This window comes from Crassostrea angulata, chromosome 4 (assembly GCF_025612915.1).
Source record: "Crassostrea angulata isolate pt1a10 chromosome 4, ASM2561291v2, whole genome shotgun sequence".
Classification (NCBI taxonomy): Eukaryota; Metazoa; Mollusca; class Bivalvia; order Ostreida; family Ostreidae; genus Magallana; species Magallana angulata.
Window position 1 is genome coordinate 20,203,583 of NC_069114.1, and position 118,700 is coordinate 20,322,282.

The following is a 118,700-nucleotide window of genomic DNA, read 5'->3' on the forward strand; positions in this document are numbered from 1 at the left end:
GGGTGCTCCAAAAGCCATATCATGGTGATTTATTTCGAGAAAAAAATGGATGTTATATGCATTAAGTTGTGTTTTTGGTGTTAAGTAATAATTGGAAAAATTCTACAATATCAATAGGTGTTGAGTGTTTTTAAATGTAATATGTTACAGTTATGAGCACCATGTTTTATATAAAAATGCAGAATTTTTATATACAAAGTTTTTCGATTAACACTGGGCCCTTCTCACGATAATTTGTGCTGCTTTTTATAAACATTATTTTAGGCTTTGTTTCCTGTATGCAATATTTTAGAAATATTTTTCTTTCAATTTGCATTGATATGTAATTTTATAATTATCCAAAACCAATGATTTGATTATTATTTATGAAAAAAATATAACTGTCGAGTTACTTGAAATACTACAGTAATATATGTAATAATCTTTATAAAATAATACCAGCTAACCTCGATTAATTTGCAAATATGATATTATTAATTATCAAATTCATGTGCAGTATGGACAAATTACGCACTGCCAGTTATAGAAACACTTAGTAACAATAAAAATGTGTAAGATTCAACATTGCTATGAATTATATATAACTTTTAGATATTTAAATGAATTCGCGTATTATGTGATAACTGTACCCATTATATTGGTATATATGAAATAAAACTTCTGGCCAAATTTGATATTGCTTGATAACGTCGAAAATATACTAAAAGTTTTCTATCTGAGTTCAATTTTTCTAAAAGAACCCGTACCCTATTACATGGCTACGCGTTTTCTTCTCAAATTAAGTATCAAAAACACAAGCAAGGAACGAGAGTTTTTTTTTTTTACGTCGAAGCTACACGTGTGCTTGAAAAGCACAAGACCACAAGCAGGCTTGGGGCGAATTACATTGTAAAGTAATGCATTACATTACCATTACTTCATGAATTTGGGCATTAAATTACCATTACCATTACTTGATTTTCTTGAAGTAATGCATTACATTACCATTACATGAGTAAAGTAATGCAATACCATTACCATTACTTTTTTTTAAAAAAAAGTAAGACTAAAAAAGAGTTTTTGCAAATGTTTCAAATATAGGACACTCTTTAACATATCTAAAGGTTCATGCTCAGTATCAGGTTCAAATTCAATGACTACATGTATACAAGAGTCATTCTTTATTTTCTCAATATAAAATTATATTGTGGCATTATTAACAACATATTAAATAAGTTAAATACATATAGACATTTATATATTTATAGACATTTGCCATGATACAATGTCAGATACGAAATAAAGACACAGAATTACATGCATAACAAAAAACAATTTATGGAATAATGTTGTGGTTATTAAAAGCTGAATAGAGATATTTCCCCAGATTACACAAATCTTTATAATTTTGGACACCTAAGTGTATAAATTTATAAACATATGATTTTTCCCAGTTATTTTTCTTAATATATTTAAATCATATTTCTTTCTACTGAGGACAATTCAAGACAATAGATTGCTGTTGCACTTTATGATTGAAGTTTCAAAGGGTTCATCTTTTAACTTCATCCTGTTAGCTATACTAAATATTAAATGTTTTACAGGAGCAGTCAAAGCTTGGACTGAAAAATGCTGTTAGACGATCTTTATCTTAGGATATATTAAATGCAAAAATAGCAAAAAATAAATGAATCTTGTATTTTCTATCAGTCCAAACTAATGTACAGTGTACTTTATATAAGAGAGAGAGAGAGAGAGAGAGAGAGAGAGAGAGAGAGAGAGAATAAGTAAGTAAAATTATTTTCAAATGGGTTATAATATTGGAAGTGATATTGATTTTCATTATGGATGGACAGTGCATTCATTTTGCTTTTAAAGGTGCATGTCTCTCTCCTATTCTATTGGGACATAGTAAAGGGAAGGGGATTGGGGTGTTTAGCACTTCTTATAGCAATAGATTGTTTTGATACTTAGAATCCTGGAGGCATAGTGTGTTGTTGACACATTTCTTATTGAAGTGCAAACTAATTGGAGTAAATTGTTTGAATGATTAAAAACTCTTAATAACAACACTCTTAAAAATGTTATGAAACTGTGCTGTTATATTTAGTTATATTAACAATTCAAAAATGAATTTTGAAAAATCTTTTTTAATAATACAATTAAAACATTTTTATCTCAAGAATGTTTTCTTTCTTCTTTAAAAATAAATTTAATCAAATTCAATTTCAACTATTCATTTATTCATCACATTTTTTAAAGTGAACACTGAACATGCATAAAGAAGCATAGTAATGCAAAGTAATGCCATGTAATGCTAGCATTACACTAGATTTTTGAAAGTAATGAATTACATAACCATTACTTGTAATGCTAATTTTGTGGCATTACACATTACTAGCATTACTTTGAAAACATATAATGCATTGCAATGCATTACCATTACATTTAGCATTACCCCAAGCCTGACCACAAGCCAAGAACTTATCACCCCTCTTCCCATATAAAACAACACACATCACAAAAAACTACCTAGCTCAAATCGTGAATAGTCAGCCATCTTACACCTTTTTTTTCATCCATAAAAGGTGGCCCCTGTCGCAGGCGGAAACGGCCAAAGTTCGAAGGAGAATTCGGGAATGGTTTTGCCTCAGCTAGGTTTTGACGTGAATCTAGTACGGTGAAATACTGTTGTGACATCTGCATAGGCTTCCATGACAACATCATTTTAATAAAACTTGTTAAAAACACGATACTTTTTACGTCTGATTAGATGTGAGCTAGACTTCATCAAATTCAATGATATACCCTAAAATATACCTCAGAAGAGACCGTCTAGTTGATGCTTAAATGAAAAGAAGCAACTCCATTTTGATATTCTAACATCAGGTAATGTTAATACATTAGGGGTCTTTGCATGGTGTTATTGTAAAATAAGGCTGGAAATATTGTTCAAATACCAAAGCTTATATTTTGAAGAATAAGTAGTATTTCCTGCAAGGCAGATCTGTAATGCGGTTAGTATTATCTTACTTTTGTCATAACTTTTTGGCTTTTTATTTTGCAATAATATTGGTATCGTAATTTGCCAATTTTTTTTTTTAGTGTTTTTTTTTTCATTTTTTGGTTTGGAAGTTGTCAAGTGTAAAAACAAAGAAATGATGAAAATTAGCAAGTAATTTAAACACAAATAAATATTAATCATCATTTTATTGTTGTTATTGGCGACAATCTTATTTTACTTTATTTTCTTTACAAGAAGCATGCACTCTGCAGCTCTGCTAAACAGTTGCGAAAACTGTTTAAAACTAACAAGCAATATCATTATAAAATTACTACAAATGATCTCGATTTCCAGAAATTGCTAAAATTTTAAAATCAAGCATTTTTTCAACATGGCTTAAGGCTGATTGTTATATTGTAAATTGTAAATTTTGACTTTACAGTCAAATGGATAAATCATTCTATGCTTCAAAAATAAAGATACACTTACATTTATTGCGAAATGCTTTTATTATGATTTTTTAAAAAGTCATCAGCATTTTGTTTTCATGTAACACGACAGCATGCATTAATCATTAAAAAAATTATGCATTCTATAATGAGAGATATCCAAATTTTACATCATTTCTGAATTCTGAGTAAGTGCATTTTTCTCAATAACGAACAATTTGATTCTTTACATGTATTTTCATATCAATCGATATATTTTTAACACTTTCTTCCGGACTTAGCGCTTTTCAGTACTTTCAGTACTTTAATTTTTATAGTCGCGAGAAAACAGATAAACCTCGTAGGCAAGTTATGTAATTTTTTTCTGCCATGTTGCTACCGTCATATTTACATGAATCACCAAAGTAAGCATTTTATTGTTTAAATGATTACTTTTAGAATAGATTTGATGATTAGAAAAAACCTACTATTTCTCTTATTTAATGTTTACCTGTTTTTTAAAAAACTCTTCATAATCCTATTGGTCATAGTGAAATGTATCTTATGAATCATTATCACACTTTACATTAAAGAATATTTATCGATGCTCTACACAATGTTCCCCTCTTTGGAAAGAGTCGTCCTCAACTCTTCCAGAGTGGTGCCTATGCATTTGAAGCAAAGTACTGGAGACAATCTCTTTTACCCGTCAGAGATTACCCAGGCCCCACTCATTGATTCTGATATGGTTTGAACCTAGGTTCTTTGCCACGTCTGTCCAGCACTCTACCGATCGAGCTAAAGGGTTATCCCACTAGCTATAGCTAGTAGGAATTCAATATACTTGACTCTACCACAGTCAGTGTATTCAGATTGTAACCTGACACCCGACGAAGCAACTCCACATAAATGTCATTTCAGAGTTAATCAGAAACAAAACTGCTGTGAGCCATGAGTTTATTATATTTATCCCCCATATCTAAGTTGATAACTCATAGTAAAGGTACCATTATAAAGCTGAACGTATTTGGTCTGTGTTGTATTCTGTTGATATGATGAGCGATAGTTATTGAAATTTTCTCTGTTGAAATTCTTTTGTGGTCTACCTTGACGCTCGTACTTGAGTTTTTGAACATCTTCTTTAGCATTCCTCTAATTTCTTCTACGCCAGCATCAGATTGTTCATCATTCATCACGCTCACCACAAGTTCCACGTCATTTTCCTTTCTTTCTTTTGTATTGTGTTTCTTTCTTCGTTTTTGATCTTGTTCGATGGAACGCAATTCTGATCTCAGTTCATCAAACGTTAACTGTTTGTCAAAGATATATCCAGAGACACCTTTTATGGTTGGACGAATTCCCCCTCAAAAGGCGTGTCGTAGCATTTCATCAACGTTCGATTTCTTGACTTCTCCTCTTTAACTGCTTTATTGATTAACTGTTGATGGTGTCTTACATGTAGATGGAGTTCATCTTGTGTATGATTTCGTCTTTAGATGCAGATGTTCTTAGCCGCATTGGCCGCTTCACCTTTCACATATCTTGTTATGGCTTGTAGTATTTTGTCTTCTCTGTATACTTAATTTTTCTAAAACGAAGCACTGCATCTCATATCGCCAAAGCTCAAAATTGGTTCTCCTTTGGGGGATCCTGTGAAGGTTGATATCTGTGGAAATCTGATATACATGTACTGTTTTGTGGTATCAATGGATATTGAGATTTCTGTATCCAAGTCTCCTGTCTTTACTTTTGTTCTATTGCTTGGTACACGACCGGAAGTCAGTTACTGCAGCCAGTCTTGATGATCTTGATGTGTATCTGCCTTCAGTCTAAGTCATAGTGTGTTGAATGCGTCGATGATTTTCTTCCCTTCTGAAAGATCTATGTGCGGTATGGTCAAGTATCTTTCCCAAATTTTAACTAATTTTTAAATAGGATCGTATAAAACTCAAATCTTCAAAAATCATTGTACAGTGGACGCCTATCACTTTAATCTTGATTTTAGTCATCGTTACTCATTCTCTGTGTATCTATGACGTCATCCAAATGAACTAATTCCCGCAAATTTGTAAACAAATGAAAACATTCTCATTTTTGTTTACATTTTGCCTTCGGAAATATAGAGCGCAGGTCTGCTCAAGTATGATTTTAACACATGTTTTTCTTCAGATAATTATACACATTATACTAAAAATGATACTTGAGCAAGCCTGCGCTCTATGTTTCCCAGTCGAAAAACCATCGGAAAACAACCACATTTTGCTACAAAACATCAATTTATCAAAATAAAGCAATCTTTATGACTTCATTTTTACATAATGACGTCACTGTGGTAATAACCTTTTACACCCTTATTTTCAGTATGATGTTAACTATCTTCCACCTTATTTTTAAAGCTCGCTATAAAACTTTAATTTTGGGGGCAAAAAAATGCACAATACCGCACAGAGTCCTTTTCTTCCCCGTGATAAATGGTTAGGATTTGGAATTTTTCACTAGTACTTCTATTTACATAGAATATTTTGACTTAAAATTTCACTGATATTTTACAAATTTCACAATAAATTCCAGCAATAGTTTTCCTAAATTGTAATTAATGTTTTAAGGTGGATCTCTACACCAAATAAGTGTAGGAGATTTTTGTTGCATGCATTTGTTACCAATACTAGACACAGTATTCAACAATAATAGACCTCAAAATACAATTCACTATTTTCTAGAGAATTTTTAAAATATCAGTCTGGTTCCAGATAACCCCTTATTTATCAAATTTTTAAACATTTCTGTTTTAAAATTCTTATGAAAGTGAAATGTTATTAAGTTTAGAAATGAAAAACCAAAAAATCATGAATGAAGTTTGTATGATTTTTATTGGAATCCACATAAATATGAAACTAAAATATAAAAAAATTCTTTTCAGGCAAACTGCTGGACAAATATGAAAGTGAAATGTTATTAAGTTTAGAAATGAAAAACCAAAAAATCAACCTGAAAATATAAACAATATTCGTTGGTGAATAGGATGAAGAAAAGAAATTGAATGAAATTGAAAAATTAAAGGAAATACTTAATTATTGCAAAAATCTTGGTATAAAAGATCCTGTTTAAGAGTTGTCTTTCTTTATTTTACATGGTCTCAAATATCTTGGGATCAATTTTTTAATTAATAAAAATCACGAAGAAAAATTAAAAAAGGAACAAGTCTATGCTATATATGTAGATATGGATAAGTAGTGCTTATGATAATGTTTGAAGCTGAAAAATTATATTATTGATGAATGCATTATATATACTTAACTCTTCAGAACAAAATATTAGTAGTAAATTATATTATAAATTGCCTTTTACTTTTTTATATACAATAGCAATTATAAACAACAACCATACGCATATTAATACATACATTAGATGTCCATAGTGATACACATGCATGTGTGGAAATGAAAAACATGCTCCTTTTTCAGGATTCTGTCTTTCCCTCATTTTGGCTTGCAAATCCGGGCTTCCACTGCTATTGCTACCTAACTGTATCTATTTTAATCAAAATACATTAGTTTAATGTCAAAGTTTCAGTGAAAGTCTTTTACTGCAAATGTTTTTTTTTAATTTGGGAAGTTAGGATCAATTCAAGAGATCGTACTACGGTACTTTCGTTTTATATTCATAATACATACATAGTTTAAATGAAAATTTGACATCTGCTTGCCTATATCGATAATCCACCACATATGTATGATCGTCTGTTGCAGATGACATGACAAAAATGTATTGCCAATAGCAGCAGAGCAGGGAAACGGTATATTATTTAGATTTCACGTTTTCCGTACAAAACAGCTGATAATCAATGTTAGTTAAAAGCTTTAAACAGGAAGAAAATTGACATATTTTCTAAGCGTTTTGGTGATTTCATTCCTATCTCATCTCCTTAGTTAGAAGAGTTCAATTAAACGGTGTATAGCTATTTTGTACCACGACATAATGTTATCAATCCGGAACACAATGGCGTTTCGAACGGAAGTCAGACATGTTGTGACGATGTAGCCTTCCACCTTAAATGATTTCGCAGATAAATGGTTTTCACAAGTAAATGATTGCACTAAATGATTCATATATTATTTCACTGGTTCACAGATAGAATGATTTCACTATATAGTCACAAACTTTTACAATGAATTAATATCCCAACGTTGTCATTTTTTCTTAAATTCTCTTAATGTATTTCGCTGAGTCACTGAATTTCTTACAATTCGCATACAAAATAATGCAAGATATTTTAAATCACTCAAATATGCAGTTAAGTTAAATTATTTAGAGAAATAAATAAGTCACTGTCTTTTGCTATTGTCAAGAAAATTGTCTAATTAGAATAGCAATTATAAAATTATAATGATAATTTCAAAGAAAAGTTTTCAAATTTATCAAATTGAATTCAAAATGGTAAGAGCAGTCCAAATAAAGAGAAATAACTCTAGATTTTGCAGTGTCAACACACACAATGCATATACACAATTTCAATCATGTGAACAATTGAAACTGTATATGAATAAAGGCAAATGTTTCAAATTATGTGTACTAGACTCAACAATATACCTATTCAGAGTTCAAATATTAAAATAAAACTGTCATAATAATGTCTCTATGGTAAATGCTGACTTAGCTCCTATTCAGATATTAAGATGTGTTAAGATGAACACCTGACTTCAATCACATGTCTTGAAATGACCATACTAGTGAAAAGTGCTTTGGCCTAAAAAGAGAACTTTGTTACACAATACATGTACATTTCATTCGGTAGAGCATAAAAATAACACAACACACTTGTAGTGTAATACAAGTAATAAAAATATTAATTATAAAATACTTTTAATTATAAGGACTGAAATGAATATCATATAGGATAATCAAATAACATATTAATTACAATTTAAAAAAAAAGAACATTTTAATTCTGACCCTTCCCTTAATAATAATAGGAAAATGCAATTAGTGTGAAAAAATATTTAAAAAACTCTTTTTAACATTTTTAAATACATGATGTACATTTTCAACCATATTTGCAACCAAGACAATACATGTAAATACTTTAAATCATGAAAACATAAATAGCATATACTAGTATTTCTTTAAAGAATGAATTCATATTTCAAGATTGAGATGTTAATGAACCATGGAATGGGAGAACTTTTACATTGAACTATTTAGTAATGAATTTTTGTGTAAATTTTCTTTTTTTAATTTCTTGCTATTTACAGTCAAAATAACGTACAGTGCGAATACTTTTGATCATTCAAATCAAATGAAATCATAGATATGTGTGGAATAGCCGTAAAAACACATTCTTGGAACGGACAGTTACCTTAAGGACTACAAAAAATTGCAAGAAAATTACACTTTATTTAAGCCCACCAAACAAGATGGTTTCCCTTAAAACATTGTCAGCCCAGTCTTTGTAATCATTATGGTTGAAGTTCTGTACTTTTTTTTCATTGACATTTATTAATCATTTTATTTCAAACAAGTTTAGCCCAGTCACACAAATTTAGAGCTATAACTATAATATAACATAAGCAATTCATAATAAATGTTGGCGTTCATGTTGAAGTTTTGTGAAAAACAAACTATATATGATATTAGTCAAATTTGGCCCCGAATAATTCGCTATTTTTAAAATGATTCAGGTACATTAATTTGCTGTGTTATTTTATAAAAGCGCTGACATAAAATATGTTTTTTACCTACTTATTTGATTTATATGCACTCACTGCCAGTATATGACGTCAGAAGTGACGCTATTTTTATACTTCAATCAAAATCAGTAAAAAATTGACATTTTTCTTATCTTTTCTCGAATGGGAAATATAGAGCGTCTCTTTGAACAAGAAGGATCTTTTTGTCACTTATAAGTATTGGATAGATACATCTTTGGTGAAAATATTTTGTTAGTTCAAGCAGTCGCTCAATGTTTCCTTAATGAAAAACTGCTTCAAAACAAGCCGTTTTATGCTACAAATGAGAAAATGGCGGGAAAAGGTAAACTTTATAATGTCATATTTTAAAATTGTGGGCACTAAAATCAAAATGAAAATTATGAAAAAACTTCAAATGTATATTTGTACAAATAGAACAAAGAATTTCAGCAAAATGACAATGTTCATTTTAGGGGGCCATTTTAGCCTCAAACCATATATAGTCCTTTGTTCCGCGATGTCCTTTTAAGGGAGGTGTTTTCATAATTATTGTATTTCAGCGTAAAACGCTTGTCACGTACGTGTGCTTTGAGCACGAAAGTGTTATCTATTTTATCTACTGTGATTCAAATATCCTTCTATTCGCCCTTTTTATACTTGATGTCAAGTCAATATACCGTTTTTTAAACTAACCATCACAAGTTTAATTGCTAGTTTTATGACTATTGCAAACAAACGATGTATACTAGTATCAAAGACAGTATAATTGTGGACAGGATATGATGCATGATGGAGAAACTTGTAGAAGTAATAAGGAAAATCAATATTTTGTAATTGGGTCCTTGAAAAAAAAATACCTATTTGGTTTGCAATAAGCTCTTTTTGATAATCATTTTTGAGGACACTTTGTTTTTCCTTGAAACACAGTAAGAGTCTGTAAAATTATAAATTCGTCACTTGGCGAATGGAAAAAAATGTTGCTCAACGGGAAGTACTGATCACATGCACGTGACGCCCACTTTTATTGACACAAAAGGGTAGCTTCGAGTTGTTAGTTCCTGTTTAGAGAAATCGGCATTACTTTTCATCTATGGCAATCGAAATGCAGATTGTTGGTTATCTAAACCGTTGTATCAATGGCCAAGATGGACGATTTTCAGCGGCGTCGTCCGGAATGGTTCTTACTTCGTTTTGTTTAGTATTTATCATTGTCAACGCCCCTAAATATTCTGATGAAATCTCTAACAGTTATTGGGTGTTAGAAGGAGCAGTGCTGATTCTTGGAGTTTTTTCATCTATGGGATTGTGGATTTCTGTGCTTAGGCAGAGCAGACGACGACTGAGAAATGACTCATACAAAGATTTAACCCGAAGAATAAAGATAGTATTTTTGTGGATATTTGGACTCTTATGCATAATAATGGCATGTTACGATCTGGCTGTAAACTTTGACTGTCTGTTTTTACATAAGCCATATTCCTTTGAAGGACAATTTGAATTAGGCATCACAACGCATTGTTTTAAAATATTATTTTATTTAGTTCAACTAGGTTTTTTGAGTTCATTTGCCGGTTACGCCCTTGTAATTTCTATCATCCAGAATTACATGATTTCTTGGATTATCTTAACACATTTAGTTATATGGTTTATGCACTTTTTCGGAACAATGCATAGAAAAATTGACCCAAACTTGCACAACGAAACAACTAATCAACCAAACTACTCATGTTTTAATCAGCCAAATAACCAAGTGTTCCGAAATAATTTGAATCCGTTTTTTAAACCAGCTATCACAGAGTTTAGTTTGTTAGCTGCTGAACTGCTCATGATGATGTGGATTTATTCTTCCAGTGATATTTCTAATGATGAGGAAGACGAATTCGGTTATGTTACAGGAGTTAACGAAACAACATCTCTAATTCAAGATCCAGTCGGAAATCCTTCGAGAACACCAAAGAGACAATTCATCACCAATACCTTTTATTTCTGTGTACTGGTTGGAACACTTCTTAGTCTTCCGTTTGTGGTTTCTACCGTTGTGATTCTATACTCAGAACAACCCCGTTTTAGACATTATGAAGCATTTTTGACACTTCTTCTTATATTTTACATTGAACACTTTGTTTTGATTTTGGCGACATTTGTTCAGGTTCGGAAATTTTCTCAGTGGAGAGACGTCAGTATAACAACCTCGTCAAAGAATAAAAGCATCCTTCTCCTTATGACCCTGACAGGAGCTATAGTCTACAGCACACTCGAAATTCTGGCTGTTATCCAAGTAACTACTTGTTCAACGTTTGGTTCTTTAGATTATAAATTCCGCATCATAGTTTTTATGAAGACTTTATTTGAAATGATTACAATGTTTTTACAAACTTTACTGATTCGCCAGTCATGGCACATGGAGAAATGCACAACTTTAAACAAAATACCAACCATCAAAAGGCTTTTTGGAACCCTTTGTTTGATCAACTTGGTTTTATGGCTGGTGTTTACTGTTCTCTATGACAGTCATACTCGGACAACGATGATTGAGGCGTGTTTTTACGGAAAAGGATTCTGGTATCAGATCCGTGATGGAGTGTTTCCAATAACCGTGTTCTACCGTTTTCACGTATCAATGCACTTTTACGAACGTTGCCGGAAATACCATTAGGTGCAGAATTTAAACTGCCTTGCTGCATGTTTTTGAATTTTTTGATTGAATTTTAATATTATAATAAAGCTTGGTTTTGAAATAAACATTTACTCTGCTCCAATCAAATTATTTAAGTTATTATCTAGCATTTTTTTTAATTATTGGTTAAATGATTGAATATATGTTAAAAGAGGTTTACTAGTTGAAAAATATCTAGTATACTGTATACCCTTCGGCTGACAAATGCATTTTTACCAACATTTTACCAACATGACTATAATCGTTTTCAAGGGGTATTTTCAGTTCCTAAAAGATAATAATTTCCCGTTAGAATACTTGCTTTAATTCTCAAGATGTTTATTTGGTTTTATTTTGTTTATTAAGATAAAGTAAGATTCTAACAGGAATTTTATCTCCTACAAAATAAATATGTTCCCGTTAAAATAATTTCTTTAATTCTAAAGATGTTTATTTTGTCGTTGATGAATTAAATTTACGTAGCGAAACAATAAATTCCTTATTTTAAAAATCGTTATCCGACAGGATATTTTTAAAAATATTACAATCATCCTGTTCTATACGAATTAGTACTATTATTTTAAAAGAGGAACGGTAAACATCGATCAAAATCACAAAGATGCCGTCGAATACAATTAAATTTTAATACACTACAACACATGTATCTATATGAATTTGTCCACAATTAGGGTAAAGACATTTCAGTTGTCTTTCTCATTTTTTCCTAGATTGGTACCACTTTTGAATAAGTTAGGCCAAAGTAGTAAAGACAGTTGTTTTCCCTAAATTTTTCCAAGATTAGTACTAAAAGTCTTCTTTTGGCTAAGTTATATCATTGTCTGATTGTAGCGGTCAACTCTGTCTTAGCAATCTATAATCCGCTGATTGTGTCTGTAAATATCCTAAGACAATTGTGTGAACATGAGATTTTGAAAACATAATTTGTAATCGGAGCAAATTTACTGTTTTGCTTACAGAAGAAAATCAATTGTCTCACATTACATATGTATCAATAAGCTTATATTGTCGTTTGAACACTGAAAAATTGATTTTTATAAAATACATGTAGAGAGGAAATCAATCATTAATTATGGATTGTTAAAACATTGCTGTGATGTCACTCCTCTGTTCCAGCAGTCTAAACTTTAACAGGGTGAGTCCGATATCATTGAGCTTCTTAATATCAGACCGTTACCAGTGGTTACAGTACTTATATCCTTCAAAATCGGACTGACTCGGATAGATTAACAGTGAAATTCAATGACAGTGTTTCAAGTACATGTTCGATATACATGTATGCCTCAAACAATTCTGTATGAAAAATTATCAGACAATCCTCGGCTTTAACGGGCCTTGAAACTGTAATATTTTTTTTAATACAGAATTGTTTTCGGCAAATATCTATTACATATATTGATATGGTGAGTTTATATACCTTTGAAACACTAACTGCAATAACCAAATGGTGCAAGTAATGTATGCATTGTACAGGTAGCTCTCGAATGGTCGAAGTCCATGGGACCGAGGAAAAACTTCGAGGTATCAAGAGTTCGAGTTTTCAAAAGTTAGGCTTTTTCCGGGTTGACCGACGGGTTTTAAAATTAGTCTTACCGGATATTATGATTAAGCTGTATATGTATAAGCCGAAAACAGTTCTGTATGAAAAAATATCAGACCGTTTTGAGGTCCGTTAGAGCTGAGAACTGTCTATCATTTTTTCATACAGAAGTGTTTTAGGCATACATGTAAATCGTACTTTAAACGATAAAATCATATTTATCTAGCATTTCTTAAAGGGGCATGGTTTTTGTTTACATAGGTTCAATATACCAGTAAAAATCTTTATTAAACTGATTTGTCTATCCTCTTATTCATTTTAAGCATGAATTAACAGTTCCTAACGATTAACACATAAATTTTGTGTTTAAAACTAGAATTTTCACTTCAACATTCAAAATGTGAACAATAGGTTTGTTTACATAGCGAAAATTGTAAGCTCTGTAACTCGCTTATAACTCAACAAATGACACTTAAATTTTGGTTGCCTCTTTAAAATGCCTTACTGAAGCATTGTAAACACTTAAATCGAAAAAATGATTTTTGAACAAAATCGTGACCATGCCCCTTTAAGGTCAACATTAGCTAGGATCAGGCCACAAGAAAAACTCTGTTTCAAAAAGGTAAGATTGAGGAAAAAAAAAGAAAGAAATTTTACGCATAATGGAAGATAAACAAAAATAAGAATTATACTTGTGCATTGTAAAAACTGAAGACTGGCGGTTACTGTTGATATATAAATGTGGTAAAGTTTTGGCATATTCATTAGACTGACTAATTTGTCACATATCAGCGTACATCGAAACGTGCCGGTCATATGACCGGCGCTAGACGGCAAATTGGCAAATAAAATAAATCAGCATACAACAAAAATGGAGGAACATTGTCACAGCTGTTGGTTTAACCATAAATACAGATGTAACAATTCCAAAATAAAATCTATCTTTATCGGGTTTGCTAGATTGTTAAGCACATAGATAGAAATAAAGTATAAAGAACTTGGGCCCGTTTCATATTGCATACTTGGGACTAAGTTATATCTTAGGAAAAAACTTTTTACTAAGTTTATTACTTATCCGTTTCACTATTCCAATCTTATTTTATGAAATTCATCAGTTATGTCCTAACTTTAAGACAGATAAATTTGAAACAAACTTAAGCGACCGTTTATGTTAATATATTGAAATGCATTACATGCACGTTGAATTTGCTGATTTATGAACAAATATCTATATTTTTCATCTCACTACATCACCAAATAGTCAGATTACGCCATACCGAAAAAATCGGCGAATTCCACGCAGGTCTCTCCGGACCGGCGAGATTGGTGGACATCCCCGGTCAAATTAAGCAAGAAGACGGTTTATAAAAAGCCAACCTGTGCATTAGCCAAACGGCGTTTTGACAATTGAAGTCCTACCATTGCATGACCTGTTAATATCTGAATCATTTTAAATTATTATCAATGCAAAAAAAAAATAAATCTGGTGTTTCATATAAGACGTTTGCCGTATGACTAATATATCTGGTTTTACAATGTGATGAGATCAGCATTTTATTTTAAAATCATATCTAATTAAGTTCCAATTTCCGTATGTAGGAACACGTGCAGGAAAAATGAAAATAACAAATCCCTAAATATTCTCCTTGTGGTTCATGCAGGAAGCGAATCCAATACTACTTGTATCAAATACAATGATTCTCTTTTTTCTGCAACAACTAAGTACAAGAAGACATACATGTACATCCTATTTTGGATATTTCACTTTAGTTCCAGTATAAAGTTTATCTATTCTGATCGGAGAGGCCTATTCGAGCATAACCCATATTTTTGAGAAATAAATTGAATTAAATAGCTCATACATGTATATTCAAAATACGTCATTTTAGATGAATGTACATTTAAGTATTTATGATCAAAATTCAACTATTAAAAATTATCAAAAACATGTCTTTGCGTCACTGTACGACATACGTGATACTAGTTATATTTACTTATGGGGGCTCTTTAAAGATCACGATAATCGTTCGTATGTATTTGTTTATATCCCTATAGTTTAAGTGATGATAAACGTTTTATTTTGTAGTTTTGCATAAACATAACGTGAATATTGCAAAACAATATGAGAAGGTTTAAGTACGTGCACTTACTCCAACCCTAATAAAAATAGAATACATATACATGTATACAAATTCTTTTTTGTTGATCCTGAATGAGACTAGAATTTTCTTACATGTAATACAAATGCATAATACATGAAATAAAATTCATAAGCTATGCTGTTTATTGCAGCATTGAATGTTTATCTAAACAAACTAATTTTATTTTAGTTTCATGATAAAAACATGTATTGATTAAGTACATGTAGATATAAACCACTTATCCATTTGTAAATGGAGAGAGGCACGCCCATAGATCAAAACGTGATCAAAACCTCCTTGATGCCCTAAAATTGATCACTTTCAAATCAAGTTATTATATTCCATTGATGTTTTTTTTTAACATAAGGATGTATAATGTTTTAGCCTCATTGAAACTTTTTTTTATAAAAGTACCAAGCAAATGATAAATACGTATACACTTATACCCATCTGTTGATCTTTAATTTCGCCAATAAGGCATCTGTTGACCTACAACTATCCTTTCACGTTCTATCTTTGATCTGCACTTTGTTAATTTTTACTCTTTAAAAACAACGAAATTCTCATTGACCAAAATTTGTCATTTTTTATGACGAATCAAAGCTAACTGCAAATAGACTTCATAACTAACAGGGAGATCCCAGACAAATACAATACTTAAACCTACTTAAAAAACTTATTAAATATGTACTATGGGATCTCCTTTATTAGTATTAAGGGGGATGTGTGGCCATCTTGTAAGTTGAGAATAAGAATGTAAACATTTCTTTAACTGGTTTGTTTCTGCCCGAAACTGGCCAAAAATGTTGGCAAAAGATATAAAAGATGGCCACACATCCCCCCTAAATCATGTTTTAAAAAACACCTAAACAAATTTGGAGTTAACAAGGTAATGCTTTAAAAATACATCTCTAATGATCAACTAAAATTTTAGTGTAGCCCGTACAGTTTTAAGCAAGATACAAAGCTTACTCTTTTTTTTTGTCTTGTACATGTTAATGTACATGTTCTAGTGACCTGTTTTAGTTAACATTGGTTCAATTTATCAGTACAAATTTTTCAAACTGATTTTTAGCCAGGCTCTGCTGAAGACAGAGTCCTGGCTGTAGGGAGGCAAATCGCCAATGTTACTATAAATAGCACAACTTCAAAGTAAACCAAAAAAAAACCACAAACAAACAGCGTCAAAGTAAAAGCTTCCGCTATACCAAATAGTTACACCAAGAACAACGTTTTGTCAAAAGTGTTTGCATTTTGTTCCTTTTTTTAATTTCGAGAGAACTGTCTATTTTTTTCAGTTTCCTTATTAATAACTTGTTTAAAAACAAGACTGTATTTTGGACACATACAATGCGCATGAATTTTCATGAACTACTTTGCTGCACGTTGAAGAAATGTGAGTGATTGATTTTCAGTCTTTACTACACAATATGCATAAAGACACACCAAAAGATCTCGGCTTTCGGTAAATCTTTTAACTCGTTTGAGCGTTCCTAACGTTTTTTTTTTTACGTTCATTTAAGGTTTAAATATGTAACCTTATTTTATTCAAAATTTAAACAAAAACATGAAATAAGCTTTGTTTACATAACAAAATTGTAAGCTCTGTGTCTCACTTATCATCGGACAATAAAAACTAAAATTTTGGTCGACAATTTTAAATGCCTTATTGAACCATTGTAAACATGAAAACCGAAATTAAAAAAATCGTGACCAGGTCCCTTCAAGATAGCAAATATATAAAGTTATGTCATAAATCAAATGGCACATGTGATAATTGATGTGTCGTAATCAGTAAAACTTTTTTTTTTTTTTTTTTATAGAAAATTGTCAATTATATAAAGCTTTTCAGTGTTTTTTTGTTCTATAAGGAATTGCATTTTCAAACCCTTTATCTCCCTCGTGGTCCAAATCAGTCTTCTCTGAACCAAGGAGAACAAGGTATAAATAAAGGTGTAAGCTATTTTCAAATTAGCTTAATTTAATACACATTTTCTTATTTTTTTCATTATATAATTTCACACCAAAAACATTTTTAGTGAAATACATGTACAACGCTATAAAAAAACACCTCTCTGGTCCTAAATAAATCATGTAATGGACAGATTTGATTTTTATTTCACATTTACTTGTGCTTTTTATGTACTTGTGAAGATTCTCGTATTTCATCTTGAACTATTTTACTTAATACTTAAAAACATTCCAGGAAAGAGTGTCTTTAAGTACGAAAAGCACATAAAACTTTGAATAATACGTACCAGAAAGTAGAACATGTTGTTGTAAGATTTTAAAAGCAAACACGAAAATGTATCTTCTTTCTCTCATCTCCGAATGAAATAAGGACTTTTATTTGAAGAGATACATGTATGGGTTTTTAGGTCACCTGAGTCACTCAGGTGACCTATTGCAATTGGTCTTCGTCCGTCGTCGTGCGTCGTGCGTTAACAATTTTACATTTTTAACTTCTTCTTGAAAACTACCAGGCCAATCGTTACCATTTTTGGTGTGAAGCATCTCTATGGTAAGAAGAATCTAAATTGTGAAATTTATGGCTCTACCACCCCTGGGGTGCCACGGGCGGGGCCAAATATGCAAAAAAAGCCAAATTTTCAAAAATCTTCTTCTCTACTTCCACACATGTGAGGAAAAAACTGAATGCATGGTTATGATGTCCATGAGGCCCTCTACCAAAATTGTGAAATTTATGGCCCCTGGGTCAGGGGTTCTGGCTCTAGGGTGGGGCCTATATAGCCATATAGTAAAAATGTATTAAATCTTAGAAAATCTTCTTCTCTACTACCATATATATTTGTTAAAAACTAAATGCATGATTATGATGTCCATGAAGCCCTCTTCCTAAATTGTGAAATTCATGACCCCTGGGTCAGGGGTTCAGGCTCTAGGGTGGGGCCAATATGGCCAAATAGTAAATATGTATTAAATCTTAGAAAATCTTCTTGTCTACTCCCATATATATTTGTTAAAAACTAAATGCCTGATAATGATGTCTATGAAGCCCTCAATCTAAATTGTGAAATTCATGACCCCTCGGTCAGGGGTTCAGGCTCTAGGGTGAGGCCAATATGGCCATATAGTAAAAATGTATTAAATCTTAGAAAATCTTCTTCTTTACTACCATATATATTTGTTAAAAACTAAATGCATGACTATGATGTTCATGAAGCCCTCTACCTAAATTGTGAAATTCATGACCCCTGGGTCAGGGGTTCAGGCTCTAGGGTGGGGCCGATTTGGCCAAATAGTAAAAACGTATTAAATCTTAGAAAATCTTCTTGTCTACTCCCATATATATTTGTTAAAAACTAAATGCATGGTTATGATGTCCAAGAAGGCCTCTACCTTAATTGTGAAATTCATGACCCCTCGGTCAGGGGTTCAGGCTCTAGGGTGGGGCCGATATGGCCAAATAGTAAAAATGTATTAAATCTTAGAAAATCTTCTTCTTTACTCCCATATATATTTGTTAAAAACTAAATGCCTGATAATGATGTCCATGAGGCTCTCTACTAAAATTGTGAAATTCATGACCCCTTTGTTAGGTGTTCATGCTTTAGGGTGGGGCCAATATGGTTATATAGTAAAAATGATTTTAATCTTAAAAAATCTTTTTCTCTACTCCCACACATGTGGGCAAAAAACTGAATACATGGTTATGATATCCACAATCTCCTTTACCTAAATTGTGAAATTCATGGCCCCTGGGTCAGGGGTTCAGGACATGAGGGGGGGGGGGGGGCAATATGGCAATAAAGTGTTAATATAATGTTTAAAAATCTTCTTCTCTATTCTCACACATCTGTATAAAAAAAAACGACTAATAATTATGTTTACCAGGAAGTCCTCTACTGAAATTTTAATTTTCATGTCCCCTGGGGTATGGGTTTTGACTCTAGGGCAGGGCCAAAATGGATGTATAGATGTTAATGCATATAACGTTAAAAAATTATCTTCTTTACTCCCACACACCTGAAAGGAAAACTGAATTCATTATTTTGTAGACCAGATCTTTTAGTTTTTCACCAAAATTATAGGTTTCACAGTTCTTTTTGAATTAAATGTGGTTGTCATTACAAATTTATAATTTTTCTACTCCAGTATGAAACCTTATTAATTAGATGCATATATGAGACTCCATGACAAGTTTGTGTATTGGATATATGCTACTCAGGTGACCGTTAAGGCCAATTGGCCTCTTGTTTGAAATTACAAAATTGGTTCAATTGTTAATAAAATTGAAATAGGAAATTGAACGTCATCAGAAACCGGACTAATTTTGATAAAATTTCTTCTGGGCTTATTTGTTTTTGTTTACACAATAATCTCACAATATCTATAATATGCAAATATAATTTGCAGTTTAAACAGTTAACACAATTTCTTTCAGAAATATTGATCAGTTTTCAATACACATTGCGGGATAAAACTTTTTTAATCTCTCTCTCTCTCTCTCTCTCTCTCTCTCTCTCTCTCTCTCTCTCTCTCTGTTTTAGATTTTTGGCAACACTTCCCGTTTCCATGCATGTAACATGTTTAATTTCCGCTTTAATCATGTGTCCATACATTTTCTGAGTGGGAGTTATAGCTTTTTATACGGATATTTCTTAAATCAATTGTTAAACCACAGAGCAAGGATCAGACTTTTTAAGGTAAGTTTAAGATTTTATTTCATTTTTTTTATTTTCGATTTTTTTTTTAGTTTTTTTAATTTAAAATTTAAAATATTTTTTTCGGTTGAAAGAATTCTTTTACTGTGCATTGTCTCCATTGTATTGAAAATAAAATCAAGAATCAAGAAGACAGTTCTCTTTATCCAGATATAATCATTAAAATCATAAAAAAGAATTGAGGGATCATCAAAGTCAACAATGGCAGCTCTCTCCGAGTTAACAGACATGATTCCGGTAGATAGGACATCTGCGAATGTTCAGCAACGAAAAGGGGTTTTCTCGGGTGTTGTTTCGGCCTGCGCCTGCTCTATTTGTTTAGTAATCGTCATCGTGTTTTCAACCGTTCGAGAGTATGCTGGACATAGTCCAGTTGTTTGGGGGTTGGAGGCAATATTAACTTCCATAGGTGGATTCATTACTTATATCATCTGGATTGTTGTTCATAAAAATGGAGATCGATCCCTGGAGCAGAACACAGAAGACGTCACCATCCGAATGAAATTATGTTTTCTCTGGTTATTTGGAATCGTTAATATCCTTAACTCTGCTATAAACATGGCCATAGATTGTGACTGCATCGATAAACATGGTAGGGAACAATTTCCTGGAGATCTAATAGTTAGCATAGCAACACACACAATTGAGATAATATTTAACACGGGACAACTTGGATTTATAAGTTCTTATTCTGCTTATCGATTAAAATCTTCAACTCTCATAAATTACGGCATATCGACAATTATTCTCACTCATGTCATAAGATGGTTTCGAACACTTTTCTCGTCACTTCTAAGTAATCACTTAATATATAACACAAACCACTCCAAAAGCTTTCTAAACAACTGTTACTGGAACACCGATTTGACACATTTTCGGAAGTCTATCGAAACTTATATCGAACCAACTCTGACAGAGTACAGTCTTCTTGCAGTTTCGTTCATGTTACGAATGTGGATATCATTTGAAAAGGAGGAGAGACCATCGCCTTTTCCTACTTCAGTTAACACCGAACGAACCCCTTTGCTTGATTCTTGCTCTCCTCAAACAAGCAACATGGGAAATATACAAATAGGGTTTGAACGTACGCATAGCCTTAGATCTGCTGTCAGGAGTTCTTCTGTATATATATGTGTCTTAGTGGCCATCGTATTATGCCTGCCAATTCTGACCACTGTAATCATGGCGTCAGCGGTGGAAAATTACTCTTACCATTACCAGCTCTCATCAGGAATAGTCCAGTGTGTCTTCAAACTTCAACTCTTTATTGTGATTCTGTTGGCGTTTTATCTATGCAATAAACAATACAAGGAAGAATGTAGTACAGAGAAAATGAATAGCAGTCGATATATTTTGATTCTCTGTACCGCAGGGGCAGTTGCATACAGTACGTTCGGGCTGATTGCAGGAATGATGTATCAAAGAATGGAGTTTCCAACACTTTCCATTGCATTAGTTATTCAAAAAATCTTTGAGATAGCTTGTACTTATTTGCAAACAATACTCATTCTACAATCCCCTGCATACAATACGGTTCGCGATCGAAAAGTCTGCATACCTGTGTATAAAGTACACTGTGTCTTGTTTACAATTAACATAATAATGTGGCTGGTGAATAGCTACATGGGGAAAGTAGTGGGTAGCGTCATGCACATAGAAGCAAGTTTTTATGGAGATAAATACTGGAAAGCTGTAAATGACGTTGTGTACCCTATCACAATCTTTTACAGATTTCATACGGCGATGGACATTTATCAATTGTACAAAAAGTACGAACACTCGTACACAATGCAGGTTTTAAATAATACTTAAGTAACCTTATATTTTGTTCATTTTTTAGATTACTTCTTGCTTTCATTACCTTTATCTTTATTTCATTTTTGTTTTTGTTCTAGTTATTGAAACAAACTTTCCTGTCGTGTTGTTTAATCAAATTTGAAGGACATTTTTTTCAAGCATTTGTAATTGTTTGTGGTGTATTTTGCATTTTTAATTTTATTTTACTAACTTCCTGTCATATTGTGAAATCACTTCGATTTGAAGTACAATTATACACATTTTAAAGTAGTGTTGGAATTATTTTCATGCAAGTGCTATTGTTTGTGAAATATGCAAAATAAATATTGGACAGGTACATCATTGTTTTCATATGAGATTTTGTTTTGAATCAAAAACCTTTGTATTTAAACTGCTTAATGAATAAGCAAATGAAATAATGAAACAAATAAAAAAAAAGTTCTTAAATCATTGTTTTTTTTAATGATTCAACTACCTCTAATGTATAAAGAATGAGAGGTGTAAAAAGTAATAATAAATAATACATATAAAATTATGACATAAATATCGACGTTAAACATTTTAGAGTATAAAACAAAGATGATGGGCAAAAAAGTTGGTGCATATCCTAAATCTATAGGGTTACAAGTGATATTGATGTTAGTATGTTTAATATACATCGTTTGGAACAAATATTTGAAAAAAGGCATTAATTATGTTGATATCTTTGTTTGTTTTAGTATATCATTCATCCTAATATGGGCATATTGCCAATCTATTCCCCAAACATCTTTGATTAGTGACAGATGATTCAATTATGTATTTTCTATATTCACGTGGATTCATCCACTGTAGAGTTCCTAAAGTGCTAAGTATTTCGTTTAACTTTGTTTCTAACCTTGTCACGTAAGCTGTCAAGTGTAAACTTAGAAGAATGATTTGCGAACTATACACGTTCACTGACATGCATGTCCCGATATTAAGTGGATGTTTACATAACACTGCACATGATGCATTGGAATTTCCCAGGTGTTTCCTCAAAAGGTGAAAGTTCATTGTTGCATGACTCATCCATCGCTGATACTACATAAGAATAATTTTTACGTAATTTTTAAAATCACACGTGTGTGTGCTAATGTCGAGTTGACATATACATGTATGTACGTATCGTAGACGATTGCGATGTACAAGAAAACCTTTCATTTCAAAATTTTTATGATTGAATGAAATGCTTACTTCGACAGACTTAAACAGGTGTATGATACTGTTGCTATAGGTTAGTGTAACCGTTGCATGGTGTCGCTGTGAAACGGCTATGCTTTGCCTGTGTGAAATGACACAGATTGTTACTTGGGGAGAATAATTGAAAAATGTGTGTGTGAAATATGTTTGTACACCGCCAAACCCTCCTGAAAATGAGATATAGAAAACGGCAAATAAAGAACAAGATGAACTAGATAAATCAATAAATATAACTTTAAAAAATATATAATAACACCTAATTGTATTCGTAGGATTTTGCGATTCAGTAACAAAAGAGTGACTGAAGGATACATGTACTACATTAGGTATATTATAATAACTTAACTAAGTGGCATAAGGTTCTGCCATTTAGTCATATTTCCAGACCTTTTTGTTAACTTTCAGTTGACCGAAAGGGCACAGGTTAAAGTTATGAATTTTTTAACAGGTGAAAAGTTCAGTCCACTACAATAAGGTCTATTTGCCGAGACCGTATCATGCATTAAGTGTTGTTTGCTTGGATTTATTAAGTAAATCAGGGAAGCTTTTTAACAACTTCTCAAACACAGAGGTCGCCAATTATAAAGCCTTTGATTGATTATTAAGCGGCCTCGGTGTTCGAGCAGGTGGCCATTTTCAGACTTTACTGATCTCCTATATTAGGAGAGCTCTAAATAAAAATATGGAAAAATTTAAAAGATAAAAAAGATGGAATTTTCCTTTAAAATACTACTTGATACCTTAAAAGTGGCGTGGTCACGATTAAGGTGTCAGTCATAGAGCTACACTGTACAAGCAAGATGCAGGGCTCACAAGTCTTTTGTCATGTAAACAAGGTTCGTGTCCTATTTTTGTTTACAAAGGTTCAATGTACCGGTAAAAAAAACTCTTTCAATCTGATTGGTCAATATTTTATTCATTTTTAGTATAAATAAATAGTTCCTAACATTTAACACATTCATTTCAGGTCTAGAACTGGAATTTTAACGTCAATATTCAAATGTTTACATAGCAAAAAATTGTAAGCTCTGTAACTCGCTTATAATAACTCAACAAATGACATGCAACTTTTGGTTGCCTTTTAATAACGCCTTGATAAAGCATTGTAAACATTAAAATCGGAAAAAAGAATTTTTTGACCAAAATCGTCACCATGCCTCGATCTTTAACAAATAATATCTTAAAATATTACGAAGAAGATCCATCCTCCTTAAACGCTCCAGAAGTCGCTCGGCATAATGTAATAACCTTGTATAAAGATATCTATATTTAACCTTATTATCAATATTCATAAATCAATTAAGTATATTTTAAAAATCGAACAAACATTTGGGCTTTTTAGAATATAACACAATTGAAAAACTATGTGGAAAGTTTCAGATTGTAGATGTTCAATGTATAAGAAGGTAATACTATTTACTTTTTAGCTCACCTGAGCCAAAGGCTCAAGTGAGCTTTTCTGATCACAATTTGTCCGTTGTCTGTCGTCGTTGGCGTTGTCGTTGTCGTCGTCGTCGTCGTTGTAAACTTTTCACATTTTCATCTTCTTCTCAAGAACCACTGGGCAGATTTCAACCAAATTTGGCACAAAGCACCACTAGGTAAAGGGGATTCAAGTTTGTTCAAATGAAGGGCCACGCCCTTTTTAAAGGGGAGATAATTGAGAATTATTGAAAATTTGTTGGTATTTTTCAAAAATCTTCTTCTCAAAAACTATTAGGCCGGTAAAGCTTAAACTTGTGTGGAGGCATCATCAGGTAGTGTAGATTCAAGTTTGTTCAAATCATGGTCCCCGATGGTAGGGTGGGGCCACAATTGGGGGATCAAGTTTTACATAAGAATATATAGAGAAAATCTTGAAAAATTTTCTTCTCAAAACTATTTGGCCAGAAACTTAAATTAAAATGGAAGCATCCTCAGGAAGTGTAAATTCAAGTTTGTTCGAATCATGGTCCCCGGGGGTAGGGTGGGGCCACAATTGGGGGATCAAGTTTTACATAGGAATATATAGAGAAAATCTTTTAAAAACTTTCATTTAAAATCTATTAGGCCAGAAAAGCTCAAATTAAAATGGAAGCATCCTCAGGAAGTGAAGATTCAAGTTTGTTTAAATCATGGTCCCCGGGGGTAGGGTGGGGCCACAATTGGGGGATCAAGTTTTACATAGGAATATATAGAGAAAATCTTGAAAAATTTTCTTTTCAAAAACTATTGACCAGAAAAGCTCAAATTTGAGTCGAAGCATCCTCATGTAATGTAGATTCAAGTTTGTTCAAATCATGGCCCCTTGGGGTAGGGTGGGGGCACAATTGGGGGATCAAGTTTTACATTGGAATATATAGATAAAAATCTTAAAAAATTTTCTTCTCAAAAACTATTTGGCCAGAAAAGCTCAACTTTGAGTTGAGGCATCATCAGGTAGTGTAAATTCAAGTTTGTTTAAATCATGGTCCCCGGGGGTAGGGTGGGGCCACAATTGGGGGATCAAGTTATGCATAGGAATATATAGAGAAAATCTTGAAAAATTTTCTTCTCAAAAACTATTAGGCCAGGAAAGCTCAAATTTGAGTGGAAGCATCCTCATGTAGTGTAGATACAAGTTTGTTCAAATCATGGTCCCCGGGGGAAGGGTGGGGCCACAATTGGGGGATCAAGTTTTACATAGGAATATATAGAGAAAATCTTTAAAAATCTTCTTCTCAAAAACTATTTGGCCAGAAAAGCTCAACTTTGAGTGGAGGCATCATCAGGTAGTGTAGATTCAAGTTTGTTCAAATCATGGTCCCCGGGGGTAGGGTGGGGCCACAATTGGGGGATCAAGTTTTACATAGGAATATATAGAGACAATCTTTAAAAATCTTATTCTCAAAAACTATTCGGCCAGAAAAGCTCAAATTAAAATGGAAGCATCCTCAGGAAGTGTTGATTCAAATTTTTTCAAATCATGGTCCCCGGGGGTAGGGTGGGGCCACAATTGGGGGATCACGTTTTACATAGGAATATATAGAGAAAATCTTTAAAAATTTTCTTCTCAAAAACTATTAGGCCGGTAAAGCTTAAACTTGTGTGGAGGCATCATCAGGTAGTGTAGATTCAAGTTTGTTCAAATCATGGTCCCCGGGGGTAGGGTGGGGCCACAATTGGGGGATCAAGTTTTACATAGGAATATATAGAGAAAATCTTTATAAATTTTCTTCTCAAAAACTATCGGGCCAGAAAGATTCAAATTAAAATGGGAGCATCCTCATGTAGTGTAGATTCAAGTTTGTTTAAATCATGGTCCCCGGGGGTAGGGTGGGGCCACAATTGGGGGATCAAGTTTTACATAGGAATATATAGAGAAAATCTTTATAAATTTTCTTCTCAAAAACTATTAGGCAAGGAAAGCTCAAATTTGAGTGGAAGCATCCTCATGTAGTGTAGATACAAGTTTGTTCAAATCATGGTCCCCGGGATAGGGTGGGGCCACAATTGGGGGATCAAGTTTTACATAGGAATATATAGAGAAAATCTTTAAAAATCTTCTTCTCAAAAACTATTTGGCCAGAAAAGCTCAAATTAAAATGAAAGCATCCTCAGGAAGTGTAGATTCAAGTTTGTTCAAATCATGGTCCCCGGGGGTAGGGTGGGGCCACAATTGGGGGATCAAGTTTTACATAGGAATATATAGATAAAAATCTTTAAAAATCTTCTTCTCAAAAACTATTTGGCCAGAAAAGCTCAAATTAAAATGGAAGCATCCTCAGGAAGTGTTGATTCAAATTTTTTCAAATCATGGTCCCCGGGGGTAGGGTGGGGCCACAATTGGGGGATCACGTTTTACATAGGAATATATAGAGAAAATCTTTAAAAATTTTCTTCTCAAAAACTATTAGGCCGGTAAAGCTTAAACTTGTGTGGAGGCATCATCAGGTAGTGTAGATTCAAGTTTGTTCAAATCATGGTCCCCGGGGGTAGGATGGGGCCACAATTGGGGGATCAAGTTTTACATAGGAATATATAGAGAATATCTTTATAAATTTTCTTCTCAAAAACTATCGGGCCAGAAAGATTCAAATTAAAATTGGAGCATCCTCATGTAGTGTAGATTCAAGTTTGTTCAAATCATGGTCCCCAGGGGTAGGGTGGGGCCACAATTGGGGGATCAAGTTTTACATAGGAATTTATAGAGAAAATCTTTAAAAATGTTCTTCTCAAAAACTATTTGGCCAGAAAAGCTCAAATTATAATGGAAGCATCCTCAGGAAGTGTAGATTCAAGTTTGTTCGAATCATGGTCCCCGGGGGTAGGGTGGGGCCACAATTGGGGGATCAAGTTTTACATAGGAATATATAGAGAAAATCTTTTAAAAAAATTCTTTAAAAAACTATTTGGCCAGAAAAGCTCAAATTAAAATGGAAGCATCCTCAGGAAGTGAAGATTCAAGTTTGTTCAAATCATGGTCCCCGGGGGTAGTGTGGGGCCTTAATTGGGGAATCAAGTTTTACATAGGAATATATAGAGAAAATCTTGAAAAATTTTCTTCTCAAAAACTATTAGGCCAGGAAAGCTCAACTTTGAGTGGAGGCATCATCAGGTAGTGTAGATTCAAGTTTGTTCAAATCATGGTCCCCGGGGGTAGGGTGGGGCCACAATTGGGGGATCAAGTTTTACATAGGAATATATAGAGAAAATCTTTAAAAATTTTCTTCTCAAAACCTATTAGGCCAGAAAAACTCAAATTAAAATGGAAGCATCCTCAGGAAGTGTTGATTCAAGTTTGTTCAAATCATGGTCCCCGGGGGTAGGGTGAGGCCACAATTGTGGGATCAAGTTTTACAATCCTTAAAAATATTCTGGGAAAGTTTTCGGTCCAAAACTCAGTACCTAATGTGAAAGCACAGGTTATGAGATTAAAGGTAGATTTAAGTTTGATGAAACCATGATTCCCTAGAGAATAGTGGGGCCACGAAATGGGGAGGGGGGGTTATAGGAATAGAGAAAAATCTTCTTACAGGTACAACAACAAAAGGGTCTTTACTAAAAAATAAGAGGTGGATAAAAATTGGCAGATTTTCAAATTTTTTTTAACAAGATCTACTGTACTCAGTTGTCAAGATATTGTTGAAACTGTAATGCTAATTTGATCAGAATTAAGGCAATTGTTGCTCAGGTGAGCGATGTGGCCCCTGGGCCTCTTGTTAATATTTATTTTCGTTTTCTTTACTTTATTTTAAAAAAAATACTTTTTCCATGTTTAAATCAAAATCTAAAATTTTAAAGATTATAAATGCATTCTGTAAGTTGATATATTGAAAGTACCAGTATTTTTTTTTTTTTAGGGGGGGGGGGATTAAGGTGTCGGAATCTTACCTTTGTTGAAATTTAAATATGGACATAAATGGTCTTTAAATTATATTTGTCATTTTGAACATACTGTAAATATCTTTCAAACTGCTATTAACGGTAAAACAACAGGTAAACTTTATTTAATGCATGATTGCTCAACTTCTTAATATTACACTGGGAATTCAGGAGGGGAATTCCCCTTGAAGAAAATATTAAAACATAACACTGTCTGAAGGCATTGTTTTTGGCATCATTATGCTGCAGTAAAATTTAGAGGATTTTCTTCATAATAGCATAAGCCCAGAAGATCGATTAGAAGATGCCGAAGGATCTCGCCATAAAAAAATAAAAAGGTAAGGATTTTTGCCAAAGTCGCCATGCGGTTGTCCTGTTTAGAGAACACTTTGTTTTTTGGGGTTTTTTTTTTAAATGTTAATTAATTCATTGTTTCACGTGACACAGCATAAGGTGTTTTTATTATAAAAAGTGTGCGATAAAAAAATTGTCACGTCTGTATAATGATTATCAAACATTTGTTTTGAAATGGTCAGTTCAACACTAAAACCTTATCGATTTTGTTCAAATTGAATGCCTCTGAGCTAGGGTCAAACACATCTATAACTTATGATGTAAATCCATCCAAACGTTGCATTATAATTTAACTTGGTACATTTAACTGCTTAGCCAAAAACCTTGATTTCCAGATTTATAATAATATTCGTAGTGTGTTTCCTCCCGAGACCTGCATGTTGTCTGTATGAACCAGATTTCTACGAGAACCGGTTTTGAGATTACAGAGTCGCTGATGGTTGTGATTGATGAGAACAAGCTAGCTACCTTTTTTCAAACAATACAGCGACATTTAATTTGTTCATGAAAGATACGATGTAAATTAAGATTGAAATGGATTACAACAAAAACAGTCATTATTTTAAAATCTATGCAGTTTAATTGAATAAACTTAACACTGTTTACGTTCATTCTTGAAATTATGTTAGATCAAAGGTATTGCAATATAATTACGCTCTGCAGTAGTTTAACTTTGATTCAGACTAATACCATGTATGTTTCAAAGAAATTTATTATTGAATAGTTTTAAAAGTTTATGTATAGTGCGTTTAAGTATTATATGTGTCTTAATCATTCTAATCGAGTGCAACCTTTATCATTTAACAAACAGAACTAGTGCAATAGATTAGAATGATTTTGCATTAAAGACCGATAACCCAACGCTAATTTTACATGTACATTCATTAGTTCTCTGTTTTCATAGAATTTAAATTAAGGGCATATGTCACCTTTTGTTGTTCATGTTAGTGAAACTTGCTATAGCCGCCATAGACACCTAATAAAAAAAAGAGAATGATATCACACAAACTCGTATAACATTAATATCAAGGTTAAGTGTAATATTCATAATGTGCATGGTTTTTCTTAACAAGAAGGGATGGTACGGAAATATTTAGATAAGTGTGTCGTAAACAATGCTATGCTTTAAAATCTTAAATAATCATTTTTTACGAAGAGTTTTCTTTTAAGATAAAGAATAATCGTTTCCTAATTCTTTTTATTACATTTATAGCGTTTTCATTTTTATATTGTAAAAATACATGTTCATTATATATATATATGTATATATATATATATAGGCTCTCTGTTATGAACATCCCATGACTCTATTTATAAGATACTGGGCGTAAACAAACATCTGAAGAATTTAGTTCTGGCCTAAGACAGCATGAACGTCTGGGTAAATTCACCATTATTATGAAGTAGAGCACTCGTCTGCTAAGAACTCTCATTGCAAATCTGTGAATGAAAAGAAGTGCTACTTACTAAAACCATCCATAGAAGATTGTTTCAGTGTTTCCTTTTTGCTTAAGTTCGAGTAAGACTCATGCGGAAACTGATAGTAAAGTTATATAAGAGTCTTAATCCGAGAAACACATTAGAAATGTATTACATAAATAAAGGAACTATAGTTTACTCAAGGCTACTGTCAGTAAGTTGGAATTTAAACCGATTTATTTCTTGTTGAACAATGTGTTTCTGTGACTAAATCATACTGTGTTTTATATATATATATATATATATATATATATATATATATATATATATATATATATATATATATATATATATATATATATATATATAAACAGTATGTGTTGTTCATTTTCTGATGTAAAGGTGCAATTTATGATTATTTGTTTGCAATTGGGTCGACCATCGAAAACTAACAATCTGTCCATGTAAATACGATTTGATATCTAAATTAGTATCTTAAGTGATTTTATTCAATTTCTTTAAGTCAGATAATGCAAGACTTAGCTAGACAGTCGGCATTTACTACAATTATTGAATATTGTGCTATTGTAAAGTTTTGATTATTTTTTTAGAGAACCACAAACAAAATGTCCGGAAGAAATCCCATTCAAGTCGATGCATTTGCCGAAGAATCACTGATGTCACCAAATCAATATTCAAGAAATGTTTCACTTTCCAAAATACTTTGTGCTAGCGGAGTAACGATTTGTGCCATCATCATTATCGTCACCATGGCAACCTCCAACCCTGACCATCACCCCGCTGTTTGGAACATCATGGCGGTAACAAGTATCATAAGTACGATAGTAACCATTGTGATATGGAACAGATTGCGCATGCGTGGTATCAACTCCATTGCTTACATCGTTTCAGATGTTGCGATAAAACCAAAAATCCTATTTTTATGGATGTTTGGGTTTGCTAGAATATTGTCTTCTGCTTTACAACTTGCAACTGGCTTCCACTGCATTCAACTAAGCGCAATCCAACTGTTTCCCGGGGAATTTGTTTTATCTACACTGACGAGCTTTTCCGACATTGCTTTTGTCATTTCTCAGTTAAGTTTCTTAAGTTCGTATTCAACATGCAAACTGAAAAAAGATACCATAGTCAATATCGGACTTTCAACGATCATTCTGACTCATATAGTCCAATGGTTTAGGACGTTGTTTTCAACTCTATCAAAAAACAATTTGATAAACAACTCAATGGCAAACGACACCAATCACACAAGTTGTTTAAATAGCAATGAATTTAAAAGCCTAATGGAAAATATTTCCCCATACATAGAACCCATGTCTACAGAATACAGTTTACTAGCTGTGGGGATTGTATTGCGTTTGCTACCATCATCGAGTGATGGTCACGTCTCGCCGACATCCATTGACAAGCAGACGATTCATCGATGGTTGGAATCCCAAAACGGCCCGGAGGAGCGCACCTCATTGCTTCCAGTGCTTGGGCCCTCCAGTTCAAGGACAGTGCAAAGATACAATTCCTGTCAATGTGACTCGTCATTAAGAGAAGACTTAACTATTTCCGCCCAGCTTCAAGTACCGTCGTTTTACCGCTGTCTTTTAGCCGCATTTTTAACGTGTCTTCCGATTTTAATAGCAGTGATTCTAAATGCTTCCTGTGGGTCTGATATTCAGTTAGGTTTAGGAGTAATCCAGTTCATTTTCAAAGCTGAACTTGCCGTACTAGTCAGTTTAAACTTCTATCTTTGGTATACCCAATTCAAACGGCAAAACGTTTATAATGACAGGTATGATGGAAAGATTATTCTCTTGTTAAGTACAGCAGGCATGTTGTTATACACGACATTTGGACTTATTGCGGGAAGCGTGGTAGACGATCGAGGACTTTCTTACATTGCGACGTTTCTCATTCTTCAGAAACTTCTAGAAATGTTCGTGGTCGTGTGCCAGACGTCGCTCATCATTAAAGCACAGAATTTACACGTTCATAATTTAAACCCAGAACCAAAATATATTTCGGCGGACAAAATGTTCTACATGTTTTTCTTGATCCGGGTCATCATGTGGGTAGCAGACAGTTACATTGGCAAAAACACTCAAAAGATCATGCCAATCGAAACGGAAGTGTACGGTAATAAATACTGGAAGACTATTAACGATATGCTTTATCCGGTTACCATGTTCTATCTGTTTCATACTTCAATCGATTTCTATCAGTTATACAAGAAATACGAAGGATTGTATACATAATTTGAAATGTTTTCTTCTTTAATATTAAAAGTTTCAAAACTACCATTAACTAATAAGCAGATATATGTTTAACTGTTTTGTGTATTTATAACATATGAGGATATCTGCTACATAGCATATTGTTTGAGATTCTTTGGGCATTTCATTATACACAAGTAATTTTCTTTCGATATGTAGATCTTTTGTTTTTGTTGACTTTGTTGTTTAATCTGATGTATTTATGTAGTCAAGATGAGAAAATAAATACGTAAAAGCGGATATTTTTAGTTCTCGTTTCCCATTTATAAAACTGTTAGATACTGAAAATAAAATGCAATTGCAATTTGTGTATCATTAACGGTTGTTACAGAACGTATTTTATTTTTAGAAACAGAATCATATAGAGGTTAAATTATCATGCATGCATATTAAATAATGCAGAGCACTTAATTTTTCCGTCGTTTTAATTCAACATCGTTATGGTTACCTAATACATGTAAATGCATTGAAAACATACATACATGTACAAGATACACAAAATATAATTATACAAATGATTAACATATCAAACTTTAATGACATTAAACATTTCAGTTGGACTTTCTCGTCCCCTCGGCTTGCGCTCTAAAACAATGTCAAATTTCACTGTCTTCATGCAGACTCCCTTTCTGCAGTAAAGGCTCGGTCGAGTTATTAACTCGTTCCTTTCCGAGGAACATATCCTGCAAGGGTCATCATTACCCAGAAAGGGATCTCCTCGGAAATACATCTGCGTCACCACGCCCATGAACTCCCGTCCCCCGTGCACTTTATAATGTATATGACGCGGTCTCGTGTCCCTATGAGCCCGATCAATAGTGTATCTCCCAGGATTAACGGTTGTGAATTCGTAATACCCGTTTCTGTCCGTCATAATGTAGCCACGGCAGTCCGTCCAATGGTATCTCCCGTCCACATCGGCTTGCCAGACTTCTATTTTGGTATTGGGGATGCCCGTGCGGCAGTCGTCCGCGTACACGTGACCGTGGACAGTGAGGGTGTGGTTGTGATAGCTGTCCCTGTCCCCTGTACAGTACTGGGTCAGTCTCTTGGTCCTAGGCTCATAGTAAGGCCCGTAGATATCTGGGGGTGTGGGTCTACAACGCCTAGAGTTGTTCCGTCTTACAAACACCTATGTTAAAAAAGATAGACCCTAAAAATTGTTTACAGGTTAATAAACTTACATTTGATATGTGATATATATTGGGGGTCGGCATTATATAAATAGTGCCTGTTTGGGAGGATAAATGTTGAAATTTACACCCCGAGACAACCACCAACCCCCCAAACAGGCACTATTTATTTTGTTATACTGAATGTCTTAATTTTAAAGAAAATGTTACTGCTTTTTATATAGAAATGATGTGAATTCTTTGTTGAACCGTATGCGCATGATTTACGCGCACGTAACAATTTGTTGTTTTACCCGTTGCCAAGTGTGTTGCTAACGCTGAGGGTAATAGAACGGATTACCAACTGCTTCTAAACCAATCAGATTTCAGTATTTAACATGAAAGTATTATAAATTGCATAATGTACTGCCAAAGACTTTACACAGTAGTCAGTTGTTTTCTAGTCTATGCTGACCCCCTTGATGGTGTATATATTTATTTTTCGTCATTTACTTAAATAAATGACATGTGTTCATTTCTATAGCTGTTTTGTTTTCTCTATACTTAACATCAAAAAACTAAGTGCAGTTGTCTTGGCTTTAAATAACATGGGCACATTAAAGACTTTTGATCTAGTTAGAAGATCACGGACTTTAGAAATAAGACTACAATTGTATTGCAAATTAAACTGACAAGTTTTTTAAGGCCGTGGCCCCACTCCCCCACTTTTTTGGCAGCAGACAGTTTTCTTAAATTTAAGTATAAGAAATAAGAAATGAAACGATCATGGAAATGCCCCGCCCCTACTTTTCGGGGAGCGTTTAATAAATAAATGAAGGAAAACCTCAACCGCAAGAAGTTCATATATGTAAAGCCGGAGAGATGCATGCTCTATTGAAACTCAAATGAAAATCAATGTTATTTAGGTGACATCTATAAAACCTGACATAATACACGTAAAGCAGAGATTTGTAAATAAATCGAAGCTGTTTTACTATCAATACCAAATATGCCATGATAGACTACTTTGGGGTCTTTAAAAGTATGGTAGCTTAGATTCTCATCAAATTCATACATTTGATCCTTTAAAATACAAATAGAATTCAACTGTTTCCCCGTTTTAATCTATCTAATTGTTTTCATGGTACTGAAAGGAAATTTCGATTCCAAATGAATAATGCAAAATTATTATCTAACGAGATATATTCGTTTGTTGTTCCGACAAATCTATTGTATCATACGATATACATATACATGTAATTGTATATTGTAAATATTGATGAGGTGAAATTAAAATTCTCAATTAGTAATCATTTAAGAGCTAATTTCCTTTATAATGGCTCATTAGTTTCAAAATGCATGATGTGAACTCATTATAAAATTTAACGAGCTGATGAATACTTATGACGTAGAAAAACTTTAAGTATTGTCAAAATTTATAAGGAAAATTTTTAAATTCCGCTCTTCCTAAAACAAACCTACTGTATTGTACTATTCAACTTTTTAAAAAATCTTCATTTCTATTTGTGTACATGTATATAGGTAAAATTTCAACGAATTCAAAATCTTAATTTCTATTACTGTACATGCACGTGTGGTCCTTGCCTGTTTTTGTGTTCATTTGTATATACTTGTGTAGAATCTCATATACCATTGTGGCAACGCACTTTTAAAAAAAAAAATTACGTGCTGAAATTTTTTTAAGAAGTGCGTAAAATTTGGGACCAAATCAAAGCAATTTGAAAAAAATATCTTTCTGGTGAAAATAAAATTAATTCTCTGAAACGATGCTTAAATAGTTTTGTGTGAACTCCCTCCTCCCTCCAGTGTTTGTCTAGATAAATTGAAAGAAGACAGATTGCATTTCCTGATGTAGAAAATTGAATGGGCAAGGCCATGCCAGGAGATTGACCGATGTTTGTACACTCCAATAATGTGTAAACAAAAATCAGAAGAAAAAACCCACCTTTTTGTGCTGATTAATTATTTGAATTTATAATTTCCTTTTAGTTTTCTTTATGAGTTCTTTTCTTTATAAGTTAATATAAAAGATTCAAAGATGATTTCATTTCCATTTTGAAAATAACGAACCTAATGTCAATACCTTTTCCGATTCAGTCTTAATGGTACCTTTGTCCCCATGGTTGACAACTAGGCAAGTGCATCATATAAATGCATTTTAAATTAAAAACGTGACAAGGCCAACATTCAGTTAAATATATAATGAAATTGATTCAATATTATGATATATCACGACACAAAGATCAGTACAGAAATTAAACCACAAAGGTTGTGGTATAAAATAAACTTGATTTATTGCAATTAATTAGTCATTGAAATTAGTAATTGAAATGTCCTGCCGCACTGTTTGTGAACGCTGCTAATTGCGAGGTTACCCCCCCCCCCCGATTTTTTTTATCCAATTTTTGTTCAATAAATAATTAATTTCAAATAATTATCTCTCTATGATCTATTATTTAAGATTCTTCCTAAAACCTTGTTGCCCCTCTTTTTCTTAGTTACTTATTTTTGCATTATTAGATTTTTAATAAGAAATAAAAAGGGCATATTCTTTTATTCCTTTTCATAGTATTTCGTGCCACCGTAATATAAACAATGCATAGCAAACTATTTTAAGATTACGATGCATTGAATATGGGTATTCCAGAAATTATTATCAATAATAATGCTTCAAAAGATAACAAATAGCTTATGGGATGTTAAGAAATGGATTTTACATTAACTTATTTTAAGGGTTATCTTTGACGTGGCAGAAATTGTACGTTATTATGTCAAACATTTACTTACTGTTTCCGTCTGCATGAAACAAGTACAAGGTTATTTGTTTCTGGTTATCAAAAATATTAAGCAATGTACATTTGTGGAAAAATCCAACAAAAAGATTGTTAAGAACCTTTTACGTTTTTCTTTTTAATTCAAAAAAGAAAAAAGCAATGTACATTACTGGCAAAATTAAACAAAAGGTTTTTATATACCTTTATTTTTTTTTAGAAATAAAATCGAAAGAAGAAAAAAACACGCATTAAATGCCTGGGTACTTACAGGGATTATTTTGGATTCCTGAGCATAATCCAGAACAATGTTAGCCAGGATTAAAAGAACAGAAATCAAGCCCTGAGGAACCATTACTGAATTCCTATCAAAGGAACCAAAAGAAATTCTGCTGGAAAGGTCGGAGAAATCTGAAATTTTATACGGTTTTGGCTGGGAAAAAATATTTAAATGAGAAGAGATGAAATCCGTTTGACAGAAGATATTTCGCAGCAAAAGGTCACTCCGGCGAGGCAATTGCGTTTAAGCCACGATCGCGATGTAGGACAACGCAACATGCCGGTGTCATTGAAGACGGATTGGGAGTTCGAGATTGATGTACAGCCAATAGCTTCCATCGTAAAAAAAAACAGAAAAAAACTGTACGCTTCAAACATTTCAAGTTGAGTAATTAGTTAATGCTATACTTATATAACCATATCACTGAGAGAGAGAGAGAGAGAGAGAGAGAGAGAGAGAGAGAGAGAGAGAGAGAGAGAGAGAGAGATTAACATCTACTTACACTGACATGTATGAAATAAAAATAAACAAAGGACAATTTGAGTTTGATGATTGACAAACATACATGTAGCTGCTCTTTGCAGTTTTAGATCCTATCAGATATTAATTCACTAAAAAACCGATTAACTAGTTAGGATTCATTTCTACACTACAAGACCATTACAGTTTTATATCACTTAGGGATTCAAGTTCAGTAAATTAATCTATATATTTGTATGTACATGCATGGCCTACCTACACTGTATAATAAAATTTGCGTAACCCCCCCTCCCAATTCATGTAGTTCCCACTATTGCACCTTAAACAAAAGTAATCTCTCTCTCTCTCTCTCTCTCTCTCTCTCTCTCTCTCTCTCTCTCAGAAATGTTCACCTGTAATACTTATGTACATTTAATGAAAGCGATGCTAACAAGGTTATATCCATTCTTTTGCAGAATGTTAAATACATGAACATGCACAAAAAAATTTATTACAAATTTAATTACCTCAAATGTAGGCGGAAATACATTAAGTATGTACATATATTTTTTTTAAGTGGTAAACTCAACTGGAAACAGATGAATAAACTCACATAACAAATATAGATTTTGGCATTTTCCCTATTATCGACATCCGCGGATCAAGACAATTTTTCTGGGGGGGGGGGGGGGGGGGGTTACACTTATCAACAAAAATGAACTTCCTAATCCGAGAGGGGGGGGGGGGGGTATACCCACTACCCACATACCCACTCCAAAAAAGCCTAATTCCCAAAATCATGAAATTCCTAATCCGTGGGGGGGGGGGGGGGGGGGGGGGGGGGTTATATCCACTCCAAAAAAATATATCTAGGGAAATCAAATTCCCAAAAATCATGAAATTCCTATTCCGTGGGGGGAGGGGGGGGGGCATATTTGTGATAATTTCACTATGTAGATTTAATAAACTTTCAATTTCCCAACTCTAGATCCGCACATGACCGACTGAAATTACATGCGACAGCTATTTGATTTTACTTTGGGGGTTCATCATCATGAAAATGGTGAAAAAAGTGATGTTGTTTTTTTTTAATTGTACCGGGTTTAAAGTAAATACAAAAGTTACTAAAAGACCATCATATTTTTGTACGAAATGAAAGTCAGTAAATTGATTTTAAAAGATCTTTAATCTGCTCTTCCTGAAAAAAAACCCATACAGTCTACTCTAGTGTATTATTCATTTTTTTAAAAATCTAAACTACATATACATGACTCTACTTGGGACCCTTGCCTGTTTTTGCTTCTTTTCCTTTGTATATACTTAAGTTCAAAAATAAACACTGGTCTTAAGTGAATGAAGAATCGGTCGCTTGAATAGGAACAGATTGAAGGGATACATTAGTACAGAAATATCATGTAAAAAATTTTCCCTTTTACTCTCTACCACAGCGGAAGACGGTCCCTAGCCCCTAATGTTTCATTCCAAAATACATGATATTCAGCAACTTGGAGTAAATGTTTAAGATCGGAAAAAGAAATACGCTTTGTTGCAAATTAAGTACAGTGATATTAAAGAAATGAACCAGCCAAACAAGAACTCCTCCAGTGGTATGCTAAAGAATAAGTACTTCAACATTTAAACCCTCTTTTCAAATTCTAATCAAACAAATCACTTGATTTTAAAACTATAAATTGACAAACATTAAATTATTATAAACTTAAAAGAAGGTATTAGGGTGTGGGTTTTTTTCGCACTGATTTTATAAAAGAGCATATTGTTTTTTTGATAAACCTAACTAACGTATCCTTTTTTCACGCCATGTTTGTTTACAGGCACATGTAATTGAAACCAGTTGAAATATGTTATACATTGATAATATTTTCGATATATATTATATAATAAATCATTTTTAGTTCCTGGTATAGCCCAATGTACCAGATAAGAAGTACATTGTAAATGTGTTGCATACGCAAAAAAAGAAAAGGCAAATGCTAAGCGATGTTAGAGTAGTTTGTGTCATTTTTGAATTATTCAAATCTCCTGAGTTACAGTAATTTTATGCATTGGCATCGAAACCGGGGGGAGGGGGGGGGGGGCTTAGGGATTAGCCCCCCCCCCCCCACTTTTTTTTGCAAAGTGATACCTAACCATTAGGCACATAGCATGATAGGGGGTTCAGCCCCCTCCCCCCCACCCCCACACTTTTTCTCGCAGAAAAGATTATTAATTGTTCCTAAATTTACCTTGAAAGATTGAGAAGTTGGATTCAGAGGCAGAAAAGATTATTAATTGTTCCTAAATTTACCTTGAAAGATTGAGAAGTTGGATTCAGAGGCAAACTAGCCCCCCCCCCCCCCCCCCCCCCCCGACGGATTAGGAATTTCATTATTTGGGAAAAAAAATTTTGGTAGGTATGATTAATTTTTGGATTTCCATGATTTTGGGAATTAGTTTTTTTTCTCAATATGTCTGAGGATTAGTCTAGCCCCCCCCCCCCCCCCCCCAAGTACCACAGTACCAATTATTTCTATTAAATTCTAAACAATTTTTTTTCAAAGTACCTTAAAGATGGTCTCAAAATGAACGCACTTTGAAAAAAATTTCAATTTCGTAATTTTCCAAAGTGCGTTGTAACAATGCTCGTAATCGCCGCGAGCTCTTAGTACTCAAAATTAAGGTGGTATGGCACATCTGTCGATATTGATGTGAATTAAAGTACATCATAATTAACATACTTTCAACGAATTAAAACTTTCAAATTTTAAAATATTTAATCAAAAAATGCGTTTTTAACAATTTTAAAATTTTGGAAAGGTAGATTTTTTAGAATCTCCAGCGGGATTCGAACTCATGAATTACAGATTCGTAGTGAAACTTCTAACCCACTGTGCTACGCTTTAATCAAACTACAAAGCCAAGTAGTAGTGTTATAAAATATTTCTATAGAATACAGTATTGCCAGTTTAAAGAGTGTATTTATGGATATTTTGTGTATATAAGACAATGGTTAATGCCCAAAAATTTGAGTCTATTAATATTTTAATATAGTAGTATAGATAGATACACGTGCATGACACACAGGACATCACTACCAAGATCAACTATATTCGCATAAATTCTTTTATAATTATGATTTTTAAGCGCTAAGCGCATTTCATATTGTCATTAACTAAGTTTTTTGTAAAATTGTTAAATTTTATTAAGTTGATAATGATAGTGAATCCCATGATAAAGCAAGCTCATGGTAATTATGATATACAATTTTGGGTTTTGTTGTTTCGCAAATAATTTCCTGCCTGATACATTCAAATTGATGGAATTTGAAATGTTGTTATGTAAGCTGACATTTTAATTGAAAAGTGCATCCAGGTGCATTTATGAATACGTTAGATTTGTCAGCAGAATGAAGAATTACATTTTTTTTTCATGCATAATTTAAGGGATGTACTGTATTTACACTGTGCATGTCCAATGGGTAATTATTTGGACTTTTGTGTTATATAACAATGATTTTGATATGCGAGTGTACAAACACCGTGCGATTGAGTAACAAAGATTCCGATAGAATAAGAAATATGCGATATATCTAACATGGAAACATGAAGTTAAGTTATTCAGTGTATAGTGAAGGGATATTGAACACATTTGAATCATTTTAAATTAGTTAAATATATATTAACTTAATTTACATGACTGACAACATACATGTTTTTTTTTCTTGAGTGTCCAAGATACACTCAACAAAGAGTTAAACTTTTTAATCAATTTAATGACATTAGTGTAACTTTCCATATTAACTATATTCTTTATGGTAGTTCTGAATTTTCATACAACGTAAATTGTAAAATTGTTTCTTTTGTTCATAGTTATAGCTTCTAAGCGTTTTTGATTTCTTTTCTTCAAATGGGCTGGATCATGACACCAATATTCTATGTCTGTCTGTCGGTATGAATGAATGTGGAGATGGGTTTATAAATGTAGGAATGAAATCAATGTGTTCATGTACAAATGTGTATATGTTAAACAACAAGTTAATTTATCATCATATGACAAAAGTCAAGCTTATTATTTATTATCCAATTATCCTTTGTCTTGTATACAAATATATCAATAATATATCACCCTGTAAACTGGTAAATTATACTACATACTATATACTATATTCTATGATTATTTTATAACACCACTTCTTGACTTTGTATTTTAGAGAGGGTTTATATAGGCTTTGCCTGTTGCCTAATCCATTTGATTACTCAAAAAAATATGTTTAAATTAAAAAAATACATGTATAAGAAGCTGGTCATTTTGCACTTAAAACTTTTTTTTGAGGAGTTATCTTCCCTTGATGAAAAGAAGAAAACATTTAATTAAGTTGAAATATCTGTGGTAAATGATTCATTTTGTTTCATATTTTAATAAAAAGAAAGTGTATGCATGCATGTACCGAGAGATTTGTATGGATTTCAAGTTACTTTTACAATATCTTAATAAAACATACGTTACCCATTGGCTTCAATGTAAAATTCAAGGTGTAATTAAATGGACAATGACCAATTTGACAATTCCATTGAGGAGTATCTTTTTTTAATTATAACTTCAAATGATACCATGGTTATATAAGAATATCGGACCATTCATTCATTTACTACAAAATGTGGTCATTATACATGTACATTGAATACCTTAAAACACAGTGACTGTTGTTATGTTTATGTATAAGGTGGTATGGGACACATACATGTATTAAAGAGGGAAAATATAAATCATAATGAAATACTTTCACCGATTTGAAATTTTCAAATTTTACAATAATTGACCAGAAATTATGTTTTAAATTTTTTTGAAAAGGTAAAAAATAATAAAAGACCGGAATTCGGACTCATGATTTACATAGTCGCAGGTAAGTAAACGTTCTTACCCATAGCGCTATTAGCTGTTAGGTAACAATTTCGGGAAAGAAAAAAAAAATATGAAATAATACATGATTTTATTGTTTATATTGTTAGGAAGTACGTCTTGATATGGTGTCCGATTGCACCTTAAGTTCACGTAAGTAAAAAAAAAAGTGACAAAATATTTACGACTCACCGGCGGGTCGTTACTATTCTTGATTTCATTTTCCTCCAAAAGACAGTGAACTGGATTGACCAAAAGTTGTACATGTACCATAAAGAGAAAGAGCCTCGTGCATGTTTTCATATTGCCAGACGACATCGCAGTGTAGACGATCTCGCACAGGACTGTCCTCCCCGAAAAACAACAGAAGAAAAACAAAACTGGGATTTGTCTTTCATGAATATAAATGAATTGTCCTTGGCAGGGATTTTTTTTCCCGCTGATTAGATTCTGAGGCAAGAAGTGGAAATTTTTCTTTTATTTGGGGAGGCATTCCAAAGAATCAATGATAATCCTTCATTGATATTTTGGATAGTTAGGAAGGAGGCGATGTTTACATCAGATGTTTCTGAATTAAAGGATAACAAACCATTCGAAAAAAAAGAGCTGTATCATCGATTCGTCAAAAGTCGTGGTGACAACTCAATCACTCACTCACTCTCTCTCTCTCTCTCTCTCTCTCTCTCTCTCTCTCTCTCTCTCTCTCTCTCTCTCTTGAAAATTTATCATGCATTCTACTACAGTTATTGCCGAGATCAAAGAAATGCCGCGGACATTTTTCTCCAATATACCACGAACGTCATCAGTAAATTATCAGATCAGAAATACCTATTTGTCTCGCACTGACCATGAAAGTACAATTTCAAACCGTAAAAAGTTTTAAAACTATGTCAATTTCACGTGTTAGTTCCAGTCAAAACGATGTGTATTGCCTCAGATGTTTATTTTTAAGAGATCAATGCGGCTTTTCCTAGGACCTCCCTAGCACATTTTCACTGCGTGTTTTTACATAAAATATATAACGTGTAATAGTAATTAATAATCGTATTAAATTGCCCTTAAAATATTAGGAACATGATTCAAAGATATTTTATGAATAAGTAAAGAGTATTAAAAATCCAAAGAAAGATTCTGTCGTCTGCATGTGATTCCTTTGATCGATACACATGTAAACATTACTAACAAAACCATTGGGGTTACACGGAACAGCCGTCAAAATGACCTAAATCGTCTCTCCAAATGGAGAAACGATCTGTAGAAATACTGGGCTGTTAGAAGAATAAAAATAAAGTTCTTGTTATCGGTCTCGAAATGTTGTTTGAAATATAAAAGCCTCGGCTAACGCCTCGGCTTTTATATTTCAAAACAACATTTCTCGACCTCGGAGGTTATTCTGCAACATTCACGAAAACTCGTACTTTATTTTAATTGCCCCCCCCCCCCCCCCAAAAAAAAAAAAAACAAACAAACAAAACAAAACAAAAACCGCAAACAATTTTAACAATTCAACAATTTATTTTAAACAGATTAACATATCCGGTTCGAGTATCATCTGTTTACAAACAAATAAGACGAGACTAGATCGGTGTCGTAACGTCGACAAGGATCCGGCCGACACCGAGCCCGATGTATTTATAATATTATACAATATACTCACCCCTTCATATCCGTGTTTTTAAAAGTACTGTAATGGACGTCGAGTCATGTTCTGCAAGCTGGGGGCCAGAATCTGGTATCTATGGTTAGTTTGGATTTCTATCGTCGATGGTCACTGGGGAGGTTTGTTAAACTATAATTACAAATTCTGTCTCTATCATTGTCATCCCCAGTTACACCAACACGTATATGTAGATTCATGATGTGTATGCGTCCTTGTGTATTTGATTTTATAATGTAACAGGATTAACTGGATAACACAAATAATTGAATGAAAATCAAATTATTTTTTAAAAAATTACAAAGATAATGTTTCCACTCCAGAAATAGACTAATTACTCAAATGAATTTATTAATCTTCCTTTTAGGTCTTTACCATGTACTGAATAATTATACAACGTACATGTATACATATTCAGTTTGAAAATTTTAAAAGGGTTACATATATATTTCATTACATGTTGTTTTTTTTATCAGTGTGTTGTGCTAAGTGGTCAAATTGGACAAGTTGGAGCGCATGCTGTATTAACAAGCAGTCTCGTTATCGAACATGTCTCAGGTCCAATTTTGACGGCACAGGAACACAATGTGCAGGGAATGATCGAATTTTCCGGCATTGCTGGGGATGCCCAAGTAAATTTGAAAATCTTTGTTATAAATTTTATGAGATTTTTATTATTTTAGAACCATTTTAATAGGTGCTTGGACTATAGGTAGTTGTCAAACAGAAATAAGACGTTGGCCTGTCTATTTAATTGCTGGCCACTGAGCTATGGCGCTTTGATATAAACAAGATTTGTATAGCTTTTGAGCTATGAATACGAAATCTGTTCATATTTCTCTTGAAACCAGCGTCATTTTTAACTTGTTCTGATGCAACGAAAAGATAGTTACATCCTACCAAAAGTCCAAGGTCTTGATAAAATCGTTCTACATATATAAGAAACAACAATTATCTGAGCTTCGGTATTTCTTTGATTGTTTTGTAAGATGAAACGCTTAGTGTAAAGCTCACACCTTGGACTATGTGCTCAACGACGTGTGGAGAGGGACTTAGGAGCAGGACTGTGTATTGCGACTTAACAAACGAACAAGTTAATCATTACAAATGTCGAGGAGAAACAGCGTATGTTGTAGGCTGCAAGATGAAACAATGTACAGGTTTGTTTTGATGAGAGAGAGAGAGAGAGAGAGAGAGAGAGAGAGAGAGAGAGAGAGAGAGAGAATAGCATATTCTTATTTTTCTTATTTATTCGTGCTTCAGCTTTCACAACTTTTTAATTTCATTTTGGGGATTTAAATTTGTTTCATTCTTCCTATAGTCCTTCAGCCAAAGGCATTCTACAATGATCGTAATTTCGATCTGACATTTAGAACCACTTCTCTGAGATCCACTTGCAATTTACACTGAAATAAACTTATTGAAAACATTTTAACAGTGATAAGTGTAAATTTTATTAACCTATATTAATAAAAAAATCTCCCGTGTCTCCGTTCTGCTCACTCGACAATGTTAACCGTAAATGATCTGTAAAAATGAAACCCATGAATTTTTTTTTCTCTATAATGATTGGAGCATTCAATTCTCTTATATATCATGGTGACTAAATTTGTGCTTTTATTCTTAGTGGACGGAAATTGGTCCATTTGGTCTCCCTGGGAAGTTTGTACGGCTGCGTGTGGTAAGATGGGGTTAACTAACCGAAGCCGTGCCTGTGTGGATCCAGTTCCCCAAAACGGCGGCAAAATGTGTTCTGGGAGCCATTTTGAGAGTAAACTATGCATCTCGACCTCATGTCCAGGTTTGTGGCTTGTTCTTTGCCAACATTTAATTACACAAACTATGCTGTTAAATTGTAAAGTTCTTTTAACAAAATATTAGTTGAAGTAACATTTGTTAAACTGTTTAATTTGCTTAATATTAATTATGAATTAGGGTTACCATGTATATGAATTAGTATAGATTATCTAATTTATAGCATAAGTAAGCAGTTTATTTATGTCAAAGAATAGACTTGTCTGCTCTCTTTTGATGTTATTTTGAAGACTCTTTGTTTTTTAAACTTTACATTTATTTAATCAAATAAACATTAATTTATTTATGTTGATACTTTCGAACTTTTAATAAGCGTGATAGCATTTCTCTACATTTCATTTTTGGCTTTGATATTAAGATAAACCTTCCTTTTAATATCTGTTGTATTGGAAACTCCCATAGATACCACCCCTATGAATCGTCTAGTCACAGAGATTCCCGTGGCATATGACGAGCATCGCGGAGGAGCAGACGACTCACAGAGCAGCCCAATTGAAAGCTTTTTAACCAAACATTCTTTGCTTATGGCATCCATTATTGGCTCCGTAGGATTCATCATATCTGTTTGTATTGTCACAGCGTTCGTATTTAGGTAAATCACATCTCTCTCTCTCTCTCTCTCTCTCTCTCTCTCTCTCTCTCTCTCTCTCTCTCTCTCTCTCTCTCTCTCTCTCTTTCTCTCTCTCTCTGATATACGATCAAGCTGATGTACCATAAAGACAAATTTGGACGCGATAATTTTATTATTGCATCAATTGAATTTGATATTTGTTATAGGTATCTAGAGAAAAAACGATTACGTACAACTCCATACAGAATGAAGAAAGTAAGGTTTGAAGGAGATATACGGACTGTTGTTTTGTATCCTAACAGCAAAAACCCAATGGAATCAACCTAGCCAATTCCGTATTATTATGGAAAAGTCGTGCTCGGACAATTAAATCCAAAGCAATAGGAGTTGTTCATTGTTTAGTTATAGACACTTTTTTCATTGCGCTTACATGTATCACATGGTTACATAGTCATATCTTTTAGATCATTTCATTATATTGTAATGTTTTACATGTAAGCGAATCATAATAAAGAACTATTTATAAGATCCAATTAATTTCTGCCATTATTATAAATTGGAACTTTTGATGGCATGAAATATTTGAATTCTTTCAAGAAGGATAGTGCCAGAGAGAGAGAAAGAGAGAGAGAGAGAGAGAGACTGAGTTTGCAAAGGATTATAGACATTGTATGAAAATCTATACTTATTTTATGAAGACATTTTGCCAGTAAACTACAAAATGCCTGCACCAGAGTAGTTGCTTACACCTTTGGTATTTCAACATGTGTGAGATTATTGTGATATTACGAATTAAGTAATTAAAGACCTACTTTAATTTTTGATAAGCGGGCTCGCAATAGCAAAAATGAGAGTAAGTTGGTGGATTCAGGTCAGTATTAGTTAGCATAAAAATAAATACTTGCAATGAAATGATACTGAATATTTACCAGGAACGCATGGAGAGTTTACATAGATAACATACATTCATTGCATGATTGTGAGGGAAATATGAGGTTTTATTCCCCCAAGAAAAAAATTATATTTCCCGAAGGCATCGCCCTGGGCGATAGGTGAGAATAAGAATACATCGGGTTTTAATCGTTTTTAATTCTAATAAAGCAATTAATAACATAATGAATTTTTACCAGTTTCTTACTATGTCCGTTTTTTTTTTATATGAAAAGGATGCTCATCGTCAAGGGAATTATGAAGTTTTACTCCCAGGCTGAAGCTAGCAGCCATTAACTGCAGCCACTAAGCCCGTAGAAGCTAGCAGCCAATAAGGAAATTCATCAAAGTACTGAGAGTACTCGAACAGAAAATTATATTATACTTTATTAACGGCATATTTTAATTAATATCAAGAAGATTTATGCATGAATAATTTCTCTGAGCATGGATAACCTCGGAGGCAGTAAAGCTCGCCTGGAAAAAATATTAATGCGTTTGTGTCTAATGATTTCAACTGAATATTGGAATTTGTCTATTCGAATGCATAAAAATTGATCCCCAAGTCTGTTTACTTTTCTCCAAAAATGACATTCATCGAAAATCATAAAAATCCTCGTATTATTACAAGAATGGGACCGTCATACTTCTTACATTGTGAATTTATTCTTATAAAAATATTACCCTCAATCGAAAGCTAAAACATTAGAAATCCAAACATAAATTTGGGATTATTTCGTGTCAGCCATGTTTTGACGTGAACCTTGGAGAAAAATTACAAGAGTCCAGTTAGGTCACCCGAACTTTGCATTTTTTAGCATTTCACAATGATATAAGGGTGAAAAGTGGTCCATTATCTACCTTATCTTTGAAGAGTGCATCAAACCAGGGCAGTGTAGAGGACCTATGGGGCTACTATTTCCCGGTCTCAAATGTGGGCTGTAGGGGTACCACCAAATGGCTCCCAGGGGATCTGGCTCATTTCAGGGGTTTATGTCTGACTTGAGTTTGATCACAATAACTTAAAAACACTAGGATTAGGTAGAGGACCTCAAGAGGTATTCATAATAAGCCTTAGAGGGCACCTATGACCACTACAAGGGTTCAGTTAGCTCATCCGAACTTTGTCATATTTTAGCATTTCACAATGATATAGGGGTGAAAGACGGGCCATTATCTCTTTAATCTTTGAAGTGTGCATCCAGCAGATACCAGGGCAGTGTAGGGGACCTATGAGGCTATTATTGCTTTTGTGTCTTTTGGCAACAGATTTGGTTAATTTCGGGCAGAAACAAACCAGTTCAAGAAATGTTTACATTCTTATTCTCAAATGTACAAGATGGCCGCACATTCCCCTTAAAACGCAGAGTTCTTTTAAAAGAAAATGTTCACAATTTGAAGCTTAAACATGTACACACTAGTATTGACTTTAGTCTGGGACGAGAAAGCATGGGTTCAGAGAGTAATATTTGCAATGCACCAATAGACTCGCGTTTGCTGGGGATTATTTAACTAGAATGAGTCGTAGTACAATCATACATGTGCAGCTCTCCACCATACAGTCAACACAACATGTAATTAGTGTACAAACTAAATACGAATCCGTTTTGTGAATTTTTGGGCTTAATACCGATAATTTAAATCGGAAGAGTACTGCCTTTTGTTTTATATGTTTTAAACATCATTGGTACTTGAAGATTACCAATTTGTGTTTATTATTTCTCAATTAATAATCAGTGAAAATTCCTAAAGAAATCCCGGAAATCATCTGGATTTTTTGGATTTTAAAATCTAGCGCGTGCGCAATACATTCACGCTAAAGGGATCTTTAGTTTATGTTTCCACAATATCATATTTGCATTAATATACTCAGAAACGATAATACAAATACGTGTAAATTTTCATTGGAAATTTAATTGCTGTATATTCTGTTCATATATATATTTATGATTTCTTAGGTTGAGAGAAATTATAAAATAACAAATACACATATTTACTTAGGACGTACTTTTGTCTTCGTGATGGCAAAAACATATTTGATTTCGTGCAAAAAATTCACAATATAATTCTTAGGAGAGTGAAGATAAAATATATAGAATGTTTTATCGTTAAAATGATAAAAAATATATTTATGTCTTCCGGGTCCGGTGTTACGATGGAATGCGTTCCGTGTATTGTCTATGTAGCAAAGAAAATACGTGTACATTGTTGAAAAAGTGTTGAATTTTTACATTATTTGGATTAAATTTTCAGATGAAAGGTATATACAGTCAGTCTGAAAATGGTTTATTATGATTAATTTGACTGTTATTTTCAATGCAACTTCATTAAGTTTCTCCAAAATCGTTTCGGGGCGATTCTGCAATTTTCTAGCCGTTACATTACGGGTATATTGGAGGCATTCTAACTGTCCATGGTGAGGGCCTTTCCTAAGACACAGTGAGATTAGATCTATTCTAACTAAGGAAAGTGTAGTGAAATAGCATTGCTTTGTTATGTAAATGTCAACAATACGGTGTGTCGATGTATCTATTTCGTAAATGTCCGATATGCAATGTCAATCCGTGCACGCACGGGCCAAAGTTTAATTATAACTTAATTAAAGACAACTACATTCTGTTATATGATATTTTTTTTATTGTAATACATACACAAATTCAGTACTGAAGTAGATTATTTATATTGCACAATGTCATACATGTATGCATTTTAGAAAAATATAATTATAACAAGTTTTCTGTTATTTTCATGGTTAACAGTTCCTCGAACGATCTTCTTCCCAACCTATAACTCTTTTGTACATGTATAACGTGAATGGGTGCTGTCATTTTCCTCATTGAATAAAGATTTTGTTTGGTAAATGATCTTTAAGTAACAATAGTTATATTTTCCCGACAACATTTGCTTTTTATTTCTGTCAAAAGTTATCTTGTTGCATTTTGTAGAAAACAGAATATCATTTTTTTTTAAATTTGAATTTTTACATGGTATAAGTTGAGATACCTGTACATGCATTTAAAAATCGTGTTTCAGGATTCGGTTTATCTTTCATCAGTATGCTAAATGGTTTGAAACATAAAGAAATCATGCACATGTTTAAGGGAAAAAAAACAATTTGCAAATGAATATACTTGTTGGACTGCAAAAATAAATCTCTTAAATGCTAGGAAAACATGCGGCTTTATCAACTATAAAAAACAGAATTTTAAAAATTAAACTATTTGAAAGGAAATCGATATACATTAATAAATTTTTATGCAAATTTTTATCTATAATTTTTTATTTTGAACGATTTCTCTTTGACGAATGATGGAATAGTTGTATGGTTGTCGTGTGGAATCAACTTTCAATCACCCGATGTAGTTCTCGTGATCTCATCTAGGCATGAAAAGAAAACAAAATAGGCTTTAAATCAATAACGTTTTCAACCTTTGTTGTTGTCAATTTATCAGCCTGACAGTGTAACAATCTAATATTTCCACTTCCTTCATAAAAAATGTTCTTGTTTATTTTGTACCGCATACATTAAATATCGTTCAATCAAATTGATTTTGTATCCATCTTTTAATATTTATATATCAAAGAAAATTAATAAATAAATAAAGTTTGAATTCATCAATTTCTTAATTTTTCAAAAACTTACCCCCACCCCCCCCCCCCCCCCCAAAAAAAAAATTTTGCTTCTGTTTGCGGTTGTTTGTTTGTTTGTTTGTTTGTTTGTTTTACGCCATTTATACTATTGTAGTTTTTTTCAATTACAAATTGTTTTGACAAAAAAACGTGGTTTTTTTTACGAATATGTAAAATGACGGAAACAAAAACCCCAAGAAAATAAAAAGCTGCACAAAACCATGCACATTTGAACTGTTCTCGTCGCGTTTATTTTAAATTTTCAAAATTTTTTGTTCGAATCAAATCATATGAAAGTGCATAATACTAGTAACTTTAATAGCTGGATAACAACATTTAAACATTTCTTTCTTTACAAACATTCATTAAATACAGCATCTATAACTTTTAAAACATGAAGAATAAATTTTCATTTCACTGTCTAATAGTTTTGTAGTAACCAATCTGACAGTCAGTCCGTCTGACCGACCGCTAGATATTATTTGTCCAGAGCCTATACATTGTAATCTCATCCATTGTCCAAACACGGCTTATACTTCGCATGATGTGCATTGACCTTGAACCACAATTCTAGGTCTAGCTAAAGCTAAGGTCAATTGAAATTGTAAAATCCTTGCCCAGACCATATATTCTGTTCAATCTGGCACATACCTAATAGTTTGCACACATATTACCTTTCAGTAAAGTGTATGCAGTAATCGTGAATATTTTGTTTCGGTAGAAGGTAAAGGTCATATCAGACCTCTATATAGAATCATATATCATTATCTCTAAACCCTCTCTTTCTTACATTGTAAAAAAATAGTGCTTGTGGGAAAAAGGTGTACAATATCTTTGAACCATGTTTCTACGTCAAATGTGAAGGTCATAGCTTTGGAATCCACTTTTGGATTTTTTCTTTCCCCTTGGCCTCTTGGCCTAATGGTCATATCTTTTCAAAAGACTACTGGTATATAAGTAAAGGGTTTATATTAAGCAACCTTTAATTTAGTTTCTCTGTCAAAGATATATTGCATTTTTATGAGCAAAGTCCCTTTTCGAACCGTATTCCGCCACTTTGCGCTACCTTGTTTACACATGTACTACATCCTTACATTGCTTGTTGAAAAAAGGATTTGCAGTGACCTTCAGCTTTACTTATAATTCACTTTTACGAGGCGGAGTTTGTTGAGATTGTCACCATCTTAGTGATGTTTTTATTGATTAATTATGATATGAATTATAATTTGATATTCATAAAGTCGTAAATGAGATGTCCCCGAGGATACTTATCGTTTGGTACTCCCTCTTTCATGAGCAGTACGACATACCGGTATACAAAAGCACTCGGTGGGTGTGATCGGTCAGCAGAGGATGCTCACTCCTCCTAGGCAAATGATCCTGCCTCTATCTTTTTAATTTGGAGAACCGTGTTGCTCTGCTTTGAATTTGAATATTTCGTTTTATGGATTTTTGAGATGGTTGACGGTTTGTAATTGTCATTTTTTATGGTTATGTGGCCAAAAACACCCCCCCCCCAAAAAAAAAAACCAAAAAAAAAAAAAAAAAAACCAAAAAAAAAAAAAAGATATGCATAACATACTGATCAAAACATAAAAACTATAATGTAATAAAGATCTCATTGGAAGAAAAATGCTGTTGTTTAGAGCCGTTTGTAAAATGATCAAAAAATTAATATAAGACAGCCTTTTAAACCTAACACTAGAAACATTGTTTTGCATAAAAAAAGCTTCAGATCATAACTCGGTTTTTACATATTTATTAAAAAAATAGCCTGCCTCATTGTTAATGGAAACCTGCATTGATTTAGGAAACGCCTACATTTTTTAATATTTTTCTTATACGTACCTGTACAGGGGGGTTGAGAGCATTTCTCGGTTTCGGTATCTTGCTGAAAACACGTGTATTTGATGGCTTCTGTTATAGGCATGTCACAAGAACGAGTTCTTTCACGTTTTCCAGTACCACAGGTCACTGAACAAGATGACCAAACTGTCCATATAGGAGGTGGCCAACTCCCTTAAAGGAATATAAACAAACATAAACAAAGAGGGTACAACACTCATTCATATGTGAACCAAGATTAAATGCAAATTTAATACGTGCTTTTTTTATACAATTGGCAAAATTAGAGAAGAAAATGATGTTTAATTGAAAACAAACACACAGGTAATCAAAATATTTTAAAGCTCATCAAGACGAGGCATCGGTTTCCGTAATCGTCTGTTTTTTTATGGAAAGAGATGATTAGCCTCAAGTCCAACCTCCACTTTATGCCGATGAGAAAGGGGGGGGGGGGGGGCAATTACGGCTTTATGCGTCCTCCGGGCACGGAAAGGATTAGAAAGTAAGTAAGTAAGTAAGTAAAATGAGACATCATGTGTACACGTGTGTTTAAAGCAAAATAATCGCTGTGAGTAATAAGCATTCATGTTCAATGTTTCATAAGTGTTTGTGGGTATCAATTTTCATAGATATCCACCGTCTTTTTTTTTTTATTTTACGAAGCAACAATAGTAGACGTTAGTCCTTTTGTGTGTTAGACGCTAGCTAATTAATTCATTAGAGTGTGGATGAAAAAGCTAAAACACTATTAACATGATAAACATATTGCATCTTCGTTAGCCAAGGGTGACGATCTTCGGTATTTCTCTGTCTATTCATCCTTGGAAGATTTGGACCGCTTCGCCTATTGGTAGATTTGGACCGCATGGCCTGTTGGTTTGTAAAGAGTAACGTGCCTTAGCTTTGATAATTTTTATCCAGTGAAAATCCTTCTTACACCGATTCTTGATAAACATGACGGCCTCTAAGAAAGATGTAAACAGAGAAGCTGAAGTTTGTAGTTGGTTCCATTTAGACTCCATAACAGAGACCCAGAATAGAAGCATACTATCGCTTTGACAATGACGTGAAGTGTTTCCGAGTACGAGAACTGGTATAGTCTGTCCCAAGATATTTATGCAGCACATTTAGACGATTTTTAATGAAAATACACATGCCTGTGAAAGAAGTGCAATTGAAATAGTTGAAAGGGACAATTTCCAAGATAATTTCATCGACACATTATCATCTTTCACTCAGAAAAATTCACAGGAACAAAAACAGATTCCTTACGGAGATTTAAAATCTAATAAATAACTAGACACGATCTCGTTGCGAGCAACGAGTGGGTCTTCCGTCCAATTTTTGAATAGATTAGATCAAACTTATCAATTCAAAGATAAAACCGTAGATCTAAACGAAAAATAGCTACTCGGACTCTCGCTTCAGAACTTTGACGCTTAATTTCTCGAGAATGCCTTGATCGATTTAAAAACAAATTACATATTCTGAATCAGTAAGAGTGTCACTATAAGGTGTAAAAATTTCCAAAAATAATATTAAAAAATAAACAAGAGGCCCATGGGCCACATCGCTCACCTGAGGAACAATAGGTATGATAAAGTCAGCTTAATGGAGTCATAATACAATCTGGACAATGTACATTAATACATGTAGATCCTGTATAAATAAAATCCATTTTTCCCCCTTGGAACTCGGATAGCCCTGATTGCTGAAAATATTTACAAGAGCAGACTTTAATCACCGCTCCTGCATATATATAGGGACTCAACGTTATGCAGGCAGGGATGACCGCACACCTACGCAACTCAACAGGTACCAACGTTAATGCAAGCAGAGATAACGCAAGCAGGGATAACCTCACACTTGCGCCAACAGCTCATCCTAACGCAGGGAGTGCCGCACACTTGCACTAGAAAGGCCAGAACACCAGCAGGGATGACCATACACTAGTGCTCCGCCGCAACCACCACCAATACAAGCAGGTATGACCGCACACTTGTATCAATGCGATACAGGGCAGAAATGACCGCACAATCTGTATCGTTGGTTAGAAAAACACAAAGACAAGAAAGAGCAGGGATGTCGACACCCTCAATCTCTCCATACCTGTTCAAGTTTAACCCCAAACAGTCACTTGTTGCAATGCAATAGACACTGTCCCTATATATGTGCCAGCCTAAAATAATTCATAGTATCTAAAAATTGGAAATCAAAAATAAACAAACTAATCCAGCCTAACCCAAAACTACTTATGCAGAACAACTTATATACATTGAATATTTATTATTGTATAAAAATAATCATCACATTAATTGGTTAACAGTGGATGCATTAATTAAAATAATCAAGAATCAATAAATCAAGGGCAATAACCCAAAACAATAATACAAAAAGATTCTCATGAAAAAATAGCTGCCTGCTTCAATTTTATAGTCATATCACATGTTGAGTATTGCAGTTCTCAAAAAGATCCTTTACAATTGTTTATATATGGGATATTTAGCTACATCAAACTCTGAACCTTCTTGTGAGGCCGAAGAATTGTCCTGGAGCCAAAGTCTTAACAATTAAAAATTATCATCTTGCTGATTAGTTTCTGAGAAGAAGATTTTTAAAGATTTACTCTTTATATTCCTATGTAAAACTTTAACACCCCCCCCCCCCATGTGGCCTCACCCTACCCCCAGGGGTCATGATTTTCACAACTTTGAATCTACACTACCTGAGGATACTTCCCACAAGTTTCAGCTTTCCTGGCTGATTAGTTTCTGAGAAGAAGATTTTTAAAGATTTACTCAATATATTCCTATGTAAAATTTTAACACTGTATATATTCCTATGTTAAACTTCGATCCCCCATTGTGGCCCCACCCTACCCCCAGGGGTCATGATTTTCACAACTTTGAATCTACACTACCTGAGGATGCTTCCACACAAGTTTCAGCTTTCCTGGCTGATTAGTTTCTGAGAAGAAGATTTTTAAAGATTTACTCTATATATTCCTATGTAAAATTTTAACACCCCCCCCCCCAATGTGGCCTCACCCTACCCCCAGGGATCATGATTTTCACAAATTTGAATCTACACTACCTGAGGATGCTTCCACACAAGTTTCAGCATTCCTGGCTGATTAGTTACTGAGAAGAAGATTTTTAAAGATTTACTCTATATATTCCTATGTAAAACTTTGACCCCCCATTGTGGCCCCAACCTAACCCCAGGGGTTATGATTTTCACAACTTTGAATCTACACTACCTGAGGATGCTTCCACACAAGTTTCAGCTTTCCTGGCTGATTAGTTTCTGAGAAGAAGATTTTTAAAGATTTATTCTATATATTCCTATGTAAAACTTCGACCCCCCATTGTGGCCCCACCCTACCCCTTGGGGTCATGATTTTCACAACTTTGAATCTACACTACCAGAGGATGCTTCCACACAAGTTTCAGCTTTCCTGGCTGTTTAGTTTCTGAGAAGAAGATTTTTAAAGATTTACTCTATATATTCCTATGTAAAACTTCGACCCCCCATTGTGGCCCCACCCTACCCCCGGGGGTCATGAATTTCACAACTTTGAATCTACACTACCTGAGGATGCTTCCACACAAGTTTCAGCTTTCCTGGCTGTTTAGTTTCTGAGAAGAAGATTTTTAAAGATTTACTCTATATATTCCTATGTAAAACTTCGACCCCCCATTGTGGCCCCACCCTACCCCCGGGGGTCATGAATTTCACAACTTTGAATCTACACTACCTGAGGATGCTTCCACACAAGTTTCAGCTTACCTGGCTTTCTGGTTCTTGAGAAGAAGATTTTTGAAAATTTCTCGAAATTTTTCATTAATTTCTAATTATCTCCCCTTGAAAACGGGTGTGGCCCTTAATTTTCACAACTTTGAATCCCCTTTGCCTAAGGATGATTTGTGCCAAGTTTGGTTGAAATTGGCCAAGTAGTTCTTGAGAAGATGTTGAAAATGTGAAAAGTTTACGGACAGACGGACGGACAGACGGACGGACAGACGGACGGACAGACGGACGACAGACAAAATGTGATCAGAATAGCTCACTTGAGCTTTCAGCTCAGGTGAGCTAAAAAAACGAAAAATTCAATTTTTCAAATTTTCTTCCGGTGACGACCGGAAGTGACGGTGGAAATTTTCTTGAGTGTTTTGCACCAGAAAAGCGGTAGATCTATCATCTCTGAAAATTTCAGCTTTATATCTTTACTCATTTTTGAGAAATGTCGCAGACAAAATTCGCTTTTAAAATTAGTTTATCGACGATAACTTCCGACCGGAAGTGAATTTTTTAAAATTGAAAAAAAAAACGATAAACTTCAGATACAAACGCGTAAGTTTTCAAAATTTAAATGAAATCGATCGAGCCATCTCTGAGAAATCGTCTGCACAAACTCAGTAAGAAAAAAAAAAGAATAATAACAGCTAGAGCAAAGCTCGTTGCAAAGCAACGAATGGGTTTTCCTTTATTGTCGAAAGTAACGCTAGAAGTACCTCTTAGAAGCAGAGTTCTTAATCTAGTAACAAAAGTAACTTAAGTACAAAAAGATAAAAAAAAAATCGAATGATTCTGGTCTTATAAAGTGTGAATTAAAGGTATTTGTGCTGAATGGGAACTGAGGAAATTCTAGTTACAGAGTTCCGAAGACATGCATCCCTTGGCTACAATGAACCGTATCAAAAAAACTGTCCCCTGCCACCATCAAGACTACATGGTATTTTCATATTTCTCCTTTAAGTGTAATTTTGAGTGGATTTTGTACCATTAGTAATACATTTTGTGAAAATGGATGATTTTCTTTGCTATAGATGTCATTACATGATTTATTCGCTAAAATATTCAAGGGGGGTAACTCCCTCTTAAATGTGTAGAATGACCACCACTAGAGTAAATTGGCTAAGAGAGTAGGTATTTCCTATCCTGATGACAATTAAGAGGCTTAAGTTAATTACTGAGATAAGAATAAATACTTTAAAACAGTTTTTATCAATTAAATCATTAAATTTATGAATTTGTAGCCATTTTGCTGTCTGATTTTATGAAATAACATTAAGCCCCCTGACTTATATCACCCAATATTTTTAAAACAGCATATTTTTATTTCAAATGAACTTTACATGTAGACAAATGCAGTTATCAAAGTATACAATATGTCAAAAAACTCAAGTTTTTGCTCCTAATCCTATCAAAAAATGGTATTTTTGATGTATTTACAGAATTGAAAAAGCCACCCCCTCTTTCCAGTAGACTCCATTACCATTACATGTAGGATATGTAAATGTACATTTGACCTTGAAATAACATCTGCTATGATAATTACTCTTGAAATGAACAAAAAACAACATATTTTCACCCTTTTATTGTAAAAATGCATCAAAAATGTAGAAAAACATGAAAAATTTGAACATTTTTCATGGAATTCTCATCCGTCCCCAGGTACCCGGGTGTGTTTGAATTTCATTTTAATTAAACACACACATCACACTTGTAGGTCTTACTAATTTAGCAAAGTTAAAGGTGACTAGAAACCAGAATATATAAGATATCCACTAAATATGATTATAGGCTTAGTTTTTCATGAAAACAAGAAATCACATGTAGGGCAACATGACTTTTGTGAATAAAAATGCTACAAATCATCCATTTACCAAAAAAAGATCAATTTTAAATATCAGTGATGGTTGTTTTCAAATATGTGTAAGCAATGACTCAAGGAAACTGCCACAAGTTTCATAATATTAGGTTAAAGTGTTCAAACCAATACTTCTTGTGAAAATCAAAAGATAGGGGGAGGGTATACATGTAAGGGTATTTCTAAGTGATGTGATGCTTTTATCATGATAATATCAAGCAGATGTATGTAGTATTGAATAAGGTTTCTTATTTAAGGAGGTAGAACAACAGTTGACCTCTAAAATATTAGGTAAAGATGCTTTATTTATGGAGAGCCCTGTGAATCTGTGTTAAATACTGTAAATTCCTTATTAAACGCGAGGAATTTATATCCGCGTAAAATCGCGAGAAGCATCCCTCGCGGATTTTAAAACCTCGCAATTATTTTCTGAGAGTTAAAAACTATCAGAAATATGAATATATCTCCCGCGTTCGCGATTTTATATTCTCGCGATTTGATACAACACAGCAGGATCGCGGAATTAAGTACTCGCGTAATATTAGGAATTTACAGTAGAGGAAAGTGGAAATGGTGGGTTCATTTAAATGGCCATATTTTTCTTAAACCTCAATGGAATTGGCAAAATGTGGTGTACTTTTTTTCAGAATAGCATAAGCTTTCTAATTTTAAGACAAGATGACTTTTCAGAGAATGTTAGTGTATGTTAAAGGTAGCAAGGGACAGTTTCGAATAAAGTACCCGTCAATATTTTTGTAAAATTGAGAGTTGCTGTACTTGAAGGCTTATGAGTGTTGCTAAAATTCATGAAATGATTTTTAATGATTATCATTAGTTAGAGGGGTGTCTCTTGTTGAAATTGATATGCAATATGTAGGCCCCTTATGTTAGGTACATGAGAATCAGAAGTAAAATGTGAAACCTGCGGCTATGACTGTTGTGCTGACTTTACACAGTGAAATTGCAAGTTACAGACGGGAGGTAAAATAACACGAAAAGTAGGTGGATGGGACATTGTAAACTATACACCGGTAAGTTTCTGACATGTGATAGTGCACCATGCACGCGGTACGGAAGGTCAACCCTCTGCAGGGAATTAGCTGGGGGAGGTCTAAAAAGCTGAAAAATCATGAAAAATTAGCAAAATATGAAAGGGTCAAAATCTCATAAAAACCAGTATGTAGAGAATTTTACAGGTTTTGACTAGTAATTTTCTTCAGAAATTGGTGATTGGTCTTATAAAGTGTGAATTAAAGGTATTTGTGCTGAATGGGAACTGAGGAAATTCTAGTTACAGAGTTCCGAAGACATGCATCCCTTGGCTACAATGAACCGTATCAAAAAAACTGTCCCCTGCCACCTAATATCTATATTCTTAATCCAGAATGCAAAATTAAAATTTCTGTAAAAATCAATTTTTTAATGTTTATATCCCGCATTCAATCGTCCGAATTAGAAATGGATTTCAGTTTTAAATTGAGGTTGATAAGCTCTTTCAGCATTTATGATTTATGACAAAATATTGCTTCGGAAAAAGTTAAGCTTTTGAGCTTTCCTAGCCCCTAACTTGAGGGACCAGTCATATTTTTGATATCAAATAAAAGGTCTCGTAAATATAAACATATTTTGTTCAACAAGTGTTCAATAATTGAAGTATCTGAAACACTGTGTTTTAGGGGCCGAACCCTTAAACTCCTTAACAGGGCCACCAACCAAACATTTTGTTTAAAACATAATTCTGAGCAACTTTTCCTCTTGATTGCTTTTCAAAGGGTTGACCTTTCGTACTGTGTGCTTGTTGCATCATCAATTGTCAGAAACTTATTGATGTATAGTTTTTCTTTATTATACCTCTGTGAATATTTTCTATGTAAAATTACAATGAACCAGACAACATTGAAATGGTGAACATTTCAAAGGGCCCAGCTGATGTTATTTAAGAGAATTTTGCTTTGACCTTGACTTATAAATTGAAATTTTTCCAGCTGGCATAGAACTTCTAGATCAATTTCATTCCCCCTACCATACAGGCATTTTTGTGCAATCTGACCAAGATTAAGCATATCTTGGAAATAATCTACAGTCTAAAGCTAATTTTAAAAAGATCTGCTATGACCTTCACATTGACTTGGTTCAAGGTCATTGTACGCCATTAACCAATAAGCTCTGTTTAGGTAAAATTTTAGCCAAATAGGGGCTTAAAGGAGAGTATATGTATGCTCTTAAAATATATGGATTTTTGTGTGATCTGATATGACCTTGACACTTGATCTACAAATATCATTCGAGGTCATTGCAAATCCTTTGATCAGAGGCATCATGTGGGTGAAGTATGAGCCTGATTGGAGCAAAGGGAGAGAAGATATACTCCCGACAAGGATTTTTTTAAATATAATTCTGCTGTGACCTTCACAGTTTACCTTGAAAATAGGTTCAAGGTCACTACACACCCTTTACTCAAAAGCTCTGCTTATGTGAAGTCTTAGCCAAATAGGGGTTAGTGGAAAGTATATAAGCTCTGAAAAAAGGATTTTTGCATGATCCGATATGATCTTCACCATTTACCTAGAAATTTCATTCAAGGTCACTGCACATCATTTAACCATAGAGACACTCTGTGAGTATTAGCCAGATTGGACCAAGGGGAGAGAAGATATGCCCCAGACAGGATTTTATATATATAATTCTGCTATGACCTTAACCTTATACCTAAGAACATGGTTCAAGGTCACTGCACATCCTTTACCCAAAGGAACCCTGTGGATGAGGTATGAGCCAGATTGGGCCAAGGGGAGAGAAGCTATGCTCCGGTCAAGCAATCTCGGATGGACAGATGGACATCAACTGATAACTAGAAGGCGCCCACATAAACATGCTTTTTTATCTAATTTGAAATATTATCCATGCTATATGCCCATGGTGAATAGTCATCAAAACCATTCATCAGCAGAATTCAATTTCCCTCCTTTTTAAACTAGGAACACCTCTGACCTAATCAGATCGCTGCATTAAATACAAAGTTTGATAACTCTAATTTGTTTATCATCAAGAAATTCTGTATCGCTGACAAATAAAGTTTTCTTTGGTATAATAAAATACAAATTAACTGACTATTCGGACAATAGCAAGTTTATTGTCCCACTCCACAGCAACTATTTCCCTTGGCTTTGCCTCATGAAATAGTTGATGTCTTTGGGAACAATAAACTTGCTATTGTCCTCATACCCAGTAAATAGGTATATAATATCCCATCCACCTACATTTCATGTTATATAACCTGTGTTTGTAACCTTCTATTTCACTGTGTAAAGTCAACACAACAGTCATAGCCGCAAGTTTCACAATTTATTTATTTACTGCTTCTCATGTACTTAAAATTAGGGGCCTTGATATTGCTTTCCAATTCCAACAAGAGGGCCTTAATATTGCTTACCAATTCCAACAAGAGACATCCCTCTAACTAATGATAATCATTAAAATTCATTTACCGTAATGAATCTACGCAACACTGATAAACCTTCAAGTACAGTCACTCTCAATTTTACAAAAATATTGACGGTACTTTATCCGAAACTGTTCCTTGTATCTTTAACTTAATACACTAACATTTTATGAAAAGACGGTTTGTCTTAGAATAAGAAAGCTAATGCAATTCTGAGGAAAGAATACCACATATTGCCAATTCCATTGGGGTTTAATAAAAATATGGCCATTTAAGTGAACCCACCATTTCCAATTCCCTTTAGTAAACACAGATTTATAGGGTTCTCCATAGTAAAACATCTTTACCTGACCTTTTAGAGGTCAATTGTTGTTCAACCACCTTTAAAAAGAAACCTTATTCAATACAACATACATCTACATGATATAATCATGATAAAAAGCTTCACATCACTTAGAAATGCCCTTACATGTATACCCCCCCCCCCCCCCCCATCTTTTGATTTTCACAAAAAGTAATGGTTTGAAATGTTTTACCTAATTTTATGAAACTTGTGGCAATTTCCTTGAGTCATTTCTCACACATATTTGAAAACAATCATCAATGATTCTAAAATTTGATCTTTATTTGTTTATTGTATGATTTGTACCATTTTAATTAACAAATAGACAGCTGTCCTGCTTGTGATTTCTTGTTTTCATGAAAAAAGTAAGCTAACAATCATATTTAGTGAATATCTAATCTATTCTGATTTTTAGTCTCCTTCTAACCATGCTAAAACAGTAAGTTACAACCTACAAGTCAGACATCTGCCTTAAATTAAAATTAAATTCAAACACACCCAGGTAGCTGGACACAGATCGAGTTGATTTCCATGAAAAATGTTCAAATTTGACATGTTTTTCTACTTTTTTTATGCATATATACCTAAGAAAGGTAGAAATAGGTTGTTTCTTGTTCACTTCAAAAGTAATTATCATAGCAGATGTTATTTCAAAGTCAAATGTACATTTACATATATCCTACATGTAATCTTAATGCAGACAATTGGATGGGGGGGGGGGGATTTTTCAATTATGTAAACACATCTTAATATCTTTATGAAATAAAAAATAAAGGAAACATAATTGCATACTTTTATTGAAAAACAAATTTTCACAACAATTTTGAATTTCTTTAAACAGCCTTAAATTTGTTTTTCATAATTTCTTATCACACACAAACCACAACATGGCATGATGCTTTCTTAAAGTTCCATTATTGTTCTTGCATTATCCAATTTAATTTGAATTACCAGTAAATAGTCTGTAGAACACAAGGAATATGCATGTGAGTAGAGGTGACAGGTTAACCTCAAGAGCTGACCCACTATAATCAATAGGTACCGATAAAAGCCATGTGGTGCCTTGTGGTAACAAGAGTCCATTTTGAGCTGAAATAAAAAAAAATAGCTGTGTTTACATACATGTACTAGTAATTGCTGTGTTTACATTAACAAATGCATAGTATTTCTGGAAAAAATACACTGACCATGCAGTGTAATAAGTATGACATATCCCAATACATGAATTAACATTTAGGCAATATTAAAAATTTTTCTTCGGTATATCAAATTGAGAGAGAGATTGAGAGAGAAAGAGAGAGTGCTTATTATTTGTAGTGCAACAGTCAATATCTCAATTCGTAAATTACAAAGGAATATTACCCATCCGAACAGCGTCAAAGTACATGTATTAGCTTCTGGTATACCATGTTTTATCAATTCTACTGGTTTGTTTTTTTTGCAAATAAATTTAGCAAGGGTTTTGTTTCTTTTCTTATAAATTACATGTTTTAAAATATACTATGTGTAATAAGCATAAAACATGTATGAGTAAACTTAATAAAGAATTCTTAATAGATTATATTTCACAGAATGTGGTACATTACATGTATGTCAATCTTTATAAAACTAGCGTATATTTCGTGCGCCATAAATTGAAAGTTTTTTGTAAATATCATTTAGCTTGCATGGTAGCTATATATGGTCTAACCCAAATTTTCTTCATAAAGCTACAGCTGTATGTACCACATATATGTTTTGTCACAAGTATGTAAATTTTAAAAAAAATACCCGATTTCCAACAGTTGAAAGTAACTCGATGAATTTTTCATTCTCTGATAAGTTCATTGTGTTTTGTCTGTGCATATATTATTAGTCTGCTGCAAGAGCAGACAATCAGTGGTAACCTAAATCAACTAATAAGAAAGTTTCTGGTTTAGGAGCGGGTAAATTGTTTATGCATAATGTATTAGCTGACACTGACTTGAATGCGACGCTGTTAAGAAAACCACACCAAGTAATATCAAGAAACATAAATATTCACTTAAATGTATTGTGTTAACGTTTTTAACACTTATTGCTTCATTACTCATTTCTCACCAGTGCATTGTTACATCATTTTATCAACACATAAAATTATATTTGAAAATATGATGTAACAATGCACCAGCAAGAAATGGTCCTCGGTGAGAACTGCTCGCACGCCAGTACAGCCAGTAGTCAGATTAAAAAAAGAGAATATGAAAATTACATTTAAAACATTAACAAGGACAATTTAAGTACACATCATAATTGCTAAACAAGAAAAAATATGTGAACTGGTACGCATAGTTCTAACTTGTAACCTACATGTACAAGTACATGTACCGGGTACCCGTTGGTCTGCTAAACCTCTCTAATGATACAATGATCGGCATCATAAAAATATTAAAGTCATGTTTTAACTCTGAAGTATACAATTTATTTACTTGATGTTATGTCTACAGGGTATTCATGTCTACATTTAAAGTCTTCCGCACAAGAATATATCATGTGTTTCTAATTAGACCCTGCTTTGAATTTTGAGTTGAAAATTCACAAACTGTTTTTTTTTAAATAGATAAATTTGGTCATCCTTTCCAGTCTCCCATGAACCTCGAGCGAGAAATATTTGTAACTTCATACATGATGCACATAACATAAGAAAATCTATGTACTAACTATATTTGTATACTGTATGTATGACTTTCGTCACATGTGGATTTTGTCAATAAATTGAATTGTAATTCAAACAAAATTCTGGTAAAAAGTATAGGAAAAAAAACAAGTACATGTAAAAGGTAAACATTTGGGATTCAACTCTGTTAAAAGGATTTATATTGTCTGGACTAACAAAATAACATACATCAGTGACAGTGTGCACGTACTTTCATGTACACATCTATAGACTAAATGTTTACTAGTTTACATGCTGACATTTTAACCATTAAAGACAAGAAAGTTCAAACTTTAAAATGAGTAAAAATTTAAGACTTACCTTCTTCAGTACCATCCACATAAATCACACTTTTAAATGTCCATCTTTTTTCTGTTATTACTCGTAACTCTTATCAGCTTATCAACAGCTGATCAATGTAAACGTAAACATCTGCCGACAGTAGGCCTACTGGGAATCAAGTTCAGTCGTACCCAACCCGACTCGCACCCAAACCAACTCGTATGTTTTATTTAACTTTAAATTAACTTTGCCTGTTGTCTTATCCATTTGATTACTCAAAAAAATATGTTTTAATTATAAAACAATATCTAATATAGTGATTTACTTACCATTTTCTTGCAGGAAACACACTCTCTCGAACCATGTTGATCTTCCAAAAGTGATGAAAATTTGTATTTCTTCTTAATTATGAGCAGCATGTTTATTTTGTGCTGACAAACTCATTCGTTGATCGGTTGAACGGAATCACATAAAGCAATTAATTTTAATTTTAATTGATGATAGTTAACCTGCTCATAATCATTCTTTGATCCGTCCGCATTCAAGTACAGAACTATAATATACTAGATTTTTATTACAAATTCTTTTAAATTTGTTATACAATTCGCATATTAATGTTATCGATAATATACAAAACATAACAACATACGAATAAAAGCCATTCATTTTATTTTCCTAGTATAAATATATTTTCCCCGTGGGTACGAGTTGACTAGTGAAGTCGTACTCAAATATTTGGGTACGAGTGGGTTTGGGTGCGAGTCGGGTTGGGTACGACTTGACTGTAATCCGGCCTACTGTGACTGTCAGAATTTCCTCGTAAACGATTCAAACGGTTCAAACAAGTATGAAGAATATATCCCTCCTTAATATACAAATACGAAGTAGTGTTCCCGGTACATGTCCATGTGCTTCACTGTGGATTGAAAGTGCACGTGACCGTACAACATGTACGGCGAAAAAATACACAACTTCTCTTCTGCGTTTCGGCATCCATGGCTCTGTCTTTCCCATAATGCCGTTCGTCGCTGTTTATATTTGGGGTTACAGGCAGGGGCGCCGACAGAGATTTGTTCTGCGCGAACACATAGCACGTTTAAATAAGTAGTTGTGTATGTTCATTGCATTTATAAATGATTTAGATAAACAGAATAAAACCGTGAAATTTAATCAGAACAATAACAAATGCTACGCCCGGAAGCGGCATTGTTCGCTAGTGTGTCTATTTAGACAATTAACTCGTTCATGTACGATTCTCGCATATTTGTTTTATGAAATTACAATAAATATAGCACAGAGCTTGTTTAATTTCATACCAAATGACAAAATTTAATTTATTAAAAGTAATCTAGCTATTTTTTTTTCATAAAATGATAATTTTTTTAGCTATCAGAAAAAAAAGTTTATGGACTGCTGACCCCTAATTATAGGGGCCAGCCCTTTTTTCTTAATTTTAAATGAAAGCTCTTGTTATTCTAAACAACTTTTGTTCTATGTGTTTTAACAAAATACTTTTAGTTTAAAAGTTATAATAAAAAAGCAACAAAATTTCAGCACCGAAAAAATCTTAAACTTTGGCGACAAATAGCTCAAAAACTAACGAAGAAATTACCAAAATTTTCATGCAAGCAAAACTATAAAATGTTACCGACAATTTCGCCAAATTTCATGCATCTATCATCTGTAGTTCCAGAGATCAACTCTGGACAAAAGACCCCCCAATTTTCAATTAAAGGGCAATAACTCATAACCGGAAATGAATTTGAAAAATTTGAAAAAAAAAGTCTAGAGATCTTAATATCATCTACATACCCTGAAAGCAATCAGACAAAAATGTTCGAGAAATCTCGTGCACAAAATTTGCGGGAAAAAAAAATAATAAGAAACAGTAGAATAACAGAAGGGTTTTCCGTTGAAAACGGAAAACCCAAATAAGAAAAGTGAAAAAGAAACAATAGAATAATAGAAGGGTCTTCCGCTGAAGACGGAAGACCCTAATAATAATAAGAAAAGTGAAAAGGAAACCGAAGAATAATAGAAGGGTCTTCCGCTGAAGACGGAAGACCCTAATAAGAAAAGTGAAAAAGAAACAATAGAATAATAGAAGGGTCTTCCGCTGAAGACGGAAGACCCTAATTAATAAACGTCTGTTTTTGTCTTAATCTTATCGGAAAAGTGTTTTTCAACTTGTATTACAGTCCAACAACCCCTGTATGTTAAATATTTTAGTTAGAAAATAAAAAAAAAAAAAAAAATATTGGAGAGAAAGAAATAGAGAGAAAGAACAAATATTGGCTCGGGCGAGATAAGAAAACACAACCTTTGCAGGTGTCATAACAGTATTTCAGCGAAGGTGAACATGGCTGACGCGAAATAATTCCCGAATTTCTCTTTGAATTTGGGGCGTTTCCGCACGGGACAGGAGCTGAATTTTTGTATGAGATGAGGAACGATGTGTGAGATGTCTGACTACACAGGTTTGGTAACAGTGCGAGGTCATTTGAAATATTGATGCGTGTTTTTGTCTGGAGGGGGTTGGAAAGACCCGAGCTTGATTTTCGTCGTAAATAAATCGAAAGTAGAATGTTGAGGTGTGGATCTCGGATTCGGTAAACGATAATTAAGGGAAGTAAAGTCCTAAAGCAATGACTGATGCATTTTACACATGTATTTCAGTGTTGAATTTTTTTTCGTGTCGTTTACTATTGTGTTTGACTGTTTTATTTCAACAGGATTGATAAAATCATTATAAATGTAGCAATAACGAAATCAGTAACACGTAAATTTATTCGGTAAAAATTTGATGACAGTAATTTCCACGGTTCTAACATTCATAATAACATATCCTTCGAGTATTTTTTCAAGAGAAATAACAACTAATTTTTAAGAACTGGTGTCCCTTAATTGTGTTCTGTAGTGAAAACAAAAAAGGGTTTTTTTTTTCACCAGCACAAGATACATCATGAATCAAACATGATAAAGATAAAAGCACTATTAACTTAGACGTGGCTTTCAAAGAGCACCAGCTCCAGAAACTTTAACGTCCTCGGCCATTTGTTATCGCCAATATTCATTTTCAAACTGCTAAGTCCTCATGTATGTACCACCCAATTAAGAGAAGTGCAGTAATGGAATAAGAGTACCAAATCCCCGGATGTTTACATCAGGGCTGCGTTCAAGATCGTAGCAGCTATAGCCTAGCCGTAGATATCTAGGTCTATTGAACGGACCGCTAGGTTAGCCGCTAGGTCTCAGATTTGAAATTAGAAATATTCAACTAATTTCATCGACATAATTTGTTAATTTCAAGCGGAAATATACATGTACAGAATCATTTTAACTTAAAGGATGAATAAAATGTCACTAAATAAATAGATTTCATGTTTGTTACTAAGTGATAACTAAAGTGGCCATCTTGAATTTGATACGTAGCATAAAATATTTAGGCTAGGAATAACTACCTAGCGGCTAGGCTAGTTTACCGTTCAACTGCGTAGCCCTACGTTGCAGCTACGATCTCGAACGCAACCCAGAGAAAAGTTATAGAACATTGTAACACGGAATAAATTGATAGGCGTCAGGCGATTGGCTGAATTCAGGTATGTATTAGTTTTCATTTTAAAGCTAAAATATAAATGTTTGAAAGAAGTGATGGAGGGAATATTGCAGAAAATACAGAAATACCAGAGGAGGATGTAGGAGTGGGGGTTATTTTTTATGCAGGGGGCCATTTACTGCGGATCGCTGTAAGTTGTAAACAAGTGCAAATTTGACCTATAAACACAATGGGACCATATATTTATTTTGGTAATTTCTGAAAGTGCTTAAAATGAAATTTTAAATGATTCCAAAAATTTGGCTGCTATTGTCATAGTAAAGTACTGAGAGGTCCTAATGTTTGTATAGAGTTTTATGGGCAAATAATTGGTAGGGTTTTCCCTATAATACTAGTAACAAGTTACAGCGTAGATAAGATACCGGCTCCTACATGTACGCCAATAATAAGCTAAAAAACAATAGCTAATTACCTGGGCAACCTAGGCAAGTAGAAGCTTCAAGAAATGTGCCATGGCAACTCCCTCCATATTTTGGTGGTGGGTTATTACACTCTCTTTTTCTGTAGCGACTACTAACACAGCATTCACCCCAAGATGTCCATGGACCCCAATGTCCGTCAACTATAATAATATTCAGAAAATCATTTGTCTTTAAATTGTAACAATATAACAAATATAACTGACATGTATTAAAAGGTCTATCAATTCATACTTGGACAAGGCGGCTTCGAGCAGGGTTGTTGCTGCTGTTCTTTGAAGTGACAGTTATATCGCGCTGCTTCGTCAGTTGTCAGGTCACAGGCTCTGGATCTGGTCTGCGTTCCATCTCCACAAGACACTGAGCAGCTTCCCCAGCTGGACCATGGCGTTACCACTTTGCCTCCTACAATTTCAAATAATCATGATTTAAGGTACATGACTTGATGAGAGAGCGAGAGCAGCAGCAGGCATGTGCGTCGTCCGATGCTGGGTCTAGCTAGGACCCTATTACATCCATCAGTCAATCGATCTATGGCTTGAATGATTGATCAGGATAGAGTGAGTGAGTGATTGATCGAGTGATTGATTGAGTGATTGATTGAGAAATTAAACGTCTTACCTGGACACCCAATGCAGGGGCGGTTTTCAGAGTCATCCCCAGGACAGGGTTTGCCTCCATGCTCTGGGGCCGGATTTGTACAAGTTCTCGTTCTAGTTTCCTGGCCGGGTCCACAAGTGTTAGAACACTGACTCCACTGCGACCAATCAGACCAAGCCCCGTCAACTGCAACGAATTCAAGCAACTATCTCATGCACAGTCTACACCAGCACTTCCGATGCCCAGACATCCGCGTTTACCTGGCTTATGTTGTTTATCATTACATGAAGGACGCACATTGTGACACAATAGCGTCGTGCATTCGATCATTTAAATAACAATCATGTTTGCAATACAATTTGGGGGGAGGGGGGGGATAAATATAATCAATTCATACTTGGACAAGGCGGCTTCGAGCAGGGTTGTTGCTGCTGTTCTTTGAAGTGACAGTTATATCGCGCTGCTTCGTCAGTTGTCAGGTCACAGGCTCTGGATCTGGTCTGCGTTCCATCTCCACAAGACACTGAGCAGCTTCCCCAGCTGGACCATGGCGTTACCACTTTGCCTCCTACAATTTCAAATAATCATGATTTAAGGTACATGACTTGATGAGAGAGCGAGAGCAGCAGCAGGCATGTGCGTCGTCCGATGCTGGGTCTAGCTAGGACCCTATTACATCCATCAGTCAATCGATCTATGGCTTGAATGATTGATCAGGATAGAGTGAGTGAGTGATTGATCGAGTGATTGATTGAGTGATTGATTGAGAAATTAAACGTCTTACCTGGACACCCAATGCAGGGGCGGTTTTCAGAGTCATCCCCAGGACAGGGTTTGCCTCCATGCTCTGGGGCCGGATTTGTACAAGTTCTCGTTCTAGTTTCCTGGCCGGGTCCACAAGTGTTAGAACACTGACTCCACTGCGACCAATCAGACCAAGCCCCGTCAACTGCAACGAATTCAAGCAACTATCTCATGCACAGTCTACACCAGCACTTCCGATGCCCAGACATCCGCGTTTACCTGGCTTATGTTGTTTATCATTACATGAAGGACGCACATTGTGACACAATAGCGTCGTGCATTCGATCATTTAAATAACAATCATGTTTGCAATACAATTTGGGGGGAGGGGGGGGGATAAATATAATCAATTCATACTTGGACAAGGCGGCTTCGAGCAGGGTTGTTGCTGCTGTTCTTTGAAGTGACAGTTATATCGCGCTGCTTCGTCAGTTGTCAGGTCACAGGCTCTGGATCTGGTCTGCGTTCCATCTCCACAAGACACTGAGCAGCTTCCCCAGCTGGACCATGGCGTTACCACTTTGCCTCCTACAATTTCAAATAATCATGATTTAAGGTACATGACTTGATGAGAGAGCGAGAGCAGCAGCAGGCATGTGCGTCGTCCGATGCTGGGTCTAGCTAGGACCCTATTACATCCATCAGTCAATCGATCTATGGCTTGAATGATTGATCAGGATAGAGTGAGTGAGTGATTGATCGAGTGATTGATTGAGTGATTGATTGAGAAATTAAACGTCTTACCTGGACACCCAATGCAGGGGCGGTTTTCAGAGTCATCCCCAGGACAGGGTTTGCCTCCATGCTCTGGGGCCGGATTTGTACAAGTTCTCGTTCTAGTTTCCTGGCCGGGTCCACAAGTGTTAGAACACTGACTCCACTGCGACCAATCAGACCAAGCCCCGTCAACTGCAACGAATTCAAGCAACTATCTCATGCACAGTCTACACCAGCACTTCCGATGCCCAGACATCCGCGTTTACCTGGCTTATGTTGTTTATCATTACATGAAGGACGCACATTGTGACACAATAGCGTCGTGCATTCGATCATTTAAATAACAATCATGTTTGCAATACAATTTGGGGGGAGGGGGGGGGATAAATATAATCAATTCATACTTGGACAAGGCGGCTTCGAGCAGGGTTGTTGCTGCTGTTCTTTGAAGTGACAGTTATATCGCGCTGCTTCGTCAGTTGTCAGGTCACAGGCTCTGGATCTGGTCTGCGTTCCATCTCCACAAGACACTGAGCAGCTTCCCCAGCTGGACCATGGCGTTACCACTTTGCCTCCTACAATTTCAAATAATCATGATTTAAGGTACATGACTTGATGAGAGAGCGAGAGCAGCAGCAGGCATGTGCGTCGTCCGATGCTGGGTCTAGCTAGGACCCTATTACATCCATCAGTCAATCGATCTATGGCTTGAATGATTGATCAGGATAGAGTGAGTGAGTGATTGATCGAGTGATTGATTGAGTGATTGATTGAGAAATTAAACGTCTTACCTGGACACCCAATGCAGGGGCGGTTTTCAGAGTCATCCCCAGGACAGGGTTTGCCTCCATGCTCTGGGGCCGGATTTGTACAAGTTCTCGTTCTAGTTTCCTGGCCGGGTCCACAAGTGTTAGAACACTGACTCCACTGCGACCAATCAGACCAAGCCCCGTCAACTGCAACGAATTCAAGCAACTATCTCATGCACAGTCTACACCAGCACTTCCGATGCCCAGACATCCGCGTTTACCTGGCTTATGTTGTTTATCATTACATGAAGGACGCACATTGTGACACAATAGCGTCGTGCATTCGATCATTTAAATAACAATCATGTTTGCAATACAATTTGGGGGGAGGGGGGGGGATAAATATAATCAATTCATACTTGGACAAGGCGGCTTCGAGCAGGGTTGTTGCTGCTGTTCTTTGAAGTGACAGTTATATCGCGCTGCTTCGTCAGTTGTCAGGTCACAGGCTCTGGATCTGGTCTGCGTTCCATCTCCACAAGACACTGAGCAGCTTCCCCAGCTGGACCATGGCGTTACCACTTTGCCTCCTACAATTTCAAATAATCATGATTTAAGGTACATGACTTGATGAGAGAGCGAGAGCAGCAGCAGGCATGTGCGTCGTCCGATGCTGGGTCTAGCTAGGACCCTATTACATCCATCAGTCAATCGATCTATGGCTTGAATGATTGATCAGGATAGAGTGAGTGAGTGATTGATCGAGTGATTGATTGAGTGATTGATTGAGAAATTAAACGTCTTACCTGGACACCCAATGCAGGGGCGGTTTTCAGAGTCATCCCCAGGACAGGGTTTGCCTCCATGCTCTGGGGCCGGATTTGTACAAGTTCTCGTTCTAGTTTCCTGGCCGGGTCCACAAGTGTTAGAACACTGACTCCACTGCGACCAATCAGACCAAGCCCCGTCAACTGCAACGAATTCAAGCAACTATCTCATGCACAGTCTACACCAGCACTTCCGATGCCCAGACATCCGCGTTTACCTGGCTTATGTTGTTTATCATTACATGAAGGACGCACATTGTGACACAATAGCGTCGTGCATTCGATCATTTAAATAACAATCATGTTTGCAATACAATTTGGGGGGAGGGGGGGGGATAAATATAATCAATTCATACTTGGACAAGGCGGCTTCGAGCAGGGTTGTTGCTGCTGTTCTTTGAAGTGACAGTTATATCGCGCTGCTTCGTCAGTTGTCAGGTCACAGGCTCTGGATCTGGTCTGCGTTCCATCTCCACAAGACACTGAGCAGCTTCCCCAGCTGGACCATGGCGTTACCACTTTGCCTCCTACAATTTCAAATAATCATGATTTAAGGTACATGACTTGATGAGAGAGCGAGAGCAGCAGCAGGCATGTGCGTCGTCCGATGCTGGGTCTAGCTAGGACCCTATTACATCCATCAGTCAATCGATCTATGGCTTGAATGATTGATCAGGATAGAGTGAGTGAGTGATTGATCGAGTGATTGATTGAGTGATTGATTGAGAAATTAAACGTCTTACCTGGACACCCAATGCAGGGGCGGTTTTCAGAGTCATCCCCAGGACAGGGTTTGCCTCCATGCTCTGGGGCCGGATTTGTACAAGTTCTCGTTCTAGTTTCCTGGCCGGGTCCACAAGTGTTAGAACACTGACTCCACTGCGACCAATCAGACCAAGCCCCGTCAACTGCAACGAATTCAAGCAACTATCTCATGCACAGTCTACACCAGCACTTCCGATGCCCAGACATCCGCGTTTACCTGGCTTATGTTGTTTATCATTACATGAAGGACGCACATTGTGACACAATAGCGTCGTGCATTCGATCATTTAAATAACAATCATGTTTGCAATACAATTTGGGGGGAGGGGGGGGGGATAAATATAATCAATTCATACTTGGACAAGGCGGCTTCGAGCAGGGTTGTTGCTGCTGTTCTTTGAAGTGACAGTTATATCGCGCTGCTTCGTCAGTTGTCAGGTCACAGGCTCTGGATCTGGTCTGCGTTCCATCTCCACAAGACACTGAGCAGCTTCCCCAGCTGGACCATGGCGTTACCACTTTGCCTCCTACAATTTCAAATAATCATGATTTAAGGTACATGACTTGATGAGAGAGCGAGAGCAGCAGCAGGCATGTGCGTCGTCCGATGCTGGGTCTAGCTAGGACCCTATTACATCCATCAGTCAATCGATCTATGGCTTGAATGATTGATCAGGATAGAGTGAGTGAGTGATTGATCGAGTGATTGATTGAGTGATTGATTGAGAAATTAAACGTCTTACCTGGACACCCAATGCAGGGGCGGTTTTCAGAGTCATCCCCAGGACAGGGTTTGCCTCCATGCTCTGGGGCCGGATTTGTACAAGTTCTCGTTCTAGTTTCCTGGCCGGGTCCACAAGTGTTAGAACACTGACTCCACTGCGACCAATCAGACCAAGCCCCGTCAACTGCAACGAATTCAAGCAACTATCTCATGCACAGTCTACACCAGCACTTCCGATGCCCAGACATCCGCGTTTACCTGGCTTATGTTGTTTATCATTACATGAAGGACGCACATTGTGACACAATAGCGTCGTGCATTCGATCATTTAAATAACAATCATGTTTGCAATACAATTTGGGGGGAGGGGGGGGGATAAATATAATCAATTCATACTTGGACAAGGCGGCTTCGAGCAGGGTTGTTGCTGCTGTTCTTTGAAGTGACAGTTATATCGCGCTGCTTCGTCAGTTGTCAGGTCACAGGCTCTGGATCTGGTCTGCGTTCCATCTCCACAAGACACTGAGCAGCTTCCCCAGCTGGACCATGGCGTTACCACTTTGCCTCCTACAATTTCAAATAATCATGATTTAAGGTACATGACTTGATGAGAGAGCGAGAGCAGCAGCAGGCATGTGCGTCGTCCGATGCTGGGTCTAGCTAGGACCCTATTACATCCATCAGTCAATCGATCTATGGCTTGAATGATTGATCAGGATAGAGTGAGTGAGTGATTGATCGAGTGATTGATTGAGTGATTGATTGAGAAATTAAACGTCTTACCTGGACACCCAATGCAGGGGCGGTTTTCAGAGTCATCCCCAGGACAGGGTTTGCCTCCATGCTCTGGGGCCGGATTTGTACAAGTTCTCGTTCTAGTTTCCTGGCCGGGTCCACAAGTGTTAGAACACTGACTCCACTGCGACCAATCAGACCAAGCCCCGTCAACTGCAACGAATTCAAGCAACTATCTCATGCACAGTCTACACCAGCACTTCCGATGCCCAGACATCCGCGTTTACCTGGCTTATGTTGTTTATCATTACATGAAGGACGCACATTGTGACACAATAGCGTCGTGCATTCGATCATTTAAATAACAATCATGTTTGCAATACAATTTGGGGGGAGGGGGGGGGGATAAATATAATCAATTCATACTTGGACAAGGCGGCTTCGAGCAGGGTTGTTGCTGCTGTTCTTTGAAGTGACAGTTATATCGCGCTGCTTCGTCAGTTGTCAGGTCACAGGCTCTGGATCTGGTCTGCGTTCCATCTCCACAAGACACTGAGCAGCTTCCCCAGCTGGACCATGGCGTTACCACTTTGCCTCCTACAATTTCAAATAATCATGATTTAAGGTACATGACTTGATGAGAGAGCGAGAGCAGCAGCAGGCATGTGCGTCGTCCGATGCTGGGTCTAGCTAGGACCCTATTACATCCATCAGTCAATCGATCTATGGCTTGAATGATTGATCAGGATAGAGTGAGTGAGTGATTGATCGAGTGATTGATTGAGTGATTGATTGAGAAATTAAACGTCTTACCTGGACACCCAATGCAGGGGCGGTTTTCAGAGTCATCCCCAGGACAGGGTTTGCCTCCATGCTCTGGGGCCGGATTTGTACAAGTTCTCGTTCTAGTTTCCTGGCCGGGTCCACAAGTGTTAGAACACTGACTCCACTGCGACCAATCAGACCAAGCCCCGTCAACTGCAACGAATTCAAGCAACTATCTCATGCACAGTCTACACCAGCACTTCCGATGCCCAGACATCCGCGTTTACCTGGCTTATGTTGTTTATCATTACATGAAGGACGCACATTGTGACACAATAGCGTCGTGCATTCGATCATTTAAATAACAATCATGTTTGCAATACAATTTGGGGGGAGGGGGGGGATAAATATAATCAATTCATACTTGGACAAGGCGGCTTCGAGCAGGGTTGTTGCTGCTGTTCTTTGAAGTGACAGTTATATCGCGCTGCTTCGTCAGTTGTCAGGTCACAGGCTCTGGATCTGGTCTGCGTTCCATCTCCACAAGACACTGAGCAGCTTCCCCAGCTGGACCATGGCGTTACCACTTTGCCTCCTACAATTTCAAATAATCATGATTTAAGGTACATGACTTGATGAGAGAGCGAGAGCAGCAGCAGGCATGTGCGTCGTCCGATGCTGGGTCTAGCTAGGACCCTATTACATCCATCAGTCAATCGATCTATGGCTTGAATGATTGATCAGGATAGAGTGAGTGAGTGATTGATCGAGTGATTGATTGAGTGATTGATTGAGAAATTAAACGTCTTACCTGGACACCCAATGCAGGGGCGGTTTTCAGAGTCATCCCCAGGACAGGGTTTGCCTCCATGCTCTGGGGCCGGATTTGTACAAGTTCTCGTTCTAGTTTCCTGGCCGGGTCCACAAGTGTTAGAACACTGACTCCACTGCGACCAATCAGACCAAGCCCCGTCAACTGCAACGAATTCAAGCAACTATCTCATGCACAGTCTACACCAGCACTTCCGATGCCCAAACATCCGCGTTTACCTGGCTTATGTTGTTTATCATTACATGAAGGACGCACATTGTGACACAATAGCGTCGTGCATTCGATCATTTAAATAACAATCATGTTTGCAATACAATTTGGGGGGAGGGGGGGGATAAATATAATCAATTCATACTTGGACAAGGCGGCTTCGAGCAGGGTTGTTGCTGCTGTTCTTTGAAGTGACAGTTATATCGCGCTGCTTCGTCAGTTGTCAGGTCACAGGCTCTGGATCTGGTCTGCGTTCCATCTCCACAAGACACTGAGCAGCTTCCCCAGCTGGACCATGGCGTTACCACTTTGCCTCCTACAATTTCAAATAATCATGATTTAAGGTACATGACTTGATGAGAGAGCGAGAGCAGCAGCAGGCATGTGCGTCGTCCGATGCTGGGTCTAGCTAGGACCCTATTACATCCATCAGTCAATCGATCTATGGCTTGAATGATTGATCAGGATAGAGTGAGTGAGTGATTGATCGAGTGATTGATTGAGTGATTGATTGAGAAATTAAACGTCTTACCTGGACACCCAATGCAGGGGCGGTTTTCAGAGTCATCCCCAGGACAGGGTTTGCCTCCATGCTCTGGGGCCGGATTTGTACAAGTTCTCGTTCTAGTTTCCTGGCCGGGTCCACAAGTGTTAGAACACTGACTCCACTGCGACCAATCAGACCAAGCCCCGTCAACTGCAACGAATTCAAGCAACTATCTCATGCACAGTCTACACCAGCACTTCCGATGCCCAGACATCCGCGTTTACCTGGCTTATGTTGTTTATCATTACATGAAGGACGCACATTGTGACACAATAGCGTCGTGCATTCGATCATTTAAATAACAATCATGTTTGCAATACAATTTGGGGGGAGGGGGGGGATAAATATAATCAATTCATACTTGGACAAGGCGGCTTCGAGCAGGGTTGTTGCTGCTGTTCTTTGAAGTGACAGTTATATCGCGCTGCTTCGTCAGTTGTCAGGTCACAGGCTCTGGATCTGGTCTGCGTTCCATCTCCACAAGACACTGAGCAGCTTCCCCAGCTGGACCATGGCGTTACCACTTTGCCTCCTACAATTTCAAATAATCATGATTTAAGGTACATGACTTGATGAGAGAGCGAGAGCAGCAGCAGGCATGTGCGTCGTCCGATGCTGGGTCTAGCTAGGACCCTATTACATCCATCAGTCAATCGATCTATGGCTTGAATGATTGATCAGGATAGAGTGAGTGAGTGATTGATCGAGTGATTGATTGAGTGATTGATTGAGAAATTAAACGTCTTACCTGGACACCCAATGCAGGGGCGGTTTTCAGAGTCATCCCCAGGACAGGGTTTGCCTCCATGCTCTGGGGCCGGATTTGTACAAGTTCTCGTTCTAGTTTCCTGGCCGGGTCCACAAGTGTTAGAACACTGACTCCACTGCGACCAATCAGACCAAGCCCCGTCAACTGCAACGAATTCAAGCAACTATCTCATGCACAGTCTACACCAGCACTTCCGATGCCCAGACATCCGCGTTTACCTGGCTTATGTTGTTTATCATTACATGAAGGACGCACATTGTGACACAATAGCGTCGTGCATTCGATCATTTAAATAACAATCATGTTTGCAATACAATTTGGGGGGAGGGGGGGGGGATAAATATAATCAATTCATACTTGGACAAGGCGGCTTCGAGCAGGGTTGTTGCTGCTGTTCTTTGAAGTGACAGTTATATCGCGCTGCTTCGTCAGTTGTCAGGTCACAGGCTCTGGATCTGGTCTGCGTTCCATCTCCACAAGACACTGAGCAGCTTCCCCAGCTGGACCATGGCGTTACCACTTTGCCTCCTACAATTTCAAATAATCATGATTTAAGGTACATGACTTGATGAGAGAGCGAGAGCAGCAGCAGGCATGTGCGTCGTCCGATGCTGGGTCTAGCTAGGACCCTATTACATCCATCAGTCAATCGATCTATGGCTTGAATGATTGATCAGGATAGAGTGAGTGAGTGATTGATCGAGTGATTGATTGAGTGATTGATTGAGAAATTAAACGTCTTACCTGGACACCCAATGCAGGGGCGGTTTTCAGAGTCATCCCCAGGACAGGGTTTGCCTCCATGCTCTGGGGCCGGATTTGTACAAGTTCTCGTTCTAGTTTCCTGGCCGGGTCCACAAGTGTTAGAACACTGACTCCACTGCGACCAATCAGACCAAGCCCCGTCAACTGCAACGAATTCAAGCAACTATCTCATGCACAGTCTACACCAGCACTTCCGATGCCCAGACATCCGCGTTTACCTGGCTTATGTTGTTTATCATTACATGAAGGACGCACATTGTGACACAATAGCGTCGTGCATTCGATCATTTAAATAACAATCATGTTTGCAATACAATTTGGGGGGAGGGGGGGGGATAAATATAATCAATTCATACTTGGACAAGGCGGCTTCGAGCAGGGTTGTTGCTGCTGTTCTTTGAAGTGACAGTTATATCGCGCTGCTTCGTCAGTTGTCAGGTCACAGGCTCTGGATCTGGTCTGCGTTCCATCTCCACAAGACACTGAGCAGCTTCCCCAGCTGGACCATGGCGTTACCACTTTGCCTCCTACAATTTCAAATAATCATGATTTAAGGTACATGACTTGATGAGAGAGCGAGAGCAGCAGCAGGCATGTGCGTCGTCCGATGCTGGGTCTAGCTAGGACCCTATTACATCCATCAGTCAATCGATCTATGGCTTGAATGATTGATCAGGATAGAGTGAGTGAGTGATTGATCGAGTGATTGATTGAGTGATTGATTGAGAAATTAAACGTCTTACCTGGACACCCAATGCAGGGGCGGTTTTCAGAGTCATCCCCAGGACAGGGTTTGCCTCCATGCTCTGGGGCCGGATTTGTACAAGTTCTCGTTCTAGTTTCCTGGCCGGGTCCACAAGTGTTAGAACACTGACTCCACTGCGACCAATCAGACCAAGCCCCGTCAACTGCAACGAATTCAAGCAACTATCTCATGCACAGTCTACACCAGCACTTCCGATGCCCAGACATCCGCGTTTACCTGGCTTATGTTGTTTATCATTACATGAAGGACGCACATTGTGACACAATAGCGTCGTGCATTCGATCATTTAAATAACAATCATGTTTGCAATACAATTTGGGGGGAGGGGGGGGGGATAAATATAATCAATTCATACTTGGACAAGGCGGCTTCGAGCAGGGTTGTTGCTGCTGTTCTTTGAAGTGACAGTTATATCGCGCTGCTTCGTCAGTTGTCAGGTCACAGGCTCTGGATCTGGTCTGCGTTCCATCTCCACAAGACACTGAGCAGCTTCCCCAGCTGGACCATGGCGTTACCACTTTGCCTCCTACAATTTCAAATAATCATGATTTAAGGTACATGACTTGATGAGAGAGCGAGAGCAGCAGCAGGCATGTGCGTCGTCCGATGCTGGGTCTAGCTAGGACCCTATTACATCCATCAGTCAATCGATCTATGGCTTGAATGATTGATCAGGATAGAGTGAGTGAGTGATTGATCGAGTGATTGATTGAGTGATTGATTGAGAAATTAAACGTCTTACCTGGACACCCAATGCAGGGGCGGTTTTCAGAGTCATCCCCAGGACAGGGTTTGCCTCCATGCTCTGGGGCCGGATTTGTACAAGTTCTCGTTCTAGTTTCCTGGCCGGGTCCACAAGTGTTAGAACACTGACTCCACTGCGACCAATCAGACCAAGCCCCGTCAACTGCAACGAATTCAAGCAACTATCTCATGCACAGTCTACACCAGCACTTCCGATGCCCAGACATCCGCGTTTACCTGGCTTATGTTGTTTATCATTACATGAAGGACGCACATTGTGACACAATAGCGTCGTGCATTCGATCATTTAAATAACAATCATGTTTGCAATACAATTTGGGGGGAGGGGGGGGATAAATATAATCAATTCATACTTGGACAAGGCGGCTTCGAGCAGGGTTGTTGCTGCTGTTCTTTGAAGTGACAGTTATATCGCGCTGCTTCGTCAGTTGTCAGGTCACAGGCTCTGGATCTGGTCTGCGTTCCATCTCCACAAGACACTGAGCAGCTTCCCCAGCTGGACCATGGCGTTACCACTTTGCCTCCTACAATTTCAAATAATCATGATTTAAGGTACATGACTTGATGAGAGAGCGAGAGCAGCAGCAGGCATGTGCGTCGTCCGATGCTGGGTCTAGCTAGGACCCTATTACATCCATCAGTCAATCGATCTATGGCTTGAATGATTGATCAGGATAGAGTGAGTGAGTGATTGATCGAGTGATTGATTGAGTGATTGATTGAGAAATTAAACGTCTTACCTGGACACCCAATGCAGGGGCGGTTTTCAGAGTCATCCCCAGGACAGGGTTTGCCTCCATGCTCTGGGGCCGGATTTGTACAAGTTCTCGTTCTAGTTTCCTGGCCGGGTCCACAAGTGTTAGAACACTGACTCCACTGCGACCAATCAGACCAAGCCCCGTCAACTGCAACGAATTCAAGCAACTATCTCATGCACAGTCTACACCAGCACTTCCGATGCCCAGACATCCGCGTTTACCTGGCTTATGTTGTTTATCATTACATGAAGGACGCACATTGTGACACAATAGCGTCGTGCATTCGATCATTTAAATAACAATCATGTTTGCAATACAATTTGGGGGGAGGGGGGGGGGGATAAATATAATCAATTCATACTTGGACAAGGCGGCTTCGAGCAGGGTTGTTGCTGCTGTTCTTTGAAGTGACAGTTATATCGCGCTGCTTCGTCAGTTGTCAGGTCACAGGCTCTGGATCTGGTCTGCGTTCCATCTCCACAAGACACTGAGCAGCTTCCCCAGCTGGACCATGGCGTTACCACTTTGCCTCCTACAATTTCAAATAATCATGATTTAAGGTACATGACTTGATGAGAGAGCGAGAGCAGCAGCAGGCATGTGCGTCGTCCGATGCTGGGTCTAGCTAGGACCCTATTACATCCATCAGTCAATCGATCTATGGCTTGAATGATTGATCAGGATAGAGTGAGTGAGTGATTGATCGAGTGATTGATTGAGTGATTGATTGAGAAATTAAACGTCTTACCTGGACACCCAATGCAGGGGCGGTTTTCAGAGTCATCCCCAGGACAGGGTTTGCCTCCATGCTCTGGGGCCGGATTTGTACAAGTTCTCGTTCTAGTTTCCTGGCCGGGTCCACAAGTGTTAGAACACTGACTCCACTGCGACCAATCAGACCAAGCCCCGTCAACTGCAACGAATTCAAGCAACTATCTCATGCACAGTCTACACCAGCACTTCCGATGCCCAGACATCCGCGTTTACCTGGCTTATGTTGTTTATCATTACATGAAGGACGCACATTGTGACACAATAGCGTCGTGCATTCGATCATTTAAATAACAATCATGTTTGCAATACAATTTGGGGGGAGGGGGGGGGGGGGATAAATATAATCAATTCATACTTGGACAAGGCGGCTTCGAGCAGGGTTGTTGCTGCTGTTCTTTGAAGTGACAGTTATATCGCGCTGCTTCGTCAGTTGTCAGGTCACAGGCTCTGGATCTGGTCTGCGTTCCATCTCCACAAGACACTGAGCAGCTTCCCCAGCTGGACCATAGCGTTACCACTTTGCCTCCTACAATTTCAAATAATCATGATTTAAGGTACATGACTTGATGAGAGAGCGAGAGCAGCAGCAGGCATGTGCGTCGTCCGATGCTGGGTCTAGCTAGGACCCTATTACATCCATCAGTCAATCGATCTATGGCTTGAATGATTGATCAGGATAGAGTGAGTGAGTGATTGATCGAGTGATTGATTGAGTGATTGATTGAGAAATTAAACGTCTTACCTGGACACCCAATGCAGGGGCGGTTTTCAGAGTCATCCCCAGGACAGGGTTTGCCTCCATGCTCTGGGGCCGGATTTGTACAAGTTCTCGTTCTAGTTTCCTGGCCGGGTCCACAAGTGTTAGAACACTGACTCCACTGCGACCAATCAGACCAAGCCCCGTCAACTGCAACGAATTCAAGCAACTATCTCATGCACAGTCTACACCAGCACTTCCGATGCCCAGACATCCGCGTTTACCTGGCTTATGTTGTTTATCATTACATGAAGGACGCACATTGTGACACAATAGCGTCGTGCATTCGATCATTTAAATAACAATCATGTTTGCAATACAATTTGGGGGGAGGGGGGGGGGGATAAATATAATCAATTCATACTTGGACAAGGCGGCTTCGAGCAGGGTTGTTGCTGCTGTTCTTTGAAGTGACAGTTATATCGCGCTGCTTCGTCAGTTGTCAGGTCACAGGCTCTGGATCTGGTCTGCGTTCCATCTCCACAAGACACTGAGCAGCTTCCCCAGCTGGACCATGGCGTTACCACTTTGCCTCCTACAATTTCAAATAATCATGATTTAAGGTACATGACTTGATGAGAGAGCGAGAGCAGCAGCAGGCATGTGCGTCGTCCGATGCTGGGTCTAGCTAGGACCCTATTACATCCATCAGTCAATCGATCTATGGCTTGAATGATTGATCAGGATAGAGTGAGTGAGTGATTGATCGAGTGATTGATTGAGTGATTGATTGAGAAATTAAACGTCTTACCTGGACACCCAATGCAGGGGCGGTTTTCAGAGTCATCCCCAGGACAGGGTTTGCCTCCATGCTCTGGGGCCGGATTTGTACAAGTTCTCGTTCTAGTTTCCTGGCCGGGTCCACAAGTGTTAGAACACTGACTCCACTGCGACCAATCAGACCAAGCCCCGTCAACTGCAACGAATTCAAGCAACTATCTCATGCACAGTCTACACCAGCACTTCCGATGCCCAGACATCCGCGTTTACCTGGCTTATGTTGTTTATCATTACATGAAGGACGCACATTGTGACACAATAGCGTCGTGCATTCGATCATTTAAATAACAATCATGTTTGCAATACAATTTGGGGGGAGGGGGGGGGGATAAATATAATCAATTCATACTTGGACAAGGCGGCTTCGAGCAGGGTTGTTGCTGCTGTTCTTTGAAGTGACAGTTATATCGCGCTGCTTCGTCAGTTGTCAGGTCACAGGCTCTGGATCTGGTCTGCGTTCCATCTCCACAAGACACTGAGCAGCTTCCCCAGCTGGACCATGGCGTTACCACTTTGCCTCCTACAATTTCAAATAATCATGATTTAAGGTACATGACTTGATGAGAGAGCGAGAGCAGCAGCAGGCATGTGCGTCGTCCGATGCTGGGTCTAGCTAGGACCCTATTACATCCATCAGTCAATCGATCTATGGCTTGAATGATTGATCAGGATAGAGTGAGTGAGTGATTGATCGAGTGATTGATTGAGTGATTGATTGAGAAATTAAACGTCTTACCTGGACACCCAATGCAGGGGCGGTTTTCAGAGTCATCCCCAGGACAGGGTTTGCCTCCATGCTCTGGGGCCGGATTTGTACAAGTTCTCGTTCTAGTTTCCTGGCCGGGTCCACAAGTGTTAGAACACTGACTCCACTGCGACCAATCAGACCAAGCCCCGTCAACTGCAACGAATTCAAGCAACTATCTCATGCACAGTCTACACCAGCACTTCCGATGCCCAGACATCCGCGTTTACCTGGCTTATGTTGTTTATCATTACATGAAGGACGCACATTGTGACACAATAGCGTCGTGCATTCGATCATTTAAATAACAATCATGTTTGCAATACAATTTGGGGGGAGGGGGGGGGGGGATAAATATAATCAATTCATACTTGGACAAGGCGGCTTCGAGCAGGGTTGTTGCTGCTGTTCTTTGAAGTGACAGTTATATCGCGCTGCTTCGTCAGTTGTCAGGTCACAGGCTCTGGATCTGGTCTGCGTTCCATCTCCACAAGACACTGAGCAGCTTCCCCAGCTGGACCATGGCGTTACCACTTTGCCTCCTACAATTTCAAATAATCATGATTTAAGGTACATGACTTGATGAGAGAGCGAGAGCAGCAGCAGGCATGTGCGTCGTCCGATGCTGGGTCTAGCTAGGACCCTATTACATCCATCAGTCAATCGATCTATGGCTTGAATGATTGATCAGGATAGAGTGAGTGAGTGATTGATCGAGTGATTGATTGAGTGATTGATTGAGAAATTAAACGTCTTACCTGGACACCCAATGCAGGGGCGGTTTTCAGAGTCATCCCCAGGACAGGGTTTGCCTCCATGCTCTGGGGCCGGATTTGTACAAGTTCTCGTTCTAGTTTCCTGGCCGGGTCCACAAGTGTTAGAACACTGACTCCACTGCGACCAATCAGACCAAGCCCCGTCAACTGCAACGAATTCAAGCAACTATCTCATGCACAGTCTACACCAGCACTTCCGATGCCCAGACATCCGCGTTTACCTGGCTTATGTTGTTTATCATTACATGAAGGACGCACATTGTGACACAATAGCGTCGTGCATTCGATCATTTAAATAACAATCATGTTTGCAATACAATTTGGGGGGAGGGGGGGGGATAAATATAATCAATTCATACTTGGACAAGGCGGCTTCGAGCAGGGTTGTTGCTGCTGTTCTTTGAAGTGACAGTTATATCGCGCTGCTTCGTCAGTTGTCAGGTCACAGGCTCTGGATCTGGTCTGCGTTCCATCTCCACAAGACACTGAGCAGCTTCCCCAGCTGGACCATGGCGTTACCACTTTGCCTCCTACAATTTCAAATAATCATGATTTAAGGTACATGACTTGATGAGAGAGCGAGAGCAGCAGCAGGCATGTGCGTCGTCCGATGCTGGGTCTAGCTAGGACCCTATTACATCCATCAGTCAATCGATCTATGGCTTGAATGATTGATCAGGATAGAGTGAGTGAGTGATTGATCGAGTGATTGATTGAGTGATTGATTGAGAAATTAAACGTCTTACCTGGACACCCAATGCAGGGGCGGTTTTCAGAGTCATCCCCAGGACAGGGTTTGCCTCCATGCTCTGGGGCCGGATTTGTACAAGTTCTCGTTCTAGTTTCCTGGCCGGGTCCACAAGTGTTAGAACACTGACTCCACTGCGACCAATCAGACCAAGCCCCGTCAACTGCAACGAATTCAAGCAACTATCTCATGCACAGTCTACACCAGCACTTCCGATGCCCAGACATCCGCGTTTACCTGGCTTATGTTGTTTATCATTACATGAAGGACGCACATTGTGACACAATAGCGTCGTGCATTCGATCATTTAAATAACAATCATGTTTGCAATACAATTTGGGGGGAGGGGGGGGGGATAAATATAATCAATTCATACTTGGACAAGGCGGCTTCGAGCAGGGTTGTTGCTGCTGTTCTTTGAAGTGACAGTTATATCGCGCTGCTTCGTCAGTTGTCAGGTCACAGGCTCTGGATCTGGTCTGCGTTCCATCTCCACAAGACACTGAGCAGCTTCCCCAGCTGGACCATGGCGTTACCACTTTGCCTCCTACAATTTCAAATAATCATGATTTAAGGTACATGACTTGATGAGAGAGCGAGAGCAGCAGCAGGCATGTGCGTCGTCCGATGCTGGGTCTAGCTAGGACCCTATTACATCCATCAGTCAATCGATCTATGGCTTGAATGATTGATCAGGATAGAGTGAGTGAGTGATTGATCGAGTGATTGATTGAGTGATTGATTGAGAAATTAAACGTCTTACCTGGACACCCAATGCAGGGGCGGTTTTCAGAGTCATCCCCAGGACAGGGTTTGCCTCCATGCTCTGGGGCCGGATTTGTACAAGTTCTCGTTCTAGTTTCCTGGCCGGGTCCACAAGTGTTAGAACACTGACTCCACTGCGACCAATCAGACCAAGCCCCGTCAACTGCAACGAATTCAAGCAACTATCTCATGCACAGTCTACACCAGCACTTCCGATGCCCAGACATCCGCGTTTACCTGGCTTATGTTGTTTATCATTACATGAAGGACGCACATTGTGACACAATAGCGTCGTGCATTCGATCATTTAAATAACAATCATGTTTGCAATACAATTTGGGGGGAGGGGGGGGATAAATATAATCAATTCATACTTGGACAAGGCGGCTTCGAGCAGGGTTGTTGCTGCTGTTCTTTGAAGTGACAGTTATATCGCGCTGCTTCGTCAGTTGTCAGGTCACAGGCTCTGGATCTGGTCTGCGTTCCATCTCCACAAGACACTGAGCAGCTTCCCCAGCTGGACCATGGCGTTACCACTTTGCCTCCTACAATTTCAAATAATCATGATTTAAGGTACATGACTTGATGAGAGAGCGAGAGCAGCAGCAGGCATGTGCGTCGTCCGATGCTGGGTCTAGCTAGGACCCTATTACATCCATCAGTCAATCGATCTATGGCTTGAATGATTGATCAGGATAGAGTGAGTGAGTGATTGATCGAGTGATTGATTGAGTGATTGATTGAGAAATTAAACGTCTTACCTGGACACCCAATGCAGGGGCGGTTTTCAGAGTCATCCCCAGGACAGGGTTTGCCTCCATGCTCTGGGGCCGGATTTGTACAAGTTCTCGTTCTAGTTTCCTGGCCGGGTCCACAAGTGTTAGAACACTGACTCCACTGCGACCAATCAGACCAAGCCCCGTCAACTGCAACGAATTCAAGCAACTATCTCATGCACAGTCTACACCAGCACTTCCGATGCCCAGACATCCGCGTTTACCTGGCTTATGTTGTTTATCATTACATGAAGGACGCACATTGTGACACAATAGCGTCGTGCATTCGATCATTTAAATAACAATCATGTTTGCAATACAATTTGGGGGGAGGGGGGGGGGATAAATATAATCAATTCATACTTGGACAAGGCGGCTTCGAGCAGGGTTGTTGCTGCTGTTCTTTGAAGTGACAGTTATATCGCGCTGCTTCGTCAGTTGTCAGGTCACAGGCTCTGGATCTGGTCTGCGTTCCATCTCCACAAGACACTGAGCAGCTTCCCCAGCTGGACCATGGCGTTACCACTTTGCCTCCTACAATTTCAAATAATCATGATTTAAGGTACATGACTTGATGAGAGAGCGAGAGCAGCAGCAGGCATGTGCGTCGTCCGATGCTGGGTCTAGCTAGGACCCTATTACATCCATCAGTCAATCGATCTATGGCTTGAATGATTGATCAGGATAGAGTGAGTGAGTGATTGATCGAGTGATTGATTGAGTGATTGATTGAGAAATTAAACGTCTTACCTGGACACCCAATGCAGGGGCGGTTTTCAGAGTCATCCCCAGGACAGGGTTTGCCTCCATGCTCTGGGGCCGGATTTGTACAAGTTCTCGTTCTAGTTTCCTGGCCGGGTCCACAAGTGTTAGAACACTGACTCCACTGCGACCAATCAGACCAAGCCCCGTCAACTGCAACGAATTCAAGCAACTATCTCATGCACAGTCTACACCAGCACTTCCGATGCCCAGACATCCGCGTTTACCTGGCTTATGTTGTTTATCATTACATGAAGGACGCACATTGTGACACAATAGCGTCGTGCATTCGATCATTTAAATAACAATCATGTTTGCAATACAATTTGGGGGGAGGGGGGGGGGGATAAATATAATCAATTCATACTTGGACAAGGCGGCTTCGAGCAGGGTTGTTGCTGCTGTTCTTTGAAGTGACAGTTATATCGCGCTGCTTCGTCAGTTGTCAGGTCACAGGCTCTGGATCTGGTCTGCGTTCCATCTCCACAAGACACTGAGCAGCTTCCCCAGCTGGACCATGGCGTTACCACTTTGCCTCCTACAATTTCAAATAATCATGATTTAAGGTACATGACTTGATGAGAGAGCGAGAGCAGCAGCAGGCATGTGCGTCGTCCGATGCTGGGTCTAGCTAGGACCCTATTACATCCATCAGTCAATCGATCTATGGCTTGAATGATTGATCAGGATAGAGTGAGTGAGTGATTGATCGAGTGATTGATTGAGTGATTGATTGAGAAATTAAACGTCTTACCTGGACACCCAATGCAGGGGCGGTTTTCAGAGTCATCCCCAGGACAGGGTTTGCCTCCATGCTCTGGGGCCGGATTTGTACAAGTTCTCGTTCTAGTTTCCTGGCCGGGTCCACAAGTGTTAGAACACTGACTCCACTGCGACCAATCAGACCAAGCCCCGTCAACTGCAACGAATTCAAGCAACTATCTCATGCACAGTCTACACCAGCACTTCCGATGCCCAGACATCCGCGTTTACCTGGCTTATGTTGTTTATCATTACATGAAGGACGCACATTGTGACACAATAGCGTCGTGCATTCGATCATTTAAATAACAATCATGTTTCCAATACAATTTGGGGGGAGGGGGGGGGGATAAATATAATCAATTCATACTTGGACAAGGCGGCTTCGAGCAGGGTTGTTGCTGCTGTTCTTTGAAGTGACAGTTATATCGCGCTGCTTCGTCAGTTGTCAGGTCACAGGCTCTGGATCTGGTCTGCGTTCCATCTCCACAAGACACTGAGCAGCTTCCCCAGCTGGACCATGGCGTTACCACTTTGCCTCCTACAATTTCAAATAATCATGATTTAAGGTACATGACTTGATGAGAGAGCGAGAGCAGCAGCAGGCATGTGCGTCGTCCGATGCTGGGTCTAGCTAGGACCCTATTACATCCATCAGTCAATCGATCTATGGCTTGAATGATTGATCAGGATAGAGTGAGTGAGTGATTGATCGAGTGATTGATTGAGTGATTGATTGAGAAATTAAACGTCTTACCTGGACACCCAATGCAGGGGCGGTTTTCAGAGTCATCCCCAGGACAGGGTTTGCCTCCATGCTCTGGGGCCGGATTTGTACAAGTTCTCGTTCTAGTTTCCTGGCCGGGTCCACAAGTGTTAGAACACTGACTCCACTGCGACCAATCAGACCAAGCCCCGTCAACTGCAACGAATTCAAGCAACTATCTCATGCACAGTCTACACCAGCACTTCCGATGCCCAGACATCCGCGTTTACCTGGCTTATGTTGTTTATCATTACATGAAGGACGCACATTGTGACACAATAGCGTCGTGCATTCGATCATTTAAATAACAATCATGTTTGCAATACAATTTGGGGGGAGGGGGGGGGATAAATATAATCAATTCATACTTGGACAAGGCGGCTTCGAGCAGGGTTGTTGCTGCTGTTCTTTGAAGTGACAGTTATATCGCGCTGCTTCGTCAGTTGTCAGGTCACAGGCTCTGGATCTGGTCTGCGTTCCATCTCCACAAGACACTGAGCAGCTTCCCCAGCTGGACCATGGCGTTACCACTTTGCCTCCTACAATTTCAAATAATCATGATTTAAGGTACATGACTTGATGAGAGAGCGAGAGCAGCAGCAGGCATGTGCGTCGTCCGATGCTGGGTCTAGCTAGGACCCTATTACATCCATCAGTCAATCGATCTATGGCTTGAATGATTGATCAGGATAGAGTGAGTGAGTGATTGATCGAGTGATTGATTGAGTGATTGATTGAGAAATTAAACGTCTTACCTGGACACCCAATGCAGGGGCGGTTTTCAGAGTCATCCCCAGGACAGGGTTTGCCTCCATGCTCTGGGGCCGGATTTGTACAAGTTCTCGTTCTAGTTTCCTGGCCGGGTCCACAAGTGTTAGAACACTGACTCCACTGCGACCAATCAGACCAAGCCCCGTCAACTGCAACGAATTCAAGCAACTATCTCATGCACAGTCTACACCAGCACTTCCGATGCCCAGACATCCGCGTTTACCTGGCTTATGTTGTTTATCATTACATGAAGGACGCACATTGTGACACAATAGCGTCGTGCATTCGATCATTTAAATAACAATCATGTTTGCAATACAATTTGGGGGGAGGGGGGGGGGGATAAATATAATCAATTCATACTTGGACAAGGCGGCTTCGAGCAGGGTTGTTGCTGCTGTTCTTTGAAGTGACAGTTATATCGCGCTGCTTCGTCAGTTGTCAGGTCACAGGCTCTGGATCTGGTCTGCGTTCCATCTCCACAAGACACTGAGCAGCTTCCCCAGCTGGACCATGGCGTTACCACTTTGCCTCCTACAATTTCAAATAATCATGATTTAAGGTACATGACTTGATGAGAGAGCGAGAGCAGCAGCAGGCATGTGCGTCGTCCGATGCTGGGTCTAGCTAGGACCCTATTACATCCATCAGTCAATCGATCTATGGCTTGAATGATTGATCAGGATAGAGTGAGTGAGTGATTGATCGAGTGATTGATTGAGTGATTGATTGAGAAATTAAACGTCTTACCTGGACACCCAATGCAGGGGCGGTTTTCAGAGTCATCCCCAGGACAGGGTTTGCCTCCATGCTCTGGGGCCGGATTTGTACAAGTTCTCGTTCTAGTTTCCTGGCCGGGTCCACAAGTGTTAGAACACTGACTCCACTGCGACCAATCAGACCAAGCCCCGTCAACTGCAACGAATTCAAGCAACTATCTCATGCACAGTCTACACCAGCACTTCCGATGCCCAGACATCCGCGTTTACCTGGCTTATGTTGTTTATCATTACATGAAGGACGCACATTGTGACACAATAGCGTCGTGCATTCGATCATTTAAATAACAATCATGTTTGCAATACAATTTGGGGGGAGGGGGGGGGGGATAAATATAATCAATTCATACTTGGACAAGGCGGCTTCGAGCAGGGTTGTTGCTGCTGTTCTTTGAAGTGACAGTTATATCGCGCTGCTTCGTCAGTTGTCAGGTCACAGGCTCTGGATCTGGTCTGCGTTCCATCTCCACAAGACACTGAGCAGCTTCCCCAGCTGGACCATGGCGTTACCACTTTGCCTCCTACAATTTCAAATAATCATGATTTAAGGTACATGACTTGATGAGAGAGCGAGAGCAGCAGCAGGCATGTGCGTCGTCCGATGCTGGGTCTAGCTAGGACCCTATTACATCCATCAGTCAATCGATCTATGGCTTGAATGATTGATCAGGATAGAGTGAGTGAGTGATTGATCGAGTGATTGATTGAGTGATTGATTGAGAAATTAAACGTCTTACCTGGACACCCAATGCAGGGGCGGTTTTCAGAGTCATCCCCAGGACAGGGTTTGCCTCCATGCTCTGGGGCCGGATTTGTACAAGTTCTCGTTCTAGTTTCCTGGCCGGGTCCACAAGTGTTAGAACACTGACTCCACTGCGACCAATCAGACCAAGCCCCGTCAACTGCAACGAATTCAAGCAACTATCTCATGCACAGTCTACACCAGCACTTCCGATGCCCAGACATCCGCGTTTACCTGGCTTATGTTGTTTATCATTACATGAAGGACGCACATTGTGACACAATAGCGTCGTGCATTCGATCATTTAAATAACAATCATGTTTGCAATACAATTTGGGGGGAGGGGGGGGGGGATAAATATAATCAATTCATACTTGGACAAGGCGGCTTCGAGCAGGGTTGTTGCTGCTGTTCTTTGAAGTGACAGTTATATCGCGCTGCTTCGTCAGTTGTCAGGTCACAGGCTCTGGATCTGGTCTGCGTTCCATCTCCACAAGACACTGAGCAGCTTCCCCAGCTGGACCATGGCGTTACCACTTTGCCTCCTACAATTTCAAATAATCATGATTTAAGGTACATGACTTGATGAGAGAGCGAGAGCAGCAGCAGGCATGTGCGTCGTCCGATGCTGGGTCTAGCTAGGACCCTATTACATCCATCAGTCAATCGATCTATGGCTTGAATGATTGATCAGGATAGAGTGAGTGAGTGATTGATCGAGTGATTGATTGAGTGATTGATTGAGAAATTAAACGTCTTACCTGGACACCCAATGCAGGGGCGGTTTTCAGAGTCATCCCCAGGACAGGGTTTGCCTCCATGCTCTGGGGCCGGATTTGTACAAGTTCTCGTTCTAGTTTCCTGGCCGGGTCCACAAGTGTTAGAACACTGACTCCACTGCGACCAATCAGACCAAGCCCCGTCAACTGCAACGAATTCAAGCAACTATCTCATGCACAGTCTACACCAGCACTTCCGATGCCCAGACATCCGCGTTTACCTGGCTTATGTTGTTTATCATTACATGAAGGACGCACATTGTGACACAATAGCGTCGTGCATTCGATCATTTAAATAACAATCATGTTTGCAATACAATTTGGGGGGAGGGGGGGGGGGATAAATATAATCAATTCATACTTGGACAAGGCGGCTTCGAGCAGGGTTGTTGCTGCTGTTCTTTGAAGTGACAGTTATATCGCGCTGCTTCGTCAGTTGTCAGGTCACAGGCTCTGGATCTGGTCTGCGTTCCATCTCCACAAGACACTGAGCAGCTTCCCCAGCTGGACCATGGCGTTACCACTTTGCCTCCTACAATTTCAAATAATCATGATTTAAGGTACATGACTTGATGAGAGAGCGAGAGCAGCAGCAGGCATGTGCGTCGTCCGATGCTGGGTCTAGCTAGGACCCTATTACATCCATCAGTCAATCGATCTATGGCTTGAATGATTGATCAGGATAGAGTGAGTGAGTGATTGATCGAGTGATTGATTGAGTGATTGATTGAGAAATTAAACGTCTTACCTGGACACCCAATGCAGGGGCGGTTTTCAGAGTCATCCCCAGGACAGGGTTTGCCTCCATGCTCTGGGGCCGGATTTGTACAAGTTCTCGTTCTAGTTTCCTGGCCGGGTCCACAAGTGTTAGAACACTGACTCCACTGCGACCAATCAGACCAAGCCCCGTCAACTGCAACGAATTCAAGCAACTATCTCATGCACAGTCTACACCAGCACTTCCGATGCCCAGACATCCGCGTTTACCTGGCTTATGTTGTTTATCATTACATGAAGGACGCACATTGTGACACAATAGCGTCGTGCATTCGATCATTTAAATAACAATCATGTTTGCAATACAATTTGGGGGGAGGGGGGGGGGATAAATATAATCAATTCATACTTGGACAAGGCGGCTTCGAGCAGGGTTGTTGCTGCTGTTCTTTGAAGTGACAGTTATATCGCGCTGCTTCGTCAGTTGTCAGGTCACAGGCTCTGGATCTGGTCTGCGTTCCATCTCCACAAGACACTGAGCAGCTTCCCCAGCTGGACCATAGCGTTACCACTTTGCCTCCTACAATTTCAAATAATCATGATTTAAGGTACATGACTTGATGAGAGAGCGAGAGCAGCAGCAGGCATGTGCGTCGTCCGATGCTGGGTCTAGCTAGGACCCTATTACATCCATCAGTCAATCGATCTATGGCTTGAATGATTGATCAGGATAGAGTGAGTGAGTGATTGATCGAGTGATTGATTGAGTGATTGATTGAGAAATTAAACGTCTTACCTGGACACCCAATGCAGGGGCGGTTTTCAGAGTCATCCCCAGGACAGGGTTTGCCTCCATGCTCTGGGGCCGGATTTGTACAAGTTCTCGTTCTAGTTTCCTGGCCGGGTCCACAAGTGTTAGAACACTGACTCCACTGCGACCAATCAGACCAAGCCCCGTCAACTGCAACGAATTCAAGCAACTATCTCATGCACAGTCTACACCAGCACTTCCGATGCCCAGACATCCGCGTTTACCTGGCTTATGTTGTTTATCATTACATGAAGGACGCACATTGTGACACAATAGCGTCGTGCATTCGATCATTTAAATAACAATCATGTTTGCAATACAATTTGGGGGGAGGGGGGGGGGGATAAATATAATCAATTCATACTTGGACAAGGCGGCTTCGAGCAGGGTTGTTGCTGCTGTTCTTTGAAGTGACAGTTATATCGCGCTGCTTCGTCAGTTGTCAGGTCACAGGCTCTGGATCTGGTCTGCGTTCCATCTCCACAAGACACTGAGCAGCTTCCCCAGCTGGACCATGGCGTTACCACTTTGCCTCCTACAATTTCAAATAATCATGATTTAAGGTACATGACTTGATGAGAGAGCGAGAGCAGCAGCAGGCATGTGCGTCGTCCGATGCTGGGTCTAGCTAGGACCCTATTACATCCATCAGTCAATCGATCTATGGCTTGAATGATTGATCAGGATAGAGTGAGTGAGTGATTGATCGAGTGATTGATTGAGTGATTGATTGAGAAATTAAACGTCTTACCTGGACACCCAATGCAGGGGCGGTTTTCAGAGTCATCCCCAGGACAGGGTTTGCCTCCATGCTCTGGGGCCGGATTTGTACAAGTTCTCGTTCTAGTTTCCTGGCCGGGTCCACAAGTGTTAGAACACTGACTCCACTGCGACCAATCAGACCAAGCCCCGTCAACTGCAACGAATTCAAGCAACTATCTCATGCACAGTCTACACCAGCACTTCCGATGCCCAGACATCCGCGTTTACCTGGCTTATGTTGTTTATCATTACATGAAGGACGCACATTGTGACACAATAGCGTCGTGCATTCGATCATTTAAATAACAATCATGTTTGCAATACAATTTGGGGGGAGGGGGGGGGGGATAAATATAATCAATTCATACTTGGACAAGGCGGCTTCGAGCAGGGTTGTTGCTGCTGTTCTTTGAAGTGACAGTTATATCGCGCTGCTTCGTCAGTTGTCAGGTCACAGGCTCTGGATCTGGTCTGCGTTCCATCTCCACAAGACACTGAGCAGCTTCCCCAGCTGGACCATGGCGTTACCACTTTGCCTCCTACAATTTCAAATAATCATGATTTAAGGTACATGACTTGATGAGAGAGCGAGAGCAGCAGCAGGCATGTGCGTCGTCCGATGCTGGGTCTAGCTAGGACCCTATTACATCCATCAGTCAATCGATCTATGGCTTGAATGATTGATCAGGATAGAGTGAGTGAGTGATTGATCGAGTGATTGATTGAGTGATTGATTGAGAAATTAAACGTCTTACCTGGACACCCAATGCAGGGGCGGTTTTCAGAGTCATCCCCAGGACAGGGTTTGCCTCCATGCTCTGGGGCCGGATTTGTACAAGTTCTCGTTCTAGTTTCCTGGCCGGGTCCACAAGTGTTAGAACACTGACTCCACTGCGACCAATCAGACCAAGCCCCGTCAACTGCAACGAATTCAAGCAACTATCTCATGCACAGTCTACACCAGCACTTCCGATGCCCAGACATCCGCGTTTACCTGGCTTATGTTGTTTATCATTACATGAAGGACGCACATTGTGACACAATAGCGTCGTGCATTCGATCATTTAAATAACAATCATGTTTGCAATACAATTTGGGGGGAGGGGGGGGGGGGATAAATATAATCAATTCATACTTGGACAAGGCGGCTTCGAGCAGGGTTGTTGCTGCTGTTCTTTGAAGTGACAGTTATATCGCGCTGCTTCGTCAGTTGTCAGGTCACAGGCTCTGGATCTGGTCTGCGTTCCATCTCCACAAGACACTGAGCAGCTTCCCCAGCTGGACCATGGCGTTACCACTTTGCCTCCTACAATTTCAAATAATCATGATTTAAGGTACATGACTTGATGAGAGAGCGAGAGCAGCAGCAGGCATGTGCGTCGTCCGATGCTGGGTCTAGCTAGGACCCTATTACATCCATCAGTCAATCGATCTATGGCTTGAATGATTGATCAGGATAGAGTGAGTGAGTGATTGATCGAGTGATTGATTGAGTGATTGATTGAGAAATTAAACGTCTTACCTGGACACCCAATGCAGGGGCGGTTTTCAGAGTCATCCCCAGGACAGGGTTTGCCTCCATGCTCTGGGGCCGGATTTGTACAAGTTCTCGTTCTAGTTTCCTGGCCGGGTCCACAAGTGTTAGAACACTGACTCCACTGCGACCAATCAGACCAAGCCCCGTCAACTGCAACGAATTCAAGCAACTATCTCATGCACAGTCTACACCAGCACTTCCGATGCCCAGACATCCGCGTTTACCTGGCTTATGTTGTTTATCATTACATGAAGGACGCACATTGTGACACAATAGCGTCGTGCATTCGATCATTTAAATAACAATCATGTTTGCAATACAATTTGGGGGGAGGGGGGGGGGATAAATATAATCAATTCATACTTGGACAAGGCGGCTTCGAGCAGGGTTGTTGCTGCTGTTCTTTGAAGTGACAGTTATATCGCGCTGCTTCGTCAGTTGTCAGGTCACAGGCTCTGGATCTGGTCTGCGTTCCATCTCCACAAGACACTGAGCAGCTTCCCCAGCTGGACCATGGCGTTACCACTTTGCCTCCTACAATTTCAAATAATCATGATTTAAGGTACATGACTTGATGAGAGAGCGAGAGCAGCAGCAGGCATGTGCGTCGTCCGATGCTGGGTCTAGCTAGGACCCTATTACATCCATCAGTCAATCGATCTATGGCTTGAATGATTGATCAGGATAGAGTGAGTGAGTGATTGATCGAGTGATTGATTGAGTGATTGATTGAGAAATTAAACGTCTTACCTGGACACCCAATGCAGGGGCGGTTTTCAGAGTCATCCCCAGGACAGGGTTTGCCTCCATGCTCTGGGGCCGGATTTGTACAAGTTCTCGTTCTAGTTTCCTGGCCGGGTCCACAAGTGTTAGAACACTGACTCCACTGCGACCAATCAGACCAAGCCCCGTCAACTGCAACGAATTCAAGCAACTATCTCATGCACAGTCTACACCAGCACTTCCGATGCCCAGACATCCGCGTTTACCTGGCTTATGTTGTTTATCATTACATGAAGGACGCACATTGTGACACAATAGCGTCGTGCATTCGATCATTTAAATAACAATCATGTTTGCAATACAATTTGGGGGGAGGGGGGGGGGATAAATATAATCAATTCATACTTGGACAAGGCGGCTTCGAGCAGGGTTGTTGCTGCTGTTCTTTGAAGTGACAGTTATATCGCGCTGCTTCGTCAGTTGTCAGGTCACAGGCTCTGGATCTGGTCTGCGTTCCATCTCCACAAGACACTGAGCAGCTTCCCCAGCTGGACCATGGCGTTACCACTTTGCCTCCTACAATTTCAAATAATCATGATTTAAGGTACATGACTTGATGAGAGAGCGAGAGCAGCAGCAGGCATGTGCGTCGTCCGATGCTGGGTCTAGCTAGGACCCTATTACATCCATCAGTCAATCGATCTATGGCTTGAATGATTGATCAGGATAGAGTGAGTGAGTGATTGATCGAGTGATTGATTGAGTGATTGATTGAGAAATTAAACGTCTTACCTGGACACCCAATGCAGGGGCGGCTTTCAGAGTCATCCCCAGGACAGGGTTTGCCTCCATGCTCTGGGGCCGGATTTGTACAAGTTCTCGTTCTAGTTTCCTGGCCGGGTCCACAAGTGTTAGAACACTGACTCCACTGCGACCAATCAGACCAAGCCCCGTCAACTGCAACGAATTCAAGCAACTATCTCATGCACAGTCTACACCAGCACTTCCGATGCCCAGACCTGGCTTATGTTGTTTATCATTACATAAAGGACGCACATTGTGACACCATAGCGTCGTGCATTCGATCATTTAAATAACAATCATGTTTGCAATACAATTTGGGGGGGGGGGGATAAATATAATCAATTCATACTTGGACAAGGCGGCTTCGAGCAGGGTTGTTGCTGCTGTTCTTTGAAGTGACAGTTATATCGAGCTGCTTCGTCAGTTGTCAGGTCACAGGCTCTGGATCTGGTCTGCGTTCCATCTCCACAAGACACTGAGCAGCTTCCCCAGCTGGACCATGGCGTTACCACTTTGCCTCCTACAATTTCAAATAATCATGATTTAAGGTACATGACTTATTGAGAGAGCGAGAGCAGCAGCAGGCATGTGCGTCGTCCGATGCTGGGTCTAGCTAGGACCCTATTACATCCATCAGTCAATCGATCTATGGCTTGAATGATTGATCAGGATAGAGTGAGTGAGTGATTGATCGAGTGATTGATTGAGTGATTGATTGAGAAATTAAACGTCTTACCTGGACACCCAATGCAGGGGCGGCTTTCAGAGTCATCCCCAGGACAGGGTTTGCCTCCATGCTCTGGGGCCGGATTTGTACAAGTTCTCGTTCTAGTTTCCTGGCCGGGTCCACAAGTGTTAGAACACTGACTCCACTGCGACCAATCAGACCAAGCCCCGTCAACTGCAACGAATTCAAGCAACTATCTCATGCACAGTCTACACCAGCACTTCCGATGCCCAGACCTGGCTTATGTTGTTTATCATTACATAAAGGACGCACATTGTGACACCATAGCGTCGTGCATTCGATCATTTAAATAACAATCATGTTTGCAATACAATTTGGGGGGGGGGGATAAATATAATCAATTCATACTTGGACAAGGCGGCTTCGAGCAGGGTTGTTGCTGCTGTTCTTTGAAGTGACAGTTATATCGAGCTGCTTCGTCAGTTGTCAGGTCACAGGCTCTGGATCTGGTCTGCGTTCCATCTCCACAAGACACTGAGCAGCTTCCCCAGCTGGACCATGGCGTTACCACTTTGCCTCCTACAATTTCAAATAATCATGATTTAAGGTACATGACTTATTGAGAGAGCGAGAGCAGCAGCAGGCATGTGCGTCGTCCGATGCTGGGTCTAGCTAGGACCCTATTACATCCATCAGTCAATCGATCTATGGCTTGAATGATTGATCAGGATAGAGTGAGTGAGTGATTGATCGAGTGATTGATTGAGTGATTGATTGAGAAATTAAACGTCTTACCTGGACACCCAATGCAGGGGCGGCTTTCAGAGTCATCCCCAGGACAGGGTTTGCCTCCATGCTCTGGGGCCGGATTTGTACAAGTTCTCGTTCTAGTTTCCTGGCCGGGTCCACAAGTGTTAGAACACTGACTCCACTGCGACCAATCAGACCAAGCCCCGTCAACTGCAACGAATTCAAGCAACTATCTCATGCACAGTCTACACCAGCACTTCCGATGCCCAGACCTGGCTTATGTTGTTTATCATTACATAAAGGACGCACATTGTGACACCATAGCGTCGTGCATTCGATCATTTCAATAACAATCATGTTTGCAATACAATTTGGGGGGGGGGGATAAATATAATCAATTCATACTTGGACAAGGCGGCTTCGAGCAGGGTTGTTGCTGCTGTTCTTTGAAGTGACAGTTATATCGAGCTGCTTCGTCAGTTGTCAGGTCACAGGCTCTGGATCTGGTCTGCGTTCCATCTCCACAAGACACTGAGCAGCTTCCCCAGCTGGACCATGGCGTTACCACTTTGCCTCCTACAATTTCAAATAATCATGATTTAAGGTACATGACTTATTGAGAGAGCGAGAGCAGCAGCAGGCATGTGCGTCGTCCGATGCTGGGTCTAGCTAGGACCCTATTACATCCATCAGTCAATCGATCTATGGCTTGAATGATTGATCAGGATAGAGTGAGTGAGTGATTGATCGAGTGATTGATTGAGTGATTGATTGAGAAATTAAACGTCTTACCTGGACACCCAATGCAGGGGCGGCTTTCAGAGTCATCCGCAGGACAGGGTTTGCCTCCATGCTCTGGGGCCGGATTTGTACAAGTTCTCGTTCTAGTTTCCTGGCCGGGTCCACAAGTGTTAGAACACTGACTCCACTGCGACCAATCAGACCAAGCCCCGTCAACTGCAACGAATTCAAGCAACTATCTCATGCACAGTCTACACCAGCACTTCCGATGCCCAGACCTGGCTTATGTTGTTTATCATTACATAAAGGACGCACATTGTGACACCATAGCGTCGTGCATTCGATCATTTAAATAACAATCATGTTTGCAATACAATTTGGGGGGGGGGATAAATATAATCAATTCATACTTGGACAAGGCGGCTTCGAGCAGGGTTGTTGCTGCTGTTCTTTGAAGTGACAGTTATATCGAGCTGCTTCGTCAGTTGTCAGGTCACAGGCTCTGGATCTGGTCTGCGTTCCATCTCCACAAGACACTGAGCAGCTTCCCCAGCTGGACCATGGCGTTACCACTTTGCCTCCTACAATTTCAAATAATCATGATTTAAGGTACATGACTTATTGAGAGAGCGAGAGCAGCAGCAGGCATGTGCGTCGTCCGATGCTGGGTCTAGCTAGGACCCTATTACATCCATCAGTCAATCGATCTATGGCTTGAATGATTGATCAGGATAGAGTGAGTGAGTGATTGATCGAGTGATTGATTGAGTGATTGATTGAGAAATTAAACGTCTTACCTGGACACCCAATGCAGGGGCGGCTTTCAGAGTCATCCGCAGGACAGGGTTTGCCTCCATGCTCTGGGGCCGGATTTGTACAAGTTCTCGTTCTAGTTTCCTGGCCGGGTCCACAAGTGTTAGAACACTGACTCCACTGCGACCAATCAGACCAAGCCCCGTCAACTGCAACGAATTCAAGCAACTATCTCATGCACAGTCTACACCAGCACTTCCGATGCCCAGACCTGGCTTATGTTGTTTATCATTACATAAAGGACGCACATTGTGACACCATAGCGTCGTGCATTCGATCATTTCAATAACAATCATGTTTGCAATACAATTTGGGGGGGGGGATAAATATAATCAATTCATACTTGGACAAGGCGGCTTCGAGCAGGGTTGTTGCTGCTGTTCTTTGAAGTGACAGTTAAATCGAGCTGCTTCGTCAGTTGTCAGGTCACAGGCTCTGGATCTGGTCTGCGTTCCATCTCCACAAGACACTGAGCAGCTTCCCCAGCTGGACCATGGCGTTACCACTTTGCCTCCTACAATTTCAAATAATCATGATTTAAGGTACATGACTTATTGAGAGAGCGAGAGCAGCAGCAGGCATGTGCGTCGTCCGATGCTGGGTCTAGCTAGGACCCTATTACATCCATCAGTCAATCGATCTATGGCTTGAATGATTGATCAGGATAGAGTGAGTGAGTGATTGATCGAGTGATTGATTGAGTGATTGATTGAGAAATTAAACGTCTTACCTGGACACCCAATGCAGGGGCGGCTTTCAGATCTATGGCTTGAATGATTGATCAGGATAGAGTGAGTGAGTGATTGATCGAGTGATTGATTGAGTGATTGATTGAGAAATTAAACGTCTTACCTGGACACCCAATGCAGGGGCGGCTTTCAGAGTCATCCGCAGGACAGGGTTTGCCTCCATGCTCTGGGGCCGGATTTGTACAAGTTCTCGTTCTAGTTTCCTGGCCGGGTCCACAAGTGTTAGAACACTGACTCCACTGCGACCAATCAGACCAAGCCCCGTCAACTGCAACGAATTCAAGCAACTATCTCATGCACAGTCTACACCAGCACTTCCGATGCCCAGACCTGGCTTATGTTGTTTATCATTACATAAAGGACGCACATTGTGACACCATAGCGTCGTGCATTCGATCATTTCAATAACAATCATGTTTGCAATACAATTTGGGGGGGGGGATAAATATAATCAATTCATACTTGGACAAGGCGGCTTCGAGCAGGGTTGTTGCTGCTGTTCTTTGAAGTGACAGTTATATCGAGCTGCTTCGTCAGTTGTCAGGTCACAGGCTCTGGATCTGGTCTGCGTTCCATCTCCACAAGACACTGAGCAGCTTCCCCAGCTGGACCATGGCGTTACCACTTTGCCTCCTACAATTTCAAATAATCATGATTTAAGGTACATGACTTATTGAGAGAGCGAGAGCAGCAGCAGGCATGTGCGTCGTCCGATGCTGGGTCTAGCTAGGACCCTATTACATCCATCAGTCAATCGATCTATGGCTTGAATGATTGATCAGGATAGAGTGAGTGAGTGATTGATCGAGTGATTGATTGAGTGATTGATTGAGAAATTAAACGTCTTACCTGGACACCCAATGCAGGGGCGGCTTTCAGATCTATGGCTTGAATGATTGATCAGGATAGAGTGAGTGAGTGATTGATCGAGTGATTGATTGAGTGATTGATTGAGAAATTAAACGTCTTACCTGGACACCCAATGCAGGGGCGGCTTTCAGAGTCATCCCCAGGACAGGGTTTGCCTCCATGCTCTGGGGCCGGATTTGTACAAGTTCTCGTTCTAGTTTCCTGGCCGGGTCCACAAGTGTTAGAACACTGACTCCACTGCGACCAATCAGACCAAGCCCCGTCAACTGCAACGAATTCAAGCAACTATCTCATGCACAGTCTACACCAGCACTTCCGATGCCCAGACCTGGCTTGTCGTGCATTCGATCATTTAAATAACAATCATGTTTGCAATACAATTTGGGGGGGGCGGGGGACAAATATAATCAATTCATACTTGGACAAGGCGGCTTCGAGCAGGGTTGTTGCTGCTGTTCTTTGAAGTGACAGTTATATCGAGCTGCTTCGTCAGTTGTCAGGTCACAGGCTCTGGATCTGGTCTGCGTTCCATCTCCACAAGACACTGAGCAGCTTCCCCAGCTGGACCATGGCGTTACCACTTTGCCTCCTACAATTTCAAATAATCATGATTTAAGGTACATGACTTGATGAGAGAGCGAGAGCAGCAGCAGGCATGTGCGTCGTCCGATGCTGGGTCTAGCTAGGACCCTATTACATCCATCAGTCAATCGATCTATGGCTTGAATGATTGATCAGGATAGAGTGAGTGAGTGATTGATCGAGTGATTGATTGAGTGATTGATTGAGAAATTAAACGTCTTACCTGGACACCCAATGCAGGGGCGGCTTTCAGAGTCATCCCCAGGACAGGGTTTGCCTCCATGCTCTGGGGCCGGATTTGTACAAGTTCTCGTTCTAGTTTCCTGGCCGGGTCCACAAGTGTTAGAACACTGACTCCACTGCGACCAATCAGACCAAGCCCCGTCAACTGCAACGAATTCAAGCAACTATCTCATGCACAGTCTACACCAGCACTTCCGATGCCCAGACATCCGCGTTTACCTGGCTTATGTTGTTTATCATTACATGAAGGACGCACATTGTGAGACCATAGCGTCGTGCATTCGATCATTTAAATAACAATCATGTTTGCAATACAATTTGGGGGGGGGGGGACAAATATAATCAATTCATACTTGGACAAGGCGGCTTCGAGCAGGGTTGTTGCTGCTGTTCTTTGAAGTGACAGTTATATCGAGCTGCTTCGTCAGTTGTCAGGTCACAGGCTCTGGATCTGGTCTGCGTTCCATCTCCACAAGACACTGAGCAGCTTCCCCAGCTGGACCATGGCGTTACCACTTTGCCTCCTACAATTTCAAATAATCATGATTTAAGGTACATGACTTGATGAGAGAGCGAGAGCAGCAGCAGGCATGTGCGTCGTCCGATGCTGGGTCTAGCTAGGACCCTATTACATCCATCAGTCAATCGATCTATGGCTTGAATGATTGATCAGGATAGAGTGAGTGAGTGATTGATCGAGTGATTGATTGAGTGATTGATTGAGAAATTAAACGTCTTACCTGGACACCCAATGCAGGGGCGGCTTTCAGAGTCATCCCCAGGACAGGGTTTGCCTCCATGCTCTGGGGCCGGATTTGTACAAGTTCTCGTTCTAGTTTCCTGGCCGGGTCCACAAGTGTTAGAACACTGACTCCACTGCGACCAATCAGACCAAGCCCCGTCAACTGCAACGAATTCAAGCAACTATCTCATGCACAGTCTACACCAGCACTTCCGATGCCCAGACATCCGCGTTTACCTGGCTTATGTTGTTTATCATTACATGAAGGACGCACATTGTGAGACCATAGCGTCGTGCATTCGATCATTTAAATAACAATCATGTTTGCAATACAATTTGGGGGGGGGGACAAATATAATCAATTCATACTTGGACAAGGCGGCTTCGAGCAGGGTTGTTGCTGCTGTTCTTTGAAGTGACAGTTATATCGAGCTGCTTCGTCAGTTGTCAGGTCACAGGCTCTGGATCTGGTCTGCGTTCCATCTCCACAAGACACTGAGCAGCTTCCCCAGCTGGACCATGGCGTTACCACTTTGCCTCCTACAATTTCAAATAATCATGATTTAAGGTACATGACTTGATGAGAGAGCGAGAGCAGCAGCAGGCATGTGCGTCGTCCGATGCTGGGTCTAGCTAGGACCCTATTACATCCATCAGTCAATCGATCTATGGCTTGAATGATTGATCAGGATAGAGTGAGTGAGTGATTGATCGAGTGATTGATTGAGTGATTGATTGAGAAATTAAACGTCTTACCTGGACACCCAATGCAGGGGCGGCTTTCAGAGTCATCCCCAGGACAGGGTTTGCCTCCATGCTCTGGGGCCGGATTTGTACAAGTTCTCGTTCTAGTTTCCTGGCCGGGTCCACAAGTGTTAGAACACTGACTCCACTGCGACCAATCAGACCAAGCCCCGTCAACTGCAACGAATTCAAGCAACTATCTCATGCACAGTCTACACCAGCACTTCCGATGCCCAGACATCCGCGTTTACCTGGCTTATGTTGTTTATCATTACATGAAGGACGCACATTGTGAGACCATAGCGTCGTGCATTCGATCATTTAAATAATAATCATGTTTGCAATACAATTTGGGGGGGGGGGGACAAATATAATCAATTCATACTTGGACAAGGCGGCTTCGAGCAGGGTTGTTGCTGCTGTTCTTTGAAGTGACAGTTATATCGAGCTGCTTCGTCAGTTGTCAGGTCACAGGCTCTGGATCTGGTCTGCGTTCCATCTCCACAAGACACTGAGCAGCTTCCCCAGCTGGACCATGGCGTTACCACTTTGCCTCCTACAATTTCAAATAATCATGATTTAAGGTACATGACTTGATGAGAGAGCGAGAGCAGCAGCAGGCATGTGCGTCGTCCGATGCTGGGTCTAGCTAGGACCCTATTACATCCATCAGTCAATCGATCTATGGCTTGAATGATTGATCAGGATAGAGTGAGTGAGTGATTGATCGAGTGATTGATTTAGTGATTGATTGAGAAATTAAACGTCTTACCTGGACACCCAATGCAGGGGCGGCTTTCAGAGTCATCCCCAGGACAGGGTTTGCCTCCATGCTCTGGGGCCGGATTTGTACAAGTTCTCGTTCTAGTTTCCTGGCCGGGTCCACAAGTGTTAGAACACTGACTCCACTGCGACCAATCAGACCAAGCCCCGTCAACTGCAACGAATTCAAGCAACTATCTCATGCACAGTCTACACCAGCACTTCCGATGCCCAGACATCCGCGTTTACCTGGCTTATGTTGTTTATCATTACATGAAGGACGCACATTGTGAGACCATAGCGTCGTGCATTCGATCATTTAAATAACAATCATGTTTGCAATACAATTTGGGGGGGGGGGATAAATATAATCAATTCATACTTGGACAAGGCGGCTTCGAGCAGGGTTGTTGCTGCTGTTCTTTGAAGTGACAGTTATATCGAGCTGCTTCGTCAGTTGTCAGGTCACAGGCTCTGGATCTGGTCTGCGTTCCATCTCCACAAGACACTGAGCAGCTTCCCCAGCTGGACCATGGCGTTACCACTTTGCCTCCTACAATTTCAAATAATCCTGATTTAAGGTACATGACTTGATGAGAGAGCGAGAGCAGCAGCAGGCATGTGCGTCGTCCGATGCTGGGTCTAGCTAGGACCCTATTACATCCATCAGTCAATCGATCTATGGCTTGAATGATTGATCAGGATAGAGTGAGTGAGTGATTGATCGAGTGATTGACTGAGTGATTGATTGAGAAATTAAACGTCTTACCTGGACACCCAATGCAGGGGCGGCTTTCAGAGTCATCCCCAGGACAGGGTTTGCCTCCATGCTCTGGGGCCGGATTTGTACAAGTTCTCGTTCTAGTTTCCTGGCCGGGTCCACAAGTGTTAGAACACTGACTCCACTGCGACCAATCAGACCAAGCCCCGTCAACTGCAACGAATTCAAGCAACTATCTCATGCACAGTCTACACCAGCACTTCCGATGCCCAGACATCCGCGTTTACCTGGCTTATGTTGTTTATCATTACATGAAGGACGCACATTGTGAGACCATAGCGTCGTGCATTCGATCATTTAAATAACAATCATGTTTGCAATACAATTTGGGGGGGGGGGGGGACAAATATAATCAATTCATACTTGGACAAGGCGGCTTCGAGCAGGGTTGTTGCTGCTGTTCTTTGAAGTGACAGTTATATCGAGCTGCTTCGTCAGTTGTCAGGTCACAGGCTCTGGATCTGGTCTGCGTTCCATCTCTACAAGACACTGAGCAGCTTCCCCAGCTGGACCATGGCGTTACCACTTTGCCTCCTACAATTTCAAATAATCATGATTTAAGGTACATGACTTGATGAGAGAGCGAGAGCAGCAGCAGGCATGTGCGTCGTCCGATGCTGGGTCTAGCTAGGACCCTATTACATCCATCAGTCAATCGATCTATGGCTTGAATGATTGATCAGGATAGAGTGAGTGAGTGATTGATCGAGTGATTGATTGAGTGATTGATTGAGAAATTAAACGTCTTACCTGGACACCCAATGCAGGGGCGGCTTTCAGAGTCATCCCCAGGACAGGGTTTGCCTCCATGCTCTGGGGCCGGATTTGTACAAGTTCTCGTTCTAGTTTCCTGGCCGGGTCCACAAGTGTTAGAACACTGACTCCACTGCGACCAATCAGACCAAGCCCCGTCAACTGCAACGAATTCAAGCAACTATCTCATGCACAGTCTACACCAGCACTTCCGATGCCCAGACATCCGCGTTTACCTGGCTTATGTTGTTTATCATTACATGAAGGACGCACATTGTGAGACCATAGCGTCGTGCATTCGATCATTTAAATAACAATCATGTTTGCAATACAATTTGGGGGGGGCGGGGGACAAATATAATCAATTCATACTTGGACAAGGCGGCTTCGAGCAGGGTTGTTGCTGCTGTTCTTTGAAGTGACAGTTATATCGAGCTGCTTCGTCAGTTGTCAGGTCACAGGCTCTGGATCTGGTCTGCGTTCCATCTCCACAAGACACTGAGCAGCTTCCCCAGCTGGACCATGGCGTTACCACTTTGCCTCCTACAATTTCAAATAATCATGATTTAAGGTACATGACTTGATGAGAGAGCGAGAGCAGCAGCAGGCATGTGCGTCGTCCGATGCTGGGTCTAGCTAGGACCCTATTACATCCATCAGTCAATCGATCTATGGCTTGAATGATTGATCAGGATAGAGTGAGTGAGTGATTGATCGAGTGATTGATTGAGTGATTGATTGAGAAATTAAACGTCTTACCTGGACACCCAATGCAGGGGCGGCTTTCAGAGTCATCCCCAGGACAGGGTTTGCCTCCATGCTCTGGGGCCGGATTTGTACAAGTTCTCGTTCTAGTTTCCTGGCCGGGTCCACAAGTGTTAGAACACTGACTCCACTGCGACCAATCAGACCAAGCCCCGTCAACTGCAACGAATTCAAGCAACTATCTCATGCACAGTCTACACCAGCACTTCCGATGCCCAGACATCCGCGTTTACCTGGCTTATGTTGTTTATCATTACATGAAGGACGCACATTGTGAGACCATAGCGTCGTGCATTCGATCATTTAAATAACAATCATGTTTGCAATACAATTTGGGGGGGGGGGGGACAAATATAATCAATTCATACTTGGACAAGGCGGCTTCGAGCAGGGTTGTTGCTGCTGTTCTTTGAAGTGACAGTTATATCGAGCTGCTTCGTCAGTTGTCAGGTCACAGGCTCTGGATCTGGTCTGCGTTCCATCTCCACAAGACACTGAGCAGCTTCCCCAGCTGGACCATGGCGTTACCACTTTGCCTCCTACAATTTCAAATAATCATGATTTAAGGTACATGACTTGATGAGAGAGCGAGAGCAGCAGCAGGCATGTGCGTCGTCCGATGCTGGGTCTAGCTAGGACCCTATTACATCCATCAGTCAATCGATCTATGGCTTGAATGATTGATCAGGATAGAGTGAGTGAGTGATTGATCGAGTGATTGATTGAGTGATTGATTGAGAAATTAAACGTCTTACCTGGACACCCAATGCAGGGGCGGCTTTCAGAGTCATCCCCAGGACAGGGTTTGCCTCCATGCTCTGGGGCCGGATTTGTACAAGTTCTCGTTCTAGTTTCCTGGCCGGGTCCACAAGTGTTAGAACACTGACTCCACTGCGACCAATCAGACCAAGCCCCGTCAACTGCAACGAATTCAAGCAACTATCTCATGCACAGTCTACACCAGCACTTCCGATGCCCAGACATCCGCGTTTACCTGGCTTATGTTGTTTATCATTACATGAAGGACGCACATTGTGAGACCATAGCGTCGTGCATTCGATCATTTAAATAACAATCATGTTTGCAATACAATTTGGGGGGGGGGACAAATATAATCAATTCATACTTGGACAAGGCGGCTTCGAGCAGGGTTGTTGCTGCTGTTCTTTGAAGTGACAGTTATATCGAGCTGCTTCGTCAGTTGTCAGGTCACAGGCTCTGGATCTGGTCTGCGTTCCATCTCCACAAGACACTGAGCAGCTTCCCCAGCTGGACCATGGCGTTACCACTTTGCCTCCTACAATTTCAAATAATCATGATTTAAGGTACATGACTTGATGAGAGAGCGAGAGCAGCAGCAGGCATGTGCGTCGTCCGATGCTGGGTCTAGCTAGGACCCTATTACATCCATCAGTCAATCGATCTATGGCTTGAATGATTGATCAGGATAGAGTGAGTGAGTGATTGATCGAGTGATTGATTGAGTGATTGATTGAGAAATTAAACGTCTTACCTGGACACCCAATGCAGGGGCGGCTTTCAGAGTCATCCCCAGGACAGGGTTTGCCTCCATGCTCTGGGGCCGGATTTGTACAAGTTCTCGTTCTAGTTTCCTGGCCGGGTCCACAAGTGTTAGAACACTGACTCCACTGCGACCAATCAGACCAAGCCCCGTCAACTGCAACGAATTCAAGCAACTATCTCATGCACAGTCTACACCAGCACTTCCGATGCCCAGACATCCGCGTTTACCTGGCTTATGTTGTTTATCATTACATGAAGGACGCACATTGTGAGACCATAGCGTCGTGCATTCGATCATTTAAATAATAATCATGTTTGCAATACAATTTGGGGGGGGGGGGGGACAAATATAATCAATTCATACTTGGACAAGGCGGCTTCGAGCAGGGTTGTTGCTGCTGTTCTTTGAAGTGACAGTTATATCGAGCTGCTTCGTCAGTTGTCAGGTCACAGGCTCTGGATCTGGTCTGCGTTCCATCTCCACAAGACACTGAGCAGCTTCCCCAGCTGGACCATGGCGTTACCACTTTGCCTCCTACAATTTCAAATAATCATGATTTAAGGTACATGACTTGATGAGAGAGCGAGAGCAGCAGCAGGCATGTGCGTCGTCCGATGCTGGGTCTAGCTAGGACCCTATTACATCCATCAGTCAATCGATCTATGGCTTGAATGATTGATCAGGATAGAGTGAGTGAGTGATTGATCGAGTGATTGATTTAGTGATTGATTGAGAAATTAAACGTCTTACCTGGACACCCAATGCAGGGGCGGCTTTCAGAGTCATCCCCAGGACAGGGTTTGCCTCCATGCTCTGGGGCCGGATTTGTACAAGTTCTCGTTCTAGTTTCCTGGCCGGGTCCACAAGTGTTAGAACACTGACTCCACTGCGACCAATCAGACCAAGCCCCGTCAACTGCAACGAATTCAAGCAACTATCTCATGCACAGTCTACACCAGCACTTCCGATGCCCAGACATCCGCGTTTACCTGGCTTATGTTGTTTATCATTACATGAAGGACGCACATTGTGAGACCATAGCGTCGTGCATTCGATCATTTAAATAACAATCATGTTTGCAATACAATTTGGGGGGGGGGGGATAAATATAATCAATTCATACTTGGACAAGGCGGCTTCGAGCAGGGTTGTTGCTGCTGTTCTTTGAAGTGACAGTTATATCGAGCTGCTTCGTCAGTTGTCAGGTCACAGGCTCTGGATCTGGTCTGCGTTCCATCTCCACAAGACACTGAGCAGCTTCCCCAGCTGGACCATGGCGTTACCACTTTGCCTCCTACAATTTCAAATAATCATGATTTAAGGTACATGACTTGATGAGAGAGCGAGAGCAGCAGCAGGCATGTGCGTCGTCCGATGCTGGGTCTAGCTAGGACCCTATTACATCCATCAGTCAATCGATCTATGGCTTGAATGATTGATCAGGATAGAGTGAGTGAGTGATTGATCGAGTGATTGATTGAGTGATTGATTGAGAAATTAAACGTCTTACCTGGACACCCAATGCAGGGGCGGCTTTCAGAGTCATCCCCAGGACAGGGTTTGCCTCCATGCTCTGGGGCCGGATTTGTACAAGTTCTCGTTCTAGTTTCCTGGCCGGGTCCACAAGTGTTAGAACACTGACTCCACTGCGACCAATCAGACCAAGCCCCGTCAACTGCAACGAATTCAAGCAACTATCTCATGCACAGTCTACACCAGCACTTCCGATGCCCAGACATCCGCGTTTACCTGGCTTATGTTGTTTATCATTACATGAAGGACGCACATTGTGAGACCATAGCGTCGTGCATTCGATCATTTAAATAACAATCATGTTTGCAATACAATTTGGGGGGGGGGACAAATATAATCAATTCATACTTGGACAAGGCGGCTTCGAGCAGGGTTGTTGCTGCTGTTCTTTGAAGTGACAGTTATATCGAGCTGCTTCGTCAGTTGTCAGGTCACAGGCTCTGGATCTGGTCTGCGTTCCATCTCCACAAGACACTGAGCAGCTTCCCCAGCTGGACCATGGCGTTACCACTTTGCCTCCTACAATTTCAAATAATCATGATTTAAGGTACATGACTTGATGAGAGAGCGAGAGCAGCAGCAGGCATGTGCGTCGTCCGATGCTGGGTCTAGCTAGGACCCTATTACATCCATCAGTCAATCGATCTATGGCTTGAATGATTGATCAGGATAGAGTGAGTGAGTGATTGATCGAGTGATTGATTGAGTGATTGATTGAGAAATTAAACGTCTTACCTGGACACCCAATGCAGGGGCGGCTTTCAGAGTCATCCCCAGGACAGGGTTTGCCTCCATGCTCTGGGGCCGGATTTGTACAAGTTCTCGTTCTAGTTTCCTGGCCGGGTCCACAAGTGTTAGAACACTGACTCCACTGCGACCAATCAGACCAAGCCCCGTCAACTGCAACGAATTCAAGCAACTATCTCATGCACAGTCTACACCAGCACTTCCGATGCCCAGACATCCGCGTTTACCTGGCTTATGTTGTTTATCATTACATGAAGGACGCACATTGTGAGACCATAGCGTCGTGCATTCGATCATTTAAATAACAATCATGTTTGCAATACAATTTGGGGGGGGGGGGGGACAAATATAATCAATTCATACTTGGACAAGGCGGCTTCGAGCAGGGTTGTTGCTGCTGTTCTTTGAAGTGACAGTTATATCGAGCTGCTTCGTCAGTTGTCAGGTCACAGGCTCTGGATCTGGTCTGCGTTCCATCTCCACAAGACACTGAGCAGCTTCCCCAGCTGGACCATGGCGTTACCACTTTGCCTCCTACAATTTCAAATAATCATGATTTAAGGTACATGACTTGATGAGAGAGCGAGAGCAGCAGCAGGCATGTGCGTCGTCCGATGCTGGGTCTAGCTAGGACCCTATTACATCCATCAGTCAATCGATCTATGGCTTGAATGATTGATCAGGATAGAGTGAGTGAGTGATTGATCGAGTGATTGATTGAGTGATTGATTGAGAAATTAAACGTCTTACCTGGACACCCAATGCAGGGGCGGCTTTCAGAGTCATCCCCAGGACAGGGTTTGCCTCCATGCTCTGGGGCCGGATTTGTACAAGTTCTCGTTCTAGTTTCCTGGCCGGGTCCACAAGTGTTAGAACACTGACTCCACTGCGACCAATCAGACCAAGCCCCGTCAACTGCAACGAATTCAAGCAACTATCTCATGCACAGTCTACACCAGCACTTCCGATGCCCAGACATCCGCGTTTACCTGGCTTATGTTGTTTATCATTACATGAAGGACGCACATTGTGAGACCATAGCGTCGTGCATTCGATCATTTAAATAACAATCATGTTTGCAATACAATTTGGGGGGGGGATAAATATAATCAATTCATACTTGGACAAGGCGGCTTCGAGCAGGGTTGTTGCTGCTGTTCTTTGAAGTGACAGTTATATCGAGCTGCTTCGTCAGTTGTCAGGTCACAGGCTCTGGATCTGGTCTGCGTTCCATCTCCACAAGACACTGAGCAGCTTCCCCAGCTGGACCATGGCGTTACCACTTTGCCTCCTACAATTTCAAATAATCATGATTTAAGGTACATGACTTGATGAGAGAGCGAGAGCAGCAGCAGGCATGTGCGTCGTCCGATGCTTGGTCTAGCTAGGACCCTATTACATCCATCAGTCAATCGATCTATGGCTTGAATGATTGATCAGGATAGAGTGAGTGAGTGATTGATCGAGTGATTGATTGAGTGATTGATTGAGAAATTAAACGTCTTACCTGGACACCCAATGCAGGGGCGGCTTTCAGAGTCATCCCCAGGACAGGGTTTGCCTCCATGCTCTGGGGCCGGATTTGTACAAGTTCTCGTTCTAGTTTCCTGGCCGGGTCCACAAGTGTTAGAACACTGACTCCACTGCGACCAATCAGACCAAGCCCCGTCAACTTTGAAAAATAAACTAAATGTTAAGTACTGTATTTTTGATAGAATGTTTGGTGTTTTAATTGTTAGTAATTAGTGTTTCTTTTCTAAATCTGAAATTTTATTTTGGACAGTGTTAGAGAACACCAGATAGGAAAAAGAATTTTCCTATGCTTCGCTATTTGTGGACTTTTCAAACAATCTTTGTAAATATTTTGTAAAGTTGAATATAAAATGTTTAATATGAAGTGAATGTGAAGTATATTGTCACCTTTGGAAAGCAAAAGTAAAACAAAAGTATCGGCAATATCATCGTTGTTTTACATACTTGGACATTCTATGTTTGTTTTGCATTTCCTTTTCTCGTTTTCTTCATAACCACACAGATGTTTTTCATCATCTTTTAGATCACATCGTCTGTTTCTTGACTGAATTCCATCACCACAGGTAACAGGGCACGTGGACCATGACGACCACGATGTAAGTTCTTTTTTAACTGGTTAAAGCAAAAATTGCAAAAATTATGAATAATCATTTTCCTCTAGCATCTTTGCAAGTGTTTAAAATATGGAAAGCGTGAACGGTAAACGTTGCATTTTAACTAGACCGAGTCTAAATGTTTCTACCCTTGATATTTTGATAAAATGCATTTATTTACCACCCTAATTTCTTATAAAGGGGTGGTTTCGAAGGTTAACACATTTTTCTATGGGTCCCATTAATAATTTGTTGAAAAGCGCAAAATTTTCACATTTTCCTTATATTTTTCATTTCTACCCTAGATATTTCTTTCAAATATATAACAACTATTGTAACAGGAGGCCCATTTGCCACATCGCTCACGTGAGCAACAATACGAATGATAGGATCAACTTGATGGAGTCATAATACAAAATATCTGGACAATGTAGTATAATGCACGTAGATCCTGTATAAATAAAAATCCATTTTTCCCCTGGATATTTTTATGTCCATAATCATGTCCCTTTTCTTAAAGGATGATTTTATAGTAATATTACAAGTTGAGCATTGCAGTTCTCAAAAAGATCCATAACAATCGTTTATATATGGAATATAAACCTACTCAACCTCTGAACCCCTTGTGAGGCCCACGAATCGTCCAGGGGCCGAAGTCTAAACGATTTTCAATAATTAGCAATATGTTAATATAAGTAAAACTATATACAATGTATTTAACATTTCAGTTTTAGTGAATAATTCAGATGTTTTTCCTTTGTAAAATTGAATTCCTAATGTGGCCCCACCCTACTCCTCAAGATTTTGATTTTAACAAATTTGAATCTACATTATCTGAGGTTGCTTTCACTAAAATGACAGCTTTTCTATGCAAATTTTAGTAGATTTTTAAATATTTTTCTCTCTATATTCCTACATGTATGTAAAAATTCAACCTCCTGTTGTATCCCCACTCTACCCCCCCACCCCCGAGATCATGATTTATACAAACTTGAATCTACCCTACCCTGAGGATGCTTTCACATTATTCTGGCAGTTTGGTTTTTGGGAAGAAAATTTTTAAAGACTTTTCTCTATATATATCTATGTAAAAATTCACATCTCCCATTGTGGCCTTAACCCCCAGGGATCATGATTTAAACAAACTTGAATCCTCCCCACCTGAGGTTGCTTCCACACAAGTTCAGCTCTCCTGACTAATTGGTTTCAGAGAAGAAGATTTTCAAATATTTCCTCTACAAATTCCTATGTAAAAAAAAAATTATCCCCCTTTGTGGCATAACCCTACCCACATAGGTCATGATATTTATTCTTTGAATATACACTACCTGAGGATGCTTCCACACAAGTTTCAATTTTCCAGGCTGATAAGTTTCTGAGAACAAGATTTTTAAATATTTACTTATATTAAAATATAAAAATTCTATCCCCCAGTGTGATCCACCTTACCCCCGGAGGTCATGATTTTTACAACTTTGAATCGACCCTACCTCAGGATGCGTCTACTCAAGATTCAGTTTTCCTGGCTGATTAGTTTCTTAGAAGAAGATCTCTATATACGAGATTCGTATTCCTATGAAAAAATCGACCCCCAATTGTGGCCCCACCATGATTTTCACAACTTTGAATTTACACTCCCTGAGGATGCTTTCACATAAGTGTCCTACTAATGTGGTTCTTGAGAAGAAGATTTTTAAAATTTTCTCATTTTCTTTTTAATTAATTACTAATTATCTACGTTTGAAAAAGTTGTGATCCTTAATTTTCACAACTCAAAATTCCCTTTGCCTAAGGGTGCTTTATGCCAAGTTTGGTTGAAATGTGTCCAGTGGTTCTGCAGAAGATGTTGAAAGTGTGAACAATTTAAGGACAGACGGACAGACAAACAGACAGACAGACGGACAACAGGCAAAATGTGATCAGAAAAGCTCAGGTGGGCTCAAAATTTACCAACTAGTAAAATTTAATTAAAAAGTTTACCTAATGGTTTGTTCTACGGATAATATCAAAGATGCCTCCCCCCCTCCCCCCCCCCCAAAAAAATGGCATATTGTGGTATGTCTTGGCTTATAAAAATGATTTTTTTTTACCTAATAAAACTTTTCCGAAAATGCTACTCTCAATGCTTTGTCAATAAATTCTTATTTTTAAAATCCATCGCCGCCTCGAATATATAAGCTTATCATATTTTTTTCTTTCGCTTAATGCATAGTTTATAAAAAAGAAGCGGGAAACTATAATGCGAAAGCGCCTTTTTACCCTATCAAATTCATAAAACCACATATTATAACTAATAACCTTTACATATAATTTTAATTTTGCACATAACATAATTCAAGAAAGTTATAAATTTGCACCTGCGGATGCATTAAAATTAGAAATATACACAAAGTCATGCGCATTCCAACTGTACTCGGCCTCGTTAACTTTATCGCAAATCTTGCATGAAAGTACACACTTCGGTCGATATAGCGATTCTTTGAATGACGACATTTTTTAGTGTAACATGCAGGCCAAATCACATGTTGGAGTTTAAAAAAAAGAAGCATTTAATTGGCTGATTCAAATTTAATGCCCGCACCTTTTTCGTGTATGGATAGTTTCTTCCCCAACTGCCAGATGTGACGTTTTAACTTTATACCAGGACTGCAAAATCTAATTAAATCACTGCAATATTTGACCTATAAAGTTCATGCAACAATCACTTTGTGGGGGATTTTTGTGGTGGAAACAAAACACGCTGTTGTCCATTGATATTTTCACCAGGTACACAATTTGCGATTTCATTTTTTCTGATTAGTGCTTCATCGATAAATTCAATCATTTTTAACGCATCAATTCAATTTTAACGAGGATAGTTATGAATTGTAGCTTAATCCAAAGAATTCATAACAAATATTAAAAAATATTACAGAAATTGCATTTTATTGAACGTCAATGGATCTATGACACACTTACTTTTACAAGTGTACATGTGCCTTCAAACATACATTTTTTCTGGCAAACACGCGAAACTTTCGATATAAAACGCAAAAATTTCGCGAATTAACGCGTTGCTGTCGCGAATAAACGTGTATTTTTCGCTATTAAACGCGAAAGTTTCGAGTTATTTAAAAAAAAACGCGTTTGTTTTGCAAATAAACGGGAAACGTTTATAAAAATATTGTCATTTCATATTTCATAATTCGCGAATCTAACGCGTTAAATCGCGAAAGTTCGCGTTATATCAAGAAAATTTCGCTTTAATACGAGAGCTAGTTTAGCGTGAATTCGCGAAATTTACGCGCTTAATCGCGAAAGTTTGCGTTTTTTCTCGGAAAAAAATTGGTTTTCCTACGAAAATGAGCTTAATGGGCTTTCGTTAGTTCAAAACTGATCTGTGATTAACCTTATTTCGCAACACTCTTAGTCTGAAAGAACATCAATTTACCTCGAAATTCATCATGATATATTAAAGAGCTACATGAATAATTCTGGTCAATGCATTGTCAGCCATATCGCTCAATTGTACTAAGGCACACCCATTATTTTCACCTTTATTCAAAAACAACAAATGGCTACAAAGATGATTTTCCACTGCAATGTTTTCTAAGACCAACGATAATGCTTTTATCCTCATAATAATAACTAGACTTTGACCCGTGCATAGGTTGACATTGCAGGCACGTAGCATTGGGGGGGGGGGGGCAGAGACCAGGCCCCCTCCCTTTTTCTCGCACAAAACAATTTTCTAAAATTTACATAGTAAAAATTGAATTATCATGAAGTTGGCCCCCCACTTTTTTTGGGAGTATGTAAAAAATTGGTTTAGAAATGAGATAATTCGAAGTAAGAAGTAATAGATCTACGATAATTGCATATGATTTTGGACATATACGAAATACATGACCAAGCTTTAAGCCTACAATAACGCTATTAATTTCACTTCGCTTTGCTTAGTTAGAATACATGTAATCTAACTGTGTCTCGGGACAGGCCATCGCCATAGTTAAAATGCCTCCCATATATCCGTAATGTAGCAAAAACAATAGCAGAATCGCTCCCAAACGATTTTTTTAGAAAAGTAATAAAGCTGCAATGAAAAAAACAGTTCAATTATTCATAACAAACCATTTTGAGGCTGTAGATATCTTTCATCTAAAAATTTAATTCATATTTTTGAAGAATTCAGCACTTTTTCACCAACGTTTTTACTTGCTTCGAATTTACACACCATGTTGACATTCGAAACTCTCGGGATTTTTCATATTAAATGCACTGAGTTAGAGTTATCTCCCGTATATCCTTAATTTGATGAACAGAATATAGAATACAGTTGTGTATATAACAAATTTTCAATGAAAATTTACATGTATTTGTAATATCGTTTCTGAATTTATCCATGCAAATAAGATATTGTGGAAACATAAACTAAAGAGCTTCCCGTGTAATGCGCATGCGCAAGATTGTAAAATCTATAAAAAAAAAAATCAAGATGATTTCCGGATTTTTTAAAGGAATTTTCGTTGATTATTAGTAAGTGAAGATTGATTGAGAAAAAAATCTTCAAGTACTAATAATGATGTTCAAAATGTGTAAAACAAAAGACAGTACTCTTCAGTACTCGAAGCTTGAAACTCAGATATGGTTAGTAAATATAATAAAAATAAAAACAAAGGAAATATGTACTAAAACAAAAAAGGGCACAATTTATCACATATCTACCTTTGTTATATTCATAAGTATATTCTCACTATATAACTCTATATTTGCAATTCCATTGTTCTTTCCCACTGTAAACCCATACCGAGGAGCTGCAATTATTGCTCTGTCAGTATACTATGACGTCATAAAGGTGTAACGTTATATATACTTTTCCATGACGTTATAGATTTAAACC

General features: G+C 38.8%; 7 protein-coding genes across 7 annotated transcripts; 3 read left to right on the forward strand and 4 right to left on the reverse strand.

Moving 5' to 3' along the window:
* The first annotated feature begins 20,038 nt into the window (after positions 1-20,038).
* On the forward strand, positions 20,039-22,363 carry LOC128181384 (uncharacterized). Its single transcript, XM_052849776.1, has 2 exons — positions 20,039-20,120; positions 20,289-22,363. Exon 2 carries the CDS (start codon positions 20,340-20,342, stop codon positions 21,948-21,950), a length of 1,611 nt encoding a protein of 536 aa, XP_052705736.1. The 5' UTR covers positions 20,039-20,120; positions 20,289-20,339; the 3' UTR covers positions 21,951-22,363.
* A 6,343-nt stretch (positions 22,364-28,706) lies between these two features.
* Positions 28,707-32,702, forward strand: LOC128181521 (uncharacterized). The gene is made up of 2 exons (XM_052849947.1): positions 28,707-28,837; positions 30,884-32,702. Exon 2 carries the CDS (start codon positions 30,899-30,901, stop codon positions 32,537-32,539), a length of 1,641 nt encoding a protein of 546 aa, XP_052705907.1. The 5' UTR covers positions 28,707-28,837; positions 30,884-30,898; the 3' UTR covers positions 32,540-32,702.
* A 275-nt stretch (positions 32,703-32,977) lies between these two features.
* On the reverse strand, positions 32,978-42,470 carry LOC128181640 (protocatechuate 3,4-dioxygenase beta chain-like). Its single transcript, XM_052850112.1, has 2 exons — positions 42,289-42,470; positions 32,978-33,689 (listed from the first exon to the last, which is right to left on the reverse strand). The coding sequence occupies exons 1-2, from the start codon at positions 42,412-42,414 to the stop codon at positions 33,084-33,086; spliced, it is 732 nt and encodes a 243-aa protein (XP_052706072.1). The 5' UTR covers positions 42,415-42,470; the 3' UTR covers positions 32,978-33,083.
* Positions 42,471-43,741: 1,271 nt separating this feature from the next.
* On the forward strand, positions 43,742-46,676 carry LOC128181502 (coadhesin-like). The gene is made up of 6 exons (XM_052849925.1): positions 43,742-43,875; positions 44,230-44,385; positions 44,743-44,913; positions 45,381-45,554; positions 45,971-46,160; positions 46,346-46,676. The coding sequence occupies exons 1-6, from the start codon at positions 43,800-43,802 to the stop codon at positions 46,464-46,466; spliced, it is 888 nt and encodes a 295-aa protein (XP_052705885.1). The 5' UTR covers positions 43,742-43,799; the 3' UTR covers positions 46,467-46,676.
* A 5,771-nt stretch (positions 46,677-52,447) lies between these two features.
* Positions 52,448-79,039, reverse strand: LOC128182145 (A disintegrin and metalloproteinase with thrombospondin motifs adt-1-like). Its single transcript, XM_052850756.1, has 28 exons — positions 79,025-79,039; positions 78,770-78,926; positions 78,375-78,545; positions 77,997-78,161; positions 77,234-77,398; positions 76,847-77,017; positions 76,471-76,635; positions 76,084-76,254; positions 75,708-75,872; positions 75,321-75,491; positions 74,943-75,107; positions 74,556-74,726; positions 74,179-74,343; positions 73,792-73,962; positions 73,414-73,578; positions 73,027-73,197; positions 72,650-72,814; positions 72,263-72,433; positions 71,886-72,050; positions 71,499-71,669; positions 71,122-71,286; positions 70,735-70,905; positions 70,358-70,522; positions 69,971-70,141; positions 69,595-69,759; positions 69,208-69,378; positions 68,967-69,116; positions 52,448-52,718 (listed from the first exon to the last, which is right to left on the reverse strand). Exons 1-28 carry the CDS (start codon positions 79,037-79,039, stop codon positions 52,450-52,452), a joined length of 4,623 nt encoding a protein of 1,540 aa, XP_052706716.1. The 3' UTR covers positions 52,448-52,449.
* Positions 79,040-79,127: 88 nt separating this feature from the next.
* On the reverse strand, positions 79,128-88,986 carry LOC128182146 (SCO-spondin-like). The gene is made up of 26 exons (XM_052850757.1): positions 88,972-88,986; positions 88,717-88,873; positions 88,322-88,492; positions 87,943-88,107; positions 87,178-87,342; positions 86,791-86,961; positions 86,415-86,579; positions 86,028-86,198; positions 85,650-85,814; positions 85,263-85,433; positions 84,886-85,050; positions 84,499-84,669; positions 84,119-84,283; positions 83,732-83,902; positions 83,354-83,518; positions 82,967-83,137; positions 82,588-82,752; positions 82,201-82,371; positions 81,820-81,984; positions 81,433-81,603; positions 81,054-81,218; positions 80,667-80,837; positions 80,291-80,455; positions 79,904-80,074; positions 79,526-79,690; positions 79,128-79,309 (listed from the first exon to the last, which is right to left on the reverse strand). The coding sequence occupies exons 1-26, from the start codon at positions 88,984-88,986 to the stop codon at positions 79,128-79,130; spliced, it is 4,215 nt and encodes a 1,404-aa protein (XP_052706717.1).
* An 89-nt stretch (positions 88,987-89,075) lies between these two features.
* On the reverse strand, positions 89,076-113,680 carry LOC128182147 (SCO-spondin-like). The gene is made up of 45 exons (XM_052850759.1): positions 113,669-113,680; positions 113,203-113,367; positions 112,446-112,610; positions 111,684-111,848; positions 110,926-111,090; positions 110,166-110,330; positions 109,404-109,568; positions 108,646-108,810; positions 107,885-108,049; positions 107,123-107,287; positions 106,361-106,525; positions 105,602-105,766; positions 104,842-105,006; positions 104,084-104,248; positions 103,324-103,488; positions 102,620-102,784; positions 101,752-101,916; positions 100,884-101,048; positions 100,138-100,302; positions 99,391-99,555; positions 98,652-98,808; positions 98,257-98,427; positions 97,896-98,060; positions 97,131-97,295; positions 96,744-96,914; positions 96,366-96,530; positions 95,979-96,149; positions 95,599-95,763; positions 95,212-95,382; positions 94,833-94,997; positions 94,446-94,616; positions 94,067-94,231; positions 93,680-93,850; positions 93,302-93,466; positions 92,915-93,085; positions 92,536-92,700; positions 92,149-92,319; positions 91,770-91,934; positions 91,383-91,553; positions 91,004-91,168; positions 90,617-90,787; positions 90,238-90,402; positions 89,851-90,021; positions 89,474-89,638; positions 89,076-89,257 (listed from the first exon to the last, which is right to left on the reverse strand). Exons 1-45 carry the CDS (start codon positions 113,678-113,680, stop codon positions 89,076-89,078), a joined length of 7,347 nt encoding a protein of 2,448 aa, XP_052706719.1.
* Between the last annotated feature and the right edge of the window lie 5,020 nt (positions 113,681-118,700).

Bases quoted from the DNA above. Each gene is read 5' to 3' on its own strand.
- LOC128181384 (XM_052849776.1), top strand. From the start codon at position 20,340: ATGGCAGCTCTCTCCGAGTTAACAGACATGATTCCGGTAGATAGGACA.
- LOC128181521 (XM_052849947.1), top strand. From the start codon at position 30,899: ATGTCCGGAAGAAATCCCATTCAAGTCGATGCATTTGCCGAAGAATCA.
- LOC128181640 (XM_052850112.1), bottom strand. From the start codon at position 42,414: ATGTCGTCTGGCAATATGAAAACATGCACGAGGCTCTTTCTCTTTATG. The intron at 33,690-42,288 runs GTGAGTCGTAAA...TTTTTAACATAG, and splicing joins AGAATAGTAACGACCCGCCG to GTGTTTGTAAGACGGAACAA.
- LOC128181502 (XM_052849925.1), top strand. From the start codon at position 43,800: ATGTTCTGCAAGCTGGGGGCCAGAATCTGGTATCTATGGTTAGTTTGG. The intron at 44,914-45,380 runs GTTTGTTTTGAT...TTTTATTCTTAG, and splicing joins CAAGATGAAACAATGTACAG to TGGACGGAAATTGGTCCATT. The intron at 45,555-45,970 runs GTTTGTGGCTTG...AAACTCCCATAG, and splicing joins CATCTCGACCTCATGTCCAG to ATACCACCCCTATGAATCGT.
- LOC128182145 (XM_052850756.1), bottom strand. The intron at 72,051-72,262 runs GTATGAATTGAT...AATTCGTTGCAG, and splicing joins CTCGAAGCCGCCTTGTCCAA to TTGACGGGGCTTGGTCTGAT. The intron at 71,670-71,885 runs GTAAGACGTTTA...TTGAAATTGTAG, and splicing joins CCCCTGCATTGGGTGTCCAG to GAGGCAAAGTGGTAACGCCA.
- LOC128182146 (XM_052850757.1), bottom strand. The intron at 86,962-87,177 runs GTAAGACGTTTA...TTGAAATTGTAG, and splicing joins CCCCTGCATTGGGTGTCCAG to GAGGCAAAGTGGTAACGCCA. The intron at 80,075-80,290 runs GTAAGACGTTTA...TTGAAATTGTAG, and splicing joins CCCCTGCATTGGGTGTCCAG to GAGGCAAAGTGGTAACGCCA.
- LOC128182147 (XM_052850759.1), bottom strand. The intron at 110,331-110,925 runs GTAAGACGTTTA...AATTCGTTGCAG, and splicing joins CCCCTGCATTGGGTGTCCAG to TTGACGGGGCTTGGTCTGAT. The intron at 96,150-96,365 runs GTAAGACGTTTA...TTGAAATTGTAG, and splicing joins CCCCTGCATTGGGTGTCCAG to GAGGCAAAGTGGTAACGCCA.